The sequence below is a fragment of the Cynocephalus volans genome, chromosome 8 (assembly GCF_027409185.1).
Source record: "Cynocephalus volans isolate mCynVol1 chromosome 8, mCynVol1.pri, whole genome shotgun sequence".
Classification (NCBI taxonomy): Eukaryota; Metazoa; Chordata; class Mammalia; order Dermoptera; family Cynocephalidae; genus Cynocephalus; species Cynocephalus volans.
In genome coordinates this window covers 31,242,840-31,387,018 of record NC_084467.1, presented here as the reverse complement: position 1 = coordinate 31,387,018, position 144,179 = coordinate 31,242,840, and the positions used below count along the sequence as shown (strand labels likewise).

General features: G+C 40.4%; 5 protein-coding genes and 1 pseudogene across 5 annotated transcripts; 5 read left to right on the top strand and 1 right to left on the bottom strand.

Annotated features, from left to right (window-relative positions):
• The first annotated feature begins 23,146 nt into the window (after positions 1–23,146).
• LOC134382962 (protein kish-A-like) lies at positions 23,147–23,365 on the top strand. The gene has a single exon (XM_063103583.1). The coding sequence runs from the start codon at positions 23,147–23,149 to the stop codon at positions 23,363–23,365; it is 219 nt and encodes a 72-aa protein (XP_062959653.1).
• A 16,767-nt stretch (positions 23,366–40,132) lies between these two features.
• On the top strand, positions 40,133–80,102 carry RHBDL2 (rhomboid like 2). Its single transcript, XM_063105736.1, is given in 11 exon segments — positions 40,133–40,192; positions 43,694–43,713; positions 43,715–43,800; positions 50,093–50,154; positions 50,156–50,461; positions 58,380–58,528; positions 63,124–63,236; positions 73,189–73,289; positions 75,056–75,116; positions 79,079–79,140; positions 79,923–80,102. Coding segments are annotated over 11 exon segments (1,200 nt in total).
• LOC134383222 (uridine-cytidine kinase 2-like) lies at positions 56,577–58,316 on the bottom strand (annotated as a pseudogene).
• Positions 80,103–86,266: 6,164 nt separating the features above from the next.
• Positions 86,267–87,796, top strand: GJA9 (gap junction protein alpha 9). The gene has a single exon (XM_063107033.1). It carries the CDS (start codon positions 86,267–86,269, stop codon positions 87,794–87,796), a length of 1,530 nt encoding a protein of 509 aa, XP_062963103.1.
• A 1,258-nt stretch (positions 87,797–89,054) lies between these two features.
• Positions 89,055–95,768, top strand: MYCBP (MYC binding protein). Its single transcript, XM_063106051.1, has 5 exons — positions 89,055–89,127; positions 89,318–89,390; positions 92,899–92,947; positions 93,181–93,310; positions 94,550–95,768. Exons 1-5 carry the CDS (start codon positions 89,113–89,115, stop codon positions 94,592–94,594), a joined length of 312 nt encoding a protein of 103 aa, XP_062962121.1. The 5' UTR covers positions 89,055–89,112; the 3' UTR covers positions 94,595–95,768.
• A 3,415-nt stretch (positions 95,769–99,183) lies between these two features.
• On the top strand, positions 99,184–117,106 carry RRAGC (Ras related GTP binding C). The gene is made up of 7 exons (XM_063104768.1): positions 99,184–99,488; positions 101,259–101,462; positions 102,466–102,665; positions 105,318–105,432; positions 106,398–106,540; positions 110,466–110,614; positions 115,582–117,106. The coding sequence occupies exons 1-7, from the start codon at positions 99,252–99,254 to the stop codon at positions 115,731–115,733; spliced, it is 1,200 nt and encodes a 399-aa protein (XP_062960838.1). The 5' UTR covers positions 99,184–99,251; the 3' UTR covers positions 115,734–117,106.
• The last annotated feature ends 27,073 nt before the right edge of the window (positions 117,107–144,179 follow it).

Sequence of the window (144,179 nt, the reverse complement as noted above, 5' to 3'; positions counted from 1 at the left end):
GAGTTAACCAAGGATGTGAAAAATCTCTATAATGAGAACTACAAACCACTGCTGAGAGAAATTAGAGAAATTGGAGAAACACTTCAGGAAATAGGACTGGACACAGACTTCATGAATACGACCCCAAAAGCACGGGCAACCAAAGGAAAAATAAACAAATGGGATTATATCAAACTAAAGAGCTTCTGCACAGCAAAAGAAACAATTAACAGAGTTAAAAGACAACCAACAGAGTGGGAGAAAATATTTGCAAAATATACATCTGACAAAGGATTAGAATCCAGAATATACAAGGAACTCAAACAACTTTACAGCGAAAAAACAAGCAACCCAATTAAAAAATGGGCAAAAGACCTAAGTAGGCATTTCTCTAAGGAAGATATACAAATGGCCAACAGACATATGAAAAAATGCTCAACATCACTCAGCATCTGGGAAATGCAAATCAAAACCACACTGAGATACCATCTCACCCCAGTTAGGATGGCTAAAATCCAAAAGACTCTGAACGATAAATGCTGGTGAGGTTGCGGAGAAAAAGGAACTCTCATAAATTGTTGGTGGGACTGCAAAATGGTGCAGCCTCTATGGAAAATGGTATGGAGGTTCCTCAAACAATTGCAGATAGATCTGCCATATGACCCCGCTATCCCACTGCTGGGAATATACCCAGAGGAATGGAAATCATCAAGTCGAAGGTATACCTGTTCCCCAATGTTCATCGCAGCACTCTTTACAATAGCCAAGAGTTGGAACCAGCCCAAATGTCCATCATCGGATGAGTGGATACGGAAAATGTGGTATATCTACACAATGGAATACTACTCAGCTATAAAAACGAATGAAATACTGCCATTTGCAACAACATGGATGGACCTTGAGAGAATTATATTAAATGAAACGAGTCAGGCACAGAAAGAGAAATACCACATGTTCTCACTTATTGGTGGGAGCTAAAAATAAATAAATAAATTCACACACACACACAAAAAAACCGGGGGTAGGGGGAAGAGGACATAACAACTATAATTCCTTGAAGTTGATATGACAAGCAAACAGAAAGGACATTGTTGGGTGGGAGGGGGGAGAGGGAGGAGGGAGGGGTGTTTCAGTAATGGGCCACAATAATCAACCACAGTGTATATCAACAAAATAAAATTAAGGAAAAAAAAAATGTTCATACTACCTAAAGCAATATATAGATTCAATGCAATCTCTATCAAAATTCCAATGGCATTCTTCACAGAAATAGAAAAAAAAAGATCCTCAAATTAGCATGGAACTACAAAAGATCCTGAACAGCCAAAGCAATTCTAAGAGAAAGAAAAAAAAAAGTTGGGGGCATAGCACTTTCTGATTTAAAGTTATATTATAAAGCTATCTTAATCAAAACAGTATGGTACTGGCATTAAAACAGACAGACCAGTGGAACACAATAGAGAGCTCAGACATAAATTCAAACATATATGATCAACTAATTTTTGACAAGGTCACCAAAAAGACACAATGGACAAAGGATAGTTTCTTCAATAAACGGTGCGAGGAAAATTAGATTTCCACATGCAGAAGAATGAAATTGGAACTGTATCTTACACCATACAAAAAACTCAACTCAAAACAGACAAAAGACCTAAATGAAAGACCTGAAACCATAAAACTCCTAGAAGACAACATAGAGGAAAAACTCCTTGACCCTGGCCTTGAGAATGATTCCTTGGATATCACACCAAAAGCTCAGGCTATAAAAACAAAAATAAATAAGAGGGACTATATCAAACTAAAAAGCTTCTGCACAGCAAAGGAAAGAATCAACAAAATAAAAAGGCAACCTACAGACTGGGAAAACAATTTTTGCAAACCGTATATCAGATAAGGGATTAATATCCAAGATTTATAAAGAATTCATATAACTCAAGAGCAACAAAATATTTAACCTGATTAAAAGATGTACAAAAGACTTAAATAAATATTTCTTCAAAGATGACATAAAAATGGTCAACATGATATAACCCCCATGAAATACCACGTCACCTGTTAGGATAGCTATTATCAAAAAGACAAGAGATAACAAGTGTTGATGAGGATGTGGAGAAAAGAAAACCCTTGTACACTGCTGGTGAGAATGGAAATCGGTGCACCCATTCTAGAAAACAGTATGGTGGTTTCTAAAGAAATTTAAAATAGAACTACTATGTGACCCAGCAATCCCTCTTCTGGGTATATACCCAAAGGAAATGAAATCACCACCTTGTAAAGATATCTGCACTCCCATGTTCATTACAGCATTATTCAGCCTTATTCACAATAGCCCATAAATGAAACAACCTAAATGTCTATCAATGGACAAATGGATAAAGAAACTGTGGTATATTAACATCAATGGAATGTAGTATTCAGCCTTAAAAAAGGAGGAGATCCTGCCATTTGCCACAACATAGAGGGACCTGGAGGATGTTATGGTAAGCGAAATAAGCCAGCTACAGAAAGAAAAATATTGCATGACCTCACTTATATGTGGAATCTAAAACAAGCAAACAAAAAGGTCAAATATATAGAGATAGAGAATAAAACCATAGTTACCAGGGTCAGGGGAGGAGAGGAAATGGAGAGATGTAGGTCAAAGGATAAAAGTAGTTAATATGTAGGATGAACAATTGGAAAGATCTAACGTACAACATATAGACTACAGTTAATAACAGTGTACTGTATTCAGAATTTTTGTGAAATGAGTAGATTATAGTTGTTCTTGCCACTGGGGTAAAATTAAGTAACTCTATGAGATGATGAATATGTTAATTCGTTCCACTACAGTGACCATTTTACTATATATATGTATTTTGTAACATCATGTTGGATACCCTTAATGTACACAACAAAATTTATTTTACAAAAACTTACTTAATTGTACCGATGCTAATAAAAAAGAAAAAAAAACAGATTTAAAACAATGATAAAGAAAAGTTGAAAGTAAAGGTGTTGTCAAGGCATATGCAGTAAATGAAAATAAAGGGAAAGTAAGAGAGGCAATGTTAGTATTAGGAGGAATCCAAAGTGAAAGCACTAAATGGGATAATATGATGTAATAATAAAAGGCATAATTTAAGAATTTTAATAATCATAATCTAAATAACATGGCAGCTAAATATATAAAGAAAAACTTGGAAAGGCAAGGAGAACTTTATAGAAATAAAATTTGTGATTAAACAAATTTAGTACTGAATAATAGGCAAGAACAGAGAGAAACTGAATAAATGAATAAACAAATTTAATAGTCATTTATGGAAACCAACATATATTGAATAGAGAATATCCTTTTTTTTTTTTCTTCATTGGCACATGAATCATTTACAAAATTAGACCGTATACTTGGGTCACAAAGAAAACATTAAAAAGTTTTTTAAAAAAGCAAGTTCACATGCTCTGATCATAATCCAATAAAATTATAAATGCATAATTAAAAAGTGACAAGAAAACCTGAGTGCCTGGAAATTAATAAACATACTTCTAGATAACAGTGAGATCAAATATTAAGTAAAAACTGAAATTGTAAACTATCTAGAAAGCCATGGAAAACAGAACACTTCAGACTGAAACCCATAAAATACAGCAAAAACTATATTCAGAGGAAATTTCATAGCCTTACTGCTTTTATTATTGAAAAGAAAATATTTTTTAAAATACATAAACTTAAAACTCATCTTAAAAAATTCGAAAAAGAGTAAATAAACTAAAAAAAAGTAGAAAAAAATTGTTAATAAAGCTGGAATTAATAAACAAGCACACAAAAAATGTAAAAAAGGATAAATAAATCTAAAAGCTGAAGTTTTATTTTAAAAAGAATAATAAAACTCCCTAAAAGTTTCACTACAAAAGAGAGAGAGAGGGAAAGAGAGAGAAAATTTAAGACTAGGAATGAGAAAGGAGACAATCATAAATACAGAAGAGATGAAAAAAATTATGAGAACACCACTTGCAACTTGATGGCAACACATTTGAAAAGTCAGCAGAAATGAGTAATTTCCAATTGGACTATAAATTATTCAAAATAACCAAAAAAGAAAAGAAAAACTATAATACAGCAATCTTCATAAAAAGGATTTGAAAGGTGATTAAAGATCTACCATTTAATAAAAAGAACAGAACCTGATAGCTTTCCAACTAACATTTAAAGAACTTAACCTTTGAAGAACACAGTTACACAGTTATTTGATCTACTAGTGCAACCAAAATTTGAAAAGTTCCCCAATTCATTTTATGAAGTTGACATACTTTTAAAACCAAACACCGACAAAGATAGTACAAAAAAGAACTATAGCCCAACTTTACTAATGAATAGAGGCAAAAATTCCAAATAGAATATTAGCAAATGGAATCTAACATGCAAGAATAACACATTGTGACCAAAATGAGTTATTTGAAACACATGAGGATGGTTAGACTATCAGGAAACACATCAATATAACTCATAAATTCCATGAATTAAAAAAGAAAAGTTGTAAGATCATACCAATAGATGCTGAAAAGGCTATAATAAAATTCAATAGCCATTCTTAATAAGAATGTGCAGTTTGCAATAATCCTATGCCAAAATCGAGCTTACTCTATCATGCACAGGCAAATTCAAGTCCTCTAATACACTTGAGAACCACATTCATGAGAAAAAATAATAAAAAGAAAAAAATTTTTAATGTTAAGAAATGAAGAGAAAGAAAGTACTTACACATGAGAAGAACTATTTATCTCTAACCAACAGAGAGTGGCATTCCAAAACTCAAAAAGTATTTTAATTAAAACCAGACAGCAATGACCCTAATCACCATCATTATTAAATATTACTTTGGAGTTACTACATATGGATTAAAACAAGGTAAGACATTGGTATAAACATTGGTAAAAAGAGATACTAATTTTGCTGTATCGACAATAACTAGCTACTAGAATTAATAAGAGAATTTGGTAAGGCATATGGTGCTATGGGTTGAATTGTGTCCTCCAAAGTTTCATGTATTAATCCCCACTGTAATGGTGTTGAGGGAGGAAAATCCTATTATGGTAATTGAAAGGTGGGGTCTTTAAGAAGTGGTTACATTGTGAGGACCATGCCCTAGTGAATAGATTGATCCATTCATGGAGTAATAAGTTGATGGTTAAATGGGTGGTAATGGGCAAGGTCCTGATGGATTTATAAGTAGAGTAAGCAGATTATCTCTCTCTCGTTCAAGCCATTTGCCATGTGACACCCTGTTTTGTTGTGAAGAGTCACCACCCACCATCATGGTCCTCACCAGATACATTCCCTAGACTTTGGACTTCCCAGCCTCTGAAACTATAAGGAATAAATTTTATTTCTTTGTATATTACCTGATTTCAGATATTTTTTAAAATTTTATTTATTTATTATTATTGTTATTTTTTACATTCTAAGAAGTTGTTGTGGAGCAGGGGGGGATGAGGAGAGGGCATAGGGGTTGGGAAGAGGGTAGGAGGAGGAGAAAGGAGAGGAGGAGCGTGGCTGAGGACCATGGCATCCACCCATTCCATCAGGGGAGCCCAGGGGTCTTCCAGCAGTGATTCGGTTGTCACTGGGCTGGATATGGAAATCAGCGAGGCATGGTTGAGGCTCTCAGCACCACCACTGCCCAGGCTCGGGAGCCCAGGGTGCATCCAGCAGCAGCTGGGTGGTCATTACTGGGCTGGATGCAGATGTTGGGGGTGTGTGGCTGAGGCCCTGGGGGATCCTGGGGGCCTTCCAGTCCTTCTAGGTTTTATAAGGGTTCTTTGGTGGTGTTACACCTTTACTGGTTAATATCAGAACTTTGTCTCTGATCTGTGCATTTTTTTGTTTCTTCTTTCAGTTCTGTGTTGGATTATTCGCTATTCCCTCTGCACGGAATTAATCTCTGGATTAATCTCTGCACGGAACCTAACTTGTTGTCCTTTGTTACTTCTAAAATGGGGGAACTTCCTGTCGGAATGAGCATTTGAGCCCTGTAGTTGAGCTAAATTGCTGCTTTGCTACTGATTCTCTGGGGAAGGCTTTTTGAGCAGCTCAAGTTTTAATGGTTGACATTCTAACTTCCGGGTCTTGTGAGGTCCAATACACCTGGGTTGTGTGGAAACTCTGGTCTGGGCCTGAGATTTTTCAGCAAACTGCACCCCCTGCAGATCTATACCCCTGACCATTCTCCACTGAGTGGGCCTGCTCTGATTGGGGGGCGGATCAGCTGTCCATGCTGTGCCCCAGTGCTCCCCCAGTAGGCCCATCTTCCTCACTGCCCACATTTTAAACACTTCCCATGGGGCAGGCTGTGTGCTGGTCCCTTGCTATGACTCACCAGCCTCTGAGTGGCTCCTTTTTTCAGTTGTCTGTTGCCCCTCAATCCTATGTGGGTCCATGGGAACCCTGTCAGTGGTCTTGCTGGCCTGGGGTCCACCAAAGCCCTCCTCACCCCTGCAGTCTCCAAGCAACTTCACGCAAAGGGCACAGCTGTGGCTTTTGCCAGCTCTTGCTCCATGTGCTCACCAAGGCCAGACTTGAAGTGGCCAGGGTTTGAAATGGTCGGAGTGGTCCCTTCTTTCTCTCATCCTGGCATCCCCTGCTTTCCTGCACTCTGTGGGTCTCCCCTCCTCTTCCCCTGAGCTCTAGCAGTCCCAGCTTGGCAGTCATCGCTTTTTAATAGTTGTAAATTGGTTGATTGTGGGAGAGGGTGGTGCTGGGGACTGTCCATTCTTCCATCTTGATTGGAAGTCCAGGTATTTTGTTATAAGTAATAGAGATGGACTAAAACAGATGGATACAAGGTAAACATTAGAAAAAAAAAAGCTTTCTTTCTCTACTATCAGTAAACATCTAGAAATGGAAATGGAAAAAAAATTCATTTTCAGTAATATTATAATGAGAGGAGAAAACAAAACAAAACTAAAATTAAAGGTAGTATCCCAAAAACCAGCAAAGGAAGAATTGCCAAAGGTGATAGCATGGTTTCTGAGCAACACTTCCTTACTTGTGAAATGTGACAAATGTTCTACTTTACAAATTGAGATCATGTAAGCAAAAATCCTTTGTGAGGGCCGACCCCGTGGCGCACTCGGGAGAGTGCGGCGCTGGGAGTGTAGCAGTGCTCCCACCCGCGGGTTCGGATCCTATATAAGGATGGCCGGTGCGCTGCTCACTGGCTGAGTGCAGTGTGGCCGGTCACAAAAAGACAAAAAAAAAAAAAAAAGAAAAAAAAAATCCTTTGTGAACGGTAGATGTGTTATATAAATGAAGTATTTCTCGAGTCACTCCAAAAAATAAATATAAATAAAGAACAAATAATATTATAAAATACCTGGGAATAAGTTGAACAAAGTCACAGGACATATACAAAGAATATGACAAAAATCTTTCTAAACAACATAAAATTAGAGTTAGACAAGTGGAAAGTTATTTGTTCTTGGATGAGAAAATTTAACATCATAAAAATAAAAAATTAAAAAATATATATTTATATTTAATGTTATTCCAATTAGAATTCTGGCAGGCAGTTTTTTGGAAATTATTAAAATGATCTTAAATCATAGGGAAGAATATATACCCTAGAATAACTGAGGAAAGTATGAAAATTAGTACAGTGAACAGGGACTACTTGCTTAACCAGATATCAGAAGATTCATAAAAGTACTGTAATCAAATTAATATAATATTGGCATAGGAATAGAGCAGTGGAAAAGAAGAGTGAACCTAGAACTAGATCCCAGCATACAAGAGAGTTCAGAAAAGATAATTTGACCCCTATCTCATACCATTTCAAAAGACGGCATATAAATGTAAACACAAAATAAAATAATAGAAATCTTAGAATAAAATATAGGAGACTACATGTTCCACTTAGGTATGAGGTAGACCTTTTTAACCAAGGCAGCAAACCCAACTATTATAGAAGAAAAGAAAGAACTACTTAACTATGAAACCTTTTAAATAAGTTTATAAACAAGCAACAAATCTGAGGGAAAAATGCAATAGACAGAACAGAGTTGATGATTATCACAGAAGGAATTCCTGCAAACTGACTGGAAGGGGACTAACAACCCAACAGAAAAATGGGAAAAGGACATGAGGAAATCACAGAAGAGCAAATCTGAATGGACAAGAAGCATATAAGAACAACTCAGACTCACTAATAGGGAAATGCAAATTAAAGTCACAACGAGACATTGCTTTTACTTATGCTGTGAAAGTTAAAAAATTCAAATAACATTTATTGCTACTGGGATTGCTGAAAAAGAAAATTATTATATATTGCTGTATATTGATAAAATCTTTTGGGAAAGCATTCCAGCAACAACTAATCTTTTCATTTACAAATCCTACTTCAGTGTAGGCATTCTATAAAAGAAAAGCACTGAAATGTATCTATGAAGATAAGATGTTTATTGCAGCATTGTTTACAGTGGCTAAACACTGAGATTAAAGAGAATGTTCACCATTCAAACAGTGATTGAATAAATTGTGGTACATTTAATGCAGCTATTAAAAAGAATGGACCAGAGGTATGCAAATTTACAAGGCAGGATTTTTAAGAGGAAACTAAGGTAAGGAGAACGTATGTAATTTGTCAAAGATTGCACAGTAGTAAGGAGTAGGGCCAGGATTCAAAAAGTCTGGGTCCTGAGTATGTGAACTTAGCCACTATACTATGTCACTTTTGAGAGGGAGTGAATAGAAAGTTGATAGAGGAAGACAAATAAAAGGGAGAAAAAGAGGCACACTTAAATGCCATGAATGTCAAAGGATCAGGGAGCAAAGGTGGAATAATGATCTGGTAGCAATTGTTTGGGGTGCTCTCCACTCTTCCTCTCCTTTCTTAGCACCCACAATTGTACCCACTAAGACAGGACAGGACAGCAGAGGCCTCCATTCCTAGCTCTCAACATAGTATGAGAATGATGGCTTTTTGTAGGCCACCAGAGGTCACTCCGTCTTTTTTTGTTGTAGGTTATGCAATCTGTTGAGCACTGGCAACAGTGCCTTGGACCTTCTTGCCATCACTCCCAGCTGTTGCTGTGCTTCCTCTCTGCTGCTGTGGCTCTGACTGCCACTTCTGCTGGCTGCTGCTGGTTCAGCTACTACCATTCCCAGAGATGGGAGATATGGGAGGCCTAACACAGACATGGGGATCAGGCAGATACAGGTCCAAATCCCAGCTCTGCTATGGACTACTTTAAACCTAGGTCAGTCACAACCTCTCTGAGCTTAGGTTTCCTCACCTGTATAATGAAACTTGCATCAGAGTTTGCCAGGATTAATTGAGATAATGTACCTCAAGTGCTCAGCACAACTCATTATTAATCAAGTCAGGATGTTTCCCCCACTGCTGGCTCTCATATTCATTTAGTTTTCCTTTCCTTTTCAGCTCACAGCCTTTCTTCCCATTATTTGCTATGAGACTTCAACAAAGAAAGAAGTTGGGAAAAGAGCCAACTGTTTTGCTTGCATATCCTCTAAAACAATTTTTTAAAAATTGTGTACCCCCTTGCACATGAGTATTTTTAAGCTGACATATACATTTTTTCATTCTAAGATTAAATATTGCAAAGAATAGGATTTTCAGCATATTGCAAACATCGACATTGTAAAATACAACTATTATATAATTCTTTGAATACATTGAGTGGGCTCTAGACACTATAAGTTGTCTAGAATGAGAGCTCTGACCAACGTGGGCACTGTATCAGATAGTGACCAACTTAAATTTACCCCTTTTGAGGCATCTGACTGACTGAAACAATAGTAGAGACACAGAAAGAAAAGGCAGTAAGCAGAAGTCAAGAGGTAGTGGCATCGAAGAGAGAGAAGAAATCAAGAGGAATTTAGAAGAATAGAGAGAAAAGCCATCAGTAGATGTGGTAGAAAGAAGTAGGGCAAGGACAGAGACAGACTACGTCAGGACAATGGAAGAGTGACTTGGGCAGGAAGCAATAGATGCCACCTGTGCATGGGGGTGGGGAGTGACGACTGCAGTTGCTATTCAGATACTAGAGGTGTTTCCGTATCCTGAATGGCAAAGAACCAGGGTTTAGTTCCATAAAGCGTGGTGTACAGCCAAAGATGGTTTTTCTGCCTCTTTTCTATGCATCTTTACGACTGTGAAGCCCCATTTCCTGAGGTAAGCTAGGGATGCCTTTGTTTTCTTCTAGTTTTATAATTTAGTTCTTCCATTTAAGTCTATGATGCATTGTGAGTTAATTTTTGTGCATAGTGTGAGGTAGAGTTTAAACGTCATTCTCTTTTATGTGGCTATCCAGTTGTTCCTGCACCATTTGTTGAAAATTAATCCATTTTTTTTTTTAGTCAGGTGTTCAACAGTTTCAGAGTGCTGGATACAAACAGAAATGCTTCCTGCCACATTTCATGAAGTTTCTACATTTAAAATTTTGCGTTAAACTGGGAAATCAGAACCAGAATTTTCCCTTTCTTGTTGTGGGTGACATGAAGTAATCAATTAACTCTATTTTTCTTACATTTTTCTATCTCATGAAATTGTTCTAATCAAGTCTTCAAGGTCTTACCTTTAGGGGGCACATCATTCAGAACAGTCATAGTTAATTAACTGCCACAAACAGTAGACCCCTAGAATTCCAGTCGAATGCCAAACAGCGTTATTGTTTGCAACAATAGAATCCAAAAGTGTACAATTTAGGCAGAAAGAAATTTATGAGAAGGAGATTATGTAGTTTATAGAAAGGCAGGGAACACAGGAGAAGCAGGCTTGGAAAATGAACAGAAAGCCATTTTTCTGGCCAAAAGAAACTATGACAGCCTTGGTCATACACTACCACAAGAAAAGTATGACCATGACACCAGCACTGGACAGTTGCTGCTTCTAGACTCTTGACACCATTGTTGCAACCCATTAATAATCTGAAATTGAGTCTTTACAAGACTCCAATGTGCCTAGCATGAGCATCTTATTGGCTACGCCTTGGTTTTTGGCCCATGGACTAGATGATGGGGGACAGGGAAGGGGAATTCCCATCTCCCTTCAACTTCTGTAATACAAGTTGGGCTTCTGCATTCCACTAAACCCATAAAAATGGGAACTTCCCTCAAAATAAGAAGGGTGTTCAGATATGAGATGACCAAAAAAACAACAAGGTACATTACAGAAATGAATAATAAATGCAATAACCAACACTTATTGAGGGTTATCTAAATACAAGTTTTAGATGTCTAAACTCACTTAATGCTCACAATAGGTATATTCTATTATTATCCTAAGTGGTAGTCTAAGTAATGCCCCCTAAAGATACTTATGTCCAAAAGGATGTTTTGGTGGGCCGGCCCGTGGCTCACTCGGTAGAGTGCGGTGCTGATAACACCAAGGCCACGGGTTCGGATCCTATATAGGGATGGCCAGTTTGCTCACTGGCTGAGCGTGGTGCTGACAAAAGGATGTTTTAAAAAAAATAGACAAGATATCTACTTCCTAATCCCTTAAACTGTGAATTTTACCTTATATGGCAAAAGGGTGAACACAACCTGTTGTATAAGAAAGAATTTGATTGGCTTTTGTCCTTAGTATGTGAATTACATGTCAATAATCTATTAGAAAAATTTAATAATACATGTAATTGCTATGGAAGATAAATCTAACTTCATCATGAAGGTCGATTTGTGGCCACCAGCAGCAGCTCCAGACTCACATAATCACAATTTTTTAACCAGAAAAAAACCAAGTATCTTTCTCTCGACTCTGCTTTGAAAAACCTCAGAGAAAATGATGATTAACCTGGCCTGGGTTATGCTCCATCTCCGTGGCCCAGGGAGATCACAGGTCTGTGATCAGAAGAGACGGAGAAGTCTGGGAGGACAAAAACAAAGGATTCCATTGCATTAAGGAATAGGCAGAATAAACTGCAGAAACTACCCAGAGAATTTTGGCAGAATACAAGAGGGAATGCAGGAGTTTGAATTTCAGGAGTCTTCCACCAAGGAGCAGCAAGTATATGGTTGCATCAGGCAAGTTTGTTTGCTTTGAGGAGTTTCAATAGAGACACAGATATAAGGGATTAATTAAGGCTGTGGCCTTAGCCTTAACATCTTACAGAGCAGTAAAACAAATTCAGACCCAATACTCTGGCCAATGAAGAAGTTGGAATCATATAAAGAAAGGAATTCAAAGCCATAAAAACTGTACATACATATAAACAAACAGGGATAGATAGATTGATAGGCAAACTGTTTATAGTAATTAGTTTTGAGAAATGGACTTGAGGGAGACTTTTCTTTTCTTTTTCTCTCTTAAAAGATGACCGGTAAGGGGATCTTAACCCTTGTCTTGGTGTTGTCAGCACCACACTCTCCCAAGTGAGCTAACCGGCCATCCCTACATGGGATCTGAACCCGTGGCCTTGGTGTTATCAGCACCGCACTCTCCCGAGTGAGCCACAGGCCAGCCCAAGGGAGACTTCTCTTTTTTCTTTTTTTTTTTGGCAGCCAGCCAGTACAAGGATCAAACCCTGGACCTTGGGATTAACAGCACCATGCTCTTAAACCAACTGAGCTAACCGGCCAGCCCTCATTTTTAATTTTCTGTATACTGGTATTGTTTAAGTAATTTGAAATATATTGTAACTAAAGAAAACAAAGATTTTCTAAAAACAAAGACTTTGTGAAAAGAAATGGGTTTCTCATTATTGTCAAACTATTCTGGTGTTAGGTTCTCTAGGACGCTTCTCTCTCACTGGCTTTTAAAGTAGATTTGTATAAACTGTGTATTTTATGCTCTATACATGTAAAACAAAAGGGGTATATAGACACATATGTATAGATTATTTTCAAAGGATAAACAAGAAACTGGTAGGGGCTGGCCGGTTAGCTTATCCGCTAGAGTGTGGTGCTGATAACACCAAGTGTTTGGATCTTTGTATCTAGCAGCCTCCCCCCTCAAAAAAACCGGATTTTTATTTTTACCATGTGAGTATATTTACTATTAAAATAATTTAAACAATTGCATTCGGGATTAAATAAAGGTGGAATGGATAGTATCCGAAGCAGATAGGGCAGATAGTTTAGTCTATCTGTTCCAATTCCCTCCTGTCACACTTCCCTGGACTGCAGAAGCTGGAAAGCTAAAACTAGACCTCTTTGCAGCTAGGTCTCTGGATGTGTTTTAAGTGCCCCAATCAGATACATGTCTAAGGAGCTTGTATGTAGAACCAAATTAAGGTGGGGGTAAAAAGGAAGCAGCATTTGAGGATTTAGTACATCAGGGCTCTGGAACCAACAGCTCTGGCAGAGGCTCTCTGTTCCCCAGATCATGGTGTTTTAGTCCGTTTTGTGTTGCTATAACAGAAATACCTGAGACTGGGTAATTTATAAAGAAGAGAGGTTTATTTGGCTTACAATTCTGGGACAGCTCCATCTGGCATGGGCCTCAGGCTGTTTCTACTTATGGCGGAAAGTGGCAGCAGCCAGTGAGTAAGTACAAGCAGATCACATGGCAAGAGGAAGCAAGAGAGGAGGTGCCAGGGTCCTTTAAATAATCAGCTCTTGCGGGAACTAATAGAGCGAGAACTCACTCACTGCCCCTCCTTCCCCAGGGAGAGCGTTAATCCATTCATGAGGGATCCACCCCCATGACTCAATCAGTTTCCAACACTGCCACATTGGAGGTCAAATTTCCACATGAGTTTTGGAGGGGACAGCACATCCAAACTCCATCACATGACTCAGATGGTGTTTCTGGAGCCAATAGTTGGAACAATGGCTTCCTGATTTCCTACTTTTCTGATGTGCCTGACTTAAATCAACCCTCATTCAATAACAAGCTGTAAGTATAGATTGTTAAAACTCATGAGCCTTATTTGCAGAGCGCTCTGTGAGGTATACTGGCACAAATCCAAAGTTGACAGCCCTGAGAGGGGTGGTCTTGAAGGTTAAGGGTGTAGTGGACATTTGACATTTATTTTGGGCCCCAGCACTGGAATATCCTTTCCTGAATTTAGAGAATTCCCTCAGGTTATGAACCAGAGATATAGTGCCTACCATCCCCCTACAGAAGCTGAAAGTGCTGGGTACTTCCTTTCCCACTTCCCTTGCAGCTAGAGCATTGGCATGTGGACTGGGCTCTGCCAGTCAGGCACACCTGCCTCAAAGCTTGCTAAAGAAGTTGGTTTCAGGAAGATCACTTCTGGGAAAAGCAGTGGCTGCAGGGGAGTCATTAGTCCAGTATCCAATGCTAGTGGTACCATTGGCACAAGCTGCATGCCCAGAGCTCAGCAGCCAAGGCAGTGGTATCCCTATCACCAGACAAGTTCTGCAATTTAGTTTTGGCTGTTTCTCCTCATGTAGTTCAGAATATTGTTCTTCAGCTCTCTGCTTTATTCTATGAGCTACTTAACATCCTTTCAATAAGTTCCTTTCTGCTTAAAACACCCAAAGTTGTTTTTTGTTGCTTGCAATTAAGAATGCTCATGGGTAGAAATAGAGAAGACAAAGCTCCCACTTGGTCCTGACTTTTTCAACCTACAGCTTCCACTGCTTAAGAAGGATGAGTTTTATTTATCAATTCAAGCTTGAAAAATCCTGGGGAAGGAGTTCGATTGGTCTGACTTTAATCAAGTGCCCTTCCCAGACTAATTAACTGTGGTGTGGCCAGGGGAGTATGTAGTTATATAAAAACATGGTATCTCCCATGGGAATCATATGAATGGTGAGAAAGGGGGAGGTAGCTTCTAAAAGAAGAGAGAAATGCTGGATGTACAATACCACAGATATTTAACACAGTCCACCCCTTGATCACTGTGCAAGTACACATACACACATATAGGTACATATATGCATACATATAGGTACACATACATATCCTTTCTTCCCACACACATAATTCCAAAAATTATCTACCTAATATAATGGAATTATGCTATATAGAACTTCAAGAACATTCACATCCGAAATTACACCTAGTTATTGCATCCAGCTCTGAGTACAGAATCTCTAGGGATGTCCAATCTTCTCAGTTAGCTCCAGGTCTTACTATCTATGATTAAAATGATACACTTAGCTACTAGCAACACACCACATATACAACAGTAGAGGAAAAGCAGAATGACCTTGTTATGGGATGAATTGTGGTCCTCCCCCCAAATTCATATGTTAAAGTCCTAACCACCAGTACCTCAGAATGTGACTGTACTTGAAGAAAGGGTCTTTAAAGAGGTATTTAAGTTAAAGTGAAGTCATTAGCATGCGCCCTAATTCAATATGACTGGTGTTCTTTTAAGAAGAGGAAATTTGGACATAGACATGTACAGAGGGAAAACACAGGAAAAAGATGGCCATCTACAAGCCAAAGAAAGAGACCAGGGAAGAAAATAACCCTGTTGACACCTTGATCTTGGACTTCTAGCCTCCTTTAAGCTACCTAGGCAGTGGCACTTTGTTTTGGTATCTCTATAAAACTGAGAAAGACCTTAACTAAAGCTCTCATTTTAAAAGGGGGGTAAATAAATAATATACAATGTGCAAATATACTTCATACTCTGCTGGTTAGAGAGAGTACAGGGCAGCCAGTGAACTTCATGGGCATCATTCATTAACCCATCTTCTGGCCAGGGTTGCACACTTACAAATTTAGAGGGTATCATCCACATAACAGTCTGTGTGAAAAGGGTCTCCTGCTGCTGTATACTGTACAAACTGTGCAGCCCCATGCAGCAGTCAGTTTCTTCCAGTGGGTGAATTCCTTGGTTAGATTATCTAGTCATCCCAGGTTATCACTGCTAAACGATTTTCCTTGTCCAGTGTCCCTTAGAGCTACTCCTTGAGAGGAGGATTGGAGAGGATTTCTCTTTAGGGAGCTATTCCACCTTACCATTTTTTCTTCTGCTGGAAAGGTATTTGAGGCTGGAGAATGTCTTCGGGGTTGTACAGTCATTGGCCCCTGTTGCTTTTCTTCCTGGCAGTACAATTACCTTAAGCCTAAGTTGGCTGTCTTTTAACTTCATTTTGGGGAGTTATACTACCAACAATTGTTTTGTTTATCTGTTGCTGCATTGCCAATGCTCCTAAAACTTAGTGACTTACAACAACCACTACAGCCATTCATCATCTCACACAATTCTGTAGGAATTGAATGCTCAGCTGGGCAATGCTCCACTTTGTGGTACTGGCTGGAGCTTCAGTAATCCCAGGCTTGAATGGGTGGGAACATCCAAAGATGGCCCCCTCACCTGACTAGCAATTGGTGTTGGCAGTTGGCTGAGAGCTCAGCTGGGGCTGTTGACCGGAGTGCCTCAATAATCCTTCTCATGACCTTTCCATGTGGTTTTGGCTTCTCACAACAGGGCAGCTGGGTTCCAAGAGGGAGTGTTCCAAGTGCACGTAAGCAGATGCTGCAGATCTCTTAAGACTCAGCATCAAAAATTACACGTCAATGCCCCCACATTCTTTTAGTCAAAGCAAGTCACAGAGCCAGCCCAGATTCAGGGCAGGGGAAATAGATTCATCTCTCAAAGGGAACAGTGGCAAAGAATTTGTAGCCATCTTTAATCCACGATAGCAACCGATGCTTCTTATGTAAAATGTTATCTTGAAATCCTAGAAGTCCTAGACCAACACTTTGCTAAAGACAGGCAGGGTCTGGTGTCAGATCACCTGGGTTCAAAGCCAAGCTCTGCCACCCATCAGCTAGAATTACTTAATCTCTCTATGCTTTAGGATTTATAAATTAATATATATGTAAAACACTTGGAACAGTGTTTTGCACAAAATATGTACCATGTGAGTACTTGCTGTTGTTATTAAGGCATAATCTAAATGACTTCTATGTGGAATAAGCATCAAATTAACATGTCTATAGTCTAAGGAAAAAAGTTTCTTTTTGAAGGTGAGATAGACTAAATTTCATGTTCATTCAGGTGAGATAAAAATCTATGGAATTAAGTAGGTGAGTGAGAATCATAGTACATCAGTCAGAACAGTCTGAATATTCTGCAAGAAAATGGTCCTTAGTTCTTAACTTAAAATGCTTAAACAAAGGAAAAAAAATTTCAAGTCCTTCCTGAGAGATAGGAAATTAACAAAAAATTATTGCAATTGTACTTGACTTATACTTTTTTTTTTTTTTTTTAAACACACAAGCCCAGAGCCTTCTGCAGCAAAGGATTACTAGGCTTAATTTACTTGAGGACATTAAGATGCTGATAAATTTTAAGTTCCTGGGTAGGTTCTGTGTTCTATTTTGCATGTAACTTGCATGCAATGACTGTAGTAGAGTTCTTTTTGTTGTTTTGGTTTGTTTATTTTTTAAATAAAATAAAAGCTTCAAGCACAAGCTTAGAATATATAGTCCACATTTGCCCAAATGTAGAATAGACAGAACCCATTTAGTTTATGAACGATTTGTTTACAAAAGATGAGGGTAGAGTTTCCCTTCAAGGTATAATAAAGAGAGAGCTTCAAAAAATTCTTGGACAATAGTAATTTGCCAAGACAATTCAAGAGACCCTCATTAAATCTCAATGTTCTTAAGTTTTCAGTCTCTCTTAGTGAGTTGTTAATACACATTAATTTCTAGGTTATTATGTCAGAGACTGAAGTGAAAGGGAAACACCCGTTTTCAAAATAGTTCAAGATCTCTATGGCAGCCAGCCTCCAAGATGCACCCCCTTGCCCCCCTGCAGAGGTCCTTGCCTGGTGATATTCATGCCCTTGTGTAATCCTCTCTCATATTAAATAAAGGCTGACTTGCGAGATGAATAGAATATTCTGAAGTGAGAGTATGTGACTACTAAGACTAAGTCATAAAAGAATTGCCTCCTTTCTTGGGTTACTCACTTTTGAGGCTACTAAGTAGCCCTGGGAGAGACTCACATGGGGAGGACCTGAGGCCTCCTGCCAACAGCCAACACCAGCTTGCCACTATATGAGTGCACAACCTTGGAAACAGGTAGCCCCAGTCAAGCCTTCAGATGACTGCAGCCCTAGCTGACACCTTGACTGCAACCTCATGACAGACTTAAAGCCAGAACTGCCCAAGCAAATCACTCTTGAGTTCCCAATCACAGACACTGTGAGATGTAATAGTTTCTTGTTTTAAGCCAGTAAATTTTGAGGTAATTTGTTAGACAGCAAGTAGATTATTAATATTATCTCATTTTTAAGAATAATGGGTTGCAAGGAAAGGCTAACAGGGGCTGTCCAGTTAGTCCAGTTGGTTAGAGTGTGGTGCTGTAACACCAAGGTCGAGGGTTTGGATCCCCTCGCCTGCTAGCTGACAAAGAAAAGGCTAACTGTAATATGACCTATAATAATATAACAAAACTGCTTTTTCCAAATTTATTTGATAAGATTTTATTAAACAACAGTACATTTATTTTGTAAGAAATATTTGGCAAGAAATATCCTATTTTGTCCACAAAGCTAATGCTAGAGGACATTGCTAGTTTTGTGGGATGAATAGGCTGACAGGTAATACAGCAAATGTTACAGGGAAGAGGTCAGACAAGTTTGGGAAGTGCTAGGTGAAGCAAAGTTGAACAGACTTGTTTGTTGCAGGACTTCTTAGAGTCTTAGAGCTCTCATGATGCTGACATGTGCTGTGACTCTTCAAGAGAGAGTTAAGATATGCAGCAGTTTCCAAACTTGTTCAACCAAGAAACCTGCTCTCAAAGATCATCTAATGAACTGAGTCACTGCTGGAAGCCCCCTGGTCTCCCCTGAAGGAATGAGGGCGGTGTCACGGGCTTCAACCACGCCCCCCCCACCCTATTTCCTTCCCTGTTCCCATCTCCCCCACAACTGCTCTACAACATCTTAGAATGTAAAAAAAAAAAAATAATAATAATAAATAAACTTTAAAAAAAAAAGATCATCTAATCAGAATAGAATTTGCAGAATATACTTGGGATACTTGACCAAACAGAAATGATCCATGGGGTACAATCTTCCCAATACAGAGCAATGCCCTGGTACCTCATTGTCAATTTTATCCTTCAGAGATGAGCTGCCTTGTATTTAGAACAAATAGATGTGAGAAATTTTATCAAACTGTAAATTAAAGGCAGGCGCAAAAATAAAATCATAAAAACCTTATAAGAAAATAAGACATATTATGAACAATCTAGGAGTGAGGGAGCTCTTCCTAAGAAGAAAAGACAAACATATTTGTATGTAATAATAAAATACTTTTGTATGGCTAAAAAAAAGTATTGTAAACTCATAATAGATGAGAAATTGATTAGAAAGAATATATATTTTCAATTTTGATGGTTACAGATAGAGAATTAATATTTATAATACAGAGACCTCTTTCAAATTGACAAGGAGCACCATGTTGTAACACCAAGGTCAAGGGTTCAGATCCCCACACGAGCCTAACACCAAAAACCAAAACAAAACAAATTGATAAGAAAGCAGAAAATAACCCAATAAAAAATGGACAAAAGACACCAAGAAACAACTCACAGAGGTACAAATCCTAATGGCCTCCTACCATTTGAAGAAATGTTTAAACTCACATGTTAGTCAGAGAACTGTAAATTAAAGTTCAATGAGCTACTATTTTACACCCATCAGACCTACAGATATTAAAGAGATCGATAACACCTATTACTGGAGGGGCTGTGAGGAAAAAGGAACCTCACATATTGTTGATGTAAATGTAAATTGTTTCAGCTCTTTTTGAACAGCAATCTGGCAGTGTCTTTTAAAATTAAAAATATGCAACCAGTGATCCAACTCCAGTGAAATCTATCCTATGCAAATAAAAGCATTTGGATATAAAGACAAATGTATAAGGCTATGTATTTGTTTTCTAGGCCTGCTGCAAGAAAATACCATAGACTGGGTAGCTTAAATGACAAATTTATTCATCACATTTCTGGAGGCTGGAAGCCCAAAATCAAGGAGCAGGCAGTTTTGGTTTCTCCCAAGGCCTTGCTCCTTGGCTTGCCAATGACCACCTTCTCGCTGTGTTCTCACACGGCCTTTTCACTGTGCATGCTCAACCCTGGTGTCTCTTACTCTTCTTATAAGGATACCAGTCCTAGGACCCCATCCTTATGACTTTGTTTAACCTTAATCGACTCTTTAAAGGCCGTATCTCCAAATACATTCATATTGGGGGTTAGGAATTGGACATGTGAATTTGGGGGAATACAATTCAGTAATAACAGGGTATTTACTATAAAATTGTTCATAATGATAAAATACTAAAAATGATATGAATGTTGATCAAGCATAAGAAATCATTTTAACACTCTCTTTGTAGGTGCTCTTGTGCCTCTTCCCATCCCATCTTCTCCCTCTCCCAGAGAATGGCCACCATTCTGATTTTTGTGTAATCCTTCCCTTACTTTTCTTTATTTTTATGAAACAGCATATATAAAAGTATACATATATACGTATATATGCATACACACACACACTTACTTGTATATCCCTGAACAGTATATTGTATAGTTTTGCCTGATTTTGAGTTTTGTGGAATTTTGTGGAATAATACCATATGTATTATTTTATAACTTGCTTCTTTTGCTCAACAGTGTATTTTTGAGATTTTTGATATATATATATATATTGTATAGCTGAAGTTTAGTCAATTTTGCTGTTTAGCATCCTGTGCAAGGAGGGGGATAAGATATAATGCTCTCCAAGTTGAGAAAGTATCTTTGAGGCTGAAGAGGGAAGCAGGTAGGTCCATTTGGGTAATCAGAAATATTTATTGATGACTTACAGACAAGAAAGCTGGAGGCAGTGAAGAATCAGATGTCAGCAGATGAGAACTCTGACTCTCTTAGGTTAGACAATGTTTATATAGCAAAAGACCCTGTTACTAAGAATCACTTTAGGGAAACATCTTAAGAAAAGTAAGGTAATAACATCATTCACCAGCTGTCTTGTGATTCACGAGGCAGGGGTCTTGTGATCCATGAGGTAAAGGGGGTCTTATGATGTCTGTGCTCAGACCACTGATATCACCTGCTGTAATAAATCACTCACTCTCTGAAACCTGTGTTCCCTTTACATTTGCCTGAAGCTTAAGGTGTAACTGTTCAGTAAAGCAAAAGAATGAGGTTAAGCAGGAGTCAATATGGAAAGTGGGACACAAAACAGTGCTGGTTTTGTTCTCCTCTAACACATCCTACTGTATGAATACATCACAATTTATTCACTTTAGGTTGTTGCCAGTTTTTTGCTATTATGAACAGTGTTCCCATATAAATTCTTGAACATGTCCCCCAGTGTACAGGTGCGTGGGTTTCTCTAGGGTGTATATCTAGAGTTAAATTGCTGGGATCTATGCACATGCTCAACTTTAGCAGGTAACGTCAAACTGTTTTCCAAAGCAGTTGTACCGATGTACACTTTCACCAAAGTAGGTGAGAGTTCCTGTTGCTCTATATTCTCCCTGACATGGATATGGTGAGACTTTTTCATTGTTTTCAATATGGTGGATGTAAAATGAATAGTACCTCATTATGGCTTTAGTTTGCATCTTTCTGAGGAATGATGAAGTTGAGCATCTTTTTGTATGTTTGTTAGCCTTTGATGTTTTCTTTGTTATAAAATATCTTTTGCTGGTTTTTCTATTTGACTGTTTGTCTTTTCATTCTCTTTGATGTGTTTTGATGAAAAGATATTAATTTTAATGTGGTTGAATTTATTGATCTTTTCCTTAATAGTATGTGTAGGAGAGATAGGGGGGAAAAAGCTGAAATGTTTTTCCTGTTCTCACACAGTGAACACAACACAGAACACTTCACCTCTGGTCACCAAAATGTTTGGGGATTTCTCCCCACCAATAACCAATTCTCCAGCAGACACCAGCTGGGCATCCTGTAATTCAATTCAATTCTGACACTATCTAACTTGATACAGTATCAGATCCCACTGTTTAGGAACTCAGTCTCACAAGATTGTGCCCACATCAGAAGCCAATTTCTTCAAGCCCCAGATTTTAACCTGTACTTCTGATTGACTGGCTATAAATCAGGGTTCCCATTAGCCCCTCCTTGGGTTCGATTAATTTGCTAGAGTGGCTCACAGAACTCAGGGTAACACTTTACTTGCATTTACTGATTTATTATAAAGTTTACTTATTACAAAGGAGACCAATGCACAGCCAGACAGAAGAGATGAATAGGGTGAGGTATAGGAGAAGGAATATGGAGCTTCTAAGCCTTCCCTGGGTGTGCCACCCTCCAGGAACCTCCACATGTTCAGCTATCTGGAACTTCTCTCAACCCAGTCCTCTTGGTTTTTTATGGAGGCTTCATTACATAGCCATGATTGAGCCAATTATTGGCCATTGGTGATCAACTCAATCTTCAGCCCCTCTCTCATTTCTGGAGGTCAGGTCAGTGTGGGCAGAGGTACTGAAAATTCCAGCTTCTAATCACATGGTCAGTTCCCCTGACAACCAGCTCCCAACCTGTGGCTATCTAGGAGCCCCCATCCACCAGTCATTTCATCAGCGTAGAAAAAGGCACTTATCACTTGAGAGATTCCAAGAGTTTTAGGAGCTGTGTGCTAGGAAACAGAAGTTCAACTACAATATCACAGTATGCATTTGTTTATATCTTTAAAAAATTCTTCTTACCCAACATTCTTAAGACATTTTCCTATATTTTCTTTGAAAGGTTTAGAATTTTTACCTTATTTGTTCAAGTCGTGGGTCTTTTCTTAAAAATTTATTTATTTATTAATATTATTAGTTTTTTGCATTCTAAGATGTTGTAGAGCAGTTGGGGGAAGGGAAAGAGAGAAAGGGGGGGAAAATAGGATGGGAGGAGAAGAATGGAGGGGGGCGTGGTCAAGGCCTGTTGTACCGCCCCCCTCATTCTGGCAGGGGAGACCAGGGGTCCTGGGTCTATTTGGGATTTATTTTTTCTTTATAATAATGGGTGCTATCAACTGACTGTTTGTGGCCCCTTTACCCCCCAAATTTATGTGTTAACAAATCCTGCAGGTGTTATAATACCATGGTCCAGCTGCCAAACAAAGCAAAAACAAAAACAAATCTTAATGCTCAGTGCAATGGTATTAGGAAGAGAAGCTTTTGGTATGTGATTAGGTCATGAGGACTGAGCCCTCATGAATGGGATTAGTGCCCTTATAAGAGTAACACTGGAATGTGGCTGGGCCATCGCTGGCCTCACTATGTCTGCCATTTTCAATTTTCAGAGTCTGTTGACTGTAATCTTGCTGTTTAAATGTACCTGTGCTTATATCCGATCCTTGGTACCCGGCTTCCTGGACAGAAATAAAACTGGACTGTTGGGTATATTTTGGAAGTGCCCCAGAATTGATGAACAGAAGAGTGCTTATATTGCAGTGTGCTGTGTAGTGACGGCCTTCAGCGTGCTCTTCATACAGTAGCTTGGAGAAATGCCAGAATTTAATTGCCATTACATTTGAATTTGAACAAGGACTCATCTGCAGAAAATAATGGAAAGAATGGGTAACCTTTTTATCTGCAAACACTGAATGAGATAAATTTCTAGTTGCTGTTTTCTATTTTTCTATTATGGGACCAATGTTCTATATAAATAATTATGATGTAACCATTTAATTCTCAAAGAGTTTAATAGTCTGTAACAACCTCAGTACTGTCACTATAACATTACATTCTGCAAATGACATTCTGTTGTGTTAGATACCAATTTTTAGTGAGGTGTCTCTAAGGCACATAGTAGAAAACAAAATTGGTAAATTACTCAAGTTCCTTTCACTGTGATTTGGAAATGATAAATCTTTATAGACTGAGAACTTTTTATGGACTAGCTTTTTCATTGAGAAAAAAAAAAACGGTTCAATTTGTGTTGGTAAGGATTGCATTCGTATTTAATAATGCTTGCTTTTCCTCTAGCCACACCATTTTGGTCTTTAACCAGAGAACCCTCTACTCTTAACAAACTCTGTAGCTTATTACACGTGTTTAAAATAGTTAAAACAAGCCTATGCAGTTATTAAGGAGGAAGATAGATGAGATGTGATTTAAAACTGGTACTGGGAAAATGTTCATATTTATTTATTTTCAAAAGATGACCGGTAAGGGGATCTTAACCCTTGACTTGGTGTTGTCAGCACCATGCTCACCCAGTGAGCTAACCAGTCATCCCTATATGGGATCCGAACCCATGGCCTTGGTGTTATCAGCACCGCACTCTCCCAAGTGAGCCACAGGCTGACCCCGAAAATGTTCATATTTAACGTCAGAGGGTTTAGACTAGCCAATTGGCATAGTAACCTCTGAAACCTCTGGTCAAGGATAAATAAATGTCTTAAGCATAAATTTTGTCAAGTAGCTGTTCTTTGAAAAAGAGAACATTCTTAAAATGAAAATAGCAAAATAGAACAATTATAGAATGATAATCCTACATGTGTTTTTTATTCTCTTTAGTGTCAGGTCTTCAAACATGAAACATTTATTTTAATTGCGCTAAAACAAACTTTATTTTTGTTTTGTATTTTAATGCAGCACTTTAAATCTAAAAAGAAAAGGTAACTCTGGAGAACTCCCTAGTCCCTTCCGCCACTTGAGGAGACAGGGAGAAGATGGCCATCTGTGAGCTAGGAAGTGGGCCTTTACCAGATACCAAATCTGCCAGAGCCTTGATCTTGGGTTTCCCAACTTCCAGAAGTGTAAGAAATAAATTTCTGTTGTTTACAAGCCTCGTCTATAATATTTTTGTTATAGCAGCCTGAAGGGACTAAGACAATGGGGTAGGGCTGACTTTATTTATTTTTTTCTTTTTTTGCCACATGATTAGCTATTTGCCATTTATGGAATAGTCCTTCCTTTTCTCCTCTAATCTAATCTGAAATGCCAACTCTACCATATAACAAGTTTCTATATATGCATGGGTTTGCTTCTATATTCTCTATTCTGTTTCATTGGTCTATTTACCTATCCTTGCACCAGAATCACACGATTTTAATCACTATAACTTAATGGGTTAACAGAACTAAAACACTTAGAATAGTGCCTGGCACATGGGAGGCATTACATATGGGTTTGGTATGATTATTATAGTTTTATATTAAGACAACATTTAGTAGGATATATCCCTGTGGCTGGTTCTGCTTCTTTCAGAGCGTCTTGGTTATTCTTGGTCTTTTGCTCTTCCATGTAAATTTGAAAATAAGTTTTGTCAAATTTCATAAAAATCACTGTGGAATCTATAGATAGTTGACATCTTCCAATATTGAGCTTTCCATCCCTCAATATAGTACATTTCTCCATCAATTTAGGTTTTCTTTAATGTCTTTCAATAAAGTTATTTAATTTTTTTCATAAAGGTTTTGCAAAATATTATTAGATTTGGTCCTAGGTACTTTATAGTTTTTGAAAATATTGTCAATGGTACCTTCTTAAACTGTGTATTAGTCAGTTTTCTGTTGCTTATAACAGAATATCTGAAACTGGGTAATTTATAAGAAAGTGAAATTTATTTCTTACAGTTTGGAGGTGGGGAAGTCCAAAGTTGAGGGGCATATCTGGTGAGGGCATTTTTCTTGGTGTGGACTCTATATAGGGTCCCATGGCAATGCGGGGTATCACAAGCAAGGGCTGAGCGAGAGTGTTTTCACATGCTCACTTGCTATCCTTATAAAGCCACCAGCCTACTTCCATTACACCATTAACTCATTAATCCATGAATGGAAACATACTGCTCACAATTCAATCACCTTTTAAAAGCTCCATGCAGTAGACTGACTGTCCCCGCAAACTCAATGAAGCTTGAATGGTGTTCCCCAAGTTTCATGTATTAGAAACTTGGCCTCCACTGTGACTGTTAAGAGGCTGGGAAATCCTATCACGGTAATTGAAAGGTGGATCCTCGAAGAGGTGATTAAATTGTAGGACCGTGCAGTAGTGAATGGATTAATAATGGCAGTCAGGGCCACGTGGTTCTTGGGGACTTAAAAGGAGAGTGAATGAGGAGGTTGATCTCTGCTCTCTTTCTGCTCTGCCATTTCACAGTGTGATACCCGGCATCACTGTCAACCACCACCAAGACCCTCACCAGATATGTTCCCTGGACTTTGGACTTCCTAACCTCTGAAACGTAAGCAATAACTTTTGTTTTCTTATAAAGCACCCAGTTCCAAGTATTTTGTTATAAGCAACAGAAATGGACCAATACACCCCACCTTTCAAATCCTATGGTCTGATTTCTCACCCTCTTACTTTGCTTTTAATTATTTTCTTAATTTCCACTATGGTTTCTTCTTTGACCACGGGTCATTTAGAGGTATGTTATTTAATTTCCAAATATATGTTTTGTTTTGTTTTTATTTATCTTTTTGGTGTTTCACTTAAGTTTTTTGTTATGGTAAAAAAATCTAACATAAAATTTGCCATTTGAAGCATTTTTAAGTGTATAATTCAGTGGCAATAATTGCATTCACAATGCTGTGCAGCCATCATCACTATGTGTTTTCAAAACTTTATCATCCCAAACAGAAACTCTGTAACCATTAATCAATAACTCCCCATTTTCTCCCTTTTCCCAGCCTGGTAACCTCTTATCTACATTCTGTCTCTATTCTATTCTAGATATAACTACATATCTTTTGGTTATTAATCTTTAGCTTAATTATATTGTGGTCAGAAAATGTGAGGTGTATGATACCATTTCTTTGAAATGGGTTGAGCCTTGCTTTATGACCTAATACAAGTGATTTTATAAATATTAATATGTTCTTGAAAAGATTTGGTACAGTAGTCTATTTAAGTCCATTAGATCAAAATTGTTAATTGTGTTATTTAAATTGTTTGAATCCTTATTTGATCTGTTAATGATTGAGAGGAGTAGGTTAAAATATTGTACTATAATAAAATATTTGTCAATTTTTCCTTATACTTATATCCCTACACTTACTGGAACACTATATTTTTAGAACCTAATAGGTTTAAATTATTAGAGCACTGAACTTATAAAACCCTAATAAAAAAATCTCTGTACTGGCCAACTTCCAAAAAAAAAAAATCCTAATAAAAAAGGTCTACCGCTCCATCCATCCATCCATCCATCCATCCATCCATCCATCCATCCATCCATCCATCTATTTATAATACATTTAGAATTGTAATATATTCCCAGTAAATCAAGACTCTTTTCAATATATCTTCTTCATATTTGGTAAGTTTTTCTTTTATTTAAATTCTGTTTTGTGTAATAGTTATATAATTATGCCAGCTTTCTTTTGGTTACTTTAGCCTAGAATATATTTTTACATGCTTTTTAAAAATCTGTAGCTCCTTATTTTGGGGGGTGTGTCTTCTTTGAAAGGATTTGTTTATTTAGTCTTTTTTTCTTTTTTAAACCAGAGAAGTTTATTCTTTTTACAATGATTATTATTACTGATCTGTTTGGATTCAGTTTCTACCATCTTAGTTTAAACTTTTTATTTGTCTGACTATTTCTAGGATTATTCCTTTCTTTTTTCTTTTTTTTCTTTGTCTTCTTTTGGATTAATAAGAATTTTTCACCTTCATTCAATGTTTTTTCCACTATTTTTGAAATTAAATACTCTGATTCTGATCAGATCATGATTACCCTATCAATTTTAACATGCATACTTAACAAATACTAGATTTAATCAGTATCTTTACTGTCCTCAAGAACAGCAAAATGACTTTAAATATTTTAACACCATTTTATCTGCCCCCTTACCTATAATGCAATTTTCATTCAGCATTTTAGTTTTATCTTGATTTTTAACCCCACAAATTAAATGTTACTGTTTATGCTGACATTTGCTTAAATTTACCAGTGTTGACCATTTTATTTGTTCACTATTCTCTCTTGAATTGCAGACCATCATTGTGAAATAATTTCCCTTCATTCTGAAGTACATTCTCTAGAAATTTCTTTAATGAGGATCTGTTTGTAGTAAATTCTCTCAGTTTTTGTCTGAAAATGTCTTTATTGCCTTGATCCTCTTGAAAGAGAGTTCCTCTAGGTATGAATTTCAAAATTATTTTCTCTCAACACTTTGAAGAAGTCATTCCACTGACTTCTGGCTTCCACTGTAGCTGTTGTGAAGTCAGCTGTCTCTCTACTTGTCATTTCTTTGTAGGTAATCTGTCTTTTCTCTCTGGTTGCTTCCCTCCTCCTCCCCACCACCATTCTTGAAAATTTTCATTTCACAGTTCTAAATACATTTATGCAATTAATGTCATATATCACTGAATAAATTCTGCAAGATTAAATGATAATGTGCTCATTAGCCTTTGGGTCAGCCAATCTGATTGAGGGTTCCATGGCAATAGGTTCTATCATTAAGAGCTACAAGATGAGATTCTCCTTGCTTTTTTTTTTTTTTTTTTTTTTTAAAATAAAGTAGGTTCCACAGAAACTGCTGCAAATACTGGTTAGAGAATAATCTCTACAGCAAATGCTGCCAATATGATACACTAAAAATGAATAGTGAAAGAAAAAAGCAAATAGCAATGACAATAAATCTAGCCAGATAATAAGGGATTCCCAAACCCTGAATATTTGCCTTGTTTAGTTTCACTAAAGAAATTCAGGATCCCTTGAATTGCCAGAGAACCAACACCAGGATACACTGAAGGATTATTATAAAGGGTGGGTAGTGCTGCCCTCCTGAGATCACAATATTGAAGCTTCTAATGCCACAAGATACAGAGCGATCTAAAGGTTTTAACTGGTGTGTGTGTGTGTGTGGCAAAATATACATAACATAAAATTTACCATGTTAATGAATTTTAAGTGTACAATTCAGTGAACTCTGGTTTCTTTTAAGTCTTCTCTTTGTTTTTGATGTTTTGAAGTTTCACTATCATGACTTCCTTTTTTTTTTTTTGGAAGCTGGCCGGTACAGGGATGGAACCCTAGACCTTGGGGTTATTAGCACCAGACTCTAACTGGCCAGTCATAACTTTCTTTTTATTTATTCTACTTGTATTCACTTGGATTCCTGATTATGAGTCAACATCATTTATCAGTTCTGAAGTACTTTTATGATTATCTCTTTGAATATTGTCTGTCCCCTATTCTCTCTATTATCTCCTGGAACTTGGATTAGATATACATTGGACCTTCTTACTGTCTCCTCTGTGTCTTTTAATTTTTTTCCTTCTTTTTAAAATTTTTGTTTTTGTTCTTGTTTTTTATGTTTTTCTTTGTTTTCTTTCTCCTCTGTATTTTTTTTACCTCTGTTTCATATGATGGCACTTCAAAAAGTTCATGGAAAGAGTTCATGGAAAGATTTGTATTATCTTTCCATGAACTTTCTGAAGTACCCTCAGATTTTTTATCCCTTTGTTTCTGTATTTTACACTCTGTAACATCTTCACATCCAGATTCTAATGCACTAATTTGTTCTTTCACTTTAATCTGTGATTTAACCCATCCAATGGATTTTTAATATCAATTATTGAATTTGTTTCTTTCCATAGTTTTATTTGATTATTTTTCAAATCTTCTTGATTAACTTTGAAAGCTTCTTTACTGGTTAAATTTTCTTTCCTTCTGATTTGTTTCAACATATTAAACATACTTAAATTATTTTATATCTGATAATAATACCTCTAATTTTTATGAGTATGATTCTATAGTTGGTTGTTTATGCTTGTAGTAGCTTGTTTCCTTGTGTAGTGAGATACTTTTTCTTTTTCTTTTTCTTATTGTTAGTGTTAAATAAAATTTATAGGAGGTCATTGTTTTGGACTAGCCCCCAGCACTAGACCCCAGCAGAACAGAACAAACCAGAACCGAGTCACTCACATGAGGTACCACTGAATTTACATGCTAGGTAATCAAACTTAACCCTGAAATGGGCCAGTTTTCCAAAAGAACAGGGGATTCACAGCAACCAGTCAAAAAGGGCACAGTTTACCTGAGCCAGCAAAATAAGGAAGCCCTCTCTCTTTTAACCCTATAAGGAAATTAACTTTGAAATGACCAATCTGCTTTTTGTTCTCTGTTTCTGTTTTCTTCAGCCTCTTTCTGCCTACAACACCAAACTCCTCTGCTCAGTTCATTGGAGCCCTCATTTTATTGTGTACAACAATAAAATCAGGTGTTTCCTGACTCTAGAATTGTAAATAAAAGCCAATTAAGTAAGATCTGTAACTAAATTTGTTGTAATTTTGTCTTTGAACATTTGTGGGAAATCTTTGAGGCCTGGGTTTAAAGGCATTCTTCCGGGGAGTTTAGGTTTCCTTCCTTCTGCCAGTTGCCTATGGGCACTACCAACCCAGAACGCTTTAAATTTTCATCTTGGAGTGTTTTGGGCCACACAGATAATGTGATTATGTCCTTACCTAAATACATATGAGTGGAGGTATGGGGTACAGAATTCTTAGGAGAAGCAGTTTTTTTGTTTGTTTTTTATTCTACTCTGATCCAAGGCTGAGACAGGCCCACATCCCCACTGTTCCCTTACTGTGACAGGTTTTTTTGTTTTGGTTTTTTAGTTTACCTACTGAGGGTGTAAGTTCAGGAGGTGCGGAGGCTCAGCTTTGTGCTCTGATTCTACTCTCTGCTCTGGTCAAGCCCAGGCTTCCCCTCTTGTCCCTCCCTCACCTCCATGGCCCATGAAAACACAGGTGCTTGAACACTTGGGATCCTTATATGCCCCCACGGCAAACACGGCTCTCACTATTGCTTACTCCTCTTTTCTCCAGAGATTCTTTACACTCCAGCCAAGGTCAGTCATGCACTAGAAAAGATTGTCTTAGGGGGTGGGGGAAATAAAAAATAAAAATAAAAAAACAGAAAAGATTGTCTTAATGTAGTATATGTACGCAGCGGAATACTATTCAGCGATTAAAAAAGAATAAAATCCTGCCATTTGAGGCAACATGGATTAGCCTGGAAGATATCATGTAAAGTGAAATAAGTCCACTACAGAAAGAAATACTGCATGTTCTCACTTATATGTGGGAATTTAAAAAGTCGAGCTCATGGAAGTAGAGAGTGGACCTGTGGTTAATAGAGGCTGGGAAGAGGACGGGGAGGGGGCTAGAAAGAGGTTGGTTAAGTGATACAAACTTACAGCTAGATAGGAAGAATAAAGTTCTAGTGTTCATAGCACTGTTAGGTGATTACAATTAACAATAATTTATTTATATTTTCAGGTAGCTAGAAAGGAGGACTTCAAATGTTCCCCAAACAAAGAAATGATAAATGTTTGAGGTGATGGATATGCTAATCACCTTGATTTGATCATTACACATTGTATACATGTATAGAAACATCACTCTGTACCCCATAAATATTTATAATTATTATGTGTCAATTAAAAAATAATAATAATAATTAAAATTTTAAAAAATAAAAAATAAAAAATATATTTTCTTTACATTTTACCTACTTTTTAAATTTCTGATTTCCTGGGTTTTCTGTGAACCATTAGTATATCATACTTCATAAAAAGAATACATTTTTAAAAATTTATAATTTCTTTAAGTTATAGGTCTACATAATACTAAAACCCAGAAGAAAAGTTAACTTGGTGGGATACTTACATGTGCTGTTCATGTAACACATTTAGGAGACTCACCTGTGTTTTTTTCCATCTGCTATGGATCAGGATTCAGACAAGGAGCTTGTTTACCAGAAGCCACAGACATGCCTTCCTTGTGCCTGTGGGAGACTTCACCCTGCTGAGGGTAGGAACCTTGGCGTTACAACCATTCTATTCTCCTCAGTTTGAAAGTTCAACAAACATTTGTTTTATGCTTTGTGTCAGATTTTGGACACAATTGCATCCATAAAAAGATGAAGCAGAGAAGATTAGTGCTCTTGAGGAACTCACCACATGTCCTTTAGCAAGGAAAGAAAAAGACACAGACATGGATAATTTAAATACATTGTGGTATGTGTTATAATGGTAGTAAACTCAGAATGCCATGAAATTAGCTTATTTTGCATCTCCACACAAGGAATTCTCTGTACCTCCCAGGTTTACTACTTTTAGTTTCAGCTACAAGAAGAGACAGAGTAGGGTCTTTCTGCCCCAGCTGCAAATTTTTAGAAAAGGGAAAGTAATTGGCTCAGCCTGGGTCAAATGTTCTTCTTCTCTGGTTCAATCACTGTGACCAGTGCTGGTCATGCAATGCATATACTGCAGCTAAAGTCCTAAGGGATGGTGTGCAGGGGCAGTTTTCAGAGAAAGGGGTTTGAGGTGAGCTTGAAGGATACCAGGAGGACCTTGTCTTTCTGTAGCACCCAAATCTGGATCAAGCCTACCACTCTCCTTCTCTGTTCTTTGCCTGAGCTGCTGGAGGAAAAAGAAAGCCACACAACCATCTGTTGAAATTTCAAAAGGAAATTTTAAGTGAACAAAAGCCCTCTGGGCCTCATAATGTTGGTTAGATGGGCAGGGATGGTGTTGGATGGGTAGCACTGCAGAGGAGAAGATTGGTTTGCTGGCTCGAAAGAGGCATGATCTTGGTGAATTCATCACAGTCCAGGATCAAGGTCTGAATTTTGCAAGCTTAGAAATGTGAGCTTATCACTGTCTCAGAACTGGAGTGATTCATAGGTACTGATTCACATTAATGAGATTTGCAAGAAACTGATGTAAAAATCAACTCAAAATGGATTAAAGAATTAAATATACATCCTGAAACAATAAAACTCCTTAAAGAAAACATAGGGGAAACCTCCAGGAGGTAGGATTGGGTACAAACTTCATGAATACGAACCCCAAAGCACAGGCAACCAAAGGAAAAATAAACAAATGGGATTATATCAAACTAAAAAGCTTCTGCACAGCAAAAGAAACAATTAATAGAGCGAAATGACAACCGACAGAGTGGGAGAAAATATTTGCAAAATATACATCTGGCAAAGGATTAATATCCAGAATATACAAGGAACTCAAACAACTTTACAGCGAAAAAACAAGCAACCCAATTAAAAAACAGGCAAAGGAGCTGTATAGGCATTTCTCAAAGGAAGATATATGAATGGCCAACAGACACATGAAAAAATGCTCAACATCACTCAGCATTCGGGAAATGCAAATCAAGACCATACTGAGATACCACTCACTCCAGTTAGGATGGCTAATATCCAAAAGACTGAGAATGATAAATGCTGGCGAGGTTGTGGAGAAAAAGGAACCCTCCTACACCGTTGGTGGGACTGCAAAATGGTGCAGCCTCTATGGAAAATGGTATGGAGGTTCCTCAAACAATTACTCATAGAACTGCCATATGACCCAGTTATTCCACTGCTGAGTATATACCCAGAGGAATGGAGGTCATCATGTCGAAGGGATAACTGTACTTCGATGGTTTATTGCAGCGCTATTTACAATAGCCAAGAGTTGGAACCAGTCTAAATGCCCATCATCAGATGAGTGGATAAGGAAAATGTGGTATATTTATACAATGTAATACTACTCTGCTATTAAAAAAATGAAATACTACCATTCGCAGCAACATGGATGGACTGAGAGAAAGTTGTATTAGTGAAATAAGCCAGGCACAGAAAAAGAAGTACCGCATGTTCTCACCTATTTGTGGGAGCTAAAAATAAATAAATCAACAAATATACAAACAAATAAATGGGGGGCGGGGAAGAAGACACAACAATCACAACAATTCCTTGAACTTAAGACAAGTGAACAGATATGATGTTGATGGGGGGGAGGGGGAGAGAGAGAGAGGGGGGAAAGAGGAATTGTTAAAGGGACACAAAAATCAACTACATTGTTATTGATAAAATAAATAAATAAATAAAAAGAACTTAAGAAAAAGAAACATGTACAAATCCTAAATGATAACTTATTAATTTACAAATGTTTAAGGGCATATCAGCCTTCCCCAGATCTGCTTTGCAAACACCTTTTTGAACCCAAATTTGATGCCAAGCCCTGTTCTGGGTGCAGGGGACAAACAGGTAAATAAGACACAGGAACCTTTTCTCTCTAAAATTATACAGCTTAGGAAGCCAAGTCACAATTAGGAAGGAGCTTGCTGAGCATAAAATCAACAAAGGAGGTTGTTGGGAGGGTTGGAATAGTCAATGGTATCTCTGACAGCTGGGGTAACTGGATGCTAGAGTTGACGTGTCCCCGCCACCGTTCTCTGTACAGTTCTGTGACCAAGCACTGCCAGCTTTTCCCTCCTGATGCTCTTTGCACTTGCATGGCAGCTGATAGCCCATTTGAGCAGTACCTTCTTTCTGCAGACATTTTTCATCTTATGTGAAAGCTCAGTCTCCTGTCTTGGGACTGAACAGCTGTTGGTGGCATTCACTTTGGGTTTCGCCCATGTTGCATTGATCTTACTAACATCGCTCAGGACAGGAACTAATTTTCCTAGTTTCTCACCCCTTGAGGGCCCCTCATTCTTGCCTCCTTGTTTATCTAGGCCACTCTGATTAGGTCCTTGACATTGCTCTGCGAGGCTCCACATTGCTTTGGTCACTTTTCTCTCCTCTCAGCTGTTTTTTTCTGACTTTCCTTCAATCTTCCACCCAACCTCTCTCCCTCTAACTCCTAGCAGGTAACTCTGTTACCTACTTCAGCTAAAAAATGGAGGTGGGGTGCTACTTCCTCATCTTTAAGTCTAAGCTTCCTGCAAAAGGCCTCAGCTGCCCATCTCCAGTGCCCAAGGGTGTCTCTAGCTTTCCCTGCAGCCTACTACTCAGTCCCTTCCAGTTGTCATCTACTTTTGTGTCATTCGAATTTTGCCTCCCTGCTCAGTCCCCATGGTGGACAGTATGCTTGGCTCTGGGTTCTGGCCTCTCCGCCTGCTTTCCCCTGCTCCGCGCTCTACATGCCCCCTGCTGGTATTCCCTAGAGTCCTTTCCTACATCCCCTTTTCTTCTTTCTTGAATTTCTCTCTTGGAGTGACCTCATCCGTTCCCATGGCTTCAGTTGCCATTTCTGTGTAACTCCTAAATCTCTTTCTTCCGGCTGTTTGCTGCTGCCCTAGATCCCATCCATTCTCTGTGTTATTCTGTGCCCTATGGACTGCCCTCTGCCTTCTGGTTGAGTTTGGCCAATGAGAGGTATCAGGAAACAGGAAGGTGGGAGAAGAAAGTGGAGGTAGTGGGGTATTTCTTCCCCTTCTTGCTTTTTGCTCCAGTAGTAGCTACTTTCCTCCACAACTGCAGCCCCTTATGCACAGCTGAGCTCGTGCTGGGCTCAGTTGATACTGTTTCTTCCCCTTGTCCCTTCAGGCCTAGGGGTGATAATGGCTTCCCACTGTTGCTAGTCCCTGTATATTCAACATCTCTCAATTGCTTCCTTTACCCTTCTCAGATCTCTGTAAAGAGTCCCTTCATTAAATTTCCTTCAAATCTAGCTCAATATGCTTTCTTGTTTCTGCTGGTACCTGACTGATACATAACTCATATCTCTCCCTGGAGCAGCTGCTTCCTGGGCATCTCCACAGATGCCCCAGACTCACCAAGGCCAGAACAGAATTCATTTCCCCCCCAAATTGCTTTTCCTCCTGATTTCTCCATCTTGCTTGTGTGCACATCAACCAAGTCACCTGTTCAATTTAGAAACCTGGAATTCATCCTAGGCTCCTCCCTCTCCCATTAAGTCCCATCAGTGCTACTCCCTTAACGTATCTTGACTCTGTCCCTCCCTCTCTGCTTCCCAGCCGGTACCCTGGTTAAAGCTCACATTATTGATGGATTTTACTTTTGCAGCAGCCCGACTGGGCTTCTTGCCTCCAGTCTTGCCCCTTCCAAACCCCTCTTTACATTGTAGGCCCCAGTGATCAGTGTAAAAAGCAACCTGTGAGTTTGTGTCCCCTGGTTAAAACCTTTCTGTGACTCCTCAGTACCTACAGGATAAAGTCCTTGTCCTTCAGCAAGGCACACAAGGCCCTTCTTGGTCTGATACTCCTTGCTCACTCATAATTCTGAACTTCAAGTAGCTCCTGCAGATTCTGTCCCTTTGCATGGCCGCTTTGGTTGGCTCGTGCTCCCCTTCCCTTCTTACAATTTTGGAGAACTTCTATTCATCCTTCAAAACCCCTCTTCTATGTCATGCCCTCCAAGAGCTTTTCCAGAACCCTCCCACACAGGAGGAGTCCTCCCTGATCCTTGCAGCCTGAATCGTGGGCAAGCGTCTACTGTGGTATTTCATTTCTTGTCCTCCCAGTGGAGTAGGAGGGCAGGGGCTACGTTAATCCACCTGTTCATTTCAAGGCCTAACAAGGTGAGTTATTCTTAAAGTGCATGGAATGAATAATCAGAAATTGGCAAACCTATTTCAACAGGGTCAAGATACACACAACCAGTTTGATGGACAGAGCCTAGGGGACTAAACCTCTGCTGAAGGTCATCAAGTCACCCCACCCTGGTGCTCAGTACCAGGCCTGGTTTCATACCAGAGCACAAACATATGCAGAGCGATAGAATCCACCCTGTGGAGGCCTTGCCCCAGAGATTTGACAGTGGAAGGCAGGGACTCAGGCATAATGCAAGAGGGTAGGATTTAGAGGAAAAACGGAGTTTAGTGTCTGGAAGAAAGAGCAGAGAGGCTGTCACAGGCTCCCTGGCTCAGACCCAAGCAGGCAGAGGGGACGACTCATTCATCCAGGGCCAGCCCAAGAGCAAGACTGCCTGCCGAGCAGGCTGGCCCAGCCCAGGCCCAGCCTCAAGGCTGGGAGGGGATTTCCTCGGGCTCCCTCCTCCTGGGCTGGGCGGGTTGGGAACCTGTCTGAACAATTTGAGTTCGTGGAGCCACAGAGAGCGCCTGGTGGGGTGGGAGCTTCAGGGTAGCAGGCAGCACCTTGGCCCGGGACGCCTTGAACGCAGGGACCAGCCTGTGCTGCCTGGGACGCCCCTGTCTTGGCCTCCTGAGGTAAGGTGTGGGAGCTGGGAGTGGGTGGAGGGAGTCCCAGGGTCAGGAGAAGGGGGCGGTGACAGGAAATGCCTGGACACAGAAGCCCGAGGCCCGGGGCTGATGTGGGAAGGAGGCGGGTAGTGTGGGGTGCTGCTCCCCTGATAACCTCCCTTCTGGAGGAACCTCCCGGAGTGGCCACTTAAGATCCTGCAATTTTCATTTTAAAAGTTGGCAGCATGTTAGCCCAGGAGTCAGGGCACTGCTTGCCACAGGGAAATAGTGGGGACCAGGTAATTTCATTCGCCTTACCCGCCCTGTTCAGTTGCTGGCTTTCCCTCCCTCCATCACATTCTCCCCAACAGCCCCCACCCTCACCCCAGCCCAATTTTTTCTACCTCCAACTGAGCCGTTCCTAGCCCTCCTGCTTTGTGACCTCTGCCCCTACCCTGGGTACTGCCCTGGGTGCTAGAGATCACAGCTGGGAGGAGTCCCAGCTCCTTCCTGTGAGGCAAGGCGGCTCCCCCAAGCTTATTTGTTTCCTCCTTCCTGGTCTGGGTGTCTGAGCAATTTCAGTCTTTCCATCCTTTATTATTATTCATTTGTTTATTCATCACTGTTTGAGCAGGTACCTGGATTCTCTGGGGTGGAGGGGAGAGGGACGGATGCACAATTTCTGCTCTCCTTGGGAATAAGAAAACTGAAATTTATTCCACAAACATTTAATGATCATCTACAAACTGGCAGGCAGCATAGCATAGTGGAAAATTATTTTGGAGTCACAAAGAGATTTGGATTCATATCCCACCTCTCCTGTTAACTTTCTGAGCGTGGGTTTCTTCATCTGTGAAATGGTATTTTTACAAAGATGACCCGAGACAATGCATGTCAAGCTCCAAGCCATTGCCAGGCACAAAGTGGGGCCTCAATATACATCTGTGCTCTTAGACCCCCTTCCTGCCACACCCGTCCCTAACCCCTGGCCTGGAAAGCACTTGGGCTAGCAGACTTGTCAACACAGAACTGGGCAGTGATTGGGGAGGTGCTGAAGGGAGAGGGAGGCCACGGAGGGTTGGGGTGGGGTTGAATAGGGCAGGAACCAGTTACTGGTTTGAGGAAAAACATTGGACCATGGCAGGGTCCAGACTCTCTTGCTGTGTTTCTGAATTTGCACACTCTCACTGAGCAAGTGATGGGAACTACCAATTCCAAAGACCAACTCTGCCTGGCCTCAGGCTAAGGGCTTTTAAATGTATTATGTCATTTTTTTTTTTTTTTGACCGGTAAGGGGATTGCAACCCTCGGCACAGTGTGGTCTTGCACCACGCTCAGTCAGCGAGTGCACCAGCCATCATGTCTGTTGGTTCCCATTTGTATAACCAGCACCTTATATGTCTCTGGTATAGAAACGTTTGATGAATCCTCTGTGAGTAAATGAATCCCACTAACATTTATTAATGCATCCCATAGGCTGGGTAACAGGGATTCAAGGATGAATGAAACACAAGTTCTACCTTCAGGATGCTCGCAGCCTTGTGGAGGAGACAGTTAAAATGCAAAGAAGACAATGTTACCCTAGATGTGAGCAGAGGTTGCTGAGGGAACTAAGAGGGTCATTTAATTCAACCATGTTTGCTTTGTTCTCCACAGTTCCTCAGTGCCTAGCACAAAGCCAGGCACTCAGTAGGTGCTTGATAAGGCATTGCAGGGGAGGTAGAAAGGACAGAGTTTTGAAGGGTTGTTAAGACTTCCCCAGGAGAACAAATTGGGGAAGGAAGATGCTCCAGCAGAGGGAGGAATTCATGAAAAGGCCTAATGAAGAGTGGGAGTGGGAACAGCCAGGGGCTCAGTATGACTGGAGTGTAGGGTGTATATGAAGGGTTTTATCAATGGGAGAGATGCCACCTTTGCATTTCAGAAGTGTGGCTGATGCATGGTGGTCTAGGAGGTGACACCAACGTTTTCAGGCCTGGTGGAGTCCCCACCTATCTGAGGAAATGAGCCTTCCTTTTTGGGCCTTCATGATGGTTCGTTCATGAAGGGCCTCTTGAGTCATCCTGTGTCCTGATCTACTGGTACTTTATCCTCAGCTGTACACTGGGTCACAGCTAGTCTGTTCCTCCTAATAAAAGTGCTGAGATTTATGAATAATTTAAATTTGTGTGATTTGGAGCAAATTCAAGGATATTCTGCTTGCTAACTTGCAATCTCATGTGCTTTCTTATGTAAGAGAGCTAGAGATGGACTTGTAGATGGGGTGCCAGGAATTATGTCTAGCTCTGAATGTGCCCAGGGAGGATGTGTCAACTATGCCAGTGGTCCTGGAACTGGGGGTACGATGGGCATGGATAACTTTAAAGGAATCTGTTTCCAGATCCTCAACTTAGGTAGGCACTCTTTCCTAAAAATAATCTGCTTGTCTGGATTCTAAATTCTCCTTTTCAACTCTGCTTTCATTGTTTCCCTTCTTTGCCTTTACAAAATAAAGTCACACCTCCATCCATCCTGAATCTTTCTATGGTGTGTTATCTAAAAGGGAAACTGGAGAATTCTCTGTTCTTCAGAGAGAGCAAGCAAAGAGAGATTAGATAAGATAAACTGAAGGGTGTGGTGGCTTACTGTACAGACCATAATATTTGCTATATTTAAAAATATTTTTTAAAAATATTTTTTAATGCTAATTATGGGCCAGACATTGTTCTAAGGGTTTAACAGATAATAACTAATTCAATATGTACATCGAATTCATAAAGTAGATGCTATTCTTCCTTTGAAAGATGAGGTTCCTAAGGCACCAAAAAATTTAATAAGTTCTTCAAAGTCACATAACTATGAAGTGGTGAAATCAGGCTTTGAACTCAGACACCTTTAAATTTCTGTAGAATTTGTCCTCTTAACCATTATGCTACTCTATTTTAAACTTAAGTGCTTTAACTCTTTTTCTATGTATTGTAAAATTAGAATTGAGACATGAGCTAGTTGTCATGGGGATGCAAATGAACACATTTATAGAACTTTTAAAAAATAAAGGTGATTTTCCCATGGACAGAAAATTGGTCTGATTTGGCTGATTAGTTTGACAGTGAGGACTGGCTTTGCCAGTTGGATTATTTGGTAGACATTTTCCATAAACTGAACAAGTTAAATCTGTAGCTCCAAGGCTTGTATGAAAATATGTTTAAAGCACATCTCTAACAAAGACTGCCAGAAAATTTGGTCCTTGGACCAATTTTTAACTTGTGAAAAATAATTTCAGTTATTAACTTAAAAAGCTGTGAGAGGGGACATAGCTTCTTCAAAAATTCTTATGGGGATTCATGAACAAAAAAATGTAAAGACTTCTAGTGCATGGCACACATCAACATCACCAGCCATGTGCATCTGGGTGGGGATGAGGTTCTTCATCAGGTGAGGCGAAGTGGCTTGTGCACAGGTAAGCAGGGGCAGAATTAGAGCAAGAACCAGGGTTTTCTGACACCTGTAATGTCAGTGCTCTTTCCATTACTCCACACTTCTTCCTTCCTTCCTTCTTCATTCATTTGATGATTCATTCATTCAGCAAACACTTACTGCATCCCGGTTCTGTGCTAGACACTATTGTAGATGCTGAGATACAGAGGAAATACAAAATAAACATTTCCTACTTTTCTGGAGCTTATATTTTAGTAGAAGAGGCAGACAATTAAATCAACTATGTATTTTTAGACAGTGATAAATGCTGGAAGCAAATAAGCAGGGAAATGTGATAGAGTATATGGTGGTGGAGGAGGCGTGGTCAGGGAAGACTTCTTAGGGAGCTGCTGTTTGTTATGGAGGAGCCAGCCCTGTGTGTGCGTGTTGGAGTTTTGGGGTGGGAGGGGGAGGGGGGCATAAAGAGCTTAGGTAGAAGGAACAGCAAATGCACAGATGAGGCAGGGAAGAATTTGGTGTGTTCTAGGAACAGAAAGAAGTCCCTGTGGCTACAGCACAGAGATGCTGGGGGAGAGTGATAGAAAGTAAGGTCCATAAAGAAGGAAGGAGCTAAGTCATGCAGCACCTTATCAGCTACAGTAAGGATCCTGTATTTATCCCAAAGACAATGGGAAACCATTGAAGGATTTTATGCAGAGAGCTGATATACTCTGATTTATGTTTTGTTTTTAGGTTTTTTGGGGGGAGCAATGGAAACAGAGGTGGAGAGTAATTTGGGAAGCTATTTCAGATGAGACATCTGCAGTCTACTCTGTGGAGGGGTATAAAGACGAGTAATATTAGTGGGAAGGCAGGCTGGTATGAGATGTCATTGTCATCTCGTTCTGATGAGGTGTGTTGGCAGCTATTGCTGTATAACAAATCCAAAATTTAGTGACTTTAAACAGCCACCATTTTATCTGTCATGATTCTGTGGGTCAGAAATTTGGGCAGAGTTCTGCTGAGCAGTTCTGCTGTATGGGGTGTCAACTGGGGTCATTCATTTGGCTGTATTCAACTGTAGGTGAGCTAGGCTGGAAGGTCCAGGGTTTCTTTTGTAGGTATGGCCCTTGGTGCTCTTCTACACAACTTCTCTCTCCATGTGGGTAGCTTGGGCTTCCTCACAGCATGGTGGCCTCAGGGTAGTCAACCTTATTCTATGGTGTCGGGCTTCAAGAAGGGAGCATTCCAAAAGGAGCGAAAGTGGGGACTGTGTATTTCTGAAGGCCTAGCCTTGGGAAGTACCCTGCACCACTTCTGTCATGTAGTATTGGTCAAAACCAGTCACAGGGCTGCCCCAGATTTAAGAAGAAGAGAAACAAACCCCATTGCTCAGTGAGAGGAATGGCAAATAATATGTTCTATCTTTAGCCTACCACACTAGGCATCTGGAAACTGAATAGCCATAACCACCCTGACCCACTTTTTAATCTAAATCACGTATACTATGTAGGAACAGTTTATAGGTCTTCATTCCCAACTGAAAAGGAAGGCCTGGAAAACAGGAGGTGGTTTCTTTTTTTTTCCCCTATGTATTTCCAGAGGCTAACACATACAAAGCATTCAGGAAACACTTGTCCAATGAATACACACATTGCCTAAGCATTCATTGGTTATCAAAACACAGTGTACATAAGAATCCTCTGAGGAGCTATTAAAAAATGCATGCAGATTCCTGGGGAAGACCCATGCCCAGACCCTCTGAATCCAGATTTCTAGGGCAGAAGATTTTAGTCTTGCCTGCACATTAAAAAATACTAGTGGCCTGGTCCTAGCCCTAGAGACCCTGATCCAGTGATCTGCGGTGAGCTCAGACGGACAGAATCATCAGGTGATTCTGATATGAGGCTAGGAATAAGAACCACTGCTTTAGGATTAGAACCAGCCATCTTTACCTAACCTCCCCAGATGATTCTAATGCAGGTGGTCCATGACACGGTGACCAAACATCCTTGGTTTGCCCAAGACTGTCCTGATTTTAGCACCAAAAGTCCCACATCCCAAGAAACCCCTAGTCCTGTGCAAACTGGGACAATTGGTCACTATCAATGGACCACTATTTAAGAAACTTTGCAGATGAGGCAATGAAAGCATTTTTAAAAAAAAAAATACCTACAAATATCTAATGAAAAGAATGGTTTTTGTCTCCCTACTTAAGGGACTGCAATAGTATCATAATGCTATGTAACAGAGCCAACTCCTAGAGTTAAGGAGGAAATGACTGAGATCGGGGTTTTCCTTTAGCCCTGTGCTCTTGAGTGCTAGGTCTGTTAACTCACTTAAATAGTGTCTGTCTTTGGGAATTCTTCTAGTCTGTATTCCTTACTAGACACAAGGCAGCTTTGAAAGCCCAATCACAATTAATAAGAATGATGTATTGAAGATAGCAGAAGATACAGGATGAAATTCCTAACACACCAGTGTGTATTATAATTACTGTTATTAATATTATAATAGGGTATGTAAGTACATGTAATATATTAAATATACCTGTGGGGCAGTGTGATATAGTGGAGAGGCCCAAGATCTGGTCTCAGGTAGCTGGGTTTATGCCTGGCTTTGCTGTCACTAGGCATGTAATCACGGGTGCCTCTTTTTGCCTTTAGTTGTTCATCTGTAAAACGGGAATAATAATGATGTCTTCTTTACAGGGCAATGGGATGATCCACCAAAACAATATAAATGAAAGTGGTTCTGTAGACTGGGAAGGGTGAAGTATTATGATTGTCTTTGAATGGGAGGGACATGAAGAGATTATTCTGAGAGGCCCTGCACATGACCAAAGCTCTGGTCCCCTCCCCACGAACCACAGCCACAGCTGTGGATTCCAAGCAAGAAGCTTTTAACATGTAGTGGGCTATGGAGAGACCCCAGCAAGCAGAGTGCCCCTACCTTAGTTGCCCTCACTATTGAGGGCAAGTGTGCTTTGCTACAGGAAAAAGGAAAACTTTTGGAGACAGGGATTTGGAGACAGGCATTTTTTGTTTTTAAATGTTTTGCCTATTTATTCCAAGTGTATCTTCAGAGATGGAGTGAAAAGAAAACAACCACAGCCACAAACCCATAATATTGAAAGCCAGTTCTTAATTTCTGTAGCTAAAAAAGCATCCTTTCAGGCTCTGACCACAGAGAGATTGCTGCAGGCCTCTGGAACTGAGCATAATGATGGTTTGCAGTGTGATGAAGGAGGCTGTTAATCTCTGTGGCCCAGAAGCCCAATCCAAGGCCTCTCCAATTACCCAGGTTGCCTAGCAACACCACCCAAAGCCTCCCCACCAGGCCCAGCTGGGCGGCAATTGGGTGCACCCAGCATAGCCGGCTGCCCAGCGTCCTGGGCTCTCCAGCCACATCAAGGTTGGACTCAGCCCCGGCAGGGGCCCAGCTGGTACTGATGAATGGGTGGGGCCAGCTGTTTAAAAAAACAATTCAGACATTTAAAATCTACTTGTTTGAATACAGCTAGGACAGCAGCACAAGCTAAACCAAAAAGGTCTTCTACCAAAGAGGAGTTGTCCTAAGGGTACTGGCCTTGCCAGTGCTGTGCTGGGTGAGGCGAAGAAGGGAAAGTGAGCCTGACTTAGTCCTTCGTGTCCTCAGAGAGGCAAATCCTTTTCCTGTCCTGGACACTTGTCTCCGTCTGACTCCCTGTGGTGGCAACAGGGGCACTGAGGATTCCTAGCCCCGTCCTCCCCTGGCAGTGGTGATCTGCCAGTTCTTCTACAGCTTCCATTTGAGAATACCAAATGGGTCTAGTCTGGGTCTGTCTGGGCAGCTGGAGGAAGAGGAGGGAGATGAGGGTGGAGGGAAGGATGGGATGAAAATAGCCAAAATGAAGGCACACACTTGTGTAACACTGGTGCTTAGAAATCACAGGGTGGCGGGACACACAGGGGCTTTGGAACCAGGGGCCCCGGGCTCTTCTCCCAGCTCTCCCCTCACCAGCTGTGGACCCTGAGCAAGTTACTCTGGGAGTCTGAGTCTCCTTATCCATAAAATGGGAATATTATTACCCCGACTTACAAGGTGGTTGTGAAAATTGATGGAGAGCGTGCTCGTGAAGTTTTGTGTGGAAGCTGGCACACACCACTGTGTCCCATCACGGTGGCTCTCATTATGTCATCTGATTCTCACAACAGTCCTGTAAGATCCTCAGGATAGAGGTGAGCTCTGTTTTACAGCTGAGGAAAGTGAGGCCCAGGGAAAGTAAATGTGGATGCTGGGAGCGGAACTCAGGTCTTCACAGTGCCAACCTCAAGAACATGCTCTTCGAAGGCTGGTGACGAGCCCTTTTTTGGGTGGCCATTGCAACATGGTGGTTCCACAGGTCTCCTCTGACAACCCAATGAGGGTGAGAGGGTACTTTGAAAAGTTCATGAAAAGATTTGTAGTATCTTTTAATTCTATTTTCCACGAAATTTTTGAAGTACTCTCTTGTAGAATCGTATTGGGGGGGTGAGAGGAAAAGGTTGGTAGGAGGCACTTTTCAACAGAAAGTGATACGAACACTTAGTCAAGGTTGTGTGGACGGAACTTCCCCTTCCTCCCCCTGTACTCCTCTCCACTAGTACTTCTTTAAATAAACTTTTTATATTGGAATAATTTTAGATTTACAGAAAAGTCGCAAAGGTAATGCAGAGAGTTTTCATATACCCTTTACTCAGATACAAGTATTTTTGGAACGCTTTTTGTGTGCGGAATAGTTCTGAGCACAGACTAGAGCAGTGAAATGGTCTCTGTTCTCCATGAGAGGTTCACAAGGATGTGAGCTGGAGGGGACCGTAGTTTGTGGTTCTCAAACGTGCCACTGCCTCCGCTTCATCTGATATAAGAGGGTACTTCAAAAAGATCGTGGAAAACTAGAATTAAAACATACAACGAATCCTTCCATGAACTTTTTGAAGACCCCTTATACTTGTTACAGATGTGACAAATCTATTCAATTAGTCTCTTCAGGAGTGGGCCTGGGAATCTGTTTGAAAACAAATGTCTCGGGATTCTGAGGCAGAGCCAGGTTGAGGGACTACCGGTCCGGTCCCGTGCAGACTGTTCACCGTGCAGGTGAGAGAGCTGTGGCTCAGAGCTGGGAAGGGACTTGCCCTAGGTCACACAGCCAGAAGTGGCAGAATCTCGACCAGAAAACAGAGCTCCTGATTCTGTGTTCCTTACACTGTGTCTCCCAAACACAGAACAAGAAACAAGTTTAACATGCAACAGGAAGACTCCAGATAGAGTTTAGGGGAATTTCTCGGCTATTCAGGTGTATCAGGTTCCTGGTTGCAACGGACAGAAGCTGATTCTGGCTGATTAAATGAGGAAATGAATTTTATCAAGAACACATTGGGTAGGTTACAGAGTCACTGGAAGGCTGCAGAAACAAGGAGAGACCAGGCACCTAGAACTACACTAAAATCCCAATACAGAGCCAGGTAGGTGAGGGTGCCCTCATCCCCGTTGCTGCATGCTTGGCGATGAGGCCTTCGTCACAGTTACAGCTGGCATTGGAGGCTCGATGCCAGGATGTTTGGACACTGGACACTACTGTCACCACTGCAACCACTACAATGGATTTTCCCCATCCCCAGCTCCAGCCTCAAAAATCCTAAGCAAAAATCTGAAGCAGCTGATTGGTCAGGCATAGATCACTGAACCTGAGCCCCAGCTGCCTAGGGGCCTGGAAATGTGAGTATTGGGCATTTTTTGCTTCTATAGTGGGAGGTGGTCCCTGCTACCCACCAAGATGAGATGGGGAATTCCCCAAGAAAACTGACAGATGACCATTACAAAGTGTTATCAAAAGAATACACTAGAAGTCCTTGACATTTGCAGATTCAACACTTACAGTTCTGGTACTTTATTAGCTATCCTCAAAGGCCCATTGTGAATGAGTGTGAGTGGAATGATTGCCTTTGCCTGAGCCAACCACTTACCAGTTAGTGAACCAGGCCTAATGCTCTACATGGACATCTCACGTGACTGTTATTCTCTGCTAGTTGTGGCATTTATGTAACTTGCATGCAGTCATTAAATTCTTTGTTTCTTGTTTGGGGAGTAGGAAAGATTCGAAATAAATCACTTGATAATGCTAGTGATAGAAATGAAGAAGTGAAGAGGCCTGAGAAAGTGACCTCCCCCCCAAAAATAGAAGTTTTGAATAAATTGGTGTGGAATGTCAAGTTCAGTGGTATCTAGGATCTCTGAGATCAAGAGACCCACCGTGTGTGTCACACAGATACAAGAAAAAGTGCTTTGGAAAGTCGTCTTAGTGTTATGTCAGCCATTGTAGAAACCGCTGTTCAAGGGAGATTACACTTCACTAAAAGATGAAAAGAGACACAGCTAACTAACCAAGTTTTCTTTTTCTTTCCTTCTTTGGGACATCAGGTGCAAAGTACTGAGTATGGTTAGTCTTCCTCAAACAACGAATTTTACAAATAACTTTACTTCTTAAATTAACAGAATTATTTAAGTACTGAAGTGGAATCACTTAAAATGTTCTGGCTATAGTTTACAACATAATTTTGGGAGACGTTATGTAGTGCATAGTGAATCAGGGCATCTGAAAGGTGTTTGGGAAAATCCCTCAAGGGTCTCATATATAAATCTCTCTGGAAGTCTTTCCTACAGTTTTTTTTAAAGGTAGACTACTATTGTGGGTATAGGAACACAGTCTTGTCCTTTCAGATCTTTAGTCAACACACCGGCTTTGTGATTCATAATACAAACAATGCTAATACCAGGCAAGGTCAGGGATAGGAAAGTTCTTTCCATGTTTCCTTTTCTTAAGAATACTTGCCAACCATGAAGGGAACAGTGCTGGTTTTTGGTGTGCTGGAGGAACATTTCCATTTTTAACCAGAAGGCTAGAAGCATTCTAACCATCTGCCCCAGTTGTTCCTTACCAGTTGGATGAGAACATTTCACAGCAGGGCCACCCAATTTTGATCCGCATGTGTGTGGCATTTCAACAAAGAGTTGGCAGCGACTTGCTGCAGATGAAAGGTAGGAGGTGAGGCATTACATCAAGCCAACATTAAAGAAAGCTCAAAAAACCTGCATGATCTTTGCTTAGTGAGTAAGAAAGCAGAGTCAGTGCAGGAAATATCCACTCAGTGACTGACACTGTGCTCAGGAGTGACCAAGTAAATAATTGGATAGCTGTGGATACTTTTATATCTCTGTAAGAGTATAATGTGTTGTAAACATGCCACTTATTTTGTTTTGAGGCCTTCTAAAATTCTTGTAATCTGAAGTGTGCTTCCAGATGACATATCCCAACTTTGACCTATGGAGCTCATGGAGTTCATGTGTAGCCACACCCAATCAAGGACAAAATTACTGACAGCATGACCTTAGATTAGACTCCTTTTGTGAGGCCCTACAGAAGGAAACCTTGCACCCAGGAGCAGAAGGGCTGGTGAACAGATTTCAGTGCAATGTAAGGAAAACTACCTAATAATTAGAACTATCAGAAAATGTAACAACCTCACTGAAGTACCTTTAGGTTGTTTCTAATTTTTCGCTACTATAAATAGTTCTGCACTTGTTAAATGGCTTTGTGTACTTGCTCAAATACATTTTAGGATAGATTTCTAGAAGTAGGATGGTTCTGTTGAAAGATATATACTTTCTATATTTTATAGATGCTGCCCAATTGCCTCCCAAAATGCTGCATCAATGTATACCTCATATACTGTATCCATTTCCACACAGCCTCATCAGTATGAGATATGATCAGTCTTTTTCACTGTTTGCCAGTCTGATTGGTACTATTTCCAGGGTGGTTAACTGAGCTCAGAAATTCAGGTGTTGGGTAGAAGATAAACAGGAGTGGGAGGGACAGGGTGTGTCAGGGACAGTACGGAACACCTGTAAGCATCCAGGTGTTGGAGATCAGATGAAATGGGGAGAGGCCCCTGTCCTCGGGGAACAGGGCAAACAGACAGGGATAGAAGTCGGAGTGTGGTAGTGATTGACTGAGAAGGAAGGTGAAAACAAAATACTGCAAATCACTACCAATGTGCTCATCTATTGCTAGAGGCTAGAGTAGCCAGAACTACATGTCCAATCCCTTTACTGTGCAAGCCAAGGAAGAAAGAGACATGATGGGTCTTGGCTAAACCGAATGGGGAAGGTATCTTTGCAGCACAGGAAATGTGTTTAGGCACGAACATACCTAATACAGTGGGCTTGAAGTTGTTAAATTTTTGGAAATTTTGAAATCTGGACAAAAGAGAACATTTAGGGTGAAATGTAATTTTTATTTTTCCATCTCCTTTTATAAATGTAAAATTGTATTGTTAACAATGTGAAATTTTATTTGCTCATAAAATGACTATATGTGGTGTGTAAATTTACAATAGGGTTTATTCATACAATGTTAATTATCCTCATTAACTTGCTTTTATTTTTCTTCTATTATTTATTTATTTTTGTGGTTGGCTGGTATAGGGATCTGAACTCTTGACCTTGGTGCTATAACACTGTGTTCTAACCAACTGAGCTAACTGGCCAGCCCTTGAACTTACTTTTAAGGGCTTAATATTTGCAGTTATAGGCTGCTGATCTTAAATCCACACTGCAGTTTTGCCAATTATTGGCAAAAACTAGAAATGACCATCAATATTCAGGGAAAATTAATAAAATAGGTATGTCTATGGACTTAATGTCTGACCCTGGGGGATGGGTGGGTAGAAGGGTGGAAGATGCAGGGAGGGAAGAAACTTTTACTTTCAGAAAAGTTGCTTGGGAAGAGAAAATTCTCTTTCTCACTAAATTTAGTGAATATAACCTGTTGTAGTGCGGAAACTTGCCTAATGAGATTCATTTGAAAATAAATTGGATTTGATCTAATTCCCAATAACTTGCATGTGAAAATAAGCCCCAGCTCCATCCCTTCCATCCATCCATCTACATACCACCCATCCATCCCTAGCCAATAATAACTGATAATTATGAAGTGTTTACTGTGTGCCAGATAGTGTTTTACATGTGTTATCTCAAATAATCTTCCAAGAAATGCTATGAGGTAAGTGCTGTCATTATCCCTACTTTAAAATGAAATCTGAGGGTTTCCCAATAAGTTAAGCATAGAATTATCATATGACCCAGCAATTCCACTCATGGATATATACACCAAAGACTTGAAAACAGCTGTTTAAACAAAAACCTGTACAGGAATGTTCATAGCAGCTCATTCACAATAGTCAAAAGGTGGAAATAACCCAAACATCCATCAACAGATAAATGGATTAACAATGTGGTATAACTAGACAATGCAATATTATCTAGCCATAAAATGGAAGGAAATTCTGACCCATGCTACAGGTTAACTTTGAAAACATTATGCAAAGTGGAAGAAGCCAGACACAAAAAGACACATTGTATGATTCCATTTATATGAAATATCCAGAATAGGTAGATCGAGAGAGACAGAAAGCAGATCAGTGGTTGCCAGGGCTGGGGTGAGGGGATGAATGCGGAGTGACTGCTTAATGGGTCTGGGGTTTTTCTTTGGGGTGATGAAAAAGTTTTGGAACTAAGTAGTAGTGATGGTTGCACCACATTGTAAATATTCTCAATGCCACTGAATTATACACTTTAAATAGTTAAAATGATAAATTTTGTGTTATGTGTATTTTACCATAATTAAAAATATATATCTAAGTTGAGTCTCAGAATTTAAGTGACTTACCTGAGGTTACCCAACAGCTGATATGTGGTACAGCTATGTTTTAATCCCAGTCATTTGGCTCTATGGCTCATGCTTTTTAAAACAATTACAGTGAAAACTTTATTTCAGGCCGTTTAGGAGGTTTAGACCATTTTGATCATTTTCAGCTGCCTTCTATTAACACACAGGAAAGGGCTTAGAAATCAACGGTCGTGCCAGGTAGCCCAGGAAAGAGCCACAGCCTGAAGACTGTAGCATCACTTGTTTTTGCCTGGCATTCATGTCCCTCTCAGGTGGAGGGAGGACCCACGATGGCTGCTGCTCATGATTTGGAGATGGAGAATGTGAATCTGAATATGGAGAGAGAAAGGAAAGAAGAGCTGGAGGAAGAGCTGAAAATGAGAGAGGATGGGGAAGGTAAAGATCCCCCCAAGAGTAGAAAGGTCCACAGGGTTGTCTCCAAATGGATGCTTCCTGAAAAGGTCCGAAGAACATACTTGGAGAGAGCTAACTGCCTCCCGCCCCCCGTGTTCATCATTTCCATCAGCCTGGCAGAGGTAAGTGGTGGTGAGGGTGGCACTAGTGTCAGTTCTACTGGGGAGCTGCGAACAAACTGGGGTTAGATCTAGATCTACATGAGAGACTGGAACATAGAAGAGGAGAGCCCGGCAGGGACAGGGACAGCACACACAGAACCTGCACCCCATCCCTCTCCACGGCTGCTTTTCCAGGCTTTTTCTATGCTCCCCATTGGTGAGGGCTGACTTTCATTTGCCAGACAAATCCCCTGCCCAGCAGTGACTGCAAGTTCAGTGGCTTTGTTTCATTAGCTGGTGGAGTCTTCAGAAACAAAACAATCTTGGGGTTGCAAATTGGGTTTATCTCAAGAACCAATTTAGATTGGTTGGTGAGGTCTGTACGGGGCCATATGCTTAGAGGAGTTATAGGCTACCTTCAAATTTCAGAAGGAAAAAAAATGGAATCCTCTAATGATGTCAGCTTTGGGCAGCATGTAGTGTGTTTTCGGACTCTGATCTAGTCAGCCCTTTTGTTTTCCAGAAAAGAGTACAAGGCTCAGAGAGGCAGGATGACTTGCCAAGGTCACATCTTAGTGACTGGGCCAAGAGCAGGCTGCTTCTGAACCCCATGACACCTGGCTTTTTCTTCCACCCTGTGATGTCTCATAAAGGAATTGACAAAACATGGGTACCTGTGGGGTGTGACTTCAGGAGCATTAGGATGTCCCTACTGTAATCCTCTTAATTCCCATTGATATATCAATTTCCTTATCAGGGAATGTATTAGGATGCTTCAGAGAAAGAGTGAGCAAGGTAGGGGTGTGTGTGTGTGTGTGTGTGTGTGTGTGCGCGCACGCGCGCGCATGTGTGTCTATCGACAGAGAGAGATAGAGATTTTTTTAAAGAAATTGGCTCAAATGACTATGGAGGCTTGGTGAGTCTAGAATTTGCAGGGGGATCTGGCAGGCTGGAGACACAGGGAAAAGTTGCAGTTGGAGTCCAAAGTTGTTCTACTGGCAGAATTCCCTTTGCCTAGGGCAGGGCAGCCTTTTTTATATTAAGGCCTTCAAGTGATTGGATGAGGTTTACCCATGTTATGGGGGGCAATCTGCTTTATATAAAATCTGCTGATTTAAATATTTTAAGTTCAGTTGACTCTTTTCCTTACTACCCTTTTTTTTTGGGGGGGGGGTGGCTGGCTGGTAAGGGGATCCAAATCCTTGACCTTGGTGTTACAAAACTGCGCTCTAACCAACTGAGGTAACTGGCCCACTCTTTAAATGTTACTCTCATCTAAAAATACTCTCACAGAAACATCTAGAATAATATTTTGGTTTTTTTTGTTTTTGTTTTTTTTTGGTAGCTGGCTGGTACAAGATACTGAACTCTTGACCTTGGTGTTATAAGACCATGCTAGAATAATACTTGAGCAAATACTTAGGCACCAAAGCCTAACCAAGTGGACTCATTAAATCAACCATCTCAAGGACCAAGCCTCTTATGGCTCAGATAAAGATAAGGCTAATGTGTAAGCATTCTGGAGAGATGCTTTTGTTGAGGCTGTTTTGGTTGAAGGGACATAGTTCTAAATTTTCTCAAAGGGTTTTGTTGTGAAACTATCTGCAACTGGAAGTCATCTGGATTCATTCTGCTTCTCCCTCATGTTATCGTTCCATCCTGTGGATTTTCTGGGTTGCCCATGCTCCAAGCAGCTGTGTGTGGGGAAGGGTGGGGGGGAGAAGGGGAGGATTGGAGAAGAATGGGACATGGTCACATGGTACAAAACATGACTGCCTGCCTATACAGTGCATGCTGTAGTGGAGAGGGCAGTTTTCTATGGAAGGGTCATCGGGTTATGTTTTAGTCCATTTTGTGTTGCTATAACAGAATTACCTGAGACTGGGTAATTTATAAAGAAGAGAGGTTTACTTGGCTTACGATTCTGGGACAGCTGCATCTGGCACGGGCCTCAGGCTGCTTCTACTCATGGCAGAAAGTGGCAGGGAGCCGGTGGGTACAAGCAGATCACATGGCGACAGGAAGCAAGAGAGAGGAAGCAAGAGAGGAGAGAAGATGCCACGGTCTTTTTAAGCAACGAACTCTCACGGGAACTGATAGAGCAAGAACTCACTCATTAATCCCCCCTTTCCCAGGGAGAGCATTAATCCATTCATGAGGGATCTGCCCCCATGACTCAATCAGTTTCCAACAGGGCCACATTGGAGATCAAATTTCCACATGAGTTTTGGAGGGGACAACACATCCAAACTCCATCAGGATACGTGCTAAGAAATCTGCCTCTCATGGAAAGATCAATTTTTTAATTAAAAATATTTTTTTAAATGAATTTTCATTTTGGAATTATTTTATCTTATTTTAGGGGGGATCTTTTTTGTTCAGTCTTTATTTATAGCAAAGTACATAATATGCGGTCATTTTAAAACTACTAACAGTAAAGGTAGGGCAGTAAGAAAGAAAGGGAGGAGTTGGGGGGAGCATTTTAAAGGGGAAAAAAAAAAAAGCCTAAGTCTCTATTTATCCACTCACCCTGTTCCTGAGGCAGGATGGGGTAGGCACTCACTACCCCTAAGAGCAGCAAACAAGCTGATCTGTAATACAGTCCCCTGGCACAGGAGGGCAGCAGAAGGCCCAGAGACAAAAGGATAAAGTGAACTATGAACTCCAGATGCATTGCAATCATGCCTTTCCCAGCCTGTCTATTCCTTGTTTTGTCTGAAACCAAGAATGTTTTCCCCACTCCACTCTGAGAAAAGTGGAAAGGGCAAGTCCTGCTAGTCCTTCTCAGAAGTAGTCCTGTGCCCCAGACTCTACCTGGCCTCGCCTGAGCCAGCCCACACCCTAGACACTGGGATCTGTGACAGGCACACAGGAGACTCCAGGGCAGAGGAAAATATTTCCCTACAGGAGGCTACTTCCCCCTAGTACCCTTGGGTGCTAGCGCAAGGTTGCTAATCAAGGAACGTGCCCAAGGGCAGCCAGGGAAGTCATATACAAACCGACCTGGCTCAACCCCTCCTGCTTCCCAACTGCTGTGCAAGCCTCTAGGCCTGACCCAGTGGCCTAATGAGATACTGGCTATCCACCTGGGCATGCAACAAGTGTCCAATTCCAAGCCCAGGAAGGGACCATGAGCCTGAGCAGCCAAGATCAGGGGCAGGGACCATTAGGTTAGTTCTCAGGAAAGGTGAACTGGAGATTGCTCCCCTCTCCTCCTCTCCTGGCCTGTTCTACAGAGATTCCATCCTTTAATCTACTGCCTCTTCAAGGGTCTATCCTATCCACTCCAAATCAAAGGACCCCTGTGGTCACAAAACTTGCATCCTTCTTAGACAGACTCCCGTCTCTCTGCTCAGACTGGTCTCAGGCTGCCTGAGAGTAAGAAACCTGGGCCAGCAGAAGTCCCATGAGTGGAGGAGTGTGAGGCCAGGCCTTCCCATGGCACGACACTTGGATGTGTGTTTCCTGAACACTGGGTGCACGGACCATCCCTAAGCGGGCAGAGAGAAGCAAGCACTGCTGGGTGGCTCTGAAGCCAAGAGACTCCTGTGCACAAAGAACCAACACTGCTCCACTCTGCCCATCTGTGCCTCCTCCCTGAACAGCAAACAGAACCCAGATGGCAAATGTCATGGTTTCTGGTCTAATAATTGTACCCCTGACTTTCCAGTGGAATCAGAGATCCAGAGCCTCCTAAAAAACTAATACCATGATTTGTCCTACAGAAAGCTCAAGTTCAGATACACAATTGGCTAAATGCTGGGTTGCCACAGAAGAGTAGAGACCCACATCCCTTCCCTGCCCTAGATGCAGTATGTCACAGAACCCAGCAGGCACTGCTCAGTGTCCCAGCCAAGCCAGCAAGAACCAGTGATCACTGTACAAAGGGGCAGGGCAGCCCTGGAGCTGTTTCCAAGCTACGAGTGGGCTACTCAGAGATACTGGAGCCTTGGTCCTAACATCTAGGTAGATAAGGAATCGGCAAAGTAAAGGCTCAGAGATGAGAAGAATCTGTCTTCCAAGGCAGTGGGATAGACAGCCATGGCACTAAATGGTTTGGCACCTGGGAGCTTTAAGTAAAGTTGAGAGTGTTGTCCATGGAAAGGCCGAGGCTCTCCCAGACAGGGATGGGCTTCACCTGAGCACACACAGACCCCATCAAGGCCAGGGGCCCCTGTGCCCTCAGGATCCTAACCCAGGCCTGCCATCCACCCTTTGCCTCAGAACTGTACAAGGTCTGACTACAAAGATAATAAAGACTGATCTTGAAACACACACTCTGGAACCTATCCATCTGGGTGAGTACCGGCTTTCATAGAAGGCACCTTGGGGGCCTTTCCCTGCTCCCAGCAGGCGGTTGCTGTCATTGGGAGCACTTTTCGGAGCCTGCAGTGCACTCTCCTCAATGTCTCTGAGGTGGCAAAGCTCTGTTGGGGATGAGGTTTTACTTTTTTGAAACAACCAAACCGATTTAGAGTCAAATCAAGCCCAGAAAAGGGGAGTCAGACTAGATGGTGCTGAGTCTGCGGGGGACGTTTGGTATAACTAGATAGTAATGGAGTTAGACTTACCTGAATGGCTCAAACAGGCTCTGAGAACAGTAGAAGAAGGTTCTCCAAATGTTTCAGACAGTGGCAGCCACAGGGAAGTAACGAAGGGCGTGGCCCACCCAGCACTCGGATGGCCAATGCCAAGGTGAAAATCTCTGGTTCTTCTGCAGTTAGGAACTGAGGCTTCGCCCTCTCTATGTAACTCCTCTGTCTTGCCTGGTCCCCCCCTTCCTCCACCCTCCCACCCAGAAGGTCAGGAACCTGTACTTCTTCCAGAGAAGATGTTTCCACCAAGAGGAAGCTCTCAGGAGAGCTGGAAATCTCCACCCCACATGTTCTCAACCTAAGACTCCAACTTAGGTACCCATGATTTAAATACTCTCCTTTTAAGTATTTAAAAAAAATACTTCCTTTTCCCTCACCCCTTAAAGCTCAGCTGCCACCATCTTCACCTGGCCATATTATAAAAAAGTAAATCCTCATGGCTGTGTTGCTGCCAGTGAGAATCCCAGACGAAAGGTGCATGTTATCCTCATCTCACTGCAAATCCCCAAGTCTCGGTGAATAAAAGCTCCTGCCCCTACACAGGCAGAGCTCTCTTGCCACCCTGTGAGGGGCTGCCAGCTGCAGTACCAGAAGTCCTCGACCAAAGCCCAGCCTGTAAGGGGCCGTGCTGTAATCTGATAAGTTACGTCCCTGGGAGGCAGAAGGAACCAGTGCCTCCTCGGTCACTACAGCAGGCACAGTTCTACTCCATCCTTTTCTATTCCTACCAGGAAGTGATCCCATAAAGTCCCTGCCAGGGAAGGAGACAGAGGCAGCGCTGGCTTTGTGGAGAGACTGAGAAGCAGGAGAGTCGGGAAGGAGTCACCAAGCTAGCCAAGCAGCCGGGGCTGGGAAGTGGGGCAAGAAGAAAATGCAGAGGACTTGCTCTCCTCAGTGAGCCTCTTCTGTGAGTTTGATTTTTGAGTTGAGGTCTTGCCTAATTTCAACTCAAACAAGAGATGCATCATTAGGCTCCAGCATCTGACAGGGGAGGCAGTCAAGGGTCTCAAATCCCACTCCCATTGAACTCCGCAGGTGCGCAGAGCAATGGGACAGTAGCCACCCTCCTGCACTCCGTCCCCCACAGATGCCTGAGCCTGCCTTACCTTGAACACAATGGGCAATTTCCCCTTGGTGAAACTCCAGCTCCAGTCACAAAACACTCAAGTACAGGTCCTCCTGCAAAATACTTATGGGAAACAGCTTTACAGTTTTTGTACCTTTACACAAAAATAGATCCTTTTAAAAATACATATATATATATATGTATGTGTTTATAACTAGTTACACATTGGATTCAAAATTAGGCATCACCAGTAGTAGTTGGCACAGTTTGTCCTGTGAGCTCAGGGTCAAGTTGTTTCATTTTGCTGTTCCAAACTACAAAAAGAAAAAAAGAAGGAGAAAAAAACCCCAAAAAGCAAAACACTCCAAAACCAAGGCATTTTATCTTCATGGTGTTTTCTTAAACACAGTAATATCACAGGGAACATTATGTACGGATGAACAGGGCCTCCTGACCCCTCCTCTGTCTCTTGGAGTTAGGGGCTGGGGTCTGAAGGAGACAAGGGCTCTGACGCCTGCCTCTTGTGTGAAGGGGTGTAGCCATCGAGATAGCCATTGGTCTGCTGTTTGGAGACCCTTCCATTCAAGATGTCCCGATGTGCTGCACGGTGAGGTTGATGGCCACTAGATTATTCGCACCTCTAGGAATTATCACAGCATATTTCTTTGTTGGCAAGCAGAATTCCTCAAAGGCAGGCTTGACGAACGAAATGTACTGAGATAAAATCTGTTCCAGGTCCCTCCGTCTTTCACTGATGTCCCTTAACACTGTGAGAGAGCTGGGTGTCCTCATCTGTATCCACAAAAGGCTTCATCTGCAACAGGTCTCGTACCTTCTGGGAGCAGAAGGCCAGGATCCCTTCAAAGAGCACCATGTCTGCGGAATAGACAGTAACCTCCTGCTTCCGGGAGTGGGAAACAAAGTCATACACGGGGATCTGGACTGTTTTCCCTTTGGTGATTTCTTTGAGTGTTTTGAAGATGAGTTCATTGTCAAAGGCATCCAGGTGATCAAAGCTGAACTGGCCCTTCAGGGCTTTGGCCTTCTGGTCTGAAGTGAGGACACAGTAGAAGCTACCCTGGCTCAGGATGACCACCTGCTTCTGGTGATAGTCCCGCTCATTCTGTCCCAGAAGCTGCACAATCTTAGCACACATGGAAGAATTTACTGGTTTATTATAAAGGATACTGATGAAGAGAGGCACAGGGCGAGGTATGGGAGAAGGGGCGTGGAGCTTCCATGCCCTCCCAGGATGAGTCAACCTCCAGCAACCTCCACGTGTTTGCTACCCAGAAGCTCTTGGAATAATTTTAGATCTATAAAAAGTTGCAAAGGTAATACAAAGAGTTCCCATATACCCCTCACCCAAATTCTCCCATTGTTAATATCTTACATCTCAATAGCAGGTTTGTCAAAACTAAGAAACTGATATTAGTCTATTATATTACTATTAACTAAACTCAAGACTTTAGTAGGATTTTAACAGTTTTTCCATTAAGGTCCTCTTTCTATTCTGCTGGTACCCTCCAATCCAGGGCATCACACTGCATTTAATTGTTATGTCTCCCCAGCTCCTCTGATCTGTGACCGTTTCTCAGTCTTTGTGTTTCATGACTTTGATAGTCTGGAGGAGGACTGCCCAGGTATCCTGTAGAATGTCCCCGGTCTGGTTTTGTCTGATGTTTTTCTATGATTGGACTGGAGTTATGGGCTTGGGGAAGAACATAACAGCCGTGAAGTGCCACAAAAAAAAAAAAAAAAGAAAAAAGAAAAAAAAAAAGAGGTGACATGCCTTTCTTATCACAGCACATCAGGGAGTAGAGGACATCACATGACATCACTGGGATGCTGATTTTCCTCACTTGGTTAAGGCAGTGTTAGCCAGGTTTCTCCACTGTAAAGTGGCTGTTTTTTCTTTTCCCACCCTATTCTTTGGAAGCCAACATTGACTTACTTTCGTATTAAGTTGTAAATGAAAGATCAAATGGTGCTGGTGGGAAGATGAGGGCTGTGGTTATTTAAAAGGCAGAAGATGGCAGAGGACATAGTGCTAGAACGCAGGTGTCAAAGAGCAGGGAAAAGGGGATTCAGAAGGAGAAGAAGCATGTGGCCACTGTGGGGACGGTGGGAAATTTAATTCCTATCATGTTCTGAGCCCACGCTATGGAGTGGCTCACTTAAGAGCTGAGTCATTTGAAACAAAGTTACTGTCCATGGGCTTTAATAAGACCACTCTCTGGAGAAGATGTGATTAACATTATCCTCTACTCCCTGTCAGCTGGCAGTGTTTATTTACTATGCTGTGTGGAAGCCTCAGAAACAGTGGATCACCTTGGACACTGGCATCTTGGAGAGTCCCTTTATCTACAGTCCAGAGAAGAGGGAGGAAGCCTGGAGGTTTATCTCATACATGCTGGTACATGCTGGGTAAGGATGACCGTCAAGTCACTGATGTCAGAGGTGATTATAGGTAATTGTAACCTCTAACATTTGTTTGGTGCTTTATTATTGATAAGGCACTTTCATGTCCGTAGCAACATGACAGTTGCTCACAGCAACCCTAGGAGGCAGATATTACTCCCACTGTTTTATGTCTGAGGCTTAGAAGATGTGGTTATTTGCTCCAATCACACAGCTAAGTTGCAGAGCTAGGACCTCAACCCACTAGTGCTCACTCTGAGGCCAGTGTTCTTTATATTGCATTATAATGCCTAATACTGGTATTTATATAGGAATATCACTGAAAAGAGACCAAATCATCACCAAACCAAAAGTATGTTCCCCTAGTTGTTTGATGTTAAATGTTTACTTTAGGTTATGAAATGGAGGAACTGAATCACCAGTCCCCTCCCCCACTGCCACATATTTAGAGAAAATTAATTCATAAACATATTGATGAGTGAGTAATACTGTTATCCCTCTGGAATAATGCAGGCAATAGGAGATGCAGTGCCTGTCTTTTAGTTTAGCTTGTAGTTTCCTAAATGCTGAAAGCCTTCCATGACCTCACTTACAGCCATGATCCACCATGCCCATTGCAGACAGTGAGCAGCTTGATGCTGGCCTCACCTCTGTGGCAGGCCCCTATGGTTTCAGGTAAGGCCAACCTTGTCTCTATGACCAACCCAGCCCTGGACTTGAAAGGACAACTTTTTTGGCCAGTGGCTAAATAGGCATCTATGGCAGGACACAGGGCTCAGAGGCTTGACAAGTCAGGGACAAAATCACCAATTGCCCATAGACACTTATGTCTGTAGACACTTCTACACTTTGGTTTTCCATTTAACACATATGTTCTCAGCAAACATGGCTCCTGCACACAAGTACTTTGAAATTATAAGGGGGGACAGTCAGCTAAACAGTAACACAAGGCAGTATAATATTATAGTATACAGTAGTTACTTAACCTCTTTGTGCCTCAGTTTCCTCATCTACAAGCATACTTCAAAAAGTTCATGGAAAAGTAGAATTAAAAGATAATAGGGGCTTCCAGTCAAATTGGCAGAATAGATGGTTCCCATCGTCACTCTCTCCCATAAATCAAACAATTTACAGCTATGAAAAAGCGATGGCAGCTAAGCTGGGGCTGCTAGAGCTCAGGGGAAGAGGAGAGACCTACAGAGTGTGTGAAGGTGGGAGAAGCCATGATGAGAGAAAGAAAAATCCACTCTGACCATTTTGAGTCCCGGCTGCTTCCAGGCTGGAGCTGCTGAGTGCACGGAGCAGGAGCTGGCAAAAGCTGCAGCTGTGCCCTTCGGATGAAGTTTCTTGGAGACTGCAGGGAAGAAGAGGGCCTTGGGGGCCCCCAGGCCAGCAAGACCACTAACAGGTTTCCCGTGGACCCACATAGGACCAAGGAGCCACAACAACTGAAGAAAAGGAGCCACTCAGAGGTCGGTGAGTCATCGCAAGTGACCGGTGCATGGCCTGTCCCATGGGAAACGTTTGCAGCACAGGTGGTGAGGGAGACGGGCCCACCGGGAGAACACGGGCATAGCAAGGACAGCTGATCTGTCTCCCAGTCAGTGTAGGACCACTAAGAGGAGACTAGTCAGGAATATAGAATTGCATGGAGTGCAGTTTGATGAAAAGACTCAGGCCCAGACCAGAGTTTCTACACAACCCAGGTGCACTGGATTTCACTAGACCTGGAAGTACTTATAAAGTCAATCATTATAACCTGAACTGCACAAAAAGCCTTCCCTAGGGAACCAGCAACAAAGCAACAATTTAGCTGAACCACACAGCTCAAGTACTGGTCCCCACTGGAAATTCTCCCATTTTAGAAGTAAGCAAAGGACAACAAATTAGTTCTAGCCCAGAGTTTAAGTGGTAGGAACAGCAAATAATCCAACACAGAAATTAAAGAAAAAACAAAGTACCCACAACCAGAGACAAAGTTTAATATTAACTAGTAAAGGTCTCATTTCACCAAAGAACACCTATAACACCTAGAAGGACCTGAAGTCCCCTGGGCTACCAAGCCAGAAAGGGGGGAAGGCCGGGGGCCTCAGCCATGTCCCCTGACAACCACAACCAGTCCTGAGAGTGGGGGATGAGGGCCTCAGCCACACACCCCAACACGTGCAACCACCCCAGCGACGAGCACCAAGCCGCTGCAGGAAGCAACCTGGGCTCTCCCAAGCTGGGGTGGTGGGGGCGTCAGGGGCCTTGGGCCTTGGCTATGACCCCCCAACACATGCAACCAGCCCGGTGATGACCACCAAGCCACAGCAAGAAGGGCCCTGGGTTCCTGGGCTCTCCCAGGCCGGGTTGGTGGGGGGTGAAGGCTTTTGCCATATACCCCTGACATCTGCACCAAGCCTGGCAATGAACAAGCCACCGCTGGAAGACCCCGGTCTCCCCTGTGGGAATGAGGGGGGTGCCGCAGGCCTCAATCCCACCCCTCCTCCTTCCTCCTTCCATCCCATTTCCTTCCCCTTTCCCCTCTCCCCCTCCCTCCCAACTGCTCCACAACAACATCCTAGAATGTAAAAAAAATATTAATAAAATAAAAAAACAATTTAAAAAAAACAATAAAAAAAGATAATTGGAATCTTTCCATGAACTTTTTGAAGTACCCTCATATAAAATGAGGTAATAATACCTACCTTATAAGGTTGTTGTGATTAAATGAGACAATGGCTATAATTTTCACAGTGCCTGACACATAGTAAGGCACTCAAAAAGAATTTGCAAGGCTGTGTAGGACATGTCTTATATGGGGTTATGTAATTTAGAAATGCTTTTGGATGCAAAAAAACTAACAGGGGCTTGCACAAATAGAGGTTAATTTTATCTCATGGAAGAAGTCCAGAGGTAGGTGGTTCATTCATCAGTTTAATGAAGCCAGGGGTCTTGGTCTTGTGCTGGCATCTCTATTATTGTTTGGCTGCTGTAACTCTGCATTCAAAGCAAAAAATGGGGAAGGGGTGGTACCAAGTACTGATACATCCATCTCTTTTGTCAAGACAGAGTTCTCAGAAGTCTCCGAACAGTGCTTTTACTTGCATCTCATTGGCCAGAACCATGTGACATGGCTACCTCTAGCCGAGAGAGGTTGGCAAAGTCAACATTAGCTCTTCTGGTCTCACTAGAGGAGGGAGATAGGAGTAAAAGAAGCAGATGCTGGACTAGCTACACTCATATAAACAGAAAGAGGGAAGGATCAGAGTGCGGGTGGAATCATGGATGACATACATTCAAGTTGGATCTTGAAGAGTGAATAAAATTTGGGTGAAAAAAATTAGTATTACTATTTTGGGTATATGACAGGATCTTATCTTCATGCCACTTCTAGTCTTGTTGAGCAGCAGAAAGTGTGTGGGGTGTTTCTTTGGGGTTTTTGTAATACTGGTCACCTTGTCCCAGGGTGTTCTCAGAGGACAAGATGGCTTTCTTTTACCTTCTTGCTTAAATTCAGGAGCAGATATTTCTAATCCTTTTTATGTCTGGGGTCTTCAAAAAATGAGCATAACTGTCCTTGCTCGATTATTCTGTGTGGAATTGCATATTACCTCTCATATGTCTTTGAAGATGGCTTGGACAGTGATAATTGTGGCTGGGTGCACACATGGCTGTAAAGGTAAGTAATCTGTTCTGCAGAGTATGCCCCAAGAACCTCTTCAATGATCTGCTGGGTATTTGTTAAGTAAATGATAATTCGAAAACACAATCTCTAAGACTAACATAGAAGTTGTTGCACTGTGGAAGATGCAATGCTTATTTTGTTTTTGAGCTTTTTCATTTAATTTGAAATCATCTTTAAAAAACAACAACAACAAAGCATTGTGCTATATAGCAACTACATTAAGGATTACTCTAATGTGGGAATTTTTCAAATTATGTTCAGAGATTCTTTAGAGATGCTTGTGAGGTTTGACAGGCAAGATAATATGAATTTTATTTTAAAATATTTTTACCTATTTAAAAACTGTAATAAAAAACACTGGCACTCAAATATGTTCCATGCCAAATTGGGAGATACCTACTCTAGCTAGCGTTACTAGTAAACTTTTATGTAGAACTGGGAATGAAGTTTCTTTTTCTGTCTCTGTTTTATTAGAGAATGTCCTGAGATTACAAGACAGGTTGTTTATTGAAATTTAAACTCAAAATGAGTGAATTAGGATTTTCTCAAAACCGTGCAATGAAAATAAAATCAGATGCTGAGGTTGACATATGATGGTAATTGTCATCTAAACTCCCTAATTTCAAGTGTATGTTCCTTAAACCAGCCTCATTGATCTCTGCTTGATGTTATAAGTAATTGATATAAAACAGAGCTGATAAAATAAATTTATACTTCTAAAATGCCCTTTTATCTGTTTTACATATTGAAGCTCCATGCAAGATTTTATTAAAAAAAAGAAAAAAGAGTTGCCTGCTAAAAAAAATTAGAAAATGGAATTCTAGTTAAGCAAGTCCTTAACTAGAAACAACACATCAAAATCTGTTAGTATCCCAAGGAAATAACTTCCAGGTTTAGTCATAATATTTGACAGCTGTGTTTGTCTCTGCAGAGTTCAGCACATCGTGGGGAATCTGTTTATGCAGCTCGTTTTGGGTATTCCCTTGGAAATGGTCCACAAAGGCCTCCGAGTGGGGCTGGTGTACCTGGCAGGAGTGATTGCAGGTCAGTGTTCTGAGGGTAATACACAGTCATACTTCTGGGCTCTTAGGGTTAAAAGAAAATATAATAAACATTTAGAATGGGCTTCTTATTTAAGCCAAAAATTGATTGCACTCCTAATATGTGCTAGGGAACATGCTAAGCATTAGAGGTAATTTAATTAGAGATAAGATATTAGAAATAACATAAGCACACAGAGACAAGTCACTGTGCCTGTGCTCAGGTATCTCACGCTCAGACAGGGTTTTGCACAACTGGAAACTGCAATTTGCTGTTCAGGTGCATCTATTTGGTAAAGGCTGAAAGCGAGATCATGAAGGCCCTATGAGTCACACTAATGGTTTGGAGAAGTAACATGATCAGATTTGCATTTAAGGAAGAAAATTTTAAGAGAATGTAGAAAATAAACAAAGGCGCCCAAAGTCTGACTAGGGACTAGCAGCATATGGCTGTGATTTCTAAAACTGAGTGTGCCTAAGACGATCCATTATGGAGTGGGAAGAAAACATTAGAATTCTCATCCATCCATTTATTTATTTACTGGAAATATTTTTTTAAAAATTAAATTTTTTATTTTGAGGTAATTACAGATTTGCATGCAGTTGTAAGAAATAATACTTAAAAATCCCATGTACCTGTCAACTGTTTACCCCCAATGGTAACATCTTGCAAAACTTTAATACGGTATCACAGTCAAGATGTCCACATTGATACAAAGTATCAACACCACAAGGATCCTTCATGTTGCCTTTTTATAGTTATATCCTTTTCCCTCTCACCCTCCCTTACCCCTGGCAACCACTAATCTCTTCTTCATTTCTATAATTTTGTCACTTTGAGAATGTCATATAAATGGAATAATCCAGTATATATCCTCTTGGAATTGGCTTTCTTCGCTTAGTGTAATTGTTCAGGGATTCATCTAGGTTGTTGTGTGTATCAGTGTTCATTCCTTTTTATTGCTGAGTAGTAGCAGTCCATGGTGTGAATATATCACCGCTTATTCAATTATTTACTCATTGAAGGACATCTAGGTTGTTTTCAGCTTTGGGTATTAGGAATAATGCTGCTGTCAACATTTGTGTATATATTTTTATGAACATAGGTACAGGGTTTTGTGAAGCCAAGTTTTCAATTCTCTAGGATAGATGTACTCTCCAGGAGAACAATTGCTGGGTCATATGATAGTGGCATATTTCATTTTTAAAGAAAATTCCAGAATGTTTTGTAGAACATCTGTTCCAATTTACGTTCCTCACAGCAATGTATAGGTGATTCAGTTTCTTCACATCTTCACCAGCATTTAGTGTTTCACTATTTTTTATTTTACCTCTGTTTATAAGTAAGTAGTCATATTTCATCATGGTCTTAATTTGCATTTCCCTAATGGCTAATGATGTTGAACTTCTTCTTATGTGCTTATTTGCTCTTGCCTATCCTTTTCAGTGAAATGCCTGTCCATGATTTTTGCCTATTTTTAATTGGATGGGTTTTTCTTTCTTTCTTTCTTTCTTTTTTTTTTTGGCAGCTGGCCCATACAGGGCTCAAACCCTGGACCTTAGTGTTATCAGGACCAGGCTCTAACCAACTGAGCTAACCAGCCAGCCCCTTTTTCATTGTTGAATTTTGAGAGTTCTTTATATATTCTAGGTACTAGTCCTTCATTGATGATGTAGCTTACAAGTATTTTGTCCTAGTCTGAAGCTTGTCTTTTCATCCTCTAAACAGGGTTTTCCACAGAGTACAAGTTTTTAATTTTAATAAAGTCTAATTTCCATATTTTGCTTTTGGGACTATGTCTAAAAACTCTTCACTAAGCCCTAGGTCCTGAAGATATTCTCCTATGCTCTCTCCTAAAGGTTAAAGTTTTATGCTTTACATTTAAATATGTGATCCGTTCTGAGTATTTTTGTATAAGGTGTGAGGTTCAGATTGAGATTCTTTTTATTTCTTTGTTTATTTTGCCTATGGGTATCTAGTTATGCCAGAACAATTTGTTGAAAAGACTCTTCTTCATTGAATTGCTTTTGCACCTTTGTCAAAAATCAGTTGCCTGTAGTTGTGTGATGCTATTCTGGATTATTTTTATTCCATTACTCTGTGTGTCTATTCTTTCACCAATACCACATAGTCTTGATTATTGTAGCTACATAATAAGTCTTGGAATCAGTTAGAATGATTCCTCCCACTTTATTCTTCAGTTTCAAAACGGTTTTAGCTGTTCTAATTCCTTTGCCTTGCCATATAAATTTCACAGCAATCCTGTCTATATCTATAGAAATTCTTACTGGGACTTTAGCTGGAGTTGCATTAAAACTGTACATCAGTCGTTCAGTCCATGAACACAACATGTCTTTTATTTAGATCTCCTAAATGGTATTTTATGTGTGTGTGTATATATATATATATATATATATATTTGGTGGCTGGCTGGTACAGGCTATTATATTTTTAATTTCAGTGTTCATTGCTGGTATATAGAAATGCAATTGATTTTTGTAAGTTGATCTTGTATCTTGCAACCTTGCTGAACTCATTAGTTCTAGGTTTTTGTTTGTTAGATTCCTCGAGATTTTCCATGTCATCTGCAAATCATCCTGTCATCTACAAATAGGGACAGTTTTATTTTTTCCTTTACAATTGGTATGCCTTTTGTTTCCTTTTCTTGCTTTATTGTGCTGGCTAGCACATCCAACACCATGTTCAATAACAGTTGGGAGAAAAGAGATCCTTGCCTTGTTCCTGATCTTAGGCAGAAAGCAGTTAGTCTTTCACCACTAAGTACAATGTTAGCTGTAGGTTTTTTGTAGGTGCTTTTTACCAATTCATTTATTACTGAAAAATGAACAAGAAATCAAGCATAACTAATATGTAATTTGTAGATTGACATAGCTCCTCTTTGATCTTTACGTGTCACATAAGTATGTGTAATTTCCTGGGGGAAGGGTGGGAAATCCACAACAGATAGGAACTGAAAGCTCTCATTGCCCTTTTCCCTTCTGTGTACAGGATTTATTGCGGTCTGTGTGTGCCTGGTTAAATAAACAGAGTAATCTTTACAAGGAGTAAAAGATGTCCTGAGTTACGGAGTTATCAAAAAAAATTTTTTTGTATCTCCCAGATTTGCAGATTATTTCATGATAAATTACTTAGAAGAGTTGTTGATTTACATTAGTTTATGCATTCTTCTTTTACAAAAAGATGGGTGTCTAATTTGCTGCCTTTTTTTGTGTGTGATGAAAGGTTTTGGGTAGTATGCTACCTAACAGATGTTACCGAAAAAATGAACACAAAATATGTTCCTTTGAGGACATGATAGCATTTTTCTCTTGAGGAGTGAGAAAATAACTGCTTTTCCAAAAATATGCATGCTATGAAAGGGCAGTTTGAAAACTGGTAATTAGAAATTTTTTTATCATTATGGGATTTTGCTGTTGAAAGTGATGCAACATTTTATGTGTTCACACTGAAAAAGCTGGGACACAACTTCTTAATCTGTTTTAAAATTTTTCAGTGAAGAGTTTTGGTGGGGTTTAAACTTTATTATAGCACTTTCTGATTAGCTTGCAAGAACAAATGACTAACATTGGGGAAGGTGGGAATTAATAGCCAAATTATAACAAAAATTCTGCATGATTGGAGTAAGCAATTCTTCCACTTGAAACCACGCATCATTTTTAGATTTTATATTTTGGCTATGACAGCCATTTCTATAGAAAATAACAGAATTTAGGATTTCATCTATGCATTTCTATTTCATGATATTTAACCAGGATTTTCAAAAATAATGAATCTTATTTTATGATACTGCTCACTGAAAGATTTTTTAATACCATTAATGAAGTAAAAATAATTTTAAAATATTGTTTAATCAATATGTCTCATCCTTTTAAAATTCTATTTTTGTGTTTTAAAGAATATATCAGTGTAGTAGTACATACATATGTAATTTATAAATAAGTAAATACACCTATATTGCAGTGGGTGGTTTTATTAGTTTCTTAGGGCTGCCATCACAAAGTGCCACAAACTGTGTGGCTTAAAACAACAGAAATGTATTGTGTCAGTTCTGGAGGCTGGAAGGCTGAAATCAAGGTGTCGGCAGGGCCATGTTCCCTCTGAGACCTGTAGGGGAGAATCCTTCCTTGCCTCTTCCTGGCTTCTGGTGGTGGCTGTCAATCCTAGGTGTTCACTGGTTTGCAGCCACAGCACTTGGATCTCTGCATCCATCGTCATGTGGTGTTCTCCCCTGTGTTTCTCTGTCTCCTCTTATAAGGACACCAGTCACATTGGTTTAGGGACCCACTGTACTCCAATATGACCTCACCTTAACTAATAGCACCTGCAACAACCCTATTTGCAAATACGGTACTGGGGATTAGGACTTCAACATATCTTTTGGAGGACACAATTCAACCCATTACAGTGCTCACTATTTTTTTACTGATCAGAAGTTTGGCAGCTCCCTGGAGCCGAGGATTCCAATGAGGGCCTGCGATCTGGCAGGCACCAGTGGCAGTGGGGATGGAGAGCAGGAAGCAGTCATATGATGTGTTAAAGAGATAGATTTGGTAACTTCCCTCCTACTGTTTTGGATCCTGTTTCTCCACCTGCTCCTTCTGTTTCTGCACACACCCATCTTTTCCTGCCCTTGTAATCCTTTTGCAATGATCAGGCCTTGCCTGGCCCCAGCATCTACACCCCTGTTTCCCCCAGGGCTTAATTTCAACCTGTGGACTCAGCCCTGCCCTAGTTTCAGAGCAGAGCGAAGGGAGAATGTGAGTAACCCGTTCGCATCATCTGCCTATTTCTGCAATACCTTCTCGGTAGGTATCTCTGTGCCATTCTGGTCTATCCTTCACACTGCTGCCTGGGTCACCTTCCTCAAACACAGACGTTATATTATACCCTTCTTAAAAAACTTACAGTGGCCAAAAGATAGTTGAAACAGCCAAGAATGCTATTCATTACCTTCTACTACCTGGCCTCACTGCCTTTCTTGCTTTGCTTTTTTTTCTAGATTCCTTCATACATGATATAATCCTAGTTTCCTTACCCATGCTCCTGGAAAAGTGTGGTCCATGGATCAGCAGCATTGGGATCACCTGGGAACTTGTTAAAATGTAGCATGTTGGGCCCCACACCAGACATACTTATCAGAGTCCGCATTCTAAAAAATCTATAGGTGATTTGTGTGCACATTAAAGACTGAGGAGCATTGATCTGCACTCTGCAGCAGTGTCCCCCAGTTTGACCGATGGTCAGAATCATCTCGAGAGCTTGATACAAATAAAGCTATTCAGATATCACCCAGATCTGCTGAATCAAAATCTCTGGGGATATGGTCCTGGGATATGTATTTTTTTTGTTTTTCTGTTTGTTTAGTGAGGTATAATTCATACACAATCCACTGCACATATTTAAAGTGTATGATTTGATAAGTTTTGATATGTGTATATAACCACAAAACTATCATCACAATCCATCACACCCCCCCAAGTTTCCTTATGACTCTGTGGAATCCTTCCTTGTCTCACCCTCCCCAACCTACTCTCCCTCCCCAACCTCTCCCTGGCAACTACTGATCTATTTTCTATCATTACAGATTAGTTTGTATTTTCTAGAATTTTATATGAATGAGATTGTAGAGTATGTACTCTTTATTGTCTGGCTTCTTTCACTCAGCATAATCATTCTGAGATTTTATGTTATATGTATCAATAGTTGATTCCGTTTTATTGTTGAATAGTATTTAATTGCAGGTATATATAGCACAATTTGTTTATCCATTCTCTTCTTGATGGACATTCGGGTTGTTTCCAGTTTGAGGCTATTACAAATGAAGGTACTATGAAAATTTTGCTTGTTTGTTTTGGTGGCTGGTCACTACAGGGATCTGAACCCTTGACCTTGGTGTTATAACACCATGCTCTAACCAGTTGAGCTAACCGGCCAGTCCTTGCTATGAACATTTGTGTGCAAGTCATTGTGTGGACAAATGTTTTCATTTCTCTTGGGTAGATACCTAGGAATTGATCCTATGGTAGGGTATGAGAGTACTTCAAAAAGCTCATGGAAAAATTGAATTCAAAGATCATACAAATCCTTCCATGAACTTTTGAAGACCCTTGGTATGTTCAACTTTTACAAAACTGACAAATTTTTTTAACAGCTTCACTGAGATATAATTCACATACCATTACAATTCACCCATTTAAAGTGGACAATTGAATGTTTTTTAGTTAATCTACAGGGTGTGCACCCATCACAATCTAATTTTAGAACATTTTTATCCCCCAAAGGGACTCTGTAGCTGTTAGCAGTCATCCCCCACTTTCTACCCCACAACCCTGTCCCAGCTCTAGGCAACCACGAATCTACTTCTGTCTCTATAGATCTGCCCATTCGGACATTTCATGTAAATGGAATCATACAACATGTGTTCTTTTGTGACTGGCTTTTATCATGTAGCATAATGTCTTCAACGTTCATTCATGTTGTATCACGTATTGTACTTTATTCATTTTTATTGCTGGACAATATTCCATTCTGTGGATATGTCACATTTTCTTTATCCATTCATCAGTTAATGGACGTTTGGGTTGTTTCCCCTTTTTGGCTATTATGAATAATACTGCTATAAACATTTGCGAACACATTTTTGTGTGGATATATAGTTTCGTTTCCCTTGGGTCTATACCTAGGAGTGAAATTGTGAGGTCATATGGTAACAGTGTGGTACTATTTTACATCCTCACCAGAAGTTCCTGTTCCTCCACATTCTTACCAACACTTGGTATGGTCAGTCTTTTTAATTTTAGCCCATCTATTAAGTGTGTAATGATAACTCAGGGGGTTTTAATTTGCATTTCCTAATGACTAATGACTATGAGCATCTTTTCATGTGTTCATTTGCCAGTCATGTACCTTCTCTGGTAAAGGTCTGTTTAAATGATTTGGGTTATATTCCTTATTCTGTATAGCATTATATATCATACATTATGATTACAAGTCCTTTACCAGATATATGGCTTGCAAATATTTTCTCCTAGTCTGTGGCTTGTCTTTTCATTCTCTTAACATTATCTTTTGAAGAGTAGAAGTTTTACATTTTGAGTAAGTCTAATTTTTCAGTTTTTTAATTTAAGAATTGTGCTTTTATTATCATATCAAATAAATTTTGCTTAACACAAGGTCATGAAGATTTCTGTTATGTTTTCTTCTAGAGGTTTTATAATTTTAAGCTTTACATTGAGGTATAGGATCCATTTTTAGATGTGGTGCAAGATATGGATTGAAGTGTTCATCTTTTTGCATGTAGATGTCTGTTCCAGCATCATTTGTTAAGACAATCCTTTCTCCACTGAATTACCTTTGTATCTTGGTTGAAATCAGTTGTCCATATTATATGTGTTTATTTCTGTGCTTTCTATTCTGTTCCACTCATGTATTTGTATATCTTTACAGCAATACCATACTGTCTTGATTACTGTAGTTTTCTAATAAGCCTTGAAATCAGAAAGTGCTAGCACTCCCACTTTGCTCTTTTTCAAAGTTTTTGGCTATTCTAGGTCTTTTGCATTTCCATGTGGATTAGTTTGTCAATTTCTACAAAAAGAATCTGCTAGGATTTGGATTTGGATTGCATTGAATCTATAGATCAACTTGGGGAGAACTGACATCCTAACAATACTGAGTCTTCCAAACCTTGAACAAGGTATATCCTTCCATTTATTTAGGTCTTTCAAAATTCCTCTCAGCATGTTTTTTAGTTTTCAGTGTTTAAGTCTTGCAATTTTTTGTCAGATTTATCTCTATTTCATATTTTTGATGTATTGTAAGTGGTACTGTTTTAAAAATTTCTATTTTTGATTCTTCACTGCTATTACATAGAAATGTAGGGTTTTTTGTATATTGATCTCGTATGTTCCAATCTTGCTAAACTCACTTGTTATTTCTAGTAGTTTCTTTTGTAGATTTCATTAGATTTTCTATATAGATTATCGTGTTGCATGTGAATAGAGAGAGTTTTACTTCTTCCTTTTCAATCTGGATGCCTTTTATTTCTTTTCCTTGCCTTACTGCACTGACCAGAATCTCCAGTACAGTGTTGAATAGAAGTAGAGACTGATCTTAGAAGGAAAAGGTTCAGTTTTTACCTATTAAGTGTGATGTTAGCTGAGGGTTTTTCCTTGCACAGTATTCCTTATTTGTTCAGTGTTTTTATCATGAAAAGGTGTAGATTTTGTCAAATGCTTTTTCTGTGTCTATTAAGATGAATATATTTTTATTATCTGTTTTAATTTGTAATATGGTGGATTACACTGATTAATTTTCAAATATTAAACCAGCCTTGCTTTTTTAAAAGATAAACACAACTTGGTCGTGATGTATCTCGGGTAATTTTCTCACATTCTCTTTCCAGAGTTTTTTCTTGTGCAACTCTCCCTGTGTTGCTAACTATAGATACCTAAGTCTATCTGGACTCTATAAAGTCTGTCTCATCAACTTGGTTTGCTGGGATCTGCCTGGGTTTCCCCGTTCATGCACAGCAGCCTATATTCTCTCTGAGGGCAGTACCCAGGCAAACAGACAACTCACCTAATTTATTTCCTGTCTTTCAGGGTTTACCGTTCTTTGTTGTCTGATATCCAGTATCTTGAAGACCACTGTTTCATATATTTTGTCCGGTGGTTTTGGCTTTTTCAAGTGGGAGGATAAATCTTATTCTTCTTACTCCATCATGGCCAGAAGTAGACATATGTATCTATATTTTAAAAATAAATTTCTCATCTGATCCTGATGCAACCACCCCAGCCAGCCCTAGTCTGTAGGTTAACATTTGAGAATCATTGCTCTAACCCTGCTGGACTATTTCTCACTGATCTTCAGTTATCCATATCCATATACCTTTGTTTCTGTGTCTTTGCTTTTCCAGTTCCCTAAGTCCTGACTACTTTCTTCCCCTTTGTTTTCCTTATCCAAATCTTAAAGATTCTTTAAAGTTTAATTGAAATGTTATCTCCTTCTCCACAGAGTAGCAGGCCTCCACCCTTCTGCTGAGAAAGTCATTTCTTCCTAAGTGCTCTCACAGCAAATTTATTGTTTTGATCATAGTAGTTGTTATACTTTGCACTTTATAGTAGTTGTTTGCTTGTCTATTTGTAGATTCCTAAGGTAAGACACTGTCTTTCTTGCTTAAAGTAGGTATTGTATTACATTGTATCCTAAGGAATGAAGGAGGGCCTTGAAAAGAAGAAACCAAGTAATAGAACTGAGCAGTGCAGAGAGAACATCTTAGAATTTGCATAAGGTATTTGCAAAGCCTTGTTTTGGTCCAGAAAATCAAGGATTGGGTTAGCAAACAGGTTTCATCTTGTTTGGGGAATCTGATTGAATGGTATGTTGAGAAGGACTCTGAGGCCACATCCTGGCTCCATGAGAAAGATAGCCATTAGATAATAAAGTGTTGCAATGTCTTAGGTATTTTAATAGTTTTGACTAAATGTGCGGGATATTTTGAAATAATAGCTAACAAGTATGCAATATATGTCAGGCAGTGTTCTAATCATCATATGTATATCAACTCATTTACTTCCCCTGACATCCCACTGAGGTAAGTTCTATTAATATCCCCATTTTGTAGGTAGGGAAACTGAGGCACAGAGAGGTTAAGTAACTTCCTCAAGTCACACAGATGATAATTCTGGCCCCAGAGTCTGTGCTCTTGTCACTGTTATACTGCTTTTCTAATGAATATTTAATGTTCATTAAAATTAAAAATTGAGGTAGTTAGCCTACCTCACTGTACTTCTACAGTATGGAAAGGACAGAATGAATTTGTTGCTTCTTGTTAATATAATGGTCCAAACTTCCCAAATTTTTACCTTAGATTAGGATTTATCTTTCATGATTCTTATAGTCATGTCTGATCCTTTGTCTTTTATTTCTTTAGGATCCCTTGCCAGCTCTGTCTTTGACCCACTCAAATATCTTGTGGGTGCTTCAGGAGGAGTCTATGCTCTGATGGGAGGCTATTTTATGAATGTTCTAGTGGTAAGAACTTTGGGAATGGACTCTATGGACCTTTAAAAAAAAAAAACCAATAATTTATTTAGTTAAGGGAGTCTTCATTTATCAATATTTACTGACCACTTATCTTTCCAAGAATTATATGGCCACTTGAGTTTTCCTTTCATATTTTATCTTTTTTCCTCCTGATCTCAAAAGTAATTCATACTAAATAAAATTTTAAATTAGAAAATAGAAAGTCAAGTTCCCAATATAGTATCTGTTCACAGTTTGATATATATATATACATATCCTTGCAGACCTTTATCTATATGTATTCAAAAATCCTACTAATATTAATACTACAAAAATGGAATCACCCTTATATTGTTCTGCATCTTAATGTAGAGTATCCTGACCATGTACTCATGTCAGTACATAGAGATCCCCTCAGTCTTCACAGGTGCTCCAAGCATCCTCTATCTATCAGCATCACAATTTATTTAATGAATCTCTCATTAAAAAAGTTTTGGGGTGACTCCAGCTTTTTGCATTTACAATTAATACTGTCAGGAATTTTTTTTTACATTTATGTTTTTGCATTTGTGTCATTTTTTGTTTGTTTTTGTAGAATAAATTCCTAGAAGTGAATTTATTGGATGAAGGCTTTATATTTTAATATGCATATGCCAAATTGCCAAAATTGGCATATCATTTTATACTCCCATGATAGCATGACAGAGTGAGTGCCAACCACTTTTAAAAACAAGCTAAAATCTTGACTAGTTCTTAATCAAGAACCATTTAGGTATACGTTAAATATACTCTAGGAAGAAATATACTCTAGGAAGAAAAATATCAAACAATTAATTATAAAGCTGTTCCAAATATAGAAGTCACTTAGAGAAATGGTTTTTAATCTTTGGATACAACCCATTGGTAATTGTGAACTCAGTTTAAGGGATTGTGGCCAAAAGTTAAACAAAAAGAAAAAAACAGTGTGTATCATGTATAATAAGGGTAAATACTGTTTGAATTATGTGTGTACTGGGTGGTTATATAAATTGTTTCTTACCTTGGGTCATGGTCACAACGGTTTGAAAAACAATTTATTTACAATAAACACAACTATTTCAGCATCTTTACTCTTTGGAAAGAGAGTTAATAACTTGAAAGGGAAGGGAGAAGTAACTCAATAAATTAAAGTAGAAATGTCTGACTTAGCAGTTCTCTTATGATATGCGGAGGTACTGCAAGCTGGACTGAGATTTTTTGAAGCTAAAATCAAACAATATTTTTTGACTAACATTTTCAATTTTTTTGAAATTATCTCAAAAAATTAAGGTAATTAAAAATAAAATTAAAAAAACAGATGATAAAAAATTAAGGTCATACTCAAATTTTAGTTAAGTCTTTGCTAACTACTACTAGGAAAGAGGATGAAGACATATCAAATGAATATTAATCAAAAAGCCTGGGACTATTTCATAAGACTTACTTTGACAGCATTTATTTATCTCTTTATTTATTGACATGTTAAGTATTGGTTTTATATTACCTATATTTAGATTATTTCTGGCTAATAAAATTGTGTCTAGTTCATTTCATGAAATTAAACCTCGTTTCATCTTGTTCTCCAAAGTGCACTGGCACGGTACTTCCCAAATGCATTTGAAACTGTACACCCATGCTTTGTTTTGCAAGTATTTTACACTCGACATTATTTTAATTGAAAAGTAGATGAAGAGGGAATAGATCTGAGGTTTCCTTTGAAAATAGATAGCTTATATTATTATTTATTTCTTTGCAAGAATTTTCGAGAAATGATTCCTGCGTTTGGAATTGTGAGACTACTGGTCATCATCCTTATAAGTAAGTGTGTTTTGTGAATGCTTCATACCTTTAATTTTATGGGTTCAACCACAGAAGGCCTTTTCACACTTCCCAAACACTAACATGGAGGATGATTGCCATTGAGCCAGAAAGAATTATCTGCTTCATAGCCCTAAGCATAAAGGGTAAATGGAAGAATTTTCACAGACCCTCACGAGTGGTTCTTAGACTTGCACCCCCAGTGATGTGCTTTTGCTTTTTTCTTTCTTGAGTGGGGGAAGCCAAGAGAGTAGAGCTCCAAGTACCCCCTCTACTTCAGCCACAATAGCTTCATTTATGGTTTATAGATGGACGTTCTCTTCCATATACTGGAAATCTGTACATGATTTGGTCTGCAAAGGGAGAGCTTGGAGACCACTGATATACTCTATCTTCTTCAATTTCTAAATTTTCTAAATTTCTAAATATTCAGATTTAGGATCTAAGCATCATGTAGTGGTTGAGGATTGAAGATAAGAGAGTGGAGGTCAAGGAACTGAGAGGTCCGGAAACTAGGAGTGTGATTAATGTGCCTTTTGAAATCTCCAAGAATTTAAGAATTACACGCTAAAGGAGTTTAGGAAGAACACTCAATCTGCAGAGGGGATGAAGTTTAGCTGAGTCTGAAAGTAGGGGTAGATTTTGGATGATAGCAGGCCATACAAGGTAGAAGAAAACAAGAGCAGAGGCAGGGTACTAACCTGTGTTTCTAGACCTGCTCCAGATGAAGCTCTATCCACACGGAGAGGGCTGTGGGAAGGACAGACTGTGGGGTCAGACTGTACAGTCAGACTTGAAAGCTAAGGCAGAAGTTATGCTTGATAAAGCCTAAGATTTTGGCTGTGCACATAGTACGAAAAAACCATTCTCCTAATTAGTATCAAGAGTTCATTTATGCACATTATGGGAACTGGGGCAACTACCTCTGTAGACAGAGACTAAATTTAGTTTATGAACCATTTAACTGTAAAAAACACCAATATTTCATCCTGAGATAAAATAATTCACTTGTTTATAGTTTATACCATACTGTAGAGAATTTTTTTTTCCACAAGAAATCCAAAAGAAAAGGAAAATTGTTGGCAGAGAAAGGAGAGCAAGCGTCTGGAAGCTAGGAGGCTTGCTGTAGAAGCAGGACTGTCTCCTAACTTAACAGTCACAACCAGAGCCAAGGGATGAATCATTTGACCAAGAAAAATGCCCTCACACAAGTTACCTAGGTCTTCGGTCAATCTGCTTCTTTTGGGTAATTATGAATGACTTTTGTAAAATATGCCTCATACCCTTAATGGGGAAATGGTTTTAATGCCCTTCTGTAATACTCTTCAATGTTGAAGTAAAAACCCTTTCTTCATACACAGAGTATCTTCAAAGACAGGTTATATAGTATTATGTCATTCTTGAGGTAAGTAATAAAATCAATAAATGATGCACTTTTATGATATCCTACCAACATCTTATGCGTAGGTAAGGATATGCTAATGTTAACCTTCCCCAATTCCTGGCACATGTCATTTCTAAAATTTCTTTGGCTTGGTTTACCTACTATTGAAAATGAGAAGAGTTTCAGCACACACCAGATGAATAAGATACAAATATATTTTTATTTGAAACACATTTCCTTGGAAACATGTATTCAGTTTTGTTTTGTTTTTCAATGGGAAATATTCATGTTAATTGTGAAGGACAATTGGCTTTAAGAACCTTCCCTCATCAAGCATTATTTTTAGGATGTGTTTTCTTTTTTCTTTTTTTTTTTTTGTCATTTTTTCGTGACCGGCACTCAGCCAGTGAGTGCACCGGTCATTCCTATATAGGATCCGAACCCGCGGCGGGGGCGTCGCCGCGCTCCCAGCACAGAACTCTACCGAGTGCGCCACGGGCTCGGCCCTTAGGATGTGTTTTCTAACTAAGCTACCGAACTACCCTTTGGGAAAAATTAAGGAAATCTCACGTTTTTATTCTTTAAAAATATCCTTATAAAAGCAACTCTCTTAAAGTGAGCGTCACATTTTTTATGAGGATAAACATTTGGTTTATTGGAATAAGGGTTTCCTTTTAGCTGGGAAGACATGTCTTAGTTTAGAGGCTGCAGCAACCCAGAAGCAAACTCCCCTAGGAAGGGGACAAGATAAACAAGAGAGAACTAGGATGGAGAAATTGACAAATGGCTACAAAGAATTTTTGAGAGGAGGCCTCCTACTGTGGAAGACTAGACCAAAGTAACTGATTCCAGTTAAGTGTGTACTGTTCTCTGGAAAAGGTTTTCTTATACTTCCATAGTCCTATCTGTGTGTTGTTTAGGCTGGATCAGGAAATGCAAATGATGATGGAAAATATGATACAGCTTCATTTATCCAGCATTTTGTGCAATAGTCATTTACTATTATATTAATATTGAGGACTTCCTCGACCTCAATTTCTGTCCAGTGACTTCAACATCAATATAGTATTGAAAGGGAAACTAGCCAGAACACATGGTCCTGATGCTATTTCCCCAAAGGCAAGGACTAGGTTTTTCCATCTCCTAGGACACAGTGGCTTGCTAAGTAGAGCAGAGGGAATTGGGGGATGGGTGTGAAATGAGATAGCTGCAAGAGATGTTTCCAAGCATAGCACATATAGGGCAGAGTTCCTCCAGGACAAGAAACCTGGGAGCTCCTTTTGCAGCAGAGCTGACTTACTTGAAGAATGTCTAAGTTCTGACTCTCATGGTGCCATCAGAGAATATGGACTCATTTCCTTTTGTGGCCTATCCAGTAACTCCTGACGGTAGTTAGAGGCCATTAGCGTGGTGAATGAGAGTGGAGCCTCTGCAGCAGACTGCTTAACATTCAAATCTGTCCCTGCTTTTCAGCTGTGTGGCTTTCGGCAAGTACTGACTTCTGTGTCTTGGTTTCTTTATATATAAATTAGCACCCTCCTTCCTCACGTGTATTGCTGCAATAGTAGTATTCTATCTGGTCTCCTTGCTCCTGTTCTTGCTCCCTGATAGTCTACTTCTTGTATAACAGCCAGAGTGATCTTTTAGAAACAAATCAGATCACATCACTCCTGTGCTCAAAAGCTTTCAAAGGCTTCCTGTCACTCAAAGTCAAAGTCCTTACAGTTGCCCCTACATAATCTGTCCCTGCTACCTGTCTGATCTCATCACCCACCACTTTATCCCTAACTCTAGTTCAGAATCACCTAGAGGTCTTGTTAAAACAGAGGATGCTGAGCCCCACCCTCAGAGTTTCTGGTTCAATAGGTCTGGGGTGGGCTGGAGAATTTTCATTTCTAATAAGTTCCCAGGTGATGCTCATGCTGCTGGTTTTGGGGGAGAACTAGACTGTGAAAATCGTGGATCCAGTCAGATCGACTGCTTTGGTATTCCTCAAACATACCAGGCATGTTCCTGCCTCAGGGACTTTGTGCTTGCTCTTTCCTCTGCCTGGAAGACTCGTACTTCACATATCAGCATGGCCTGCTCCCTTATCTCTGTCCAATGTCATATTCTTAGGGAGATCCTCCCTGACCCTCCTATTAAAAATCACACTGTCCTCCTGGCATTCCCCATTCTCCTTCCTCTATTTGCATTTTCTCCGTAGCACTTTGCACAATTGACATACTCTGTTGTACTTATTTGTTTTCCTCCCCCCACTAGACTATCAGCTCCAGGAGGCAGGGCTGTCTCATCTGTTCACTGCTGTACATCTACCATCTAGAATAGTGCCCAGCATGTAGAGGATGATCAATAAATACTTCTGGATGAATGAATCTGTAAAATGGGATGACAATACCTATTTCATGGGATTGTTGTGAGGATTAATGAATTAATACATGTAGTGCTCTTAGAACAGCACATGGCATAGTGTCTCAATAAATGTTAGCTATTATTATTATTATTAGAGAGGAACCAAAAGCATTTGGCACACTGTTATAAAGATCCTGGCGCTTCATCATGGTGTTTTTCCTTCTAGTTGTGTCGGACATGGGATTTGCTCTCTACAGAAGGTTCTTTGTCCCTGCAAATGGGTCTCCGGTGAGTTCAGTTTTGTCCCTTTTTAATATAAAAATTTGTTTATCCATCAGAATGGGTCATCAAATAGGGGTTATGACTGTGATTTAGAGTAGTCAAATTTCTATTTGGAAGTTAAAAAAATTCCTAAGGAAATCAGACTGTTGGATTGTCCTTGTCACTTAACTCTCTCATAGCTCTGATCACTGGGCTCTACTTTGCTGCATCCACCTATTGGTAGCTCTGCCAAAATAGGACAGAAGGGATTTCCCTGTCCACAGAGATAAAAAGCAGATTGGAAAACAGTAATAAAAATTTGGACCATATGAATTTACGATACAAAGAAAACTGATTTCCAGTTTTGCTGGGATGTCTTTGAACTTAGTAGTTTCTATTTGAGTATTTGGGTGTATGTTATTGCTTGTGTTTTAATTCTGAAATCTCATTTATATGGGATCAAATTATGCTCCTATAGAGATCCCTCATGGCAACTCAACTCCTGCTCTTTTCCTGGCATTATATAGAACCACCTTAAATGCAATGATGTTCAAGGAGAAACAATGGCTCTGTCTTGTGTACTCAGAGAGTGGGTGAAATGACATTTTTAAGCTTTGCATGTTTTAGAACATCTCCTTCTCTCTGTGCACATGGAGTTTTGCATCTCTTTTGCCTTGCTCCCTCGGTCTCCAGATTTTTAAGACTTGTTTGACAATGATGGTATTTGTGTTTGAGTAAGAGAGAAGCAACTGAAATCTGCAATTAGCATTTTCTTCACTTATTTCCATTTCCTCCCCCTTTCTCCAAAGGTGTCTTTTGCAGCTCACATTGCAGGTGGATTTGCTGGAATGTCCATAGGTTACACTGTGTTTAGCTGCTTTGACAAGGCACTGCTGAGAGATCCAAGGTTTTGGATAGCAATTGCTGCTTATTTAGCATGTGTCGTATTTGCTGTGTTTTTCAACATTTTCCTATCCCCAGCAAACTGACCTGCCCCCCAAATAAGCTGATTAATAAAAAGAGCCATCTGGGGAAAAACAAAGGAAAACTCTGTGAAGAAACCAAAGTCCCAGCAGATGCTAACAATTTTATAAAGAGGACAAAACAACGCTCAACTCATCAGTTGCAAGGACTGCTTACAAAAGGATCTTAGGATTTAAGGAAGGGGCATCTGAATGCAAAGGAAGGGAAGAGGAAGAGAGAAAAGACAAGGGGTAGTGAAAACCAGACATTGGGTTTTTCCCAGGCATATGTTACACATCTTTGTAATGTATAAAAGAGACTTGCTCCCCTTGGAGGATGTATTTTGGAGACTGCTTGATAGAATTCATGAATATTGTACTATGCTGATAATAAAAACTTTTCATACCTGTTTCAGACTCCTGATAATCACTTTTAAATAGATCACTGTTGGGCCGACCCTGTGGCTCACTTGGGAGAGGGCGGCGCTGGGAGCGCCAAGGCCGCAGGTTCGGATCCCATATAGGGGTGGCCGGTGCACTCACTGGCTGAGCGCGGTGCGGAAGACACCAAGCCAAGGGTTATGATCCCCTTACCGGCCACAAAAAAAAAAAAAAAATAGATCACTGTTTGAGTAGATAGGTCACTACTGTTTGAGGGGCTTTATATACTTTATTGCTAATCTTTTCAGCAACCCATAAAGGTAGTTATTATTCTCTATCTTAGAGATAAGGATATGGAAACTTTTAAAAAATGACGTACTTGTCAGGGGAGGGGGCAGAATTTAAACATAGATAATGACCTGAAAGCCCATACTCTCCCCTACTGGTCTAATAATGCTGTGTTCCCCAAATACTGAAAGTTAGAATATCATAGGAATATAGGAACAAACATCTGTGGGTACACCATGAATGGTAGAAATATCTTACAGAAGACTGAGAATTTTCTGGATGGCTAGTTTAAGTCCAATAGTGTGTCTAATATTTCAAGGAACCTGGAACTGGCTTTTTGGTGCACGCTATGTATATGGACTCTTTGGATTTTCATCTGTAATAAGATTCTCATCCTTCATGTGGCTAGTGAGTCTCCTAGGAATGTGAAGTATTTATTTACAAAAGGTAAAATGTCATATCTGAAAGCTGAGAAGCCTGTGTCTTTTTTCTGTATAAAATCCAGATTGCTGATCTTTCTATTTTCTGAAATAGTAGTTTTAGGTCACCAGAACACAGGAAATAAATTTTTTTCTTCTTTCATCATGAATGTATTTATTAAACACCCATCTAAACATGTTACTGATCTAGGGTTGTTGAGCTCTTTTACCTGCCTGTTATCCTGCTGACTGGGCCAATTGTTGAGCTAGGGCTGGGTCTGGAGCTCACAGACCTCTCAAGCCCACTATCCAGACTGGGTCACAAATCCTTCACATGCCAGGCTGGGTCACCAGACCTCTCACAAGCAGGTCTATGAGCTAGGTAACTGGCCAAAAGGTCCTTGGAAGCTGTAGGTTGGAGAGCATGGCCGTGCATGGTGGATGCCCGAGGCCGCAGCACCACACATGTGGACTAACTCCACCCACCCACCCACAATTTGCTTACAAAGAATGTGCTGCGCCACCCCCAACCATACCTAAGATAAGGGGGCCTGATTATTCTATTTTCCCAACAGTGTTTAAAAAATTAAATTTAAGTATGAGGATATGAATATGTTCTTGGTTAAACAAAGACTCAAACAAGAACTTAAAAGATAAAAGTTCCTTTTATATTCCCACCCAAAACCTGCTCTTTTCCCTAGTGATGACCACTGTCAACAGCTTGGTGTGTATTCTTACAGATTTTTTCTATATAGGATGAGCAGAAGGGGAAATGAATTTAAATTGACGGCTGACTCATCTACAGCATTGAACTGCACTGAGTCTGCTCTATACCCTAAAGGGACAAATTCGGAGAACAAATTGAAGGTGTCCATGTTATAACTCCTTCTAAGCATGATTTGCCTCTCAGATTTACCTAAATTAAGAAAGTTTTCTGTTAATCTCTCTGTTTTAGCTAATTAAATATACTTACAAAATGTAGGCTTTAGCAACATAAATGAGATTCATGTATTGTTCTGTAACTTGCTTTACAATATGACTTAGTGATGGAGATCTTTACTCTTTAAGTTGCTGAATGATACAGATGTACTATAGTTAACCATTTTTCTCTTGGACATTTACATTGTTGCTGATTTTGTACAATTACCAACGGAGCTATGTGAACATTCTAGTACATGTGGTGTGTCTTTGAGTGTGTTTGCTGAATATTTCAAGCATCCAGAAGCAGAAATACTATGTTAATTTTGATAGATTTCTACAGCCTTTTAAACAGCTGATTCCATTTATATTCTTACCTACAGTATATGAGAGTAACAGTTTCCCCTGACAAACAAAAGAATCGTCTCTAACCAGATCCGCTACATTATAATGCCTTGGGAGATCTGGGATAAGTCAGTAATCATGTCCACCTGTCCTGGAACATGTTATCGTAAGAGCATTTTACTTAGAAGCAGTCATAATGGCACCAGAAAGCCATAAAATAACCTAGAATACTTATTATCCTTACCCTAGAACTCTGCATGTAGGATTTAACCTAATAACAATCCCAAATCTTTTGTCGTGTACTACCAATAGAAAGCCCGATAAATACTTACAATGGGGCTGTCTTTCTCTCTCTCTCCTTTGACCATTCTCCCTTCTTGTGATTATAAAATGCTCTGCAGGCCCCTTTTGGAACACATTTCAGGGCTACCTGATCTATGTCTCCCAGGTTGCAATCATCATACTGGCTCAATAAACTTTGCTATATGTATTTGTTTGTTTTGGCAGCTGGCCAGTACAGGGATTAATCTTTGCTGTATGTATTCAGTCTCAGTTGTTTTTTTTTAGGTCCATGCTCCCTACTTTGCCAAAAGAAGGTATTATAAATCTTGAGATTTTTGCATTTTGATAGTTTAAAAATACTTCATTTAAATTTGTATTTCTCTTGACTACTGAGGTTGAGTATTTTTCAAGTTTATTAATAATTTATATATTATACATAATGTATAATTTATATAATTCATAATATATAAACATGAATGTGCGTGTGTGTGTATAAATTTTTCCCTGATGAAATGTTTGCATTTAATCTGAAAAGTAGTATTAGTTAGGAAAGAGGTCCAGGGAAAAAATATTCATCTGCCATGGCCAACCCACCAGGTTGCTAGTTCTGAAGAGACTTCTAATGACCCAGAGCACGATGTAACGGTTAATAGCAGAAAACTAGACAGAGAAACAGGATTTGTCTATGAAATTAGACATGATGACCCACTAGTTATTCAGGATGATAACTAAGAAGTTATTATCTAATAAGAAAGATTTTTTTGGTACTAGAAGCATGGTTCATATTACTAAAAACAGTGATATTTTATTGGGTTCCCACAGTGGCAAAAATTAGAGTAAAAAAAGCACGCAAATATCCCGATATTTTAAATTTGCCATCTTTGAATTATAGAGGAAACATTTATTCAGCTTAATTTGGGGCTTATAACTTTAGTCTTCTAAACTGCAGTTTTATTAGTAATATTGAAAACATTCGTTATCATCTGTCTGTCCAATAAAGTACCCACTAGGTACATGTAGCTCTTTAAATTTTTATTAAAATTAAATAAAATTAAAAATTCAGTTGCTCTGGTACATAAGCTATATTGCAAGTGTTCAATGGCTACATGTAGCTAGTGGCTATCTTATTGATCAGTGCAGAGAATATATACATCGCAGGAAGTTCTATTGGACAGTGCTGTTTTAGAAGCATGAATGAACAGAAAGGGAAATGGATTTCAGCTGATGGCTGACTCACTTTACTGCATTGAACTGAACTGAATCTGCTATACATCCGCAAAGGGACAATTCAGAGAATAAGTTGGTGGCGGCCATCGTATATTTGCTTCTCAGATTTTCCTGCACTGAGAAAGGTTTGTGTTATCTCTACATTTTAGCTAAAGAAAGAGTTGAGATGTTATCTTTTGCTTTTGAATTGTATGGTACTGTATCTATGTATACTAGTTTTCTTATTTGCTATGAAAGCTTTAATTTGTAGCTAAATAATACTGCTCCTTTTTTGAGGAAATACTATGCTCTGTCCTTTAAGAAGAAAATCCTTTATTTCTTTTGTGATTATAAAAGTGTTCACAGTAAAATATTAAAATACATATAATTGTAAAAAATTATGCCAATTGTAATCCTACCATCTAGAGATAATCACAGTTAATATTCCAATGAATATCCTTCTAGACTTTTTTGTAAGCATATAAATTTATAATAATAGGGCCATACTATTCTATTTTATAACTTAAATTTCACTAAAACAATATATCAAATGTCTTTTTATATTATTGTATATTTATCATTTCTACTGGTTGCATAGTATCACACTGTGGATGTGTCATTATTTAAGCAGTCTTTCTTATATTAATAATTATTTTGGATATTTTCAATTTGTGACTATCATAAACATGAATAACATTCTCAGGTACATTTTAAAGTGCTCTTTGGATTGTTAGGTCAGAGTATGCTATTATTAATATAATAAAGTCAATAGAAATTTTCTGTCTCAGGAATACAACTAAATTTTAGAAGGTTGATGCTTTTGCAAGTCTTATTAACTATCCAAAGCTTTAAAAAGGAACTGAAGACTCTAGAGCCAGTTATTTAAAAAGCCAAAACTATCACTATTTGACATTCCTAAATTTAAATAATTAAACTTTTAAGAGAGAATAGATGATCTCTTAATGTTTCTTCCATGCAAATGTCAAGTTTGCTCAAAGAAAAAAAAAACAGTTTAGTAAAATAGTTAAGAGCTGACTCTAGAGCCACACTGATTGGGTTTGAATGCCAGCTCCAGCTGTGTGACCTAGGGTAAATTAAGATGTGCCTCAGTTTTCCCATCTGTAAAATGGAGGAAACAAGATACGTACCTCGTAAGATTTTTGTGATGAACACATCTTGTAGTATCCTAGTATTTTGTTTGATTGTGTAACATTTCCCTTTATATAAGGGATATAGGATATACATTTATATTTTAAATGAAAGCAAATGAAAACATTCACTCTTTTTATCTTTCCTTTGGGGTATATGTACCCCAAGATATCCTAGGATATCAACCTTAATATGGCACCTACTGGTTGATAATACAAGCAGCTAAATTATAACTTGTCCCACTGTTTCCTTCGAAAATCAAACTACATGTCTTAAATAGGTCAAATATTGTCACAATGAAAATTTCTGTAATACCACCACCACATTAATGATCAAGTAATATCTAATAACATTCTGGTACCATAAATAGGTTGAGAATTTTGGGGGTTCATTTTTATGTGATAAAAATTTAGAAAAATTTGCATAGCAAAGTATGACCATAAGAAAAATTTTATAAATTGTCATAAATATTACTGAAATGGATTTCTGAAAATGCTCAACTGCCAGAAAGAAACCAGAATTTAGACATTTAAATGTGGATTAAAACACAAATCTATAGCAAGAGCCATATCTATTTCTTCTGGTTTCATTAAATGCTGTATCTTGCTGAATTACCAAATGAAGCACACTCATTTTGCTTTGTGTACAAATGGGATTTTTTTGTTGTTGTCATTAGTTCTTTCTCTCTATAGACTCTGGTTCTATAAACAGCTCACCTGTGTATAAATGGGATTTGAAAAGATTGGCTTTGGTTATAACTTTTATATAAAATAATCTTAATAGGTTTGTAAGATCAAGTCAGTAGTTTTAGGAACCTCTCCAAAAGTTCCCAGTTAAAAAAGAATAAAACGTCAATGACAAACTTCAGCTAAGTACTACAACTTTCTGATAGAGAATCCTACAATTCTGTTTAGAATAGAGAATACATACACTCCTCCCCCAGGTATCACTTTTTAAAATTTTTCATTATGATGTCTAAACATAAGTGATTTAAAATTCCTGAAATTTAAAATATATTTTTGGTAACAGATTATCACTGCTATCTAGGGAAAAATTAAAGCAACCAGCACATGGAAAGAGTGATGCTTTGTTTGTATTTTGGCCATAGGTATGCTTTAAGAAATAGTGCTCCTTTCAAAATGGAAGAATTTATCTGCCTCCTATTTGATGGGGTTCAGAGCTAAGACGGCTGACTAAACAAACATGGGGGACTGGAATCTTCTTGGAGGTGTTCTGGAGGAAGTCCATGTCCACTCCACCATGATTGGGAAGATCTGGCTCACCATCCTGTTCATATTTCGAATACTCGTTCTGGGTGTAGCAGCTGAAGATGTCTGGAATGATGAACAGTCTGGCTTCATCTGCAATACACAACAACCAGGCTGCAGAAATGTATGCTATGACCAGGCCTTTCCTATCTCCCTCATTAGATACTGGGTTCTGCAGGTGATATTTGTGTCTTCACCATCCCTTGTCTACATGGGCCATGCTTTGTACTGTCTGAGAGTTCTAGAGAAAGAGAGGCAGAGGATGAAGGCTCAGTTAAGAGGAGAACTAGAGTGGGTAGAGTTTGAAATGCCTGGGGATCGGAGGAGACTGGAGCAAGAGATTTGTCAGCTGCAGCAAAGGAAATTAAATAAAGCTCCACTCAGAGGAACTTTGCTTTGCACCTATGTGATACACATTTTCACTCGCTCTGTGGTTGAAGTTGGGTTCATGATTGGACAGTACCTTTTATACGGATTTCACTTAGAGCCTCTATTTAAATGCCATGGCCATCCGTGTCCAAATATAATTGATTGTTTTGTTTCAAGACCAACAGAAAAGACAATATTCCTCTTATTTATGCAATCCATAGCCACTATTTCAGTTTTCTTAAACATTCTAGAAATTTTCCATCTAGGTTTTAAAAAGATTAAAAGAGGGCTTCGGGGACAATATAAATTGAAGGATGAATATAATGACTTCTATGCAAACAAGTCAAAACAAAATCTAGCCAAATATCATAGCACATCTCCAAATTCACTGAAGCGACTCCCTTCTGCACCTGATTATAAGCTGTTAGTGGAAAAGCCAATGCACACAACAGTGTACCCTTCTGCATTTCAGGCAGATCCTGACAATCAAAGTGTAAATGATGAGAAATGCATTTTGGATGAACAGGAAACTGATTCTAATGAGATGTACACACCTAGAACAACCTGTAGTCATCTTCAACACACCAGCTCAAACAATAACAAAGACACTCATAAAATATTTGGAAAAGAAGTTAATGGTAACCGGTTAATGGAAAAAAGAGAAACTGATGGTAAAGACAGCAAAAGGAACCATTACTCTAGGGGTCGCTGTCCTTTTCCAGGTGGTGCTGTAGATCTTTACAACCATATGGGGCATTCACCCCAAACAGCTTTCTCCTTGCCAGCTAACTGCACCTGGAAACCAAGGTGGTTTAGTGCTACGTGGGGTCCCTCTATAGAAGATGAAAACCAGGGGTCACCTCCTAATGGTAACCTCAAGTGCCAGTTAAGAGAGGGCACAATCAGAAGCCTTCCTTCACAGGGACACTCCCAACCACCTGACATTCCAATAACTTCTGATTCTTTGGGAGAGTTGTCCTTTGAGCCCAAGTTTGTCAGAACTTCTAATAATCCTACTATTTGTCCACCAAATCATCTAGTGTCCCTGACGAACAACCTCATGGGTAGGCGGATTTCCACAGACCTTCAGATCTGAACAGCTGTTGCCTTTTGGACATTCTGCATAATTGTCAGAGAAGTAGCCTAGTGGTGGTAGAGCAGAGACAAAATGGATAAGGGCTGTTCTAAAGACCACCTGTTAAGACAGACAACTGCAAACTCATTTCAGAAATGGAAAATAGCTCTAATTCTGAATTATGAAGGGATGGCTCTAAATTTAGACACAGACTTACCAAATTAGAGTTTTTTGTTTGTTTGTTTGAGTTTATGACTCCCTTCAGAATGTGTGAAACTCATTTTGGGAAAAGTCCACATATTCAGAATCGAGACTAAATGGTTTGACCAGGTTTTCTCTTTGAATAGACCCTAGCCTTAGGCAATTGTTCTTGATCTATATAATTCCTCCTTTTAGTTATTAATTCTTTATCTTTAGACACTGGATTAATTTTGTTTGCCCCTAGGACTTAATAACTTAGTTTCCTTAACAGACTGCAACATGATGTGTCTTGAATATAACCTTTATGTTGCTATCCAGTAAATAAAATCCTAAAAAGACTCGTGGCTTTCTTTCACCAGTTTACAGCATCGTGATTCACTGCCTGGATTGGAGTCTTGGCTCTACTACTCGCCAGTCATCTAACCTCACCATTCGACTAACAGTATCTGCCCTACAGGGACGCCATGAAGATTAAAATGAAAAACACCTATGTTTCGTACAGTGCTGGCACACAGTAAGCCCTCAGAAGTGCTAGCTATTATTAGCACGTTATTCCTCAACCTTCAGAGGCCCACATCAAGTCAGCCACAAATCAAGGACACTCCAAATGTAAAAGCTGGGGCTAAAACACACTCTCCTCAAGCCACTGGAAATCGAAGGGTCTCTTTGCGTTTGTCTTGCGCACTTCTTCGGGAAGACGGCCAAGCAGCCCAGCAAATGTAGATCACTATGGCTTCCGAGTTGAGAAAGGTGCGCCCACTACCACGGTCCGGGGACCCTCCCTCCCGCAACAATCCTCCTGCTCCCAGGCTCCACCTGGCCCCACACGGACACTTGTCCCCGGTCACCCAAACCCCACCTTTCGCTAAGCAACCGAACCGCCGAGGGAGCCGGAAAAGGAAGGAGAGGTGCTGCTCCCACAGCCGGAAGGGCGGGCGTACGCAGCCTCACTCGGCTCAGCCGGCTCTGGGGGATTCTGAGCGTCCCGGTCGCCATGAAAACCGGCCACATCCCCGCGATTCCGGACCGTGGTTGGCCAGTGCGCAGGCGCGCGCGCCCTTCCGCGCATGCGCAGTGCTGCTCCGAGCCCGCCAGTCACGGTGTCGGGCGCCGGCGACGCCGCTGCCGCTGTCGCTATGGCCCATTACAAAGTGAGGGGGGCGCGGCGCGGCTGGGGGCGTGCGGGCGGTAGCCAGCTGCTGGTCGGCTTCGGGGGGGGGCGCGGGGGCGCGCGCAGTTTTGAGGGGCCCCGAGGTAGCGAGACGGAGGCGGGGTTGTCCCAGCCCCTTCTTCCTGCTCCGGCCCCCGCGCTTCGTCCACTGACCCGCGGTGTCTCTTCAGGCCGCCGACTCAAAGCGCGAGCAGTTCCGGAGGTACTTGGAGAAGTCGGGGGTGCTGGACACGCTGACCAAGGGTAAGCCTGGGCTAGGAGAGGGTTCCTCGTGCCCTCGTCGTGCCACGCTGCGCCGCTGGCGGGCCGTGGCGTGGGGAGGGACTGGCAACAAGTAGGACCCGGCCGGGGTCCAGCAAGGTGGGCGTCGGGGTGTGGCGGGGACGGGCACACGCTGGCTGCCGGACGCCAGCGGGTGGGTCGCCTCGCTCACGCTTCCACTCTCAGCGCGGGGAGGGAAACTCCTGCAGCTGTTGCTGAGTCTCTCCAACTTCCGTTGCTTTGCCTCAAGCAGCGCAATGGACATGTTTGCTAAAGATCTTAGATCCCAATTTCTCTGCCTTACAGTCTTTTGCAGAGTCCATAAAATCTTAAGAAACATTTGCCCTCGAACAAAGGGTAGCTGGGAAAACTACCAGATTTGAAAGTGACCCAAAGTAGGCGATTCATAGCCAATCTGGTTGTGCCTTTTCAACCCCCGTTTCTTAATCTATATCAATTCCTACTTTGTGTAGATTTCATAATTAAAGTAGAATTACAGTTTAAAGAGCTTGCGGGCACATCAAATAGTTACACTGCTTCCACTTTTTAAAATGGAAGCTTACTGTTAACACTGTTGTCTCTTCCCCTCTTGAACCCTCTTAGTGGGTTCAAGATCTAAGTACATGAGTAAGATGCTCGAATCAGGAGGATTCCAAGATATAGTCAGGGTATTGCTCACTTCATTAGTTGAAGTAATTTGAATGCCTGCTATGTGTCACTTAGCTCACCAGCTGGGATTTTCAAGGGTGTAGAATAGAATTAATGGCAAAGATTAGGACCTGAGTCCATATAAGAAGAATCGTTAGTGTCTGAAAAATAATTTGGTAACTGCTCTTTGGGCAGAAGCAAAGTTTAGGAGAAAATTCTGGGAGAAGAACTCCTGGATCTTAGCAGAAATCAGGGCTTTTAATAGGCTGTAATTTTGAATTGCTACCTACTTTGGGTTCAGATACTAGCTTCTCTGTGTCTTCACAAATAAATTTCAACAAATATTAAGAGAGTGCTCTGTGAAAGTGCTGTTGTGTTGTCCGTGGAAGTGTCCCAGATGCTTGGAATGTTATCCTCTCAAAAAACTTCACAAGTTCATTTCTTTCATTTAACCACTTTATTCAGGTCTCTGTTCTAGACACCAGGGATACAGCAGTGGGAAAAAAAAAAAAAAAGTCCTCAGCTCTCCTGAGTTTATATCCTAGCTGGGGGAGACATAATAAATGAATACATAGTGTCAGCTAGTGGTAAATGTTACAAATAAAAACATAGCAAAGTTAGGGAATAAACAATGATGGGTGGGATGTGTATGCCATTTTATATAGGGTGGTAGGGGTAAGGCCTTTCATAAAGTAACTTTTGAGCAGAGACCTGAATAAAATAGTATATGTAATGTCAAGAGTTCCAGGAAGTACAGGGAGTCCAGAGTGGCTGGATGGGGTGAATGATAGAATGGTAAAAGCCAGAAAAGTGACACTTGTAGTAGGTAACTGACTACAGATACTAGATGAAGTACAGATTTGTGGCTACTAAGATTTTCCTTCATGTGAGATTGGAAACCCCTGGAGGTTTCTTTTCCCTTGCTCACAAACACTGGAATCTAATCTTCCAATCTTAGATTTCCAGTCTCCCAAATTACATCAGACAACTTAACATAGTATCTACTGATATAATTTATTTAAAATTTGATCTTCAGCTTCATACTTATTTTACACAAATTTAATTTATATTTTTTATCCAGCTTATTTCTAAGAGGATTTGAAACTACTTATAACATTAAAACACTGTAAGAATGGCTAAAGATAAAGATGATAAGTCATTTGTTAGAAGATGCATTTTAGCTATTTTGAGCACTATATCAACCTCTAAAAATTCTGGCTGCTAAGGCAAAAATGGGAACATGATTGGGTATAGAATTCTCATTGTCTGATTAAAAGGAAGTGTATTTCATCTATAGAAAAGCACAGGAAACTTAACATTTACATTACGTTCTGCAATTATCAACCCTGTAAGTACCATGGACAGAAATTAAGAAGCTGAGAGAAACCGGGTGGGGGAAGAAGAGGAGGAAAGGGTAAGAGTATTAATATCCGTATTTTATAAAATTAGGATTCAATAGAGATCAGTGGAAATTAGTGGAAGAAGAAACAGAGGTTTGAACATATAATTTAAAGAGAAAGGTTATAAAAAGAGATTAAAGAGTACTGTAACATTGAAAGGCGAGAGGGAAGGAGAGGAGGGGGTAGTGGTGGGGTAAATATACCAATTTCTCAAAAAATAGTGCTGGAAGTGTATTTAGAGAGATGAAGAATAACTATCAGAACTCAATATAAGTTGTTAAAAGTAGTTGCCCATTTTGTTTTTTCATACTGTCTATATTATTTTGAAAAATTATTAAAACTCTAAAAAACAAGAGAAGCATGTATAAGCATTAGTTTACAACAGGACTTCTTAACTTGTGGTCTAGATATGCAATTTTTGTGTGTGTAGTTACTTTTTTTTTGCTTTTATCAGAGTTTTCAAAGGGTTCCATGCATACAAAGGTTAACCACTGGTTTATAGAGATTTTTATCTGAATAGCAAATTTTAGGAGGAATTTGTTCAGTAGATGAGCAAGGTAGTGCTTACATGAGCTACTGGATATGAAAACACTAAAGTATATATTTTAATGTTGATTACTGGAAAAATTTTTGGTTTGTGATTAGTATATTGTGTATGAAACTTCATTCTTGAAGAACATTTTGAATTCAGAGCTTCTTCTAGTAATTATCATAATCCTGATGATTCTCTCTTAAATTTTTGTCAAATTTGTTTCTTCCCACCCCTCTATCACTTTAGTGCAGGTCACTACCTTTTTTAACTGGATTTTACTACATTGGCCTTTTAACTGTTCTTTCTGCCTTCATCCTTGTTCCACTTCAGTTGGACTTCCACACAGCAATCGTGATCCTGTCACTCCCCTGCTTAAAACGGTTTAACTATGTGCTTGTTATTCTGAGGATCAAAGTACAACCAAACCTGCATGACCTTCCATAGTCTGGCCCCAGACCACCTTGCCAGTTTCCTTTCCTGCCACATTACTCACAACTCCATCCAGCCATTCTTAACTTTTCAGTTCCTCAATAGGTTGTTCTCTTGCCCCTGGGCCTTCCTGTTTTATCTGAAACATTCACTGTGTAGGTCTCAGGTCTTTTCCTTTCTTTAGTAAGTCTTCCCTGATGTCCTACACTGAGTTAGGCGTTCTTCCAAAGTGCTCCCATAACCCGTTATCCAGTATTGCTGCTTGATACTTTCTCTGTCTTGTTCCTTGCTTATCTTTTAACTAGACTGTAAATTCGTTGAGAGTAGGGACCTTGTCTGTCTTGTTTACCATTTTATGGACAGTCTTAGCAATGTGCTTGGCGTATAGTAAGCACTTAATATTTACTAGGTTATGAAATATAATTTCAGCCATTCAAATTTAAGACTTTAATTGTTGTTTTTTCTGCTTTTTGATTTGCAGTGTTGGTAGCCTTATATGAAGAACCAGAGAAACCTAATAGTGCTTTGGAGTATCCTTTCCATTTTTGAAGTCAGAAAAAGGCCTTATTTTTTCATATTGAGTAACCTTTAAAATACTTTTGCTTTTTGAAAAAGCTACCTTCCTTTGAGTTTTTGGATAAAGGTCTCTGGATAATTATTGATGGTAGGGTGGGTGACTCTGGTCAGGGATATTGATGCTACTCTGGGCTATTTCATTAGTTTCATTCAACTCTAAGAAGTAAATTCTTAACATTGATACTAGTTTTTTAAAGCATCACTTAGGAGCTGCTACCCCAGAAAATCCAGAAATAGAGGTGCTTCGCCTAGAATTGGCAGAAATGAAAGAGAAATATGAAGCTATTGTAGAAGAAAATAAAAAACTGAAAGCAAAGGTAAATTTTTAAAAAGAATGTTAAAAATAATTTTACCTTTAATGATTGATTATGATTAAAACCTCACTAAAATGTACAACAGGGGAGGGAAGAGGGCGAATACCAATCTGAATTAATTGCAAGGCCAAACTTAGGCCCCATTTAGAAAACCACAGGACAGACTGTAAATAGGACAAGCAAAGTGTGGTCAAGAAGAAGTTCTTGGGAACCTGCATTGACAAAAAGATGAGAATATTGGCTAAGACTGCTTATAAGTAAATGGATAGTTCTGAGATTCTTAAGCAGTTGATTTAAGTAGGTCAGTATAGGGCCACTGCTTTGTGAATGGCATCTCTTAGACTAGGGCAGTGCACAATCTGCGTGGTCATATGTGGTGGCGCTGGCTTAAATTTAGTCTGTAAATTTGTTTGCACTTAATTTTATCTAGTGCTGAAGTTTTTTCTGTGTTAAGTCTCATGAGAATTTTCATAAACTTCAAATTAGTCTACTCTAAGTCTGAGGTTTTACCACATTCTGAATCACATAATGCACTTTACATTATTCTAGGTATTTCTTGTAGTGTTTCATTTTCCCAACAACTTTGTGAGATAAGTGAAATAGGTACACAGCACCTTTTATAGGTGAGGAAACTAAAGCACAGTGAAGTCTAATAAACTTCTCAAATTGATAGCAAATTGTAAGAACCCAAATATCAGCCTCATGTTCTTGCAAGCAATCACAATGTACTATAAAAAAAAATGCAGTATCTTAAATTACCCAAGATTTCACAATGTGCAAATGCTAGTCAAGTCTTTGGCACCTTTTAAATCAGAGACATTAGTTACTCTTCATTAATTGACCAGATTAATATGTGCAACATAACTCTACTTTTTAGAGGAAATTTCAGTGAACTTTTGGTAAGAAGAAAGTTCCTTATTATCAGCCACAGCATCTTCGGGAAGATATAGATTATTGCATATCAAGTATTTGAACAGTACAGTCATGAATTGGAATTAAATTTTAGTTTCCCAGTAATTTTAAAGGTTTATATGAAAAGGGCTTTTATTAGGTTTGATTGTATTAAATTCTAAGTCATTGAATGGTTTCAAAAGGATAGGTATAGAAACTTACATTAATACAAACTTACTGATTCAGTAACTAAATTGAACATAATAGTTAACTCATTTTGTTTTGTTTCTAAGTTTTTTACTTAATTTAGAATAAAATTCCTACCTAAACTCCTATGTCTTTGCCCCATAGCTTGCTCAGTATGAACCACCTCAGGAGGAGAAGCGTGCTGAATAGGATTCTTCTCAGTTGAAAAGACACTGAAAAAATGGTTTTGTATGACTTGAATAGTTTGTATAGTATATAATCTTTTCTGAACAGATGCTATAGAACTCTTTTAATATGTTTAATTCACCTATCACACTTTAACTGTTATAAACACATATACTTAAGAGTCACTAATAAAAACTTATTATAACTTTCTTTGGGTCTTAAAGAAGGAGAATCCAAAGTAAATCCTGACAAAAACCTAAACATAGCCATCTAATTCATTACCTTAGAAGACATTCTGTTTATTAGTCTGATTAGGAATGATGGTACTTGGTATTTTAGCCAAGGAAGTTTAGCATGTAGCTATTCCTTGGTTTAGTTCAGGATATGAGCACAGGTACAGTAACTCTTTAAAATGAAGGTGACACTGTTGTTTATATTCCCTGTAGGTAGCTGGAGGGATCTGTATGACATAAGATGCTTTTGCACAGGTTCCCATGAATCTTCCACTCTTGTTTATATAAGGTGGAACAAATATCTCTTCTGTGCCACCACTATGCCTTAGATAACTGTGTGTGTGCCAGTTTGAACTCTCACACCACATTTTCCTTCTATGCAATCATGCTTTATCTGATAATCTTGCCTTGCTTTGCTCTGTGCTTTAGTGGGTCCTAGTCACACACTGGCCTTTCTGTGTTGTTTTTCCAATTTGCTTAATAACAGCAGTTACCATGATTGTAATTTATATAACTTTAAACAGGATCACACTGTTCCCCTGCCTTACTTAGTTGCTTAGTTGAGTGCAGAACAGAGGCAATATAAAACTCTGGGTTCACGCATAAGCTGGGATGAGAAGGGGAATGAGCCATCTACGAGTATTGTGAAAAATTATAGTTTGTGGGTATAATTATATCGTGATTTTTTCCCTCAAAGTATTTTTCTAGCCTTGAATTCATTTTATCTTCATTATCCCTGTGAAGTTGGTAGGGCAAGTATGAGGGGAGGTTGGGTGCTGAATTTTTAGGCCAAAGACTGATATTAATACAAGTTACTAACTGTAGAACCTTGGGCACATTAGTTAACTGCTCTGAGATTCACTTTCCTCATCTGTTAAATAAGAAGACTATCTGTGTTGCCTACCTCACAGGGTTGTTGTGAGGGTTAAATGAGAATGTATGTGAAATACTTGTAAATGGTAAATTTAAAGCACTATATTCTAGTTTGTTAGTCCTTTTTCCTTTCTTTTGGAAGACTTACAGTCATACTTTGTTTTATTGGTCACTTATTTTCCTCATTGATAGACTGACATTTTAAAGTATTCCTATTTCATGTGTTTTATCCCTATTGTTAGAGAACCTGTCTTTATTTTTTGGCCAAAACACACATAGAAAACAAAATGATCTAATGAAAGCTGGTTTAACTAGCAAAAAGCCGGGCACCTGCTGAAAACTGTGATAAAGCCAATTATAAGGGCATGTTTTTTTTCTTTTTGACCAGCAAGGGGATCGCAACCCTTGGCTTGGTGCTGTCTGCACCATGCTCAGCCAGTGAGCGCACTGGCCATCCCTACATAGGATCCGAACCTGCGGCCTTGGTGCTATCAGCACTGCACTCTCCTAAGTGAGCCACGGGGCTGGCCCTGTAAGGGCATTTTAATCAGTCATGTTGACAGGAATGTAGCAACGGTTTGTGCCTCTTCTAGTCACAAGTTTGTTTTTGGAGAAGGGCCAGATACTATTGCAAGAACATTCACTTGAATAGATTTCTCTTTTACAATTTGAGGGCCTCCTATATGGACAGCAGTGGGCTAAGTGCTGGATGTGATAAAGATGAATGACTTGAAGTTGGTTATGAGTATATAAATAATTACAGTGTGGGTTTGGATGTGCTAGGAACCATAAGATTAAAAAAACATGGCCCCATGAGGGTTCTGAAACAGAGGGAGACTTGGCTTCTTTAAGCAGTTGGTATGACAGTCCCTTTGTGGATACAGGAAAGTTTTTCTGACAGCAACCCTCACTTGCTTTTTTTCTCATGGGACTAGTATTTATATTTAAGTCAGTCAGATAACTGTCTACCATCCTTTTGGACAGAATGGCAACATGTGGGTTGGATAATCACACTTTTAGGTGGAACTGTCCTGCTAAAACTGCTGTACCAGTCAGCGCTATTTAAAAATTCAGGGTCAGGCTGGCCACTGGAGGTCCTCTTCAACATTTCTACCAAGGATGTGGATGACGACTGTATATAGAAAATGCTCAGTGGATTAGAAAATAGATCCCATCAGTTCAGTTCCTGTTGTGTTCCAGCTGCCTTATCTATAAAATACAGATTTCACATTTTGCCTACTTCACAAGGTTGTTGTAAGGATCAAATTAAATATAACGGATGTAAAAGTGCCTTGTAAACGGTAAAGGACTACATACAGATCACATGGTAATAATGCCAAATCTGTATATGCCACAAAATTGGGAGACGTATATGGTTGGTAGACTCTATTGAAACAAGCTTTAAACTGACTGACAACCTGGAGTAGCCAAACTATTGGGCCTAAACCAAAAATTGAAATATCAAGTCTTATATTTAGGTTAAAAAATGCAGTTATACAAGTTTAGGCACTAGGATTGCTGACAAAGTACTAGTTCCAGTGATTATCAGTGTGAACCACTTATACCCAATGGATACTTTTAAAAGATTCCATTCTGAACAGCATTAATGGAAATATTGTCCAGGTGTTAGTCATCTTGAAGGTTGTATTGGTTAGTATAGTTTTGTATGTGCCAGACATTTGATGGATGTTGACAGGCTTGAATGCATATAAAGGAGAGTGATCAGTAGGGAGAGGAGATTTAAAAATACAAGAATGTGCTGTCCAATATGGTAGCCACCAGCCACATGTGGCAGTTAAAATTAAATAAAAACTTGGTTCCTTAGTCACACTAGCAACATTTCGAGTGCTAAGTCTACACATGGCTAGTGGCTACCATATTGATGAGGGCAGATATAGAACATTTCTACCATCACAGAAAGTTCTATTGAACAGCACCATAGAAGGAATGGTTGAAGGAACTGAGGATGTTTAGTGTGGAACCGAGAAGACTTAGTGGGTAACGAAAACTGCAATCTGATATTTGAAGGGCTCTCATGAAAAAGGTGAAGGCACCTCCTATTTTGTTCCCATATAGGCTTCAGGGAGTGTAATTTTTGGCTTGCATAAGAAACTTTTTTTTAAAATGAACCTTTACAGTGGAATTGGCTGCCTTTTGAGACAGCGAGCTCTCTTCCCTTGGAACTAGTAAGTGCATTCTGCATGTCTATCAGTCAGAGACACTGTAGTGTTGAGTCTTTCTAGGTGAGAGGTTGGGCTTGATGACCGGTAAGGGTGTGTCCTACCTCTAACTTGTAGGATCAAACAGACCCAGAGTCTCAGACCTGCATGAGTGTACTTTTCCTTCATTATCAAGAAGTCAACCTCCTTGGAAGACCAGGAACACCCCCCGCCCCCCGCTCTTTTAAAAATAAATAGGGCTGTGCTTTGAGGGTCCTCTTGTAAGTTTCCAATTCTAGAGCCTGTCAAAGGTAAAAATTCCTCTAGCTTTCTCAAACATATTTGGTGATGAGCATTTGCTTTAATTTACTATCATCCCTCCGGTCTCTAATCTGAAGTAGGTCATAGAACATACAGTGTTCTGTTGGGGGCAGGGGTTGTTACTGCAGAAATAGACTTTAGGTGCAAAGGGGAAATTGAGTCCTTTTGAGTCTGAAGTGGCAGCAGTATCTACTATCAGCGCTTTGCTGGACAAAGAAGATAAGAGCTTGGTGGTATCTGTTTCCTATCAGGGTCCAGCTACCTGCGAGAACAAGCTATCACACTGACTCTCTTGATTGAGGCTCTGCCCTCTGGCTGGCTGGCTCCTCCTCCATACCTGTGCACATCCCAACCATATCCATCCATCTACACCTGCTTAGACGCCACCTCTTTACAGACTTTCTCATACTCACAACTCTAGCATTTTTATCCGTGCCTTTGACTTTCCCATATAATGTTTCATACCGAGGTTACTTACGCAGAGGTCCGATCTCTCTGTTACTCTTCAAGCAACTTGAAGGCAGGCAGGGTCCAGGTTGGTTCCAGTTTTGTGCCCCTTGGGTAGGTACCCATAACATCGTAGGTATCAGTACTGGTGGGCGAGTACAATTGCAGGAGGAGGACGATCAGTTCTTCCCCCAAGTGCCCAGAGAGCATCTCCTTTTGCGGTGCTCTCAGGAGCCGGGAAGAAGGCAGGGGAGCGGCGAGGAGCAGGGCGCGTACTGGGCAGAGCCGAGGTGCGCGCGGCCTGGGGCGGAAGGCGGAGGGCAGAGGGCAGAGGGTCGGGAGCCGGGGCGAGAGGCGCGGCCGGTCCACCCGCCTCGTGACTCCTCCCCGCCCCCTCCGCGGCTGCGAGTCAGGTGATTCCGGGCACGTGACGGGGCACCACCTACCCTGCTGCCCCCGAATGGCAGCTGGGGCGGCCAATGAGGAGCGGGGCCTCGGCTCGGGGCCTATGAGAGCCGGGGTCCGGGGGGCGGGCCGGACGGTGGCGGCTGCCGAGGGCGGCGGCGGCGGCGGAGGACTGGGGAGGCGGCGGCCTGGCTCGGCCTGGCCTGTCAGGGCGCGGGCGGCGGCGGCGGCGGCTCCGGCACCATGTCCCTGCAGTACGGGGCGGAGGAGACGCCCCTCGCCGGCAGTTATGGCGCGGCCGACTCGTTTCCAAAGGACTTCGGCTACGGCGTGGAGGAGGAGGAAGAGGAGGCGGCAGCGGCGGGCGGCGGGGTTGGGGCGGGGGCCGGCGGAGGCTGTGGCCCGGGGGGCGCTGACAGCTCCAAGCCGAGGATTCTGCTCATGGGGCTCCGGCGCAGCGGCAAGTCCTCCATCCAGAAGGTGAGCGAGGCCGCGCCGGGCCCCCGCCGCCCTTCCCCCTCCCTCCCCGGGGCTCGGGTGGCCTCGGGCGGGGAGGTCCGGAGGAGGGCGGCGGCCGGGTCTTGTGGGGCTCCGTCCCGCCGCGCTTTTTCTTCTCCTTTGGCGAGCTCACAGCCGGAGACGCGGCCCGCGCGGGGACCCCGATCTCTGCGTCCACGCCCAGGTCAGCTGAGGCCGAGGGGGTCGCAAGGCGAAACCGGCTGGAGGCAGGCAGGGGCCGGGTGGCATCGCCCGAGACCTGCGCCCCGCTGGGACCCAGCCCCTGTGTCGTTTACGAAACTGAGACGTACTCTCCAGTTCTCACTTGGAGAACTTCGTGGACTCCCTCCCCTGGCCCGTTTCTATTTGCTCCTCTCACTTCAGGTGGCTCGAGTTTGCAGGGATTCCCAGCCGAGCCCCAGGGAGCAGCGTCAGAAAGAGTTGTGACTAAGGCACTGGGCATTTTAGTGCTTGCCCTTGTTACTAGTACGGAAGAGACTTCGCTGTAACAGTATTGGGAATTAGGTGCTATTACTGTACGCATTTTAGTACTTGTGGCCTGGTGAGTGTAATGACTGGTGATATTCCCCCTGTAGGTGTGGGGTTGCAAAAAATCTTCAGACTGAGAATATTTTGAAGACCTTAGGCAGCCCATTTGTTTTTACTTTGGGTCTGTGGTGGACAATTGGAAGGCTGTACACTTTTTAAGTAAGGGGGAAATAGAGGCAAGGTTGACTTCCTTCATCAGCCATCCCCTATTACACACAGTGAGCTGATATAAAACTAACATCATCAGACATCGGTCTTTCCCCCTTTCCACTCAGTTCCAAAGGTCTGTCCAAAACAAATTTCTGTATGATATTTCGTAGGCGTGCTCTTTAAGAAGTAGCCTTCTTCCGAATTTGCTGGGTTACTGTTTTATTTATCTTGTTTTTCACCTCTACAGTAACATTTGGGTACATTTATATGAGATTTTTAGCAAACTGATTTTAATTCTTCACACTTGTTACTACTTACTAATGAAACCTTGGGAGTAACTGTCCTTTTTTTTTTTTTCTTTTTTCTCTCCTATAAATTAATAGGGAGAGGTAACTTAGTTTTATGTTAGGATTGTATGGGTTGTGATTATTGTGATGCTTAACGATTGCCTTTATCACTTCTTTTCTCATGGGAGCTGGCTTTTCCCTGTGAACTTCCATATCACCCCCACCCCGCCTCAGCCCCCGGACTTTTTCACTTTCTAATTGGTATAGTTACTGCCCTTGTTTTATTTCTTCCACAAGGCTGCAAACTCAGTGAGGGCAGGGTCCAATTCCTTTCATTTTTTTTAGTATTCCTCAGAGCAAGTGGTAGGCATTTGAGTAATTTTTGAATTAACAGCACTTCCTGAATGTTAGCTATAAAGCTTTCATAATCTTAAAGCAGATTTTGGCAGAATTAATACAATTTAACCCTCTCTCCCCCAAATAAAACCAATTGAAGTGAGAGATAGTGCTACTGCTAGTACTGAATATGTTGCAGAGAAAATAGCAGAAAAGTTTCAGCTCCAAAATAGATTTAATATAACTTAATTTGGTGTCTTCTTTTGTCAGAAATAAAAGGTTTGGTGAGTACCAAAGGATTCACCATTCAGTTGTTACCTTTAAAATTTCTTTGCTATAGAATCAAATTTTTTATGTTAATCTAGGGTAGAATTTTGAGTTTAAAATCTGAAGTTGAATACTTATAAAATTGTCTTGTTTCTTTTAATAGGTGGTGTTTCATAAGATGTCACCCAACGAGACCCTCTTTTTGGAAAGTACCAACAAGATTTATAAGGACGACATTTCCAATAGCTCCTTTGTGAATTTTCAGATATGGGATTTCCCTGGACAGATGGACTTTTTTGACCCAACCTTTGACTATGAGATGATCTTCAGGGGAACAGGAGCATTGATATATGTCATTGATGCACAGGTAGTTAGGAATAATAATATTTACTTCTCTTCTCTGGTGGCAAAAAGACGTAGAAACGAAGGAAAGTTGTTTATCTTCCTTGTCATGTGCTTGCAACTTATTTCTTTACCAGCAGATTCTTCAGCAGTTTGAGAGATGTAATTGCAGAGGTGCTTTGGGAGCAAGCATGTCATTGTGCAAGTATAGAATATCGAGTGATTAAGAGAGCTAGTTTACATCATTGAGTCCTAGTTAATGAGCATCTAACATTGGTTTTCTGCTTTTATTGGTTAATAGTGGATGTTGCTGTACTTTATTAACAATTATAATAACGTCACTCACTGAAAAGATCACATCAGTGCCCATAATGTAAGGAAGAATGTGAGAATTGAGTCAGTAGATATTACAGTGAATAGTTTCCTTGACTGTCCAAATTGAGTTTAGTCCAGCAAGCATTTATTGAGGTCCTGGCATGTGGCAGGCAGTCAGGTGGATGGGACATGTCACTGTCCTTAAGAAGCTTACTTTTTATAAGCTTAAACGTTAATTAGGAATGCTTTCTGAATGACAGGCTCTATAATGGGTATTTTCACATACATGATCTAATTTAATTTAATCTTCACAATATTGTAAGGTAGGAATTGTAATTCCAATTTTGCAGATGAGTAAATGAGATCACAAAGTTTAAGCAACTTGCTTAAAGCCATACACCTAATAAATGGCAGAGCTGGGATTACTTTTAAAATATTCTGTTGGGAGGAAATGTCCATATCTTTTCTTCATTCTTTATATTATCAGTATTAAAAACTGTGTGCATTAATTTGGCAATTGAATTTTTTATTTTAAGAAATTGAAGAGCTATTTAGTGGTATAAGTTAGTGTATTTAAATGTTTGAATATTTATGAATAATTAGGATAAGATATTATTTTCTGTGGTTGGGTAAAGAGATGGTTTGAGTCTTAACTCGTTACTTGACTTTTGTAAGATTTAAAAAAAAAAAAAAAATTTTGTTCTGACTTACAGGATGACTACATGGAGGCTTTAACAAGACTTCACATTACTGTTTCTAAAGCCTACAAAGTTAACCCAGACATGAATTTTGAGGTCTTTATTCACAAAGTTGATGGTCTGTCTGATGATCACAAAATAGAAACACAGAGGGACATTCATCAAAGGGCCAATGATGACCTTGCAGATGCTGGGCTAGAAAAACTGCATCTTAGGTAACAACATATGTGTTTGAAATGAGAGCCCTAAAAAATGTGTAAATGTATTCCCATCTCTGTTATTGCAAACACTGTGGCTTTCTGTCACTGATATGCTCTTTCCCAAATCTGTAATGTTTTTGATTTCTTTTTGTTGAATTCCAAGTTGTTTTGAGAACCTGATGTTATCGAGAAGTTACTTTTCCTCATTTTTGTATTTTCTTGGAGATTGTAGTCATGTGAGATGTTTCCATTGGTGCTTTTACAAATTCATCTCAAGAGACTGGGGTCAGCCAGTTTCCTCGTGGCATAAATCTGCTTTGGGACTCCTCCTTGGTTTCATCATTTTTGTTCCTTCTTGCCTCAGTGCAAGGAATCTCTGTTGCATTTGTTGTGAAGTCTTTAGCTTGAGTTCTGACAGTATCTTTCTCAATTGAACTAGCCTTTTAAAGGGGGTACACTTTCAAGTCTGGACTGACTCTAATGTGTCTTATTTTTTAAAACACTTTATACTTATATGAAACTCTAAAGTTTGAGTTACGTGGGTTTATCCTGTAAATTTGCATGGGGCTGCTGTTAAATTTAAAGCACTGCTGGTTTATAAATAAATATCTTTAAGAAATTATTATTAAAGAACACTTACTAGATAGGATTGATGAAATGCGTATTTGTGTTCTAAAAGTATGTGAGGAACATTTTTGTACATCTTAGTTTTTTTCATGAATAGGTAGAAATGAGTATTAAATGAGTATTTTCATTACTTGAGAAAATGTTCTGTGATGATATAAACAGCTTAAAGGGGGAACAGGGGAGAGACACAGGCATTGTTATTTCCTTATCCCTAGTCCGTTACAGTGATTTCCCTGTAGGCTCAAGCCAATCCCCTTCCCTATCCTTAGTGTTCCCTGGGTCTCAGGATCTGAGATCTTTCAGCTGTTCTTCTAGGAGTCTCGTTGACCTCTAGTTTGCTTGAATTAAATTTTTAAAACATTTAAAAGTAATTCATGCTTTAAAAAAAAAAAATTAGCATTATTTGTAAGAGAAAGTGAAAGTACCTCCGCTTAAAATTCCTCAATCTTATTTTTGGGGAATCCACTATTAATAATTTTTACCTGAATCTTAAACTCTACTTGTCCTGTGTTCCCCAGTTTCCCCGGGGATCCTTCTCATTCTCTTCACTCCATATCTGTGTCCCTTTCCAGGGCATCCCACCCAGTGATATACACCATCCCTTTCTCCAGTACCCTGTGGCCCTAGGCCTGGTTAACCTCAGTAGAGTTTTGCATCAAGCTTTTATTTAGTGCTAGCAGACCTGTGGATGAGACTGTATTTGATTTCCAGTTTCTAGAAACTCGTCTTAAATGCCCTGTGCCTTGCAGGTTTTCCTTGTCCCCATCCGCCTCAAAGTCTCACAGGCCCTGCAGGACCTTCTTACTTTGCTAACCTTTTTGCTTAAAGGAAACAGTGAAAATGTTCCTTTCTGCCTAGTGCCTGGGGTGTCTTGGCCTTACCTATTCCAGTGCTCTCACATCTAGAGTAGAGCTCCTTCTTGCATAGGGTTAGGTTCTTTTAGGTCAGTTCCTTGAGAGTATCTTTAAATTACCTATCAGTCCCCCCCCCCCGCTTTGGGCAGCTGGCTGGTACAGGGCTTGAACCCTGCACTTTTAATCTTAATCAGCACCACAGTCTAACCAACTGAGCTAACTGGCCAGCCCTTAAAATTGCCTATCAAGTGGAATATGCAGTTCTCTGTGTCTGCCTTTGTAATATGTATATATAAATGCATCATGGATACAATTATATAATGAAAAGTACACTCCCTGAATGAAAAAGCAGGTAGAATTGTCCCCAGTGTTTAAATTGTTAAAGGTCTCTCTCAGATAGGTGATTCGTTAACTGTGCATGTGTTAGTTCTCCACTGTACATCCTGTTAGGCCTCCAGACTCCTGTTCCTTTCTCTATAGGGCCACAGCTCCCATCCTCCTTATATGCTGTCTCTATACTTTCTAAGCACCGGTTGTATTCATTTGTTTATTCAAGAAATACTTATGGGCTCTGTTCAGGACTGTGGGCTTGTAGCTATGAGCAAGACTGACAAAATCTCTTTCCTCATGCAGCTTACATTCTAATGAATGGCTGCTCAGAAGCACCTGTAAATAAATATATAGTATAAGTGTAAGTACTTACCAGTACTATGAAGGAAAACAAATTAGGGGAAAGAAGTAGAAAGGATCAGGTATAGGAGTACTATTTCAAGTAGGGTGGTCAGGAAAGAACTTTTCGAGGAGGTGATATTTTAGTAGAAACCTGAGTTATATTCTTAATAATATCTCCTGTAGCTTTCTCTTGATTTTTAATCTGGACTTTTGTCTAAGTCATATGCTTAAGAAACCAAACTTTGGGTCAGGTTGCAAAGACTTAGGTGAATATTTAAGTTTCTGCATCTGAAAATGCTTTCCTGGGTACTGTCTCAGTTGGCTGATAGCCACAAGCCACGTGGGAAGCTGCATTTGTCGTCTTGAACAATGGGGATATGGTAGACTAGATAAATGAGACTTTATTTGAATTTACCGAAATCAAATGTTAAGAAACTTAAAATTTTATGTTATTATAGTTATCACTGAACTTAAGGTATTTTTCAAATTAATCAAACTATGTTGTGTTTTTCAGCTTTTATCTGACTAGTATCTATGACCATTCAATATTTGAAGCCTTTAGTAAGGTGGTGCAGAAACTCATTCCACAACTGCCAACTTTGGAAAACCTATTAAATATCTTTATATCAGTAAGTGAGCTATTTTTGTTAAATATATTTGTGTTTTCAAATTCTCTGAAATATGGCTTGAATTAGTCTGAATCAAGTTTAAAGACGAAAGACGCACTTAGCATGTAAAATGAGTAATAACATAAAATATGGCTTGAGTTGTTATTTTCTGAATCCTTTTCTTCACCCTTTTTGTCTTTAAGATGAACTGATGAAAAGTTTCCTCTTGCTTAATTGAAAACATCTTCATGATATCTGCTTCCCGAAGGAAGAGTAGTAACTGGAAAACATTTGAGTTTTGGGAATGTAACTCAGTTTCATGTCTGTGTCAGCAGAGGTCACATTGAAAAATTGGTCTTTTCCTTTCCTCACTAACTGTAATCTTAGTATTGTATTTTACGTTCTTACTTTGAGGATTCAGTTTAATGAAAAAGGATAGCCCTCCAGTAAGTTTAGCATTTAGCCAATGTATTTTCCAGACATTACGTTGAAAGGGCTCAGTGCGTGGTGATCCCCATTTTGACTTTTTTGGGCTTTTGCGTTATGCTAGATGTTGATGTTGAACTGTAATTCTTTTATGTTTTGCTAATTGCCACATAAAGACTTTTTGGTAGTAAGGTCATTCAGATCAGAGATTGATTATAATAGTAAAGTATTACTGAAAATGTAGCGTAGTTTGAGTTTTGGAGAATTTTTTTTGTTAAATTTTTGGCGATATTTTAGATGATAAACATGTTCAGAAAGAGGTAGAAGAAAAACATTTGACTTATGCAATTGTGTCAGTAAATCAGAGGAGAGAAATAATTCCACTTTTTTTCTTTGGGTAATAGAAGTGCCTCCCAACGAAGTGCTACTTGTTTTTTGGTATTGGGTTGTATAAGTAAAAATGACCTTTGATATTATTCAATAATTCAAGGTCTTTGATAATTTGCAGATTGTGATTCTTAAAAAAAAATTGAACATTTCCCCAATTTTGTTTTTTCAAGAATTCAGGTATTGAAAAAGCTTTTCTCTTTGATGTTGTCAGCAAAATCTACATTGCAACAGACAGTTCCCCTGTGGATATGCAATCTTATGAACTTTGCTGTGACATGATTGATGTTGTAATTGACGTGTCTTGTATATATGGGTAAGTTAAATACCTATTTCTGCAAGATTTCAGATGGGTAGAAAACTATTAGCTCATTTTATCAAGGGGACTAATTTTCGAGGCCTCTGGCAAGTACTGTATGCAGTGGGATTGTTCTGACCGTAGTGCTTCACCTTGGGGCATGAGTGCTCTGTAAGTAGGATGCTGGATCTTACTCCTTCAGAGGGGATGGCTAAGAGCAGTTGGAAAGTGTGACTAACACTGGATTTTTTTTATCACTGGTAGTTTCTCTTGCCATTATTTGGGGATTTTCACTTTGTCTTCTCCTGGGATTTAGCTAGATTGAAAAACTGGATTAATTTATTTAAAATCTGAATGACAAAGTAAGTGCTGGTTTCTAATTTAACCTCAGACTTGGTGGAATGAGGGATTCTTACTCTTAGGGAGCAAAGAATCAAGTTGTAATCAGAATTTCGGATGTCAGAAGGACATATGTATAAAAATTCAACCCATACATCTAAGCTTCCCAGATAAATCTCTAAAATATGAACTCTGCCTTTATGTGCATTCACCAAACTTAGTAAATAAAATTTTCAAAGCCAGCAAACAAGTGATTTTGTAGAATAGGCCAGAGGACAAGTGAAAACTTTGGAGAATTACTGGCATTTCAGAAGGCCATTCTCTGCACCTCTACAGGCCCTGATTCCCCTTGTATGTTAATATCATAACTCCCAACGTGCTTCTACATGTTATATACTATTACCTTTGCTTTCCAATACCTATGTCCTATATCTGTTCTTCTCTCTGCTCCACCTAGTCTAAACTTCTTTTACTTCTGGCCCTACCCTTCGCCTTGGTCTCTCCTCATAATTTGTTAGTGTCTTTTTCAATCTGCCTCTGGGTAGAAAAATGCATTTGTCTTACCTTTTCTTTACCTGTCTATTTCTGTCTTCCATTTCTGTATGTTTCTTTTTAACTTTTGTCATTACATGCTGTCCTTTGTTTTAATACTTTTCATAATGAAAATGAGATACATTGTCTGTTTATGACATTATCTGGTAAAGTTTCATGTTCCACATTCCTAATTTTAAAAATCGATGAGTAGATCATTTATTTGCTTTTTATTTAAAACAAATTAAAATTTCATAAACCAACTTTTTTATAATTTAAAAATCAAATTTAGTTGTAAAATTTATTTTCAGTGTAAGATACATTATAAACTATGTTACACATTATATAGTACATTATAAAAAAAAAAAAGAAAAAATGTCCCTTATCTCATTATACTTAAAACAATCTCTGCATACAATTTGATATGCTTTATTGTAGTTTAATTTGCTTTTCACTTGACTCTTGATTTAGGGTTTTTTGGAGGGGACTACGTATAATTCTGACAATTCTAGTTTAATAAATGAAGTAGCTTTCAGACCCTGTAAGGCTCACTTTGCCATGGTAAATTTAATGGACCGTATTTCTTTTAGTTTTATATTTTTTCCTTTTTCATTAATGGCAATTTTCATATTTTAGATCCTTCTTTATTTGTGGACCGTGTCAGTATAGATTAGTATGAGGAAAGATTTTAAGCCTGCTTTATTCCATGCATCCTGTGTAAACAAGATGAAAGTGTGTATGCATGGAATATTGTCGGTTCACAGAAAGAGCAAGTGTCTGTTGACACTGGTGTGCATTTTGTCGCACGATATTTGTTGTGAGCTTTTTACTTTATAGTTTCAGTACTAACCAGGTTACTTTCCCTCTCATAGTTTGTTATACACCATTGTGCCCTACTGGCAACCATTAGGGTATGCTGCTACTAAGTATGGTTCCTCTTGGACATGATCTTCCTGCTTCTCCATTGGCATATTTTGACAAGATTCAGATAAGCACATTTTCCTAATAGTCTTAAAAATTGTCAAAACAGATAGACATAGAAAACAAATACTGTGCTTTAAAGACTCTCTGAGCAAGCCTTTTAAAGTCATTAGCGTACTTTTATTCTTAATTTTATTAATCACAGCCAAATCAGATCAGTCTAATCTCCAGACTTTGAATAGAATGTGCTTTTCTTGTTTCTTTCTTATGTTAGTGTGTGATTCAAGGTCATATGCTGGTTTGACATTAGAAACTTTACAGCTTCTTACAGCTGCTGGCTGTGGGTACTGGCTTAGAGAATCATTTTCAGGGTTGTCTGTGTTGGAACCTGTTACCAGAGTTAGTGCCCATTCTCACTTTCCATGGGGCACTGAAAAAGATCTACTTGGGACATTTAACTTTAAGCTGAGAACACATAGCATTTATAGTTTCCTCTTTTCTGATCATAAGGAAGTAGTTTTCTTTTATACACTTAAAGCAAATGACACCTGCTTTTCTACCACTCTGCCTTTCCAAATCAACTTTATTTGTACTAGCCAGGAGAAATGCTGGAAACTACATGGAATTGAGTTAAAAAACTCTGAGTCCTGACTTTGCCGGAAAATCTTTAGTTTTAATGAACTTTAGTTTCTACATCTTTAAAATGGGCATAGTCCTCTTATTTATATTTACTTAGTTTACTTTGACTTGTTCCAGAAAGGATTTAATGTGGTTAATAGGGCTATGGTAAAAAGTCCTGTTCTCAGGGTTGTTGTGAAGATTAAATTAATATATAAGAAAATAAATTGTAAGGTTCAGAATAGTTTAAAAAATAAGGACCCATTCATGAAAAAAATACATGGAAAATACAGAAAAGTGAATACAGGAGTAAAAAATCACTACCAAAGACTAACTTTTTTTTTTTAAGTGTTATTTCCTTCACCTGTTTAAAAACATTTTTTTTGAAGGCAAATCTTTTCCAAATTAATGCATGAAAAGGTAAACTGTTAAGGTTCAGAGTACAGGTTGAGTGTCCCATATCCAAAATGCTTGGGACCAGAAGTGATCCAGGTTTCAGATTTTTTTGGATTTTGGTATATTTGCAGAGTAACATACTGGTTGAGCATCCTTAATTCAAAAATTTGAAATCCAAATGCTTCAATGAGCATTTCCTTTGAGTGTCATGCCAGTGATCAAAAAGTTTCAAACTTTTGGATTAGGAATGCTCACCTTATAGTTTAAAAAATAGGCCCCACCCCCATTCATTTAAAAAATACATGGAAAATATAGAAAAGTGGAAATAGGGAAAAAAAACATTGTTCTACTACCGAAGACAGCTACTACTAACATTTTCTTTTTAGTAGATTTCCTTTACCTTTTTTTTCTGAAGGCAAATACTTCTTTTAAAAAGGCAATTTTGACACCTCTTCCCAGCAATAACTAGACCACCTTTAGACTTTTACTAAGCAAGTACATCAGAAAAGACTCTCAGAGCCCATATCACTGTAAATGTTGTTGATTTCAACATAGTTCCTACTGGTCTCTAGCTGGGACTGTTCTTGTTAGTCTAAGAATTTTCTTTTGTGAGGAAGCATAAGTTTTCTGAGAAAATGTGTGGTTGACAAATGTGTGGTTGAGAAAGTGGAATATGCCTTAAAGGAGCTCACATAGGTGGTAGCAGGTCCCAGAGGGGACCTGTGACCTGAGGCAAGTAAAGAGAGGAGGCACCTCAGCTGGACTTACAGAATACAATCTGAGGAGGTAAGTAGCCCTATCTCGTAAGATGTTAGAAAGATGTTAGAAGTGTCATCATTTCCCTGGTTAAGATCTACATATATTTTTACTTTTTTCTCTAAATTCCTGTTTATTTATAATAGTAAAGGATAGTTATAGACCTTTTTCTGTTGTTGTTTTTTCTAATAGGAATCCCTGAGATTCTGTGTTTGGGAACCCTATTCCTAAACAACCTTGTTCTAGTATATTTAAGCCAGTATTATTCTTTCTCAAAAGACATTTGGAAAACTGGGTGGAAAGACTTGTCATTGGGCAAATTAAATGTGACAGAATGCCTAGTTGGGAAACCTGTAATGAACAGGACTTTATTTTAAAATAGGTTAAAGGAAGATGGAAGTGGAAGTGCTTATGACAAAGAATCTATGGCAATTATCAAGCTGAATAATACAACTGTCCTTTATTTAAAGGAGGTGACTAAATTTTTGGCACTGGTCTGCATTCTTAGGGAAGAAAGCTTTGAACGAAAAGGTAATGGTATTTTAAAAAACTTTTTATGTTAAGTTTCTTGGTCATAATTTCTCAGGTTCTTGAAAACAAGAGAAATACTTATTGCAGTGTTAGATAAATGGTTATCTTTAAAAAAATATATGTATACATTTGTCTCTCCCCTTCCGTATTTAATATAGACTTTCTCCTTCCTTCTTTTGATCTTCTATTTTAAGTTTTTTTTATTTTAGTCTCTCCTACTTAAGATCCCTTCATTACCTGTTTAACTGCCTGCAGTTTGGCTTCTATCTGAACCAGTCTACTGAGTATTCCTTGAAAGGTTAACTGTTCCTTGAGAGGTTACCGAGTTATCTTCGTGGTGCATTCATTCCATGGCCTTTTCTCATTCTGCTGCCTCTTCAGCCTACTGAAGCATGTGACCCCATGTCGGTTTCTCCTCTCTTGAAGCTTTCTTCTCTCTTTGCTTCCTGAAAGCTCAGCTGTCTAGGTTATTTTGTATGTTTGTTTTTCTGACCACCTCTCCTGTTTCTTCTGGCTGTTTTTCTTTTTCTCAGTCCTGAGTGTTCTTCAGAGCCAAATCTTTCTTCTCACTTCTTCACTTATTCTTCAGGTCAGCTCATCTAATCTGTGGCTACAGTTAATCTTCTGTATGTCGTCGATGGAAAAATTCACATCTCCAGCTCTGACTTGGTCTCATGTTCCAGTCCCATGTTAGGAGCTATTAATGAGACAGTTTCACCTGAATATTTGATTGTTATCTTAGCCATCATGTCAGTCATCTACTGATAATTATTTCCCCCTCTGTTTCATGATCTTTTGGCCACCCTACTTCTATCACTAGTTATACCGTTTTTCTCCTGTCCTAGCTTAGATATCTTGTAGTCAGGTAATTGTGTGGTGTTATTGCTGAACGGGCCCTGCAAATCGGTTCACAGAGGGGATTTTATGTTTTCCTCCTTCTATGTTGTTTACACTGAATTTTCACCAAATGTTATCATTTGTCTCTTAGAACTATTTCTTGGGTTTCCTTTCTGTTTCTACTGTCAGTGAATCCAATCCACGTCCTCATTCCTCCAGGCCTGTGGTGCTTCAGTAACCTCCTATATGATAATATTCATGCATTTGACATATATGTTGAGGGTCTAGTATGTATCATCTTTTTATCCCTAAAGCAAGGCAGACTAGTTTTAGAAAATTTCTTTTATCATGTTATGTAACTACTCAAGGATCTACAGTAGTGCTCTGTTATTCACGGCAACAAGTCCCTACTCTTCTGCCTCAGTTTTTAATAAAATATTTCAGATGTATGCAGTTTTTTGGTTAAAACAAAAGTGAGTGTATTCACCTTTGAGCTAAAAGCTAAAACATGATAAATACAGGAAATTCCTCTTTTGCACCATGTGTTTTATTTTTCCTGTGCTTGATTTATTCTTTTACTTTCATATCTTTCCCTAAAAAATATAGAGAGTATTGTATATCTTTGTAGAAATGTCAAAATATAAGTAGTTGTCTGCAACTTGCTTGTTTCTCCTCATTCATGGTTGTTTCTGAGATTTATCCAGATGGATAACACATAGCACTAGTTCATTCATTTTCACTGCCAGAGTACGAGGGTACTCCAAAAAGTTTGTGGAAAAATAGAATTAAAAGACAATATGAATCTTTCCATGAACTTTTTGAAGTACCCTCGTATTCTGTGAGTCGACTATTCCACAATTTATTTTCTTGTTGCTGGACATTTAGATTATTTAAAAAATTACAAATAGTTCTGCAGCAAACACTCATGAACAAGTTTGCCTTTGCACACATGGAGGATTTCTCTAGAATATGTATTTAAAAGTAGAGCTTATAGAGTACATACATCCTCAACTTTATTAAACATTACCAACCCGCTCTGCAAAGTGGCTCTGTCATTTTCACTCCTGGCAGTACCATACGGGAGTGTTTATCACTTCGTATCCTTGATATTGCTTAACATTATCAGACTGTTTATTGTCAGTCTGGTAGGTGCGAAATGGTGTCTCATTTGGTTCTAATTTTTACTTATTTAATTACTGGTTAGAGGAAGAGTCTTTTTATGGCAAGCACCTTTTCATGGCTGTTCAGATTTCTTCTTTGGTAATTTACCTGTTTATGTACCTTTGTCTTTTTTGGTATTTATTCTTAGGAGTTCTTTATTTTTTATTTTTCTCCATTCTAATCTTTAAAAAAGTGTTTTAAAACTTTTGGTTATGGAAATTTTCAGATGTACATAATGGTAGACCAGCCAGGGGTCTCCATGTCCCCATCTCCCTGCTTCAGTTCTCATCCACATATATTCAGTCTTTTTCCTGTACATCCTCCCCCGAGTTAGATTATTGTTATTTTTTTATTCTTTTGTTGTGGGAACTGTCAAACATAAAAAAAAAAAGTAGAGAAAATAGTATAATAAAAGCCTTTTTATTTATCACCCAGATATAGCAATTATCAAAATCATAGTCAATCTTATTTCATATCTGTACCACTTTCCCTGCTAGATTATTTTGAAGCAAATCCCTTACATTAAATCATTTTGTCTATACAGATTTCAGTAGGTATCTCTAAAAGGTAGTGCTCTTTTTTAAACATAATAATATTATCAGTAATAAACACAAAATTAACAGTGATTTAATAATGCCATCAAGTATCTGGCCAGTGTTCACGTTTGCCTGATTGTCAATTTTATTTTACAATTTGCGTAGACATCAGTGTTAATGTAGCTAAATTGATCAAAACTTGTCTTTGGTCTGAAGGACCATCTTAATTTGGTTCTAAACTTATTCAGACCTGATTTCCACTACTTCTTACTAAGAGTTCTCTGATGCCTCTCTCTCTAGTCAGACCAGTTTCTTTCCTGTCTTCCACCTGTGCTGTGTTCTCATTGTCAGCTCCCTGCAGTTTTCCTGTAATTTTGCTCCTCTTTTCTGCCTAATTAAATCTTGCCCGTATCCCCAAAGTTCTACCTCATCCCTGAAGCTGTCATTGACTGCTTTGCCCTGTACTTGGCTCTCCTGTCTTTGGACTTCTTTCAATTTGACATGATTGTTTTGATTTCTTTCTTTCTTTTTTTTTTTAGATAATTTGTTTTACATACATGTGGGGTACAATGTTGATTTTCAAAGATTGTGTACAATGTGTGATGGTTAGATCAGGATAGTTAGCTTATACGTCATTACAATATGCAATCATTCTTCATGTCCATTGACCAATTCCTCTAAGCTGTATCTTATTATTTTTTTTTTTTTTGGCCATTGACCAATTCCTCTAAGCTGTATCTTATTTTATTTTTTTTTTTTTTGGCAGCTGGCTGGTATGGGGATCCAAACCCATGACCTTGATGTTGTAGCTGCACTATGATCAATTGAGCTAACCACCCAACCCAGATTTGTTTCTTGTGTGTTGGCTTTATGCCCTGGCTAGCATATCCTTGATGGCATGGCCTATGTCTGCTGCTGCTTTGATACATCGTACCCTCTATTGTGCTGTTTAATAAGTGTTTAAGGGCTGGTTGGTTAGCTCACTTGGTTACAGTGTGGTGCTGATAACACCAAGGTCAAGGGTTTGGATCCCTGTAATGGCTAGACACAGACACACACAGACACACACAGACACACACAGACACACAGACACACACACACACACACACACACACACACACACACACACACACACACACACACACGTTTGATGACTATCATCAAGTCAAATATAAATATTGAAAGATCACACTGTGTTCAAGCAGGCCACACAATGTATTTTAATATTTTTGCTTTTCCTGAATGTGAATTGAGTGATTTGAAATTTGGATGCCAGAGTTGTTAATTAGGCCAAAGTGATGGTCAAATTGCATGTTGGCTGTCTAGCAGATGTTCTGATGGTAGACATATATGATAACCAGCTGTTTTTATGGTTGAAGAGTTGCCGTCTAGTTTGGAGGTTTAAGAATGTCAAGTAGTATTTATCAGTCAGGGTTAGGTTTGACTGCAAAGACAAGTAACAGTGGTTTAAACAAGATGGAGGTCTATGTTCCTCTGACATTAAAGAAGTCTGGAGGTAGACAGTGTAGGACAGCTAAGGAGCTCTTTGGTGTCCTCAAGCACATGGTGCTTCTCTTCCTGCTTTGCTATTCTTAGCTTCTGTTCTCAAGGTCACCTTATGGTCCAGAATGGCTCCTGGAGCTCCAGCCATCTCACCCATATTCCAGATATTAAGAAGGAATAGCAGAGGTAGAGGAAAAAATACATCCTTTTCCTCTTAAGGAGAGTTCACAGAAGTCCCATACACTTCTACCTATCTCAGTGGCCAGAATTGGTCATGTGGCCATATCTAACTCCAAGGAAGTCTGGGGAATGTAATGTTTTAGCTCATCACCAATGTGCTTATCCAAAATTGGGGTTCTGTTTCTTAGGAAGAAGGGGAAAAATGGTTATTTGGTAGACAACTGACCATTTCTGTCACAAAGTAGATTCCTTTGTTCAACCAAAATCTTATGTGGCAGCCTGGGTCGTAAACCAGATACAGAGGAAGCTGTCCTGCCTGAAGAGCGGGGGTGGGGGTGAGGGGGTCCCAGGTCCCAGACTTTGAGGTTCTGCTGAGCAGTGTGCCCCACTCTTGCTCTACCTGCTTCCTTCAACTCCACGTTGTCTGGCCTGCAGACTCGTAAAAGGAAAAGCTGGATCTTTAATAAAGTATTTTACTTTGACTTTAGATTTCATTGTAAATTTTCTTAGCAAATCTACTTCCTAATTGCTTTACTTACATTGTTCACCATGTCTACTTTCAGGCTCTAGAGGTAGTGAGTGTTAACAGTTTGGGTATATGCTTTATCATATTTCTAGTGTGGAAAAATTCTTCAGTTGAGTGTGTGCTTTTTAATATACAGCCATTTTTTTTCTGTCATCAAATGTTTCCTTGTAGATAATTTCACAATTGACCTCCAGGAAGTGTGATCTTCTTTTTCTCTCTTGCAGGTTTAATAGACTACAATTTCCACTGTTTCCGAAAAGCTATTCATGAAGTTTTTGAAGTGGGCGTGACTTCTCATAGGAGCTGTGGTCACCAGTCCAGTGCCCCCAGCCTGAAAGCATTGACACACAATGGCACGCCACGAAATGCCATCTAGTCTGAATCCCAGTGTTTGGGGCTCTGTGCCAGCTTACTCTTCACTTCAGGGTCAGATGCCACGTGCTACAGGACATGGGAGCTGCCGCTTATGGAAATCTGGTGCCTGTCCCATTAGAGACAAGGGGTAGAGTTTCTCACTTGGATGAAAACCCCTTCAATCGGTGGTGTACAACTGAAGCTACTGTTTCTTTTTTTAAAAATGGCAAAAAAGAGTTCTAGAGACCACAGAACTCAAGTGTGTCTTTCTTCTTTTTTGGGCCCACTTTAAGTAGTTGGAATATTTTGGACCTGGAGATAACACCACCTTACCAGGGAATGTTGCTGTCAATTACAGTTGAAAATAATAGAAAAAAACTGAATTTTTATATGCTTCACTTAGGCTTTCCTTTGAGTAGTCTCTAAAAATCCTGCCTTGCTTAAGTTCTAACACTGCCTCTCAGATTTCAGTTTTGGACATTGCACATCTCAGACCTTTTAAATGCATTTGCTTGCTAATTCGGAAGACACGTCATCTGACTGCAGCAAAAGATGTTCCTGTATTTGTTACTGAAGAAATGAGAGAAGATTTTATGCTGCCTCAGGTGGAGAGTGAGGCTCAATGGTGACTGCATTATTTCCCTTGGAAACGTTGAGGAAAAAACTTTGAAACAGAAGAAAATTTGCGCACCTTTGTTTTGGGTACCAGATGTCTAGGTTCTTTTTCCTGCATTAGATAAATGATCATGCTCAGTGCAACAAAGGGAATTAAAAAAAAATTTTTTTTTTCCCTCACAACCCCTTCTAGTAGAGACACTCATGTCACTGAAACATTTAGCTCACTTTTCTTTAATCTTGATATCGGCCTCTATACACCTTTCGTTCTAAGACATCTGGATTTTTTAAGGATTGCTGTTTGTTGACCATGAATGGCCCAAGGCACTGGTGGACTGTCCACTGGGAGCTGGAGAGAGCATGTGGCGCCATAGCATGTGTTGATTTACATGCTTTGTCTCCAGTATTCTGACACCAAGTGTCAACTGTGGTACTTTCTTTGCCTAGGATATTAATTTGTAATTGTTGCTTTTTGTGAATGGTTGATACCCTTTCCGTTGATTTAAACTTAGGCATTATTTTTACTCCACATGTCCAGTAGTCATATACTCCAAAGCCCACTGGATCACCTGAGTACATAAGTGCCACTGTTTAATGCAATATGTATATTCAGGTTTGTAACCTAACAGTGTGACTTGGAGTGCTTCCTGCAGATGATTCTGACTGTTGAGTATTTACATGGACCATGGTAATATCCAAAAGAAAAATGCTTTTATATTTATAGATTATTTCATTGAGCTATATATAAAATGGGTATCAATAAATATATTTACTCCAAAATCAGTTTTTCTACTTGCCTAGGGTATGAGAGGGTGGGGTGATGGAACATTAGATTGTCCACACCTATCGTTTTCTCATCCATTTCCTTTTCTTTTGCCCCCCTCATATGGTTAGTATTCCTTATGCTTCAGGACTTAAAGTTCTGTCCTGATGTGGAAATTTCATGACCTTGTGTTCAAGCATCTCCTCTGGCCCATTTATGCTTTAGGGTAGGAGGTCTAAGCCCAGGTGAAAATGTTTTTGATTGTGGGTATTTCATATTAGCTGATCTCCTTTGTGGTCAGGAATACCCAGGGCATGGCATAATCAGTGTGTTGTATCCAGGCTAAGAAGGAGCAAGCCAGATGAGTGAAGTAGAACACCATTAAAAAATTGTATGGATTCCAGCTTGTTTTCTGTTTCTTCCAGTTCCTGAGATACTCACTGTTGACCCTTAAATGTCTATTAAAGTAGTGTTTATTTATATAAACATATATAGTTAAGTTGGGTCTAAACTGATTGGAGAAAAGTATACATTTATCGATGGAGTTAGAGGTTGAACTTTAATTTCATACTGGACTACTTTAGAAGTTTGGTTTTAAAACTTGAAATCACAGAAACAGTTTTTAAGAAAACTCTTATAATACTATTTAATCCTTTTTCAAATTATGGAAACTGAGGTTTCCTTGTGGAAAACTGGGTTTGGAGAAAGAATGACCATATAAGTTAAACTGCAAACCAAGTTACTGTTGAGTGTGGAAGGAATCCCATTAATAATCATGCCTGAGCAATATGTGCAATCTGGCACTGTCCTTGGTAAACCAAGGGTGGTGAACCTAGTCATAGATCTAGTTAGTGCAAAGTAGGGCTTGTGCTCCAGGTCTGGGGGCTCCAGCAGTACCTCACTTTGCGTCCAGCCCCAGGCCCATTGTTTAAATGGAGGTAATGCTTCAAGATATATATGGTTCATAGGTACCTAATAAATGTTTTTTTCCTTTTATTACTGAAAATTACAAATTTAGGGAGTAAGTAGAACAAGTAAAAAATGACAAAATAGAAATAAAGTGAACGTGGAAAGGAGACAACTCAGAAAAATGGAAATAGAATAATATAAAACTATTAAGGATTTTGCCTGAAGTGCTTTGCATCCTCATGGATGCTTATCTGTACCAGGCTACCTCAAAGAGAGCTGAGACAGATGATTAAAAAAAAGAAACCTCTAAGTCTCTTGCATCAAGGTGTTTTAGCTATTTCATGAGCCACTACCTCTCCCATTCACAAATAATATACATACATATACAGTATATAATGATGTCCCAATATAGAATGCTGGAGGTATTTGTGAGTTGTGTTAATTTATCTTCTACATTTTGAGTTCTGTACAGAGAAACAAATGACTTAAAAGATAAGATTGTGTTACAAGCTTTGTTGAGGGAAGTGCTGTGTGGGTTGTGGGCTTTGGTAAGGCTCACTATTTTTTGTTTTGCAAATGATGAAAGTTCTTTTGATTATTCAAAAGAGATTATTAGTGAATATTATTTTCCATCTAAGCTAGTAAAGTAACTTTAAACACTCCCCTTTCTTCCTTCTAGGGGCCCCGAATGAACATAGTCTCTACAGGGAATGCGTGCAGCAGTTGGGAATAGCTGGAGTGTATCTCTCCTAATAGCTGCCCTGAACTGCTTCACCAGAGTTAGGGGACTCTGGACATAGATAACATCCAAGAAGGACATGAAAGGATAGCAAGTACTACCAATTATTTTAGGTGGTGTATGTGTATTACCTCGCATAATCTTCATAACACCTTGTGAGGTAGGTGGTAGGTACTGTATTTCTGTTTTACAGGTTGGGGATACAGAGGCACAGAAGATCTCAGTTGTGAAGTGGTGGAGTTAAAATTGGAGCCCATGCAGTTTGATTCCAAGAACCTGCATCCTTAAACTACCGCTTGATCTTGCTTCCCTAGTAGGGAAGGGAGGGTTTGCCCATGGCATGTTTTTCAGAAAAAGGATTCTATAGTTAAATATATATATATTTGTATATATACATTTGCAGCTGGCCTGTATGAGGATCCCAACCCTTGACATTGGTGTTGCAACACTGTGCTCTAACCAGCTGAGCTAACTGGCTGGCCCTATAGTTAAATTTTGGAAACATGCCTTCTGTGGTCTCTCTTTTTCTTTCTCTCTCTTTTTTTTTTTTTTGGTAGCTGGCCAGTATGGGCCATGACCTTGGTGGTGTAAGCCTGTGCTCTAACCAATGTAAGTCTCTTTTTGGAGATTTACCATGTACAATAGAATATTAATGGCTTTGAGAAGACCTGCAATATATAAGCCTGTTCATCTTGATTTATATTCCATGCTTTTAAATTTATTTGTTTAAGAAATGTCTATTTAAGCAGTGTGTAACAAATACTCTGAAGGATACTTTACTGAAATGTTTTCTGTAGGATTAGAAGTATGATTTTTGTACCATTTCACGTGTCTTAAAAATACAACCTCCAGCAAACTGATTTCTTGGTTGGCTAGTTCAGCACCTGTCCTTGTAGGTAGTGATAGGAGAAGCATATTTGACTACTCTGTAGCATTTCTTTAATATCCCATTGTTGAGGAAAAGGCCTTGCTCATTTAAACCGCTTTGTTCTGAAGGCGGAGTGCCTTGCTGGTATGTGCAGTTGGCTTGTCTAACTTCTCACACTTTTGGCTGTGGTGTCCAATTCTTTGGTGTTGGCCTCTAGGTGGCGGTGTTGTATTATTTAAATATAGTTTCTAGCTTTCTGGCTTCTGCTTTTTTGCTCTGTTCGGATGTTTATGTTGCCTCTGTCAACCAAGTGCACTCCTTACTTAGAGAGCCAAAGAATGCCTGAAGTTATTTCCCTGGGATAATATTCAAGACGGATTTGAGGCATTTTATTGGAAGTGGAGCAGTTTGTGATTTTTCACTTTTTAACAAGGGGTTGGATAGGATGAAGTTCATAACATCATTTGCTTTATGCATTATGAGTTACAAAGGCCTTAAGAAGACAGCTCTATCCACATTTCTATGCCAGACAGAACTTCTTGCTCCCTAAGCCACCTGTTGTAGATGTGTGTGCTCTTAAAGACTCCCATGGAAGGAAATGCCACATATTTGAATTAAAATATTTGCTTTCATTACTTTCTTTTGCTTTAAATGAAGTTTGTTGAAATTATTTCACGCTTAGGCTTGAGAAAGAAAATACTACAAAGAAAAAGGCTGCAGCACATTATCCTCTATGGGCACTTGCATTTCTTTCTTCTGGAGCCATATTATGTTTCCACAATCCCCAGCTGTGACTTTGTTCTCCTAAGATAAATTTTAATGTAAAAAGAACTGGATACATCAATGCATCTTCAGACCTGTTTAAAATATTTTTTTTTTTTTTTTTTTTTAAAGATGACCGGTAAGGGGATCTTAACCCTTGACTTGGTGTTGTGAGCACCACGCTCAGCCAGTGAGCGAACCTGCCATCCGTATATGGGATCCGAACCCGGGGCCTTGGTGTTCTCAGCACCGCACTCTCCTGAGTGAGCCACGGGCCGGCCCAACCTGTTTAAAATATAATTGAGAAAATTGCAAAGGGCAGTTATAACGAGGAACTGAATGGCAGGAAATTAGTGGTCCCCATCCCCCCACTGCAAAGTAGCCCGTTACTACTGACGTGTTGGCCTCAAAGTGCTGCAGCTTCCACTGCAAGATTATTACACTCTAGAAAGAAGGAAAGAAAGAAAGAAACAACTGCAACAATACATTGAACTTTCAGAAGGAGAGAACAAATCTAAGAATACTAGAGATGGAGGGAGAGAAGGAGGGGATTGGGGAGTGATAGGTCAGGTAAAAGGCATAAAGAAAAATCATGATTTCAGAAGTGTTTTTATGCTCCAACAACAAGCTAGCAGAAAATGAAATCAAGAAAGCAAGCCCATTTACAATAGTGGCAAAAACAAAACAAAACAAAACAAAACAACCTAGGTATCAATTTAGCCAAGGAGGTGAAAGATCCCTACAATGAGAACTACAAAACACTGCTGAAAGAAGTTAAACAGGACACACAAAGGTGGAAAGACATACCACGCTCTCAGATGGGAAGAATTAACATCATGAAAATGTCCATTCTGCCCAAAGCAATCTACAGATTCAATGCAATCCCCATAAAAATACCAATGACATTCTTCACAGAAATAGAAAAAACAATCCAAACATGCATATGGAACAACAAAAGACCCCAAATAGCCAAAGCAATCCTGAGCCAAAAAAATAAAGCCAGACTCATAACGGTACCAAACTTCAAATTATATTACAAAGCTATTGTAATTAAAACAGTGTAGTACTGGCATAAAAACAAACACTTGGATCAATGGAACAGAATAGAAAACCCAGGAATCAACCCACATACCTACAGCCAACTGATCTTTGACAAAGGCAGCAAGAACATACATTGGGGAAAAGACTGCCTCTTCAATAAATGGTGCTGGGATAATTGGACTTCCATATGCAGAAAAATGAAACTGGACCTGTACCTCTCACCATATATCAAAACCAACTCAAAATGGATTAAACACTTAAATATAAGACCTGAAACCATAAAATTACTAAAGGAAAATATAGGGGAAGCACTCCAGATGATAGGACTGGGCAAATACATTACGAATAAGACCCCCAAAGCACAAGCAACAAAAGAAAAATGGGATTATATCAAGCTAAAAAGCTTCTGCACAGCAAAGGAAACAATAGAGTGGAAAGACAACCTATGGAATGGCAGAAAATAATTGCAAACTATATATCCAACAAGGGATTAATATCCAGAATATACAAAGAAAACAATTATACAGTAAAAAACCAAATAATCTAATTTAAAAAATGGGCAAAGGAGATGAATAGATATTTTTCAAGGGAGACATACAAATGGCCAACAGCATCACTAGTCATCAGAGAAATGTAAATCAAAACCACATTGAGATATCATCTCACGCCAGTTAGACTGGCCACTATTACAAAAACCAAGAATAACAAATGCTTGTGAGGATGCAGGGAAAGGGGAACTCTTCTGCACTGTAAGGTAGCACAGCCATTATGGAAAACAGTATGGAGGTTTCTCAAACAACTACAGGTAGATCTACCATATGACCCAGCAATCCCACTGTTGCATATATGTCCAAAGGAACGGAAATCATCATGTTGAAGGGGTACCTGTACTCCCATGTTCGTTGCAGCTCTATTTACAATAGCCAAAATATGGAACCAACTTAAGGGTCCATCGACAGATGACTAGATAAAGAAAATGTAGTATATATACACAATGGAATACTACTCAGGTATAAAAAGAATGAAATTCTGCCATTTGCAGCATCATGGATGAGTCTGGAGAAAATTATGTTAAGTGAAATAAGCCAGACAAAGAAACAGAAATACCACATGTTCTCACTCATAACTGTCTGCTAAGAAGGAAGGAAGGGAGGAAAGGAGGGAAGAAGGAAGGAATGAAGGAAAGAAAAAGAAAAGACCACAATAATACAATGAACTTTCTGAAGGAGAACAATCCTAAGGATACTAGAGATGGAGGGGATGGAGGGAGGGGGTTTGGGAAGAGACAGGTCGGGCAAAGGGCATAAAGAAATATCATGATTTGTAAGAATGAATATGCTAATAAAAAAAGAATAATTACGATTTGTAATAATGAATATGCTAATAAAAATAGTAACAAAAAGAAAAACCATGATTTGTAGTAATGAATATGCTAATAATAAATAATAAAAGTTTAAAAAAATGATTCTTACATTTTAAAAAGTATCTTTTGAGCTGAAATGATCAAATATCAGAAGGCATGTGGGAGACGATTAATTTGGTTCATCATAGTATGACCTGCAGAACAGACAGAAGGCTTAGATTATAAAAATGGAATATTAATCTTCTACAATGTTCTTTTTGCTTTACTTAAAACAAGCGGTGCTGGTACACACGTTTTCGTAAATTGTGAATCTCCCTTCCCTTCTTTCCATGTCCTGTCTCCTGTCTCTATTCAAATTGGCATGCAAACTTTGTGTTTCAGGTAATGAATCCGCTGAGAGGGGAATGTCAATTTATTTGAGCAGACAAAGCCTATCTTACTTTGAAAGCAGTGCTGGAATTCTCTGTACTGGGACTTTGTCCCAGAAAAGGTACTGGCTTTACAGCTCTGAAAGATAAACTAAGAAGTAAGCCTATAGCCCTGCCAACCATCTCCCTAATACCTGTCTTGACTTTGGAAATGGAGCTGTTTGCCATTTCCATGCTGGAGGATCCTTTTCCGCTGTGCTTTAATTCTGTCTGGCTAGATGTCTAAGACTGAGGCTCTTTGGATTCTGTTTTTTCACTACACGACCCATGTGGCAGTCTATTGATGCAAATAGGAAAATTGAGAAAGGCAGGCTGTTTGGCAAAAAGGAACTCATTTAGTGGTCAGGGGTCACAGGATCTCCGTGGAAATGTTCTCTGGACTACTAGAGTGATGAGGCTGGGTGGAGGTGTAGAAGGCTGAGCTGGAGATCAAGCTAGCACACTGAGTGGGAGGAGAGGGGCAGAACTGGGCCTTAGGGGGAGTCATGGCCAATCAGTGGAAGGAGGACAGCTTGGACAGAAGTTAGAGTGATCTTTGCAGTGAGAAGGAAACCATGTAGAGAGGAAGAAATGCTCACTACGGAAATGTAGCCAGAGACCTGAAGGATGACAGAAGTAAGTTTTGCCTAAGAATATTGATGATCTTGAAAGACTCCCAACCTGGAGATCTGGGCCACTTTATATTTCTGTAAGTCCTTGATTCTCCTCTTCTAATGTATCTTTAAGTTCTTAAATGATTTATTCTTGATTTCTTTTAGATCCAAGATAATGGTTAGAAAAATGCTTGTTTAACTAATACTGTTTTTCATTTTGCCCCAAACTAGACCCTTACCACATTTTATCACAATTCTTAAAGTAGCCTTGATATTTGTCTCTTAGGTTCTTATCTTCTTTTAAAAAATCTAGGCCAGCGTATACTAATGATAATACTTTTTGTTAAAAAATTATTATTAACAGTAGTATCTTGATATTTAAGTTGTAATATTTGAGTTACTTATATTAAGCATTAGTATCTTAATATCTGAGTCATAATATTTGAATTACTTATATTAAACACTAGTGTCTTAATATTTGAATGCTCACAACTTGCCAGCCATTGTGCTAAGAGCTTTACTTGTGCCTTCTTATCTAATCCATCCAATGTCATGAGGGTGGAGCTATTTTTGTGGTCCATTTTACAGATGAGAAAACTGCAGCACAGAGAGGCTAAGGAACTTGTAAGAATACATTGCTTGTTTTATTGGCAGAGCTTGGACTTGAAGTCCCATCTGTCTGATGCCAGAGGAAAGGTAGAAGCGAGCTCCTTAGAGGCAGAGTCTACCACAGGAAGTAAGAAAGGAAAATGGCTACATGGGGACTCTGAATAGCTCGTCCCAGACCTCTCTGAGAGTAGCCATACATATCTATTGTGGCAAAGACAGGATACCTGTTCACCAAGTAAAGTTTCTCTTCTTTTTGGGCACAGGGATAACATTTCCAGCCTCTCTTGCTATTAAGGATTTCTATATGAGTTCTACCAATGGAATATGAGTGGAAGTGGTGTAGATTGCTTCCAGGCCCAACCCATAAAATCCTCTTGTGCATGATTCTTCATGCTCTTTCCCCCTCTACCAGATCGCTGCAGATGAGCACGTCAACACTGTGGAAAATGCAGAGCCTTGCCATGGCAGGAACTTGGATTCCCGAGTCTGATTGTGGAAGGCTCATCCACTGACCAGAAACACTTACGTTGGACTGATAAGCAGTATACAGATGTCTTTGGTGTTAAACCTTTATTTATGGTATGGGCTTTATTTGTTATAGCACTAGTGTTATCCTGACTTACACACCTACGTACTGTGTGAGTCATGATTCTTGGCTAGGAACTCAGGCAGGCAGTGAGTGAGAAAGGAAATAATCTCTGCAAAGAAATGAAACAGTTTTTGTGACCAGTTGCAAAAATGCCAACAACAACAAAAAAGTTTCTCAGGCCAAGGATGTTAAAATGATTACAGAATTTGAAGTCTGGGGTTTTCTGGATACTCTTTAGGGTAAACTTCTAATGCAAGCAATTTACTGAATGATCCTAGGCATCATTGGATGGGTTACAGTGGTTCTAAGAGCTCCTGGATTTGTGTGCAAAATTATATGTGCCACCTGAACAGAGGGAACCTGTCCTTTCATATCATTCTCTAAAAAGGAAGAACCAGTGCACATCTGCGAACAAGCCACTTAGGAGGCTTATTTAGAACAGAAATGCAAAATTGGACCTGGCTACATGTTCTGGATTTCACATTTTTTTCCTGGTGTTTCCAATTCTACCCCTTATATATGTAAAAACTATAAAAGGAGAGTTTTTCTTGAAACCAATACATTAGCATATGCTACAAGTGTCAATGAGCAAGTGAAATTGTCTGGGTGAGGGAAATCATGAATATAAAACTTAATTGTCTTGTGGTCAAGTAGAACATTAAGCCAATAATCTTAGGAATAAAAATAAGCCTAGATGGTTATTTTATCCCTCTGGCTGCCAGCTGCCTGTTCTCTACATGACTGAAGTATCCCCACCCTTCAAATCCCCTGCTGGGTCCCCTCTTCTCTAACAACCCTTCCTTGCCCTGCTTTTCCCTTCTTCATCTCACTTCTCAGTGTAGAGGAGGAAAAGTTTCCTCAACCTTCCTAGGGTTCCAGGCTAGTCCTGAAATAAAACTGACAGATTAACAGAAGAAAAGCATTACAGATTTATTGAATCAAAAGTTTTATGTGACACAGAAGCCTTCAGAGATGAAGACCCAAAGACCCCAGGAAAACTATTTTTATGCTTAGATTCGATGAAGAATGGACAGCTGTATAGAAATGTGATTGGACAAAAAGGGTATGACCTGATGGTCATAGACTGAGGGGAAAAACGCAGCAAGACCTGTCTGTTCAGATTCTTCTTGGTGTCTCTGTGTAGCATTCCTTCCTCCTGGGTATAGGGCAGAACCCTTCTGGAATGGGCGTCTTATGACCTGCTCTCAGACAAGGTAGGACTAGAATGTCTTTATGGCAGTTCCTACACAGAAAGGAGGGGGAAAGGTAGAATAATATTTCTAGGTTTTATGGCCAGCTTTGGGGAAGAGGGATTGTAGTTTCTATGACCCACCTTGCAGAAGAGGAATTCTACTTTCTATGGCCTGCCTTGTGGGAGAAAGGGGAGCAGGAGAAAGAAGGGCAGCGGAAGGTCAGAAAGATCTTTCCCATCTTCTGAGCCCATTTCCTTCAGTTCAAAGTATATAGCACGCCAAGGCACGATACTTTGGGGTATCGTGTTTTGAGCCCCAACATTTGTAAGACTTCTGGCCCACATTTTGGCCCATCTCACTTCCTCTTTCTTTTCTTTTCTTTTTTTTTTGTGTGTGTGTGTGACTGGTAAGGAGATCGTAACCCTTGGCTTGGTGTCGCCCACACCGCGCTCAGCCAGTGAGCGCACAGGCCATCCGTATATAGGATCCGAACCCGTGGCCTCGGCGCTCCCAGCGCAGCTGCAGCTCCCAGCGCCGTACTCTCTCGAGTGAGCCACGGGTTCGGCCCCTCTTTCAATTATTCTATATGTTTAAAGAAATCTTGCAAGGGCCAGCACCAGGCTGAAGGACAGGGTCCACCAGGGATGCCCAACACAGAACTGGCCTCATCCTCTACACTCAGTACAGACTTCACGGTGCTGGGGAGTAATGGAAAAAATGTAAACAATAGGACTGGGAGATACAACTTAGGACCCACTAGAGACTGCTTAGGAGCAGTGATTTCTCTGCTTGCTGTGGGTGACAGCAAAGTTCAACTAATGTTTACTGATTGACTGCTCTGGGCTAGGGTCCAAGCCAGATGATGAGTCAGTCACTCATTCAACAAATCTTTATTGAGTGCCTACTGGGCACAAGGGTCTGTGCTAGGTGCTAGGCATACATCAGTGAACAAGATAGCAAAGTCCTTGTCATTAGAGTACTGAGTGAATTTCCTCCTGACAAAAATTAGGATGCAGACAGGGGACAACAGAGTCTCAGAGAAGTGAAGTGGCTTGCCCTAAATGACACAGCTAGTAAGTGAGTGTTGGTCTTCTGAGTACAAGTCCCACAGGCTTGTCAACACACCAAGAGGGTAGAGAGGGGAGATATTAGAGGCAATTTAACAAAGAATTTTGTTTAGTGTGTGTGTGTTTACATAAGAATAAAATTTTTTAAAAATTGAAATATAATTATACATATTTATGAGGTACAGAGTTGACTATTGGTATTTGTGTACAATAAGTGATGATCAAATCAGGATAATTAGCATACTCATCACTGTAGTACATAATCATCCTTTGTGTCCATTAACCAATTTCTCCCTAACCTCCCTCCTCTCCCCGTTTCCTACCTCTAGTAACCACAGTTCTGTTCTCTCCTTCTGAAAGTTCCATGTATTATTGTGATTATTGTTTCTTTCTTTCTTTCTTGAGAATGAAAAACTTCTTTACATCAAAACGCACTATTAAACAAACAAGAGAAATTAGGAAAAAACATTTGCTACCATGTAATAGATAACACATGTAAGTTAATACTCTTAATACAATTTTGCAATCAGCGAGAAATACATTCCAAAATAAAACAAGGAAAAGATATTTGTGTGTGACACACACAAAGTAGAAGAGGCCGAAACATGAAAAACCATAAAACCTCACTAGTAATAGAAGAAATGTAAATTAGAACAATGAGCTTCACTTTCTCTTTATTACATGGGCATGTTTTCAGAGGATGATATTTGATGTCGATGAGACTACAAGAACAGGCTCTTTCATACATGATTTAGCAATCAACTTTAGGATGTTCTTAAGTAGACTGATTCTTGTACTTTGTGAAAATAACACAGATTTGAAAAATCTGATTACTTTTTTTTCTTTACCATATCAAAAGGATTTTCCAATTTTTCTACAATGAATAAATATGTATTCTTTCTATAATTACCATATACATATATGGATTTTAAAAGTCCTATAAAAATTGAAGGGATGATGATGAGGAGATGATTATTGGTTTTTAGCACGGAGTAGAAGATGGTCCTAGACTTCAAGCAGGGGACCGAGTTTATTGTCTGCAGTTTCCGATGTGCCAAATTGCCCTTCTTTTGTGCATCCTCACCTGGCCTGCCTGTGACTCTCTTCCTTTCAGCTCCTGGTCAGAGCCTGATCGTCAGGTCCTCCAATCCTCTGAGCATGGCCTGTGCAGTTTTTATTATTGCTTTATTGTGTGTCTACAGCAGTGTTTCTCAACCCTCACTGCACTCTAGAATCACTCGGGGTGATTTTAAAAAATAGTGATAGCAGGCCTATCCCACACCAATTAAATAAGGCTGTCCCCATGTGACTTAATGCCACTTAGTGAACCAGTGGCCTTTAGACTGGATCAAATACACCTAGTTATCTTGTGTGCCTAGGCCTAGGTCATGTGACGTAATCCAGGGTTGTTGAATTGAACTAAATAGGTTTGGTCTCCCAGCTCCTAAAGCACAAAGAATTTTGACTTTGCTGCTGCTTTTTTTTTTTTTTTTTTTTTTTTAATGTTTTGGTGCTAACCCGAAGTGTCAAACAGACACACAGGTATCAGATGTGTATCTGTTAGTACATTGTTCTTTTTTCTTCTAAATTCCTGGGTTGTGACAGCTCAAAGTATCTGCAGTTAGTACAAGGTTTATTGTAAAAATTTCAAAGAAAGATGAATTTTGATTCATGTGGTTAAACAAGGAAATGTGTTGTGTTGCATTACTTGACAGAAGCAGTAATTAGCCACCATAGTGTAGTTACTATATTTATCCATCCCTGGCATTCCATAGGTACCCAATAAATAGAGAATGAATGAATGACAAAATTGAAACCATGGCAGTGCAGTGTCTCTAACTTTATACTTGTCTCTTATAAGGGTCTCTAGCCCCTTCAACTATACTTCTCATTTTAACTTACACTACTAAATTTTTATTTGGGATTTAAGTCGAATACCACTGTTGTGGTGATGCTTAACCCAAAGCAACTTGCAAGCACTAAGTAATCTTTGCAGTAGACCAATTTATGTGCTGGGACAATGTCCAAGAACACCCACTTCAGGACTTGGGCACCTGTAGGTGGTCGGTCATTTTCTCATAGTGGTTTAAAGCCTGCGTTTGCCATCATATAAAATTTCCCCCTTTCTCCTCTGACTAAAGGCTCTAAAACGCAGGTAAGAGCCTCACCAAACTTCTCTTGTTGCATCTGCTCTCCAGGCAGGCTTGGTACTGTGAAAGCAAATGTCACTGCAGCAGCCATAATTTAAGACGTCCTTTTAAAAAATTCCAATTTCATCATTTCACAGAAGAATAGATCAATATTTCTACAGTTAAGAGTTTAGTTAAAAACCCTGCTGTGCAATGAAATAATGCATCTGCTATTGGCGTAGAGCGACTGGGATGTTAATTCCCTGGTTTTGTGTCAGTTAAGGGCAAATTAGCCTTCCAGCACCAGTCATGACTCATTATGTCATTATGTAGAAGGCACTTACTGTACCTCCACTACTATGCAATTTAGATCCAATAAAAATTGTGACAGCGTTTTTATCCACTTCATTAAGCTACTAATTTCTTGTAAAAAAATGTACATTAATCTTTTTATAGCTTCATGCAGAGTGGCATATTTTTAGACTCTAACATTGATTAGGTCCTGGTTAAGAATAATTTTCACAGTACTTTTAAGAAATGTAAATAAAGTTACAATAATTTAATTTTTCAACATAGTTATGACAGTATTGATCTTAAAATGAACATGTTGGCTGAATTAAATGTGTAGCCCAAATGAAATACAGACTGAATATTTAAACATGCAACAAATTACAAAGCATGGCTTAACAATACCCTGCAAACAGAATGAAGAGAGGGAGCGAGAACCTCTGTGGAAATTACTAATTGCTCATATTTTAAAACATGTAAATGGGGATTTTTTTTGCCATCTGACTTTTCTTACCCAAATGTTAAAAAATACAGTAAAAAATTGTCTTTCCCTTTTGATTTTTTATTCCTTGTGAAGTATTAATGACTCTGTGTTAGGGAAAAGTAGAAAAGGAGAACATTCCCTCTGCCAGGGTTGGGATATTAGTAGTTGGAGTCAGAGAAGACAGTGCCCAGGGTCCTCAGAGGGTGCTGCCGGTGGTTGAGGGCAGGGTGTTGGCATCTGTGTACTCAGTGGCAGGAACTGCTCTCCTTCACTCCAACCATTCATCTTACCCAGATCATTTTTGAACAGGGCTGAAGAAGCCATGAGTCACACCCTCACTGGCCATAAAGGAGAGCTCTAAATGCTGGCTGGCATTTGATGCAATTATTCAGACTTCCCATTAGATCCTGACCTGCCTCGCTGCACCTTGTCTCTTTGCTCTGGACTCTTTGAGCTCTGCTCTTACTTTGCTTCCCATGGCCAGTGGTGTCTTCTGCTTTCCCAGGTGAAGGAACTCCAGCTCTGCCGTGGCCTCCAAACCTAACCCATTCTAGCCCTGAAGCAAATATCTACCACATCAGTCCCAAGGGGCATGCAGGGAGATAGAGGGGGGTATTGGATGAGTAGACTATCATAGGAGACACACAGAGTTTGAACAGTACTTTATTGAAGTCAAAGACTTAGATTCTCTCAGGAAATAGCTGTGTCCCCTGCCCAAGCCTGTCCCTGTCTCCTGTAAGAAGGCTTTGAGCTGGATGATTACAAAGGACTGTATAGAATTAAAGTTTTAGGAGATGAAGACTTCTTTCTCACTGTGGGAATTCCTCCCTGGGACATCCCTGCAGTCTGTGCACGAATGATTTCAATACTGGAAAGGTCACTTCTTTTTATTTTTGAATTTATTGAGTCCTGTATCCTTCCAGGAAGAATTAAAGTGGAGGTGGAGAAGAGCTTCCTGCCTTCTTATGTCTTCTTCACTTCCACGGAGACAGTACAAGTCAGAGCAGTTCTAAGTGCTGTTACTAGCCAGTCACATCTCTGTATGAAAGATGCTGCAGTGGCTGCTAGAGTAATTACAGTCCCGCTACCATTGTCCAGGTCTCCATTTCTGGGAGTGTGGATGTTCCCATGCAGGCTTGCGTAGGGCTGAAGTTCTGTCCTCAGCCCACTGCCTGAGCAGCATCTCTCTGGCCCTTCATTGCCCACAGTGGCTGGAAATGGTTGCTCTGCTTTTTGGCTGCCCCAGAACTTGTTCTCAAATGGAGCTTCCTTGCCTGGTATTTCCCTAAAGCCACCCTTCTTTGCAGTTGCTGCTGCTGCTTCCCAGTTGTTTACTGCTGTGCCATGCTGTTCCTAATAGTGAAGCTTGTGTGGTTGCTACTTTCATTTGTACAGTGCTTCATGCATTAGGAAGAGCTGTGAGTCTCAGCCCTTGTCTCATAAGAGCACCACCACCACTGAGAGGCAGGCAGATGACGCAGAGTGGCAAAGCGACTACCCCATGGTCACACTGCTAGGAAGAGGTGGAGGCAGGACTCAAGATCCGGTGCTCAGTACATCAAATTTTATAAAATGTTTTTGTTAGTAGGACAATAGTGGTTAAGAGCTTGAGCACTAGAGTGAGCTTGACTTGGACTCAAAGTCCAGCTCTCCCACTTACTGGATTTCTTAGCTTGAGTAGATTACCTAACTCTTTGAACTCTGTTTTAGGTAGTATAAAATGGGGGTAAATACTTTTAACCTTACATAATTATGGTGAGAATTAAATGAGATAAAATGTGAATCACTTAGCTTCATGCTTGGTACATATTAAATTCAATAAATGGTAGCTATTATTATTTTTATTATCTTCATTACTACTAATGCATTCGAATCTCACCATGACCTCATGCAGCAGGTATTCAGTTATTCATTATAGGTATTCATAATCACAATAGCTGAAATTGACAGAAGGGATAGGTGAGGCTTGGCATGGTTGGTTAGGATCTCCTTGAAGCCTGCTCCTGTACTTCTTTCTGCCTGGGCCCAGTTCCGTTTGGTCCAGCTCCAGACCCGCAAGGTTCCTGCCTTCCCCCTTCCTCGCACATGCCCAGGCTCAGGGATGCTGGGCCTCATGGCTGGGTGACCCCGGTTCTCAGGAGGCCACATGCATGATACTGATGCAGTGGCTGGGGAAACAGGATGCAGCCCAGAGGAGGAGCTGAGCTGTGCCCCAAGCACCCTGCCTCTCTCTCCAGGAAGCATTAGTGTTCTGGGGTCACCTAATTACTCTCCACAGAAAGCTCTTTCGACTTAAGTATAGGGTTCTGTATGTGTTGCTGTCTGCGAGGCAGCCCTGGGGACTGGTGGAAGGTTAAGTTCTGTTTCTCTTCAAAACAATGATTCCTCCGAGGTTTATATAAATACTCCATCAGTTTCCTATTATGGCAATGTGAAGGAGCAGTTGGCTGCATCTCCATAATTAAGATTTGAAGAGAAGTCAATGACAGTGAATAAATTAGACTTAGATGTTTTTCACCCTCTCTGTCCTTCTTTTCCCTGTCCCCTCCCAGGGTGCACCTGCCGGCCTGGCCCCTCAGACACTAAGCGTCAGGGTGAGGGAGGATGAGCCTGTGGGTTGTCCCCTCCCCCCCAGGCTGGGAAGTCCCAGAGCAGGAGGGGTTTCGGTTTGCAGGCTCCTTTGCCAGATGGTATTTGATACGAATATTGATGCTAATGGCGTTTGGATAATGACACTGTCTGAGGCAGAGGCTTTATTACTGTTATGAACGGCACGGTCCTGGAGGGAACCATTCCGTTTAGTTACCTTTGTGTGTGTGTTGCAAATGTTTAACAGACAATTACCAGGAGACCATGTTCTAAGGGATTTGGGTTATTCCTGGATTCCCAGGCAGGTCCTGAAATCAGTCCACACTACGGAGCTGAGGTGCTTGGAGGAGTCGGTGGGAGCTGCGTGAGATTATTTACTTTCCTTTCATGTGGAGACTGGTCACCCAGCCTTTTACGCTTGTCCTCCAACAAGCTGTTCCCATTCTTGGAGGGTCTGCTTTGTTGCAACCTCTTCATAACCAGATACATCAAAACCCTACCTTTTACACTTCCTGGGGGAGTTTGAGCTTCTTCCTATTAAAAATGAATAATAAAATCCTCCGCTTTCATCCTAATGGGGTTAGTAGGAGGTGTTTAGCTTTTTATAGCTACCTAGATGATCGAAAGAGGCAGATGAAGCCATCACAAAATTAAGGAAGAGGTCATCATTAGAAGACCAGGGACCAAAGTCTTTTAAAAGCATTTCTGGTCTTAATTCAAAGCACCTCTCTGGAGAGCCTCAGCGAGCAGAGGCTGTGGGGTTCCCCTGTTGAAACCAAAGCTTTGGCAAGGTGGGAACTGTGTAGCAGGCTTCTCTGCAAGTCCCGTGGAAGGACCTGTCCCTTCAGAGCAAATAAGACACTTTCAAGATGGATTATCTGGCAGATAGTTAGACCTGTTTCCCTACATCAGGCAAAAGCCTTCTGCCCTTGCGAGAAATGAATGAACGAATGACTGGGAACTCAGGTGTTTTTGGAGCCCTGTAAAATGGCTTCAGAGGCTGGGCTGGCGGTTGCTACGGACCGAATGCTCCTGGGATTGTAGATATCAGGCTAAATGGGAAATCAGGAGGCTGAGCTGAACTTCTGGAAACAGCATACAAATGGATTGTTGTGTGTGCTCCTGGCTTGGACAGCGACGCAGCTCTAAATCTGAATACAAAACAGAGAAGATGCTCTTTTGCTCCTTTCAGACTAATGATTTTGTCCTTTTTCCCTCTCCTCCTCATTTTATTTCTTCATCTATAACATCTGCAAGAGGGCAGCCAGACTAATAAAACTGTGCTAAGCTCGTCTAATGCCAGCCATTGATCCAAGGGTGGGACCCGATTAATCAATGGGATTTTAGTGGCATTCACATCCCCAAGGGACATTGGGCCCAAAGACAGCTCTCGCCTCCACAGAGGGGAGGAATCTGAGAACTGATGCAGTGATTCTCTGTGTGTGGATTCTGGGAGGTGATGAGAGGGAGGGAGCCACCTTGGATGTTTGATGGCCTTGCTTTTGGGATGCTCACTTGCTCTGGCACTGTGACATCACTGCAAAATTTGCTGGGCTCTAGGGCTTGATTTCTAGAACAGAGAAAACCTCATGCACACATAAGACACCTCTTGCATAACTACAGGCCTGGGAAATTATCTCTAACCCCTCTCATTGTGCAGTAGAGGAAACTGAGACCCCGAGAGAGAAGGGATTTGCCCAAGGTCATACAATGAATTAGTAACACTGTAGAACTAGAGCTCAAGTCTCCTGGGCTAACCTCTTTGCCTTCTGTGTATCTATAAGACTGAGTCAGAACTAGAAACTGTTGCAGTCATTAAAGGTAGAGGCAGTTATAGAGAATTCAGGCAGGGTATAGACACTCAAACTGAAGAAATCAGTTTGAGCAAATTATAACACATTTAGAAAATAGGCTGGATATTCCTTTTCTTCCCTTTTCTTCAACATGTTTTTTAGTGACTGCTACCACATATATACAAAAAGTGCATAAAACACAGATAGAATTTGACAAATAATTTATAAGCAAATACCTTTGTAACCACCACCCAGGTCAAACGTGAAGCATTGCCAGCCCCCCAAAAGCCCACTGTGTGCCCCTTCCTTATCTCAACCCTCTACCTCCTAGAAATAATCACTATCTTAACTTTTGGGATGACCGTCTCCTTGCCTGTCTTCATAATTTTAAATCCCAGTATTGCTGCCTGCTTTTAAGCTTTACATAAATGGAATCATACTGTATGTGTGTGCTTTTTCATGTCTTGTTTCTTTGATCCAACATTGTGAGATTCATCCATGTTGTAGCAGGTAGCTGAATTTCATTCATTTTTATTGCTAGTATTTTTCTGCATGAAAATTATTTTTAAGAAACCTACTAGAACTCTACTCTGTGACATAAAGTGTGATCCTTGACATAGTTCAGCCTAGGGGATGGGTATTGAAACGGTACCCTAAAGAGGTTCTACTTTGGACTTTGGTCCTGGCTGCCCTGACCAAATGCTGTTGTGGTCCTTTATTTTTTTAGTTTCATGGACCTGATTGTTTCATGAATTCCCTGAAAACATACACTAATGTAAGGGACACAGGATTGTGCTGGGGGTCCAGCTCTCCATGCTTTGGGGCATGGGCAGGGAATCCCAGAATTCCTTGCTGTGCAAAGTAGGCACCTGACCTAGACTGTGAGCTCCCTGGGGGCAAGAGTTGTTTTACAAGGGGTCTTCAAAAAGTTCATGGAATGTCTTGTATTATCTTTTAATTTTATTTCTCCACAAACTTTTTGAAGCACCCTTGTATTTGTTTTCACCAAGGCCTAGTGAGTCGGACAATAGGAGAAGATCAATACACATTTGTCCAGTGAACAAAAGAATGAAGGTCACTCAGTACAGGCCTGTGCAGGGTGCCTGAATTCCCTCAACAGTACCATCTGCAGCGACCAGTGATAGAGGAGTTATTTCCTTGGTGGTCTGACAGAGGCCCACCAAATGCAAAAAACCCCAGCTTGTTGGTGGAAGCAGGAATCTTGATCATCCTAGTACATTGTGCCTAACATTCAAAAGGACCTTAGAAAGGTCAGTATTAACCAGAGACTTGTCATTTCTCCAGAAATTACATAAAAGGGGTGTGGAGAAGAGAATCTCTTATTAAAAACAAGCAAAGCCTGCCATAAGCTTTTGCACGTAGTTGCTGGAGAGCCGGGTGGGGCTGCTCCAGGTCTCCAGGCCCTGAGATGGAGGGCTTGTGGCCATGGAAGCTTCTGTAGGTGGCTCTGTGCCAGGGGCTGGGGTCTCTTGAGCACCTCCTGCTGAGAGGCCATCTCTGCTGCTGTGGTCATCTGGGCAGGCTGGACAGTATTCTGATGGGCTCTCTGTGTTTTCCACCTCCTCTGCCTGTGCTCAGTGCCCCTCACCTCACATCAGGCAGCTACCATAATAGCTGCAGATGCAAATGCATATTGCTTGCATTAAGTTTTTTTTTTTTTTTTTTAAAGCCCACCCTTAAAAGGAATACCTGAAAATATGTAGGGCAGTCAAGGCTCATAGACAAGGTTAGACTCACCCCCCCCCCCCCAGGGCTTCTGGAGGCCCCCAGAACTTTCATAGAATCTGTCCTGGAAGTTAACAGCCCCCTCCCCCGCCTCCCGGCACTCACTGTAATTTTAAGTATGTATTTATTTGTGGGATTGTTCATTAAATCAACCTTCTCCACCAGATGTGAATCCCATGACTGTTTTGACTACCAGTGTTGGCCAAGGCCTTAGTAGGTACTTGTTGTAGAGTGAATAGTGGGTGAATGCCGAGCAGTCTGACTCAAGTTGCGGATTGAGGGAACAAGACGGGCCCTCTTCCGACCCCATTCGGGTCTCAGGGAGGGGCAGGTTCAGAATTCTCCACCAAGAACCACTGCGCGTCCCCCATCCTGGACCCGCGGCAAGGGGAGAAGCCCCCCCGAGAGCTCTGGAAGGCGCCGCGGGGAGGCCTGCCTTCCTGGAAAGCCACGCTTGGAATTGTTTTCAAAAGCTGCGACGCAGCCCCCGGAGTTTGAGCACGAATAAATCATTAGCATTTTATTTACAATTCTGGGTTTACAATTCCTAGAAAAGGATCCTGCTGTTCAGTGCGGATTCCTGCTTTGCGGGGCTTTCCCCAGCGCTTCCTTCCACCTCCCGTCTTCCTTCCACCGGGTTGACCCAAGGCTCCCTTAGACAACAGTGGGGGTGTGGAGCGGACGGACGGACCGAGCCGGTGGTCCCTGGAAGGAGGGCGCGCCAGCCCCCGGGTCTTGCGTTTCCCGACGACCCTTAGCGGAGGAGTCGTATGCTCTCCTTTTTACTGGGAAAGGGGGTTTGATTCAAAGAGAGCCAGTGTCACACAAATCATGCTGAAGTCCTCGGCTCCCAAACCCAGCGGAGCGGCCGCAGAACCCGGGAGCCCTCTGCGCTCCGGCCGGCTCCGGTCCCCGACGGCGCCGCCCGCCGCGCCCGCTAGATGGCAGCCTTGGTCTCCGCGGCGCAAGGCGGGCCTCGGGCAGGCGGGGACTCGGCGGGCGCGGCGGCCGCGCTCCCCAAGGTCTGTCTGGAGGCGCTGCCGTTGGCACCCAAGCCCGGGCTTACAGGGTCCGAGTGACCAAAGGGAGAGGAGAGCTGCTGGAAGCAGCCTGGACTCCCCTGTCCGGACTGGAGCGGAGGCTTCTTCCGGGCTCTCCTGGCGCGGGGACCAGGGCGCAGAAGCTCTGGCTGGGAGAGCTCTGGGGTCGCAGGCGCCTCCTGACCTGCCAGGGCAATGCCGGACGCGCGCACAGGGCCCAGAGGGGCGGCGTGGGGCGAGGCCGCACGGGGTGAAATCTGCGGGGGAGGCCGCCTGGCTGTATCCTGATCCGGTCCCTCTAGACGTGACCCGTGGTCAAGACCCCTCCTGTCTCCCCTGCCCCCCTCCAGACTTGGGCGCTTTGAGCCTCGCGCTAGCTGTGTGGTGACCGTGGATCGGTCCCTGCGCGCCCCTCAGCCACAACGATGCTCCTTCCACCCCGGACCCCCAATGGCAGGAGTCACCCCTCGCCCCTCCCAGCTACTGCACCTGCACGAGCAGCTATTGGTGTAACTCTGAGGCCTGCACACCTCAGGACCTGGGTCCAGCCACCCGAGAGAGATATGGGGGCGGGGGAGAGAGGAACCTTCTTTCCTACAGCAGAGAGGAGGTGGGCCCCAGGGGGCTGAGGTCGGTCCTTCATCTCTGGAGTGTGTGCATGACATGAATTCATGGATTTGTTTCATTGTTCTCTTTCTTTTAAGCTCAATGTCTTAGGGTCTCTACCTTCAAGGGTCTTACATTACTATGCTGGCATCTACCTCCTGGGCAGGTGAAGTCTACAAACACCTCTCTGATCTCCAGTCAAGTTCCTTCTCAGGAGGTGGCTTCTGTCCTTTCTTGGAGGAAGGGGACTAGAGCTGAGTCTGGGCTGGCCTACTGGCCGTCTTTATGCATTTGGCAGCGACAGACCTGAACTGTATTTCAGGTTCTGAGAAATTGGATCTCCTCATGGCCCTTGGAGATAGGCATGCTGAGGCCCCAGGGGAAGGCCAAGGTCACTTGGGGTATCCAGGTCTCCCACTCTAGAACTCTTGCTGCTGCAAGGCCTGCTCAAAAGACTTTTCTACTTTAGATCCCAAAGTCCTTGCAAAGTTCTCCACTTTGCATTGATTTTGAGAAGGCTCTGAAGCTTTGCCCCAGAATGCATGGACTGTTAGGCCCTAGGAGTGGGGGCAGGCATTGAAGGGGCAGTGTTCTCCATCAGGGTGGATTTCCAGGCCATGCTTTCTCCATTCTGGGCCCTACAGATCAGGTCAGATGAGGGCAGTTGGGGAACGGTGGCGTGAACGTACCCCGATCCTGTCACTCACCCGGGGGAAAGAGGCCTGCCACTTGGGCAGCACAGGGAGGGAGGTGCACAGAATTGGTATCACCACTTGCCCCTCTGTTAAGATCACAATTTCCATGACAGAGCCGCTGTCTAGTGGAGCCTATGGAGTCGGCTTAGGCCTCAATGGCTCAGGACACACCTGCCAGAGAACCCCGGGAATGTGGAATCTGATGTGTTAACCGTGCCTTGCGCAGTGAGGACGCATAGAGCAGCAGATTGTTATTTCGAAGGGGACTTGGACCAGGCGCCTGTCAGCCGGCCATCAAATTACTCGGTAATTATTCCACACAGCCGTGCAATCGGCTGGGGTCGCCGGCGAGCCCTCCAGCAGACGGAGGGGTCAGGTGGGTCTCCCGGGGCCCTGAGCACCCACTCTGGGAGGAGAGGGCCTCTCCGAACCCACCAGAGAAGGCTCCCTTTGACGGCGTGCAAGGGCCTAGAGCAGCCAGTCTTTATCGGCAGCCAGAGAGGCTGTTTGGGGAAATGGAAAAACTTGTGTCGGCGGCGTCAGTCTTGCAAAGGGGCAGCCAAGCAGTTTGCAGCGCGTTCTGTTCCCCGCGCTGCCGCCACCGCCTCGGCTCCGCAGAGCCTGCTGGGGAGGGGAGAGGGGGAGGAGGTGACCGAGTTCACGTCCCCACCGCTGCCTCTCCTGGAGTGATGGATGGCTGTCTACTCGGGCGGGGGAGCGCCTGCACAGCTCCCTCTGCAGGGAGCGCCGCTCAGCCTCCCACCCCCGGCGCCGCGGCTTCAGCAGACTCGCGTTGCAGAAATGCTGGGGAACGGGCTCTGGGTCAGTAAGCTTGGTTGGCTATTTGGGGTTAAGGAGACCATCCTTTTCCGTTTCATCCTGATCTGTGGCAATAGTGCACAAACGTCTATGGCCTCCTCTGGGCTCCTCCACTCGACCCTTTTACAACAAACACAAGTTGTCATCTTTCCTCAGCTGCCTGAGGCTCAGGAGGTACCAGGACTCACCTGAGCTTTCTTAGGGTGGCACTTGGGTTAGGGAACAATTTACCCCTGGGAAGAGACAGAGATCAGAGGGTGGGTATGGGGTCATTTCTTCCTTAAAAAGCGTACATTTTAAAGTTCCATTAATCGAGGTCTCTAGTTAATCTGTTAATTACAGGAAGAGGATTCCACTTAGTCTTCTGTCTCTACTCCAAAATGTTCTTAGTAAGTCTTCCCTAGCTGAGAATTCTGAAATCAAAACCTGGGGGTGGCGAGTGAGTGTTGGGGAGGGGGACAGTGGGGAGGCGAAGCTCCTCCTACTGGAAGGGGCCTTTATTTTGCAGTTTGCCTTGTGGAAGGGGCTCCCTGCGTCTAGTTCATGATGAAAACCAAGTCCCAGTTGTGGCTTCAGAACAGGACTTGTGGATGCTGCTGCTTCTGGGGACTACGGTGCTTAAAAATGACCTCAACAAAGTAACAATGATGAAAATCACAGTGTGCAGCAGCTTACTCTTCTTGAGCACTTAGTATATGCCAGATACTGTGCACTTTATCTTCATGATCTCGTTTAACCTTCAGAGCAGCCCTATAAAATATTTGTTATTTTTTCCTCTACTTTACAGGGGAGGAAACTGAGGCTCAGAGAGGTTAATTAACTTGCTTTCAGAGGAAAAGGGACAGAGGCAGAGCTCAGCCTAAGCCCTTCTGATTTCAAAGCCCTGGACTTAATCACTCTGCTCTATTGCTACAGAGACCTGCATTACCTTGTTGCAAAGCACATTTGTATGTAGGGAAAACACCCTTTAAGATTACAGTTTTGCAATGAGTGGATATTTGGTTTTGCTGCTTCTCTCTGTTTCGGAAAAAACAGAGAGAAAAACAAAAACAAAAAAACCCCAATCTGTCATTTTCCAATGGGTCAGCCAGGTCAGAGGAAGAAGAAACTGCTGTTTCATTGCTGGCTTATGTAAAAGAGAAGCGGCTTTAGAATTATTTGTCTTTAAAAAAAAAAAGTCCATTAATTTAGCTAATATTTGATGCACTTACCCTGAGGTCATCTTGAATGTCTTTCTTGTGCTACTGTGTCCTGTTCCCAGTGTTCCCCAGAGTCCAGCTGGAGCTGGACAAAGCTGGGTTCCTCCCGTTGCACCCCACCACACCTGCCTTTTCCCTTCCACGAGGATGGAAAGAGGGCTACCGATAAGAAACCCCTACACAGGCTGCTCAGCCTAGCCTGTGAGTTGGCCCAGATCCACGGAAGGTGAGAAACTTTGAAATTTTAAAACTGCCCTGGGCCAATTTAATAAACTTCTGCCACCTCCATCCTCTTCACATTTTTGAATTCTCAAATATTCACTCCCATCTAAGACGTGTACAAGAGTGGAAGGATTTTGGAATGTTAATAATGCAGAATTTTATAGTATAGCAAGGTGAATTCTCAGGGGGTAATGGTTAACATCTGCTTTCTCTTTTCCCAAGATAACAATGGGGAAACCTGCGCTCTGCACACACACACACACACACACACACACACACACACCAAGCCAGGATTGTGAGAGCTGAGTTTCTATCTCCCTCTCTGTCATTCTTTCTCTTTCTCTCAGCAAAGAGGTAAATACAATAACCAGAAAACTTAGATGTAGCAAGAGTGACAGCGATAGGAAAAAAAACAAAAAACAAAAAACAACAAACTAAAGCCCATCTCTCAGGGGGCAGTTTCTGGGCTGTGAAGAAGACCCTTTCTTCCAGGGGGTCTGAAAGATGGCATGAAGCATTCTGCTTCCTCCCAGTGGGGCAATTCTTAGCAATCAGCATCAGAGCTGTGGTTCTGACATGTCCCCCGGCAAGTGGCAGGATGCTTTGCATCAGAAGGAGACAAACAGAGAGCTGAGTCTCTGGTTCTAGATGCAAGTCTGGAGTGCCCCGGGGGATCTTGTGCTTGTCCTTTTGGAGGGTTTCTATGCTTCTGCTATCTTATCTGCCTTCATGGTAAAAGATAGTGGCTAATAGTAGGCTCTGGAAACAGAGGAATCTGGATCCTAGTCCCAAATCTGCCTGTGTGGAACCGGGTTAGTGGCCTCTCTGAGCCTCAGTTTTCTCGTTCGTAAAATGGAGACAATAATTCTGGCCTGGTGGGTTGTGGGTTGCGGAGCACAGGCTCAATACATGGTAACACTTTCAAAAAACCACATGTTAATAGCTATAGTCCACACTTGTTTCCTAAGATGTATTTTACATCCTTTGAGCTGCTCATTTTAGGGAATAAAATGTTCTGTGATTGGAACCAGGTGACCCAGAATATAATTTCTGATCTAGCCTAGCCCTGTAGATGCACTTAAATAGTCCCATGGAAATGATCCAGATTCAAATCTTGGAGCAGCACAGACAATCTTTTTAAAGGAATCTCTTGGTTAGTTTTATGGTAAAAAAATGACCCAGAAGTTATTTTTAAAAATGAAAAGTGCTAACCTTATGTTTGCAGCTACCTAGGGATTTTTATCACGGGATTTTTGGTGCTAAAACAAATGCTCCTATATGTTGCAGCAACATCTTGCAGCTCAGAGAAATGTGAGGAAATGGCTAGGCTTCATTGTACAGATGCTATCCTAGCCGAATATTGGAAGCCCTGAACCAGTGCACCGGCTTCTCTCTTTTGCTTGCATAATGCAATTTAAATCCCTTGTTAATTTCCAGGTCGAGTTTCATTCATGAGGATAATCTTTAATTGATGTTAAATATAGGGATCAAGTTAAGTGCATTATTTCTTTTTTACAAAGTGCTAATTGTTCATGTTCTCATAAATTATTTTCTCTTCTCATGTAGCAGATTTTATGAAAGAACTTTTCAGCCAGTGCTTTTAACCTCATTGTATGAATATTATCCTGTAATCAGCAGGTCGTTCAGATCCTTCCTGTGCTGATGATCTCTCTTGTCACCCTTCAGAGCAGTAAGAAGAGAAATGAGCTCCTTTTGAGTGTATGTATATATGGGTAGGCTCACAAACATTAAAAAAAAAATTATATCCAAACAATTTAAACTTTAAGTGTATTTTTTCAGCTGTTTCTGTTCCTACTAAGACCCTTGAGGGGTTCAGCCAAAAACTACTTTTTTTTTTTAGGCCTTAAGTTATTTATTTTATTTTTAATTGTGGTAAAATATATATAACATAAAATTTACCATCTTAATCATTTTTAAGTGTATAGTTCAGCAGTGTTAAGTGTATGCACACTGTTGGGCAACCGTCACCCCCATCCGTTTCCAAAAGTCTTTTCATCTTGCTAAATTGAAATTCTGTACCCACAAAACAACGACTCCCATTTCTCTCTCCCCCCAGCCTCTGGAAACCACCAGTACTTTCTATGAATTTGACTGCTCTAGGTACCTCACATAAGTGGAATCACTTATGAGGAGCTGCATAAAAAGAAAGACGATGGTAATACCTACTATTTATTGAGCTCTTGCATGCATTGTTTTATTTAATCTTCACTAAGTCCCTCTGAGGGAGATGCTGTGTTATTCATATATTTACACACGAGTAAAGTGAAGTTCAGAACTGTTAAGTCACTTGCCCAAGATCATTACAGTCAGAGGATCTGGGATTTGAACCTAGGTCTGTTTGACTCAAAAGCTGTGCCCTTAACCCAAACAATACAGTGCCTCTTGCAAGGACATAAAACCCTGTAAAAACAGGTAAGGGAGCTGTGTTCCCTGGGAGAGCCACAGGTGTTGTATCAGAAGAGTTCAGAGGATGACATGGTTTTCCTCTTGGGATCAGAGATGCTTTCCTCCATGGATCAGAGCAGATTTCTTGGAGGAAGTGATGTTTGGGCTGGTGCTGGAGGAAAGAGTGGGATTTGTGTGGGCAGAGACGAGGGGGAAGAAGATTTCACTGGAAAGGGTGTCCCAAACAACAGCCCAAGGGAGAAGAGGTATGATGAGAGGAGTCCTGGGCCAGCCAAGCAGTTTGGGTGGAGTAGGAAAGGACGTACTGGGAGATAAGTCTGCAGAGATATTCACAGAAGCAAGCCATCTGAGTCGGAAGGGATGAGAGAGAGATACAGACTCTCATTTTACAGATGAGGAAGCCAAGCGGCAGGGAGGCTGAGAAATGCACCAAAGCTACAGGAAAGAAAACTCAGATCTCCAGACTCCAGTCCAGTGCTTGCTCCACTGCAGGTCAGAAAAGGCTGAGGGTCTGGTTGTGTTGGTGATGGGAAAACACTGAAGATGTTTGAGCAGAGAGATGACAGGTTGGAATTAGCTGGTCATTTTGACCTTGTGTTCTGAGCCCCAGACCCACAGGGCAGTCCTAGAAGTGAAGGTGGTGTTAGGGGCAGTATCACACACACATGTAAAAGCTGTTATGGCTCAGGAGGCCTACTGGTTTTGGCTGTGGGCCTGTGCTGAGTGGACAGGGCAGCCGCACCCCCCGAACTCCTGCTAGAAATCAGCAATTGTGTCCCTGCAAATCTACTGAGTTTTCTTCCCCCATAATGGGCACATTCCAGGGTTTCTTTTTTTCTACTAGCAAAAATTAGCTTGTTCTGAGTGTATGTGTGTTACAGGTAGGCATACT

Excerpts from the sequence above, each read along its gene's own strand:
- LOC134382962 (XM_063103583.1), top strand. The coding sequence starts at position 23,147 with ATGTCTGCCATTTTCAATTTTCAGAGTCTGTTGACTGTAATCTTGCTG.
- GJA9 (XM_063107033.1), top strand. The coding sequence starts at position 86,267 with ATGGGGGACTGGAATCTTCTTGGAGGTGTTCTGGAGGAAGTCCATGTC.
- MYCBP (XM_063106051.1), top strand. Across the intron at positions 92,948-93,180 it reads AAACCTAATAGTGCTTTGGA|TTTTTTAAAGCATCACTTAG; the intron begins GTATCCTTTCCA and ends CATTGATACTAG. Across the intron at positions 93,311-94,549 it reads ATAAAAAACTGAAAGCAAAG|CTTGCTCAGTATGAACCACC; the intron begins GTAAATTTTTAA and ends TTTGCCCCATAG.
- RRAGC (XM_063104768.1), top strand. The coding sequence starts at position 99,252 with ATGTCCCTGCAGTACGGGGCGGAGGAGACGCCCCTCGCCGGCAGTTAT. Across the intron at positions 101,463-102,465 it reads TATATGTCATTGATGCACAG|GATGACTACATGGAGGCTTT; the intron begins GTAGTTAGGAAT and ends TCTGACTTACAG. Across the intron at positions 106,541-110,465 it reads GACGTGTCTTGTATATATGG|GTTAAAGGAAGATGGAAGTG; the intron begins GTAAGTTAAATA and ends ATTTTAAAATAG.